Genomic DNA, 144,179 nt, shown 5'->3' with positions numbered 1-144,179 from the left:
GGCTGATCAGCAATTAATATCAAGTATATATGTATGTATATGCATTTTTTTTTAAGGATAACATGTAAAACCTTCTAATACCAAGCTTATGTAAACAATAAAATAAGAAATGCAGGTAAATGTAAGTCTCATTTTTTAACTTGTATGTAATGAGTAACTGCCATGACAACTATGTGATAAACATTTTTTTCGCAAATTACAAAATGATACAAAAAATTATTAATGAGGATTACAATATCTCCTCTTTACAAAACGATGGAGAGATAAGAACAGTAATGTAAATATATTTTAGTAATGTTTTTGTAAATTGAACATTATGTAATTTGAACGTATTTGCTTCAATTCAGTCATGTAATTTAACTCACAATAGACAAGATCTTAATTGCTAGGAAACCTGCGGAAAATTTCATTGTTCTGAAAGCGTTAGTTACGCTTTTAGCCACAATACGTCAGTTTTTAATGTAAAAATGAACACTGCTGATACTGCGATCTGATCTTTTGTCAGTAGTCTTATGTCACTGGTTTCCACACATTACATCAAAATAAAGCTCATTCCAAGATTTCAATCTGTGAACGTGCAGATTAAATTTCAAAAGTAAGCAAAGTTGTAAGATAGTTAATATCACTCGTCGATTTAAATGATTCTTTCAATGTAAAAGCGGCTCTTTCTGGAATGTCTTTCTAAAGAAATTAAACTAAACAAAATGTTTTTCATTTAATTCAACATTCTGTCGTTATTTGGAAACATTTACATTTTTAAATTTTAAATACACTTGTTGCCATAAACAAAGCATAACATACTTCAATCATGTTTTAAGGAAACAGATACGGACAGGATAAAACATTAAAATGAAGTGTCACAAATGGATAGTCTTACTGGTTTTCATAACACGGTCATCGGCTACAACCAATAAGCCAAACAGTTATTTCACCAACAACGCGCCAAATACGACTGCGCCTAATAACAACAGTGCTACAGAGAACACTTCTGCTACATTTCCAACCGCAACTACTATGGAGGCTCCTACTGGTTTCCCTACCTCTACTACTACCGAGGCCACTACTGATTTGCCTAACACCACTACGAGCGACCCCACTACTGGTTTGCCTACCACCACTAAGAGCGAGGCCACAACTGGTTGGCCTACCACAACAACGAGCGGGGCAAGTACTTGGTTGCCTACAACCACTTCTATTGAGGCCACTATTAGTTTGAATACAACCACTACTATGGAGGCATCTACTGGTTTGCTTACCACCACTTCTTACGAGGCCACTAATGGTTTGCCTACAATCACTAATACCGAAGCAAACACTAGTTTGCCTACCACAAGAACTAGAGAGGCTACCACTGGTTTGCCTACCACCACTACTACCGAGGCCACTACTGGTTTGCCTACAACCACTACTACCGAGGCCACTACTGCTTTACCTAGCACCACTTCTACAGATGCCACAGGTAAAAAAGGCACTACTGGTTTCTCTACCACAACTACTACAGAGGCCACCACTGGTTTGCCAACAAAAACTACTACAGAGTCCGACACTAGTTTCCCTACCACCACTACTATTACCGAGGTCACTACTGGTTTGCATTACACCACTACAGCCGAGGCAAATACTGCTTTACCTAGCACCACTTCTACAGAAGCCAAAGGTAAAAAGAGCACTACTGGTTTGCCAACCACAACAACTACAGGGACCACTACTGGTTTGCCTACCACCACAAATACAGAGACCACAACTGGTTTTCCTACCACTACTACTACCGAGGCCAATATCGGTTTGCCTACCACCACTACTACAGAGGCCACTACTGCTTTACCTAGCACCGTTTCTACAGATGTCACAGGTAAAAAGCGCACTACTGGTTTACCAACAACCACTACTACTGGATCCACCACTAGTTTGTCTCCCACAACTACTACACGGGCTCCCACTGGTTTACCTTCCACCACTACTACCAAGGCCACTACTGGTTTGCCTACAAACGTTACTACCGAGGCCGCTACTAGTTTGCCTACAATTACTACTACCGAGGCAACTACTGGTCTGCCTACCACCACTTCTACCGTGGCCACTACTGGTTTGCCTTCTACCACTACTACCGTGGCCACTACTGGTTTGCCTGCCACCACTACTACCGTGGCAATTACTGGTCTGCCTACCACTACTTCTACCGTGGCCACTACTGGTTTGCCTTCTACCACTACTACCGAGGCCACTACTGTTTTGCCTTCCAACACAACTACCGTGGCCACTACTGGTTTGCCTACCACCATTACTATCGAGGCCACTACTGGTTTGCCTACCACCACTACTACCAAGACCACTACTGGTTTGCCTACCACAACTACTACAGACACCACTACTGATTTGCCTACCACAACTTCTACAGAGACCACTACTGGTTTGCCTACCACTACTACTACCGAGGTCACTACTGCTTTGCCTACCACCACTACTACAGACACCACTATTGATTTGCCTAACACCAGTACTACAGACACCACTACTGATTTGCCTAAAACAACTACTACAGAGACCACAACTGGTTTGCCGACCACTACTTCTACCGAGGTCACTACTCCTTTGCCTACCACCACTACTACAGACACCACTATTGATTTGCCTAACACCACTACTACAGAGACCACAACTGGTTTGCCGACCACTACTACTACCGAGGTCACTACTGCTTTGCCTACCACCACTACTACAGACACCACTATTGATTTACCTAACACGACTACTGCCGAGGTCACTACTGATTTGCCTACAACAACTACTACAGAAACCACAACTGGTTTGCCTAACACAACTTCTACAGAGACCACTACTGGTTTGCCTACTACCGAGACCACTACTGGTTTTCCTAACACCACTACTACCGAGACCACTACTGGTTTGCCTACCACAACTACTACCGAGACCACTACTGGTTTGCCTACCACCACTACTACCGAGACCACTACTGGTTTACCTAACACAACTACTACAGAGACCACTACTGGTTTACCCACCACTACTACTACCGAGGTCACTACTGCTTTGCCTACCACCACTACTAGAGACACCACTATCGATTTGCCTAACACCACTACTACAGAGACCACAACTGGTTTGCCTAACACAACTACTACAGAGACCACAACTGGTTTGCCTAAAACAACTACTACAGAGACCACAATTGGTTTATCTAACACAACTACTACAGAGACCACTACTGGTTTGCCTAACACAACTACTACCGAGACCACTACTGGTTTGACTAACACAACTAATACAGAGACCACTACTGGTTTGCCTACCACTACTAATACCGAGGTCACTACTGCTTTGCCTACCACCACTTCTACAGACACCACTATTGGTTTGCCTAACACCACTTCTACAGAGACCACAACTGGTTTGCCTAACACAACTACTACAGAGACCACAACTGGTTTGCCTAACACAACTACTACAGAGACTACAACTGGTTTACCTAACACAACTTCTACAGAGACCACTACTGGTTTGCCTACTACAGAGACCACTACTGGTTTGCCTACTACCACTACTACCGAGACCACTATTGGTTTGCCTACTACCACTACTACAGAGACCATTACTGGTTTGCCTAACACAACTACTTCAGAGACCACTACTGGTTTGCCTACCACTACTACTACCGAGGTCACTACTGCTTTGCCTACCACCACTACTACAGACACCACTATTGATTTGCCTAACACCACTACTACAGACACCACTACTGGTTTGCCTAACACAACTACTACAGAGACCACTACTGATTTACCTAACACAACTACTACAGAGACCACAACTGGTTTGCCTAACACAACTACTACAGAGACCACAACTGGTTTACCTAACACAACTACTATCGAGACCACAACTGGTTTACCTAACACAACTACTAATGAGACCACTACTGGTTTACCTAACACAACTACTACAGAAACCACAACTGGTTTGCCTAACACAACTACTATCGAGACCACTACTGGTTTACCTAACACAACTACTATCGAGACCAATACTGGTTTACCTAACACAACTACTACAGAGACCACAACTGGTTTACCAAACACAACTACTACCGAGACCACTACTGGTTTGCCTAACACAACTACTATCGAGACCACAACTGGTTTACCTAACACAACTACTACAGAGACCACAACTGGTTTACCTAACACAACTACTATCGAGACCACTACTGGTTTGCCTAACACAACTACTATCGAGATCACTAATGGTTTACCTAACACAACTACTATCGAGACCATTACTGGTTTGCCTAACACAACTACTACAGAGGCCACAACTGGTTTGCCTAACACAACTACTACAGAGACCACAACTGGTTTGCCTAACACCACTACTACAGAGACCACAACTGGTTTGCCTAACACAACTACTATCGAGACCACAACTGGTTTACCTAACACAACTACTATCGAGACCACAACTGGTTTACCTAACACAACTACTACCGAGACCACTACTGGTTTACCTAACACAACTACTATCAAGACCACTACTGGTTTGCCTAACACAACTACTATCAAGACCACAACTGGTTTACCTAACACAACTACTATCGAGACCACAACTGGTTTACCTAACACAACTACGACAGAGACCACTACTGGTTTACCTAACACAACTACTATCGAGACAACAACTGGTTTACCTAACACAACTACTATCGAGACCAAAACTGGTTTGCCTAACACAACTACTATCGAGACCACAACTGGTTTACCTAACACAACTACTATCGAGACCACAACTGGTTTACCTAACACAACTAATATCGAGACCACTACTGGTTTGCCTAACATAACTACTATCGAGACCACAACTGGTTTACCTAACACAACAACTATCGAGACCACAACTGGTTTACCTAACACAACTACTACAGAGACCACTACTGGTTTACCTAACACAACTACTATCGAGAACAAAGCTGATTTACCTAACACAACTACTATCGAGACCACTACTGGTTTACTTAACACAACTACTATCGAGACCACTACTGGTTTATCTAACACAACTACTATCGAGACCACAACTGGTTTGCCTAACACAACTACTATCGAGACCACAACTGGTTTACCTAACACAACTACTATCGAGACCACAACTGGTTTACCTAACACAACTACTACAGAGACCACAACTGGTTTACATAACACAACTACTATCGAGACCACTACTGGTTTGCCTAACACAACTACTATCGAGACCAAAACTGGTTTGCCTAACACAACAACTATCGAGACCACTACAGGTTTACCTAACACAACTACTACAGAGACCACAGCTGGTTTACCTAACACAACTACTATCGAGACCACATCTGGTTTACCTAACACAACTACTATCGAGACCACAACTGGTTTACCTAACACAACTACAATCGAGACCAAAACTGGTTTGCCTAACACAACTACTATCGAGACCACAACTGGTTTACTTAACACAACTACTATCGAGACCACAACTGGTTTACCTAACACAACTACTATCGAGACCACTACTGGTTTGCCTAACACAACTACTATCGAGACCACAACTGGTCTACCTAACACAACTACTATCGAGACCACAACTGGTTTACCTAACACAACTACTACAGAGACCACTACTGATTTACCTAATACAACTACTACAGAGACCACAACTGCTTTACCTAACACAACTACTATCGAGACCACTACTGGTTTGCCTAACACAACTACTATCGAGACCAAAACTGGTTTGCCTAACACAACAACTATCGAGACCACAACTGGTTTACCTAACACAACTACTACAGAGACCACAACTGGTTTACCTAACACAACTACTATCGAGACCACTACTGGTTTGCCTAACACAACTACTATCGAGATCACTACTGGTTTACCTAACACAACTACTATCGAGACCACACCTGGTTTGCCTTACACAACTACTACAGAGGCCACAACTGGTTTGCCTAACACAACTACTACAGAGACCACAACTGGTTTGCCTAACACCACTACTACAGAGACCACAACTGGTTTGCCTAACACAACTACTATCGAGACCACAACTGGTTTACCTAACACAACTACTATCGAGACCACAACTGGTTTACCTAACACAACTACTACAGAGACCACTACTGGTTTACCCACCACTACTACTACCGAGGTCACTACTGCTTTGCCTACCACCACTACTAGAGACACCACTATTAATTTGCCTAACACCACTACTACAGAGACCACAACTGGTTTGCCTAACACAACTACTACAGAGACCACAACTGGTTTGCCTAACACAACTACTACAGAGACCACAACTGGTTTACCTAACACAACTACTACAGAGACCACTACTGGTTTGCCTAACACAACTACTATCGAGACCACAACTGGTTTACCTAACACAACTACTATCGAGACCACTACTGGTTTGCCTAACACAACTACTATCGAGACCACAACTGGTTTACCTAACACAACTACTACAGAGACCACAACTGGTTTACCTAACACAACTACTATCGAGACCACTACTGGTTTGCCTAACACAACTACTATCGAGACCACAACTGGTTTGCCTAACACAACTACTATCGAGACCACAACTGGTTTACCTAACACAACTACTACAGAGACCACAACTGGTTTACCTAACACAACTACTACAGAGACCACAACTGGTTTGCCTAACACAACTACTACAGAGACCACAACTGGTTTGCCTAACACAACTACTACAGAGACCACAACTGGTTTACCTAACACAACTACTACAGAGACCACAACTGGTTTGCCTAACACAACTACTATCGAGACCACAACTGGTTTACCTAACACAACTACTACAGAGACCACTACTGGTTTGCCTAACACAACTACTATCGAGACCACAACTGGTTTACCTAACACAACTACTATCGAGACCACAACTGGTTTACCTAACACAACTACTACAGAGACCACTATGGTTTACCTAACACAACTACTCGAGAGACCAACAGTGTTTACCTAACACAACTACTATCGAGACCACTACTGGTTTGCCTAACACAACTACTATCGAGAACTAATGGTTTACTAACACAACTACTATCGAGACCACTACTGGTTTGCCTAACACACTACTATCGAGACCACAACTGTTTACTAACACAACTACTATCGAGACCACAACTGGTGATGCTGAGATATCTTCGAGATTGCCGACCCCATTTTCGGGCATTTTGTGCTGCATTTTAGTGTATAAAATAACGTTATAGGCGAATGGAAACTGTCACGTAATAACGCCAGCGACGCACCGACGTGCGCGTGACGTAGGGTATGGTGAGACGTAAATTTCAATACCAGAACCAAGCTCCTATCACTCTTGGTTCCGAAGATACCTTCGAGATTAGCTCCCCCTTAGTAGCTATATGGGAGCGCGTTTTGTGTACGAAATGTCGCGAATTTGCGCATACTTTGACGCTGTTGAAACCAGTCAAAAACTATCATCCCGCACACACCAAGGGGTGCATCTTGAAGGGTTTAGCGTCCCCTACATGGAAAATTGGTCCCAGCCTGATCACGTGTAGGGATGCTGAGATATCTTCGAGATTGCCGACCCCATTTTCGGGCATTTTGTGCTGCATTTTAGTGTATAAAATAACGTTATAGGCGAATGGAAACTGTCACGTAATAACGCCAGCGACGCACCGACGTGCGCGTGACGTAGGGTATGGTGAGACGTAAATTTCAATACCAGAACCAAGCTCCTATCACTCTTGGTTCCGAAGATACCTTCGAGATTAGCTCCCCCTTAGTAGCTATATGGGAGCGCGTTTTGTGTACGAAATGTCGCGAATTTGCGCATACTTTGACGCTGTTGAAACCAGTCAAAAACTATCATCCCGCACACACCAAGGGGTGCATCTTGAAGGGTTTAGCGTCCCCTACATGGGAAAATTGGTCCCAGCCTGATCACGTGTAGGGATGCTGAGATATCTTCGAGATTGCCGACCCCATTTTCGGGCATTTTGTGCTGCATTTTAGTGTATAAAATAACGTTATAGGCGAATGGAAACTGTCACGTAATAACGCCAGCGACGCACCGACGTGCGCGTGACGTAGGGTATGGTGAGACGTAAATTTCAATACCAGAACCAAGCTCCTATCACTCTTGGTTCCGAAGATACCTTCGAGATTAGCTCCCCCTTAGTAGCTATATGGGAGCGCGTTTTGTGTACGAAATGTCGCGAATTTGCGCATACTTTGACGCTGTTGAAACCAGTCAAAAACTATCATCCCGCACACACCAAGGGGTGCATCTTGAAGGGTTTAGCGTCCCCTACATGGGAAAATTGGTCCCAGCCTGATCACGTGTAGGGATGCTGAGATATCTTCGAGATTGCCGACCCCATTTTACGGGCATTTTGTGCTGCATTTTAGTGTATAAAATAACGTTATAGGCGAATGGAAACTGTCACGTAATAACGCCAGCGACGCACCGACGTGCGCGTGACGTAGGGTATGGTGAGACGTAAATTTCAATACCAGAACCAAGCTCCTATCACTCTTGGTTCCGAAGATACCTTCGAGATTAGCTCCCCCTTAGTAGCTATATGGGAGCGCGTTTTGTGTACGAAATGTCGCGAATTTGCGCATACTTTGACGCTGTTGAAACCAGTCAAAAACTATCATCCCGCACACCCCAAGGGGTGCATCTTGAAGGGTTTAGCGTCCCCTACATGGGAAAATTGGTCCCAGCCTGATCACGTGTAGGGATGCTGAGATATCTTCGAGATTGCCGACCCCATTTTACGGGCATTTTGTGCTGCATTTTAGTGTATAAAATAACGTTATAGGCGAATGGAAACTGTCACGTAATAACGCCAGCGACGCACCGACGTGCGCGTGACGTAGGGTATGGTGAGACGTAAATTTCAATACCAGAACCAAGCTCCTATCACTCTTGGTTCCGAAGATACCTTCGAGATTAGCTCCCCCTTAGTAGCTATATGGGAGCGCGTTTTGTGTACGAAATGTCGCGAATTTGCGCATACTTTGACGCTGTTGAAACCAGTCAAAAACTATCATCCCGCACACACCAAGGGGTGCATCTTGAAGGGTTTAGCGTCCCCTACATGGGAAAATTGGTCCCAGCCTGATCACGTGTAGGGATGCTGAGATATCTTCGAGATTGCCGACCCCATTTTCGGGCATTTTGTGCTGCATTTTAGTGTATAAAATAACGTTATAGGCGAATGGAAACTGTCACGTAATAACGCCAGCGACGCACCGACGTGCGCGTGACGTAGGGTATGGTGAGACGTAAATTTCAATACCAGAACCAAGCTCCTATCACTCTTGGTTCCGAAGATACCTTCGAGATTAGCTCCCCCTTAGTAGCTATATGGGAGCGCGTTTTGTGTACGAAATGTCGCGAATTTGCGCATACTGTTCTGATATTACTTAATTTTTCCAGTGTTATGGCAGCACGAAGATCAGCGGCTTATGGTTCAATAGTTTTTTGTGTGATCCTTACGTACCTTAGTAAAGTGAAGTGCAATGAACCGCATTGCTCAAAGTTTGATTTTGAGGAGAAGGTTTTGGAAAAACTCGTTCGAATGGAGTTCAAAGCGGAAATGCAAGAAAAAACAGTAAGAAAGGAGCTAGGAGATATGAAAAATGAACTTGAGAGCTACCGAGACAGCTGGCAGAAACTTAAACAAGAAAATGATGACTTGAAAACCAGCTTGAAAAGTGTCGTTCAAACCAGATTAGATGGGATTGCTTCGTATATAGACTCGCCTGTGACCCCAACTGTTATGTTTAAGGCCAGAAGAATGAAGGACCTGTCATTCAACAAAGGACAAACAATGGTTTTCAAGGACGTCATGTTTAACAATGGTAGCGGGTATGACAATACCACAGGAGTATTCACTTGTCGAGTGGAGGGCGTGTATTTATTTACTATTCACTTGTGTTCTCAAACAAACAAATAAATTACATATGACGTCATGGTGGATGGTACAATACAGACAAAGGGAGCACATAGGGATGCCACAGGCCAAGTTTGTACCTCTGCCGATGATATCGTTGAATTACAGGAGGAAAGCAGAGTTTGGGTTCAATCAAATAACAACGGAGATGAAATTCATGAAGGTTCTTATCGATTGAGTTCTTTTTCGGGTGTTTTGTTACATAATTGAAAACTCCGGGACATCAAGCAACAAAATGTTACAATACTGAATTTTCGAGCACCAATATGTATACAAATGTCAAAAAGTCATTTGGATATACATACAAAATGTAACTTTACATTACTTAAAACATACTGGGACTTTAAAATCATCATTTATTTCGTATACTTTTTATCGGACAACTAAATATTGGAAATATTCATTGAATTTGTCTCGGAACTTCATAGTTCACCACTCTCTTATGAGTTCACGAATTTTTGCAAAATATGTAGTTCTTACAAAATATGCATTTTCTTCAAGACATTAAAGTGGAACAAAAATAAGGCCGAAACGTCAATACAGAGTGAAAAACATGATATCTTACCATTATTTAGGACTTCCCCTCTTTTACCCTCTGTGATGGAGTTAAGGAGTTATTTTCTAACATACTTTTGACATTACAAATAAGTGTTGACAAAGTTAGACTTATTCCTTGATACGAAAACAACTTTAAATTAAAGACCACCTTGCTTATTGATACATGTTTCGTAGGTTTGTTATTATACTTGTTCTGATTTAAATATGTTGTTATATGTGTGCATGCTTCTATGATGATGATTTATATTTTCAGTTGCACTTTACTTGATGATTTATATTTTCAGTTGCACTTTACTTGATGATTTATATTTTCAGTTGCACTTTACTTGATGATTTATATTTTCAGTTGTACTTTACTTGATGATTTATATTTTCAGTTGCACTTTACTTGATATTTTGCTAATGTTGCTTATATCGGATTGTTGTATTTGACATTAAAATTATGTGCTGTTCGGTTCTGTTCTGTTCTGTTCTGTTCTGATATTTATTAACATTCATTTGACAGATACTGCTGATGTCAAATGAACTAAAGCAGAACACTGCGATTGAAATATGAAGTCTGAGTATAATTGAAAAAACAAAATGCTACAGATGAAAATATATATAATATATTTTTTTTAATTACTGTTTAATTGATGAGCTAGAATTAAGAAGAAATGATTACATACTACTTGAGAAGGGTCTAGTCTGTGACTGAAACCTTTTGTCTGGTAGACGATGGGTTAAGAAAGAAATAAACATTTACCATTTTCATGACCCCTAAATCCTGCTATGTGTTTGCTGGTATCGTTCGCCGATACCTTTGTGACCTGCCTTTAATGTATAAAAAACCTGGAAATTTTTGTAAGTGATTTTTCGTCTTAGATTCCAATTAATCTGCATATAAAACAACCAATGAATGCCTGTTGTTTTTTATCATTATAAATACAACGAAACAGCTGTTTTCCTAAAAGGACCAGTTGCTGTTCTTACTAATAACATGGTATCCTTTTTATCTACTTCACATTACCCCGAAAGAGATTTTAAACGTTATGTTGTTGTAACTGAAAAAAGGATGTATTTAATAAAAATATATGTATCGACCATGAATCAAAGTACAGTCAAAATGAACATTTATTAAAATTTACAATGATAGCTTAAGTGTGTAAAATAGATTGGTTCAGAATATATGAGCAATTAAGAAGAGGCAAAGATTTATCATAGATTTTCTGTTTTTATGTATTTACTCTTGGATATCTAAAGTTTTATATAACAGTAGTGATTTTGAAGTTTTGCCCTACACTTTACATTTAAAGCTGCACTCTCACAGGTTCTGCGGAATTACCTGACATATTTTTTGAAAAGATAAAGAAAACAGTTGCTATCTTTTACGACCGCACCTAAAATCACCATGAATTTTCATACGGGCATCATGCGACACGATACGTATCAGTACAACTATATGTACATACCGATACGATAATTTACAATACGAGATTTATACTTGAATTAATGTACAATAGTCAAGAGAAAAAAACGAAATAGGTGTCATAATAATGAATAGCCAAATTGTTTCCAAAATGTAAAAGTAACTATTTAAAACCTTTCTTACATAAGACTTAGTGTGTATTGTACGAGAACAGTTAAATAACCATGTATGTGTTTGAATAAGAAAAATGTTCCAGTAATAAATTTGCATTTCATTTCTTTTCCTATTAATATTGAACTCTAATTATAAGATCGTATTATTTTGCGAAATAAAAACTTTTTGAGTTGATTTTGACTCGTAAAATATATTGTATATACAAAAATGTTAATCTTAGTTTGGTCGTTTAGAATGTTGGAATAACTCGTATTGCGCTACGCTGGGACAGCATGGATATTCTCTATACGCTGGGACAACATGGATATTCTCTATACGCTGGGACAGCATGGAAATTCTCTATATCATCTCACTGTAAACAGTCACTGTGGTCATGGTCTGAAAACTTTCAACGCATAACAAAAGGCAATCGATGGCCTAACTTCTCAGCTACAAAATCCAATGTTTTCGGTAGCAACGTTTTTAGTATTTATCTTCGTAAATTGACCTCACATTTCTTTTACAAAATGCCGAAGTTATATTTTTTTAGTTACAATTTCTCAAGGTACGTCATTTTTGCTTCTCTGTGAGATGTTCAATCATTGCTCGACATTTTGATAGCATGACCACAACACCAATCAACACTGGACTATGTACTCGGCATTTTGCAGTTAGATACGGCTCGCCTCTATGATTTAAGTGATGTAAAAATTCCAAAATAGTATAAAATGCACCTTCGGAATTTTGAAGTGAGGCCATCCGTTATGGCTTAAATGAGTCTGTGTAAATGGAACGGCATTACGGATTATCTGTAGTAAAGACACTTAAGATACCGATAGTATGTACTTGAATTTAGCGTAGAAGCCGCTTTCGGTTTTGTAATAGATATCTTATTACCGTACGTAATACATACTTGATTAAACCAGAAGAAAATATTCATTTACAATTTGTTAATTGCGTTCGCAACATGGTGAGACAGAAGTAGAAAGGTGCTCATACTGGCAGATCAGAGTGTGTATAAAGTAGAAAACTAAACACATTGAGTGAATGACGTGTGACAATGGACTATCAAAATGATTTCATTTAGAATACAAATATATATAAGTCGACACGTGAGAAAAAATATCATGTTTATTCGGTTGTACAGAGTGTGTAATAACTGCTGTAAGGTGCAAAGCAAAACACATTAAGTGAATACAGCATGTCATTGGATAATTATCATGGTTTGATAAGAATAATATATCACACACGTTACATTATTACATCCCTGTATATCATATGCATTGCACCTCTTGTGTGATGGGAGGAGACAGGAGAAGAATTGGGTGTATATAATGTTTGAACGTTCCTTGTTCTGGTAAAAAGACAGAAACTACAGTAACAAAACTACCAGTTAAAAAATACTCACCGTGAACTTGTTTAAAAGCACACCAATCAAAGACAATCAACAAAAAGCACATATGCAGAAAGTTTCAATATGTATGCAGTTTACTTTATACGCTTATGTTACGCATGGAATGTATTTCTTTATGTCGGATCATCCAACACTTCTATAACAATCGAAAACGTCAATGATGCCGTAAAGGATTGGTGTAAAACTAGTATGAAATGTACAACTAGTAACACAGGAAATAGAATTATCTCCCGGAAAACAGGAAATGAATGCTGCCAACCATGCTTGTGTTCGGATCCATGTGTTACTGGAAATTGCTGCCCGGAAGTATCACGACATCCGGTCATTAAAGCCCGTTGCCGCCAACAATATGACATGTTCAACATGGGGCGCATAAACGCTTCCGATGATTACCCTGTAACAGAATTTGAGAGACTGTTTGTGGTTGACAGATGTTTCTATAATGTTGGTACCGAAACAGACCGGAGATGCGAACATCCCGAAACTCTTGAAGATCACATTTTAGTTTCTAATCAAGAGGGAACAGTTATTTTCAAAAACGAACAGTGTGGAAAATGCAATGGTTTTCAGAATCTTGTTTCGTGGAATATTGTTGTATATTCTGCAGAGGACATTTCCTATGAAAGAGGTATCGCAGATGATTTAGATTGGATAGAAAAAGCCATCTTGATCTCCACCCCGACCGCAGGACAACTTTCAGGAATGGAAATTCATAAGTGTCAAGATAGTTACTGTGACTTAGAAAAGTGGAAACTGGAAGACATTGATGTTCAACAGGCCTTACTTGAAGGCTGTTTCAACAACACTGATGCTTTACCGGATTACAGCAATCAAGGAAGCGCTTTCGCAAACGTTTTTTGTGCAATTTGTGATATTGGGCCGCTCAATATAGGTGCACATATCTGCAATACTTACAAGACTTTTCCACCGCGCGATTCAACTTTAACATTGCTGGTTAATATGAATGTACTGAAGTTTAACCGCCAAGTGAGCACATTAGTGAAGAGCAAACCACATGCATGTTCCGTTGGCGATATATTGCACCCGTTGACGGTAAGGCAAATGTATTATTAACCGTTTCGTTTTACATTCAACAAAAAAAGTAACTGTTTTACTGTAGTTTTGTTTAAACTGGCTCATTGATACAACACTCATATATATACTGCAGAAAATGGTTGATTATACGGGAATATACTCAAAACCGTTTATTCAATATGTGCGAAAGGTGAACGGGGTATTGAAATTACGGGTTGTTCATACCGGTATATTAATAATATTCGTACATACAGCGTAAGTATACGGGCTACGATGTAGGCACGTGTACTAACCCGTTGACCATGCAACATTTCACGTACACCATGGTTTCAAAGAAAAGTGTACTTTCCCGTACTCAAATGTTTTAGAATAATTTTATTTCTGTAATCAAGATAGGTATTTTATGTTTCATTACACAGCACATATGATATATCTAACCTTTATTATCTCTACCATTGACTTATTCGTTTTCCGTGTTTTTCAGAGTAACAGTAGGATGAAAGTCTAGTCATATTTTTCATATATCTAGAAACAATGATCAAGAAAATTCATACTGTTTTTCGTTATTTATTATCATCCAAGTCTAACACAGTCACACCCTACCTACGTCCATTCCGTGTACGGTTTCGATATTCATATCGTATATCCATTCTTACACTTTGCGTGTACCGGGTCAATTTGTCCATCCCGTACATGCTGCGTGTACGGGTCCGTACTTCTATCCCGAGCATGTGAGTGTACGGGTCCGTGCATTCATCTCTGTACAAGAAATACCATAAATATAATATCTATATCTTAAAACGTTAAGTAATAAACATGAATATAGCAAAAAAATAGTACACTGATTATTCCGTTAATACAACAGATACTGGGATCGATGTACGAAAAAACGTTCACGTGGTGTTCAGTTTACTTATTCGTGTATGGGGTCCGTACACGTTATGTGTTCCCGTTATCCGAACTCGATTATACAAGATGTATGGAAACGTTCTTTCACATCCTTTCAACCATTTTCCTTAAACATACTATTTGTAAATACTATTGAAGTAACGGGAACTAAAGGATTAAGCCGAGGAGCATCGAGTATAACACAAAAACGTATAATATTTTGTGCGAATAGTGTATGAATTGAAGAACAATCCTTTTCTATATGATTGTATTAATCAATGTATTCGGAAATTTGATTTGTCCTGTAACAACTTTAAAACATCTGTTAAAAATGATTAAACATGGGTCAGACATTTATGTCAGATCATTTATAAACAAAATCTCCTTTAACTAAATCTTGTATCTGAAAGTTGCTACCCATACTAAACCATATAATAATTTTGTTTAAACACTCGTTACGATCTTTTTCAGAAGTCCTGTGTTAAGTTTACCTGTTTGATAGGGTTTTATCCAGTTTTCGCTCGATGTCTTCGCCAGCCTTTCGACGTAACTCGCCGCGGGATCAAGGTTAATTTCCTGGCCAGGTTTAATCAATTGTTGCCCGATCACGCCAAAAATGATCACGCATTCATTTTAGGCCTGATTGTACTAGAGATAGAAAAAATATTTGTCCCCAAGTACACCAGTTGCGGAGTTTCTATCGTGGATTTAAACAGAAAACCAACAAGCGCGATCCTGCTCTCCATTATTTTCCAACCCGGCACAGGTACTTCCGTATCAGACCTTCAAGAAAACGTATTGCTAGTAGAGGATCTTTTCCAGCAAGGCTTCTATGCTCCATACAATGTTTCATTCAACATGAAATTCTCAAATATCCACGAAACTACTACGAGTGACGTAATCTTCACATCACATGCGTACCCATGGTGTCCTTTCGCATTTCAATTAGGTAAAGAACATTTGTGTTCGTCTGTTCCGGCTGACAATGAAACACTCAAAGCCTTGAAGAAACATGACATCATTGAACCCACGATGCCGGATGAAGACATCACACACATATGTATTTCAGATATTTTGAAAGTAGCTAACGGCGGTCGTCAACAATGTCCAGTTTGTATTGTCGTTAACCTTGTGACCACCATTGTTTTCGGTTTTATTATCAATGGTTTGTGTATGTGAGTTTAATTTGAACTCTTGAACTCAAAAAAGAATACATGATATAACATTAACACCTTTTCCATGACCGCTACCCTAAGTTCCAGCGATATTTTGATATTCGATTAATGTACTTGTTGTATTAACAAAGATAATATTACCATGGCATATTCATAAACCGTAAAGCATGTAATCATGTCCGATTTTTAAGCGACCACCCGTCTGTAACATATGGTGTATGTGATAATTTAGGAGGCAAGAAATAAAAATATGTCTAAAACTTTTCCAAACATCCATCGTCTTGCAATCAAAAGTGGAAGCAGTTATTGAAGAAAAACTGTTGAACATTCATATTATCAACGAGAGATGAACATGAAGGTAAAAAAAGGGAGCTGAGATCTAAACAACTGTTTATCGATGAATACATGGCAATCAAAACAAAACGAAACAAGATAAAACCTATAAGGCGAAAAACGACCAGTAATTTGAAGATAGCATGTCCGCTGATAAATGTCGCTTAAAAGAATTTTCTGTAGGTCTAAAAAAAATAAAATAGGATTGGAATGTGTTATTTTTGTGCGCTTATTTCCAATGGTTCAAATAGAAAGTCAAACCCATGTTAAGACCGGCGGTGGAACAGGAAGTGTCCACTACCATCGTCTCGACGCTAGCTGATGGGTCTCATGTAATGCATAAAACGGGTAAAGAACATGCTCAGCAATTTAAGTACAGAAAGCTTAAGTTTTAGAAATGACAAGCATTTGTTTTCTAATTTTACTTTTTTTAATTTATATCAAAATATTTTGTTTCTTTGCAAAGTTTAATTTTCTTCTTAACAATTTAGTTTTTTACTTTATTAAATTTAAAATATGAATAAATCGTATTTGTATGCGCGCAATTCAGCACATTCTTTGGGAGAAGAAGAGTCGCGACGTTCTAAAGGAATGGGCGACGTTAGCTTTCGCAACGTAATATTATTAGTTACACTGTTAGTAGATGGGGGAATGTGATATACACCCCCAGTGGTTTCATACCATGCGAGAGCAAAGCTCGAGCGTGGTATGAAACCACTGGGGGTGTATATCACATACCCCCCAGCTACTAACTGTGTAACGAATATATCTCACCGAGTACCTTTAATAATAAGATTATATTAAGATATAATGTATTAGTTATGAAAATATTCAGCGACGCTTAAATATTGTCTCAAAATTATATTTTAAGAAATATAGTAATAACATTGTTTGACAGCATATATATTTTCTCAGTATGGTTACATTAAATTATAACTGTATAAGAAAGATGTATCACAGTCAATAAATGTAAAAATAAGATAAACAACAACAGTCAACTGTTTTTAACACTTTTTTTAACAATTTCTTGAAAGTAACTCCTCAGCACATTTGCAGGTTTCTTGTTTCATCGAAGCGTCTCTTCTGAATTGAATTTTAACTTTTTTTGAGAGATTCGTCACTTGTTGTGCTTGTAAACCGTTTTTTAGTCGCCATTTTGTAACAATTGACTCATGTGAACAGTCGGTTACACACAACAGATTGCTTGAATAAAATCGATAGTCAATAACGTGCATTAGTTAGCTCCCCTACCGTGAAAAGATAAGCCGAGAGAGAAGTTACAATTTTTTCGGCCGCAATTTTGTTATTTCTTTGCGGAGTATGAAAGTTACAGGGGTGGTTTGAAACATACTGGAATGGATTAAACAAGTCGTGCACGTGACCGCTCTCGGCCAATCGGATAGCGTCATTCATGTAGGAGGTGAGATATTGGCAATTACATGATGACTATTTGAAGTCGCTAAATGACGTTGATCGAAGAAATAGGAAAGGTCACACCCACTATTTACACAACAGTTAAAATTGCTAACAATATGAAACAGAATGACATATTTTTGATTAATAAATGTAATTTTAAAATGCCTTTCGTTTTTGTGAGTATCTCAATCGATCTCTAAACTGTTTCATTATCAATTACATTTTAATGCTTCCTTTTCTAATGGTTTTGGCGTTGTGCCATTGAAAAGGGTTTAGGTTTAAGTTTTCGACTACTGGAACTGTTTCTGTTCAAGTGATGAGTAAGAACTGTTTCTGCTCCAAAAGAAATGCAACCTTACGTGCGTCCTACCGAAATCAATATACCCCTTAGTGATGAGAAGGAATTTTGGTTAAGTGTAATGTGTTATTTTCTAATACATGAATGTTATTTACAGCCTTTATTGTCATTTGATAATTACAAATTATATTCCTTGTAGAATGCAAGCTTGTGTGCAATACTGATTTTGATGCAAAACATCAAAAGCGCCGCAAATGCTTTTGAAACATAACTAATATGATGCAGGTGCAATTCACCAGCATACCAAGTTCGAGGTACCTTGATACAAGCATTTTTAACTTATTGAACGAAATCATTTATTCAGCTCATTGTAGCCACGACCTGGACATTTGACCAACTGACATTAAAAAGGTTATAGTACTCGCCATGTATGAGGAACGTCTAACAAGCATTTTTTCTATTATTGATAGGGAACTGCGTATTTTAAGCTTACTATCACAACAACATTGACTTTTGGCCCTTTGACATAGAAATAAAAACGAATTTTCTGCTTGTCATGAGCAACCTTCTCTTTCATTTAAATTTAATAAAATATTGATACTTGAACACAAGCACACGCAAAAATGATGTAGGGAGGTGCTTTTATCGGGTGTTCAGAGCGAGTATTAAATACGAAACCGTTCATTGAACTTTCAACAGGTTTTTAATTAGAATATGATATCAATGTCTGTCGACACGTCTGATATTGCGTTATAAGGTGTTTATTTAGGCCGGTCCGAGTGGGTAATAACTGCCCTTTAGTACAAAGCAAAACGCGTTTATTGAATAACGTGTGGTATTGGACTATAATCAAGGTTTTAATTAGTATATCATATCATTGTCGTCACTAACGCTCTTTTGGGATTGGAGTCTCGTACCAGTATCATTGGTCGACCTAAATCTTGCAGGAAAAAATTGCAAGCCATTGACCGCATTCAAGAGAACATGAACGTCATCACGGCCAAGGTCGCCGATCTTGAAGTTAACGGAAACGGCGACGTCGTCACAGTCATCTCCAGAAATCTTCAGGAAAATAAAAAATAACTTTAAACACAGAAATAAAGCTGGACCTCACTTGAAAACTTTAAATGCAAAAAGAGCAATGGTTTTGGGTAAAGTTAGACGATTCGATATGTTCCAATAATAATAATGATGTTTACCTATGTATTGTAAACCGGTCGTATTTGATATTGTCAAATATTGCAACATTGCCTATACTTTATTAATTAGCAATTAAATTTGTCGCACCTCGGATGGTATGATTTCATTTTATATAACAAATAGCTTGATGTAGTTAAGATAAAGTTATTGATTTTGGAGGGGTAACTTTGCTTAATTTATGTCAGCCTACTGTGTTTTTCATTGCTAACGGCAGATTAGGCAATGATGAAAATGTGGGCGTTTTCACCTTATGTTATGAAAGAGAGGCTAGTGTCGTAGATTCCCTAATAATTAAACATGCGACATCTCATTTAAAAGATATTTTAACCATAAACAAGTTTAACGAGTTGTATGACTACGCCTGTTTTTAATTCTCTTTATGTTTCGGAAGAAGTAAGAATATCCGTGAAACTATGAATGGAACACCCCAAAAATACGAAAAATTATCTTCGATAATGAAAAAGTATCGGTATTACAAGGTAAACTCATGAATACGAGTGACATATAACAGCAATAATTTTGGATCATGGGCACGAAGTCAATTAATAATATGAAACAATAATCTACAAATATTGTATTTAATACAGCTGAATATGTAGTTGGGAAGACTGGCAGAAGGTTTTCCTTCAATAACTTTTTTATTCCGTTACCTAGAAGCACGAAATAAAAAGACGAATGAGGAATGGTAATTGTGGAGCCGAATGCGCGTCATGATATTTTGGAAATATATACTTTATACTACTTACCAGGCGAAAAAATATTCAAAATCCTATATCGTCATGGTTTCGCCGCCATATTGCATGTCAAGCTCCAAAACCTCACTTAAACCCTTGTAGATTCGGAATACGTGTATACCCCTGAAAAAGGGCTAAATATATCTAAAAATAAACATTTCTTTTTTCACATTGCGTTACATTAAACTTGTACAATCTTTTTTACATATAACATTTATTCTTTTCTACATTTATGTGTGAATTTTGTAAGAATTACGTTCAAATATGTGTTCATTTGCTTTATGTATACTGTGTATTGGGCCAGTGGTCTTCTATCACGAATAAAATGAGGTTCAGTTTGAAATCTATGAACTACTACTGCATATTAACACGATATTTACTTATCAGAACCTCCGTTTTGCGTTTATGTTTCAATTGTTGTCTCTCTACGAAAAGTACCTACAATTGCATATTTAGTTCCACACTCTTACACCTATATGATGTTGTATCATATTTGTTTAATTGCTATTTTTAATAAGAATATTATATCAATAACGACACTTAATATGTTTCGTTATAAAGTGTTAATTCCGGCTAGTTAAAGTGTGTGATTATTCATATTAGGGACAAAGCAAAACATATTCATTTAAAGGCATGTGCTATTAGATTATCATTAAGTTTTAAATTAGAATATTATTTCTAGCACACGTGATAGGCATTTCCGGTGAATTCAGCCGTGCTGGAAAACTCCATCTGGCATCCCCCCATGCCAGATGAGTCACGCGCTGTGACGTAATACTTTTCATTTCTTTTATTTTACATGTTATGTAACCATAATTATGAGATTTCAATTGATGAGTTCCATAAACATTAACTTTACAAAAACACACCTTCAAAACAAAACAAAATAACCCTCAAAAGACGTGATACTGAAGGAACTTCTTGATGTGCAGTGAATAAAAATTACTGCGCGTCAGTTAACATCATCGCACGTGCTTTTTGGTGAAATTTACAAAACTGCGCTTTTCTATGCATTTATCACAAAAAAGAGTAATTCAAGGTATGCTAGAAAAAATATATATGAAGTGTGTCCGTTCCGGATCGAAAATCCGACTCTCTGATGCAAAGTGCACGAGTGTCGGATTTTTCGATCCGGAACGAAAACAACATGACATATATCATAAATCAATGTTGACACTAGATGTAACGTTAGTAAGTGTTAATTCCGGCTGGTCAGGGTGTGTAATAACTCATATTATGTACAAAACAAAATACATTGAGTGAACAGCACGCGTTATTGGACTATCAACGGGTTGAAATTAAAATATTATATCAATGTTGTCACTAATTTAACACTATAACAATCCTGTTAAATCATTTGCATGGCACCAATAGCGTGATGGGAGTAGATGGGAGACGTTTTGGACTATATAATGTTTGAATTTCTCTTGGTGTGGTAACAACACGGAAACTAAAGGAAAAAACCGAGCAGGCATTTTTTCACTGTGAATTTGTTAAAAAGCACACCGATCAAAGACAATAAATAAAAGGCACATATGCAGAGATGCTCAAAATGTATTTTATTTTATTTATATCCTTATGTTACACGTGGAATGTCATTCTTTGTGTCCGATCATTCAACACTTCTATAACACTCGAAGACGTCAATGATGCCGTAACGGATTGGTGTTGAACTGGAAGAAAATGCTCAACTAGTACCACAGGCAGTTTCTGTCGTGGATTTTAACAGAAAACCAACAGGCGCGATTCTTTTCTCCTTTATTTTCCAACCCGGCACGGCTGCTTCGGTATCAGATCTTCGAACAAACGTTTTGCTAGTTAAGGATCGTTTCCAGGAAGGCTTCTATGCTCCATACAATGTTTCCTTCAACGTGAAACTCTCAAATGCCCCGGAAACCACAGCGAATGACGTCATCTCCACATCATCTGCGGATCCATGGTGTCCTTTCGCATTTCAATTACGTACAGAACATTTGTGTTCGTCTGTTCCGGCTGACAATGAAACGATCAAAGCCTTAAAGAAACATGACGTCTTAGAACGAACGACGCCGAAAGAAGAAATCACACACATATATATTTCAGATATTTGGAAGGTAGCTAATGGCGGTCGTCAACAATCTCCAGATTGTATTGTCATTAACCTTGTGACCACCATTGTTTTCGGTTCCATTACCAATGGTTTGTGGATTTAAATTCGATTTAAACTAAAAAAAAATATATATGATTTAACATAAACAAGGTTTCCATAATCGTTAGCCCGACTTTCGTTGATAGCGATATTTTAATATTCGATTTATGCTCTTGTTGTTTTAAAAATGATTATATTACTATCGCATATTCGTAAACCGTAACGTATGTTATTAGGCCCGATTTTTAGCCAGTGACATATGGTGTATGTGATAATTTATTCGTTCAATCCTGGAATATATATTCTGATGCAAGATATGAGACAGAGATCTAAACAAGTATTTATCGATGAATAAATGGAAATTAAAACAAAACGAAACAAAATAAAACATGAAAGCGAAACACAAGGGGCAGAAAATTAGATACTTTGCCGTATATTGAGAAAAGTAGAAAGGGGGATAAACATGACAACAAACAAACATTCGGAACTGCTTGGCCATTTTCCATCGAAATCAGTCTCGTATGTATATGGACGGTTTACAATGTCGGAAATTTTACCTTTTTACTATGCTGCAAGAAGATCGCGTAATAATTTCAATTTAGCAGTTAAATTCAATGACCTTTCACTTGGGAATTTTAATTCTTTATGCAATAATTCACTTCATTGGCAATCAGCTTAAATTTATATATACAACATACATAATGAAACACTACACTTAATTGATACTATTATTCAAACATTAACGAGACATCCGAGATTGTTTTCGATAGTAAATGGCCGAGTAGTTCCGAATATACAAGCATAGATAACAAATTTCTAAAGTATTGTTTATCGATGAATAATGTGACTTCCAAATAAACCGAAACAAAATAAAACCTAAATCCTAAAAACGAAGAAAAAGAAATTACATACTCTACCTATAATGTGAAATGAAAGCGTGGACTATATAAGAATAAAAGCCGACATTGTCACTCAAACAGAGATGGCGATTAAATGTGTTGGTATAATTGTGTTCCAAATAAATATCAATCAATAACGTTTTTTATACCCCATCACACTATATGATGACCACGAAGACCGCACTCCTTCCTTGCAATTTCGACGAACGCAGTCAGGCCGCGGTGACTTCTTAAAAAAATGCTTAACTTAAGTTCATACTACGTCATTACGGCATCCTTGCCAGGCATTCACTGCGCCTCACACGTTTCAAATACGTTCTTACTATGCGCATCTTCACGTGTGCTCAACGTCCAATGCGTTCTTAATACGCGCGCACCATGTCCAATGCGTTCTTTGTACGTTCCTACCACGACCAGGAAGACTGCACCACGCGCTTACCAAGTGCTTATCGCTTCCTCATTACGCTCTTATAACTTGAATTTATTTGTAAATGTGATCGGGATGGAATTAAAGTATTACGTTTATAGCTGGCCTATTTTTCATTCATATCTAGTGTGATATAAAATGAAGTTCTAGGGGAGTTGAATCCCGTTTTTATAAATTCTACATCCCCGGACCTGGGGTGGCTGTGGTAACAATTGACTGGTGCATTTATAGCACAATTTTAAAGAAATACCCTACTGTACTGTAATATATGTTTTATGAAGAAAGATGAAAACTGTGACGCAGAATGCAAGTTGTTTCGAGTTATTATCATTATTTTTCACATCAATATTTGCAACAATTATTAACATCTACTAATGGCACGAAGCAAAACGACGTTATTGTTTTTTGGATTTTCACTAAGTTCGTATTTCCGTGTTTTACTGCAACTTACTTTTAGTATTGGATGACCTTTCACCGGTCATTAATTGTATTGCGTTAAATTCACCCAATATGACCATAAGGTGATGATGTTATTCAATTAATTATTTTTAATTCTACTTTTTAGCACTAACAATCCATTGTAAAACTCTACTTTGATGCCTTAAATCCCCAATTTTACGGACATGTGTTGATTCGTTCGCCATCTTGGATAAACCTGGTAATTTTGGGTCATGTCATTACCACATCATATTTTAATGATTCTACTTAAAGAGTCTACAGTATTAAGGCAGTGGAACTATTTACATATAGAGGTCGATATTGGCGAAATGATTTATCAATATAAATATTTGATTTGAGTACCAATTGTCAATAAATTATACATGACCCACTTCTCTCACTATTCGCCCAGATATTTTAGAAAAAAACTATGCAACAGCCAATTAAAATCACCTGTGTATTCAAAACAATGATACGAACTATTTACTGACATTTTGGCGTGCTTTGGCTGGTAGTTGGATCGGCTGATGTGCCTACTTAGGACAGCCAATAAGTCTACAAAATCCGATGATAGCAGGTGCATGATGATCATCTAGATCATATTTGACATTTTTGTGGGTTCCGCTCAATCTTTCATTAAAGAGACAAGACATCAGGTGATATAATTGCAAGACAAAAATGATGTCAAAAGATTACTTCAAAAGGAATGCTTTTTGTACAGCGTATTGAATCCTACATACTTATGTGTCACGTCGCTGACGATACATTCAATTTTGCTGTTTATGCCATTTCTTTTTCAATTTCGCAATATACTGGGTTTGTTTATCCCGTAAACTCCAGTTAAGATAGGGTTTGTATATTTATCATCACATGACGTGACTACACATACCTCATGGCGTCCGAAAAGAACGTACCAAAGCGGAAACAGCTGTGAAACAACACACACACTCGACAGATCAAAGTCGATCGATTGAAACATTTGAAAGACATTTACAGTGCTGAAAATATAAGCAAAATGGCTTAAATGCTTATTGACATGTGCTTGATTGAAACGATCATCTGGCTTTCAAGGTTTTCAGAAGAAGACAGAAACATACCACGCTTTTTTAAAAGGAGAAACCATTCCACGCTATTATAAACGGCGACACTCATAAGAGACCTCGTTATGGACAAGATTATTCGTATTTCTTTAAATCACGTAAAATGATATATGATCGGCCAAATATTAGCTCGTAATGACAAGTCTATACTTGTTTTGAGGAAATACTGTTTCTGCCGTTTTTGCTACCATCTGGTGTCTAGTCCTTTTAATTCTTTGACCGACCCTGATCCATTAATAGAAATCTATAGGTTTTGTGTTTTACGGAGGGTGATGTTTCATAACAGAATACAAAATTGTTCTACAAAGGTTGTTCGACACACTGGGTGAGTTTTTACACAAATAGTGTATTTGTAAAAATTGAACAACGTTCTTTATCATTTGTCAGGAATCCTGCTCTTCATGCAATATTTCATTTTTATAAATCGACCTCTCAAAGAAGTATTCGTGTTTCAATAACAAAGGGGAAAGCTGGGTGGTGAAGCCGAAATGACGTGCGATGCATGCTTTCGATAACGCGAAGCAACTCTTTTTTAAAAATAGTTGAATATTTTCGAATATGAAATTATTATAATTTAAACGGAACTTACACATCATTATCATATACAAATTTACAATCATCATTTCGTTAAAAGAAATTCCATTTTCGAACTTAAAATATAACTTAAATTGCATTGAGTTTGATGACGGAATGCCAGTATTTTGCATTTTCGGCAGAGCTTTGTTTCGACACTATAACTATTTTTTTTAAAAATCAAATTATTTTACATGACTCGTTTTAGTTTATACAACTGTAACCCTTTTCTGCAACTGTTAAATGAAGCAATACGTTGTTTTTAGAAAAAAGTATATTAACAAAGTTTTGACGTCATTAGTTGCGTAGAACAGAACCATATTGTTATTGTAATATCCTTTAATAATTATTGTGTTATACGAATCGGTTAATTAAACCTCTGATGCGGAGAAGCGAATGTGTTAGATCTTTCAAATAAAAAAATAATTTCAAACTCCAGAGAGCTGAAATTTTATGTTGAGTCATAAGAAAAAAAAAAAAATAATTAATTAATTAATAAAAGAAGTTAAATTAAATTCCTATTAGCTATTAAATGAAGGGGAATTCGACTCGGTTAACGTATGGAAGGTCATATTTTCGATGACTTTCTACACACTGCCATTAGAAAATATACGTATTGGAAAAACAGTGAATGATAGATCGCATTTTCTCGTATTTCAAAGACAGTTATACTAGAAACGAATTTAACAAATTGTCAGATCACGCCTGTATTTCTTTCTCTTTATGTTGAAAAGAAGTAAGAATACAAGTGAGACTATAATACACACACACACACACACACGTACGCACGCAGGCACGCACGCACGCACGCACGCACGCACACACACACATACACACACACACACACACAGTCAAAGGTGGTGAATAAATAGTTGATATAATAGGTTTTACAGATCTAAACACCGAAGTCGTCAGGATTCAGGTAAAAATATTCGATATTATAACGATATTTCGGATTAACAATGTTTTAAAAGTGACAGTGTTTGTGAATTATTGGTGTCGTAAAATAATTTGTCTTGAAAAAAAGTGCAAATAAATTGAATGGTATTTGAAACAGTACAACTGTATTTTAGCATAATTTTGGAGGATCTAAATAAGATGCATTCGTAATGGTTGTATTAAACCGAAAACAAGGGATATTATGACACGAAACTTTTCTGACGTCTTGTATTACGTCGAGTTCGGTGACATCGAACGGGATGCTAGCTCATGTTGGGCATATGTTTTTGTTGAAATATTTTGATAAATTCTTGGACATGTGTGATGTTGGATGTCCATAAACTAGTTGAAACCCCAGTTATTGCCTGTTTCAATGGCCGTTCCAAAACATTTAATGGCAATGCATTTGCTAATAAAATATTAACATGACTTGATTTTTCTTTACATTTATGATATGTCTGTGTTGTTTGTAAGATGTGTAGCCCTGTTTTTATGGTATTATTAAAACAATTTAACATTTTTACCGCAAGGTTCATGGCGGTCGTTTAGAGTTGAACCGGTCTCCCGGCACCAACTTGCTGCACAATGGCTTGACCCGTCAGCAACCGCGGAATTTAGCAACCCTACAGAGGAACTTTACTTTTACCAGTGGATGACCGTCAATTAAGAGTCGGATAATCGCTGCGAAATATCGATAAATGGCATTCAAAACGTTATCCAATATAAAAGATAAAAGGCATATTAAATGTAGGCTGGGATAAAATTTGTTCTTGTTACTTTTGGTTCAGTTCTCGTGTTGCAACATTATTTTTCCGAGAGGGGGCGCATACACGTTATAATCATCGAGACGTCGCAAGGTTCTCGACAATGAAAGACAATTCAATATATACATATATATACAGATATTTAGTGTAAATAAATCTAAATGTACGTCATTATTGGTCCGTAGTCAATAAACATTAATTCCGCTTTCTACAAATTTGAACTAGAAATATAACATTTTGAAATAAAATTCAAGATAGCGTGTAAATAAGAACACTGGACTGCTTTCATGGGATGTCTGTAAATCTGCTTTAACTATTTACATTTTATGACAGGTTGATCGGAAACTGAAAGAAGTTGTGACGTAATACCGTAATACGTTAATTAACGTTATATTAAGATATAATTAAGATTTAATTAAATGGAAATGTGTCTACATACTGTATGTTTAGAAATGTAGGGAATATTTGATTGTCATTTGAATATGGAGGTTGTTGACAGCCGACCTGGTACCAATGTACAAAATGGTCATGTTAATTACAAAAACGTGTATTCCTCGGGTTGTAAAGCTGTCATATTTATACAAAAAAGTAGTACTTAAGAGAGACGATTTTCGATGTGAAGACAGGAGGGTTAGGCAAGGCAAGGAAAGCGGCCTTGGGTCCTTAATGGACGGCAGTTAGGATGTGGGATTACCTTAAATGTCATGCTGTATTATATACTGATTATTATACTTAGAAAGAACGTTGAACAATAAAGAACTAACATTCGAACGGTTGTTGTTTAATAGCTTTAAGACTTCCAACAAGTTAATTGAACAGTAGCATTACGTGACAAAGTAAATACTTATCGAAGAAATGCCAACAGTTTTTGCAGAATTTCGAAGATAGCAGGTGCACTAACAGGGTTCTTATCCGCACGTTATAATGAACTGTTGATCACCTAGAACATTTTGACGCGTTCGTTTTAGGTTTCGTCTAATAGGTCATTATGTGTTAAATCCTGGACCGACCATGATCTATCCATATTTTAGGACATTAATTCGCTTTATTTGAACATAAAAGTTATCAATTTTACAGAGGGTGATGATATGCTTAAAATAAGGATCTGTTTTACAAATGCTTTAGAAACCCTTTAAATAATTTCAACTGAATAACTTCCATCTAGTTTTATGTCAAGCATTTAGCTCCTCTCATCTATAGAATTCTTATCCGTTGTTGTTGTTGTTGAGTTTATAAAGGTCTGCCCGCACTCTATAATGACTGCATTATGGCTTGACCCCGTCACATCCCCAAGTGTGATATAAACAGAATTTTGAAGCCAAAGGGGTGTAATTCTTATCCGTAGAAGTATTAGTCTTTTGTATAGTGTGTTTATACCATGTGATACATTAAGTAATAAATGCTACGTCGTAAGGCAATATTTTGCCAATTGAAGACTTCAAACAATGATTACTTACTATTATTTACCATTTTAAATGATATATAGCGCAGTCTACGCCGCTTGCATAGCCCCGCATTTGGTCTTTGAAAACAGTTTGAGTGAGAGTTTTTTTTCTTAAAACACTTCGACAAACCTTTTTACAAAACCGCCGCCTGATGGAGCACTGTCAAAACATTATTCTGGTTTGTCAACGTGTTTGAGGAAATAAATGACCTTATCAAACTCCGGCAATAAAACGAAGGCAGGGCTCTTTGGGCGGCATAGATTGCCTCTTGTTTGATTTCAAATGGTAAAAAATAGAAAAGTTATCTTTGTTGTAAGTCATCATTCCAAGCAAAATGTTGCCTACCTAGTTAGCATTTAAGACGTAATTCACCACACACTGTTATACCATGGGGCCAACCCGACATGACGTCAAGCGATATATGCTTTTGATAACGCGAAAACAACCTTTCATTTGTTTTAAATACCTTTGGTTTATAGTCTTATTTTAAATAAAACTGTACTTGAGTTTAAGCGAAACTGATTACTTTTATATAAAGATACCATAATCAAATCGTTCATTTTTAAATAATTTCGTTTTAACACCTAATTTTAAAATACATTGTGTTTTATAATGTCCAAACACAAGTATTTTTCATTTTTCACCAAACTGTGTTTCCACGCTACAACTGTGATAACATGTAATAGTTCAAGATAGTATTTGCATTATTCAACTGGACATCTAAACGACTTTTTAACGTCATTAGTTTCGTAACAAAAACACATATATTTTTCATAGGAATATATCTATACAATTTTAGTTAACCCAGGACGTATCATTTAATTTATAATATACCCATTATAAATCCACACTCAATACATGTCGCAACATACGGTAGTCCGTATTCCACTCCAGTGCAATGTATGCCAGATGCGTTTTGCCAGATGTTTGTCCGATTAGCCCAATTTCTGCCTCCATATATGTTATTGTTATCAGCGTCAGTCTTGAGAAATGTATATTCATTTACCAATAACGCATTATTTGATTTTAATATTTTAATCCAATAATTTATCATTATTTATCGCCTAGCTATTATCATAGGGAAGCGCCCAAGTTCACCGTATAATCCATCTAAATTGGTCGACTTTTTTACGTTTAAAATTTTTCGGAGAAATTTACAATGGATTATTTCTATATTTTTAGATTCGTGATTTCCCCATACATCTTCACTTTACTTAATAATTGGTGAAACAAGACTGTCGAATAGTTTGCATTTATCAATTGAATGTAACTCGATTTGGTTGAAAACGATAAAAAAGATATGGAGTGCGTATGAAGCGTGCTGTGCTAGTCGCTTTTGTGTTCGAAACCAATTGCAATTTTTAAAGAAGTGGATGCCTAAATATTTGAAGGAATTTATAACGTCTAGTATAGTATTAAAGAGTAAGAATTCAAAGTTTGTGTGACGTCCGTTTTCAAATATCATAACTTTTGTTTTGGTGGTATTTATTTTTAGTCCCCAGTCAATGCAATATCGTTCCAGGTCATTTAACATAGACTGTAATGCTTCTGGTGTTTGAGCGAATAACACCGCATCATCTGCAAAGAGTAAAAGAAATATCTTGATTTCAATTGCTGTAAAAATACCAGCTATATCAGCGTTAATATTATTTATAATGTCGTTCACGAAAAATAAAAACATTAGACTGGAACTTGGATCCCCTTGTTTAACACCGATATTTGATTCAAAATATCGTGATGTGTTCGAACTATACCGTCCACAAGATTTGACAACGCTTTACATAGCTTGTGGCGCCTTTACCATTTTTGAACTCACATTTTCGTTAAGTAGTTTTTGCCATAGATGTAATCTATCTATTTTATCGAAACATTTTTCGTAATCTAAAAACGCACAATACAATTTCTTTTTCGAGGTATGTGTTTTAGAAATAATGGACTGTAAAATGAAAAAACAATCAACTGTAGACTTTCCCTTTTGAAAACCAAACTGATTCGTTATATTTTTTTCATGTTCTTTTGACCATTTTGTGAGCCTATTTAATAGTACCTGTGAATATATTTTTCCTATAATATTTATCAGAGTGATTCATCTGTAGTTTTTAGGATCCTCTATGTTCCCCCCTTGAAGATTAGTACAATTATACCCAGTCCCGATGAGTTTAGATATTCGCCGTTATTAAATAGAGTATTAAACAGTTTGAGTAGAAATCCAGATGTTTGATCGAAATAATGTTTAAAAATTTCTGCGATTAAGTTAACATTGCCCAAACTTTTATTATTATTTTGTGAAACACGGCGTGTTTAAGTTCATCGTAGTTTATATTTATGTCCAATTAGTCGTCATAATTAATAATCGGATTATGTGTATCATTGTCAGCATTAGTATATGATTCAGTACCATATTGGGTCTCAAAATGAGAGTACAAGTCGTCAACACTTAGATTTTCGGCATTACTATTATTGCTTTTATATTGCTGTTTGATCTTTTTCCAGAATTGTCTTGTTTTTTTGTGCTAGGTTACGTAGTGTATTCTTTTCTCTAGTTTTAAAATTATTCTTTTCTCTTCGCTTAACTCGGTTATAATTAGCTTTAGTGTTTACAAAATGTTGTCTATTTTCGTTTGTTTTATTTTTTAAAAACACATTTCTTGCAATCGTATATTGTTTTCTAGCGCTGTAACATTTTTCGTTAAACCATTTTTTTTCTATTTTGCATGATTAGTTTTGTTCTTATCAAAATTTCGACGAGTTTTACCGAAAATATGCAATGCATTTTCTTGCAAGAGATCAGTAAACGGTATAACAATATTATCTAAATTTTCGTCTGGAGTGTAGTTTTCAATACGCTCTGTAAGAGTTTGCATAGATTCGACATTTTCTCTATTTAAAAGAAGATCGTGGAAATCATTTATCTTAGACGCATCCCATTTAATAAATCGTTCCGCATGTTTTACATTAGTCGCGGGCTGCTGGTAAATATAACGTTGTAAATGTATTTTAATTCCATTATGATCCGAGAATTCATTCGGTTCTAATACCTTAAAGTCACTTATGTATTGAAAACCATGTTTATCTAATAACAAATAATCCACTGTGCTCGAGCCATTTAGTGAATGAAATGTAAAATCGCCGTTATATAATATGGACCGCATGTTCTCGTGTATATGTTGTGTTAACCTAAGAGGCCACGCTAGGACGCGCGTTTAAACGTAATAAGAGGGCGATTTCGCCAGTTGTCACGCCATTTGGTAAGGTGATGGTGAATTTAAAAACATCAAAAATATTTTATATTATCGAAAACATAGATTTGTTTAAACAAAAATTGTAAAGTGGTACACAATTGACAAAATGATGTTGCGTTAATCCATTGGAAGCACAATGTTGATGTATAAAGTTATAAAATCATGTTGAAGAAATTCTATAGCCTGTCCCTGAAAGGTATGATCTCGGTTTTGCCTTCCGCGCGCAAAGCTATCATTTTAACTTAAGCAATTGGAAGAAGTGCATGGTTTTGCCACGTAAGCTATGCTCATCGTAAGTGTTCGACCAAGATGAAAGTTTCAGAAAGAAAACTAGGATATTACTTTTAGGCCTACTTTTCACCACCGGATGTGTACAAGCATTGCGGTCAATGACACAAAAGGAAGGGATTTTCATGAAAAAGGTTTGTGTTTATGTTAATGTTAAAGATGATTGTTGATAATTCAGGAAAGATGACCGGGATCATTCAAGCATCGATACTGAAAAAAACAAGTTTCGCGTAGATGAAAAGTTTTAAAGTGACACTCTTATTCAATATCAATGCATACACATGTATAACAAACATATATTTTGACTGATAAACTTTTCTAATAACAACTTACTTAATAATGCATTTATGGAAAATATTAATTACTGATAAGAAGATTGTAATCGTGTATATAATAGCTGAACACGCAAATATATTAAATGATTGGTGAATGCTAAAAGATTTATTGTGATCTACTATGATCTCAAATGGTAGAAATAATGTGTTTTATGCTCATTTCTTTCAAATTTAAATAGATATCCTTCATTAGAACCGTTGTTTTCGACATGTATTTATCCTTTTTGGAATAATAAAACAATAGTATTAATTGTGGTAAATCTTATGTGGGAGTAAGAGTGCATCTTTAATATCTCTGAAAAGGTGTTTTTTACTTTCAATTTTCACTGTTTTTGCGTTTGGATTGTTTAATTCTTAAATGCATACGATGTAATAAAATGGTGAACATCTATGAAATATACAGAACAATAAATGAGTGGGCGTCGGCGCTGAATAGTACATGCCCCGGTTTTGAATGGCGTATCCTCGGGCCGAGAGTTGTTATTAATCAGTCCCCCAATTCGCCCCATGTCGACATACCCTCTTTTAGTTCATCCAATATGAACATCAAGTGTTTTTATACTGCAGACTTGGTGAATATAAATACATGTATATTTAAAACCAAAATACATGACAGCGACTCTTATATATCTCAATGACTGTCACTCTCTGCGATTCTACTATTTAAGAGAGAATATAAATATGAAAGTGTGTGATTATGCCCTATGATCATTATTTTTTAAACATTTCACAATGCCTTTCCATTATCAAATATAAATTAAATTCCACAATAATAAAAAGTAAAATAAAAATGATTTATTTTTTTCAATGAATAAGGATTGAGTGTGAGGAGACTATTAGTTGCTATGATCGCCTACGATGCAACATGTATTTGTGTTCATAGAAAGAACGTGATAAACTAAACAACACACATAATGTATAATATAATAATACTAATTATAATGATAATAATATAATAGAATAAGAAAGTTTCAGGGACTAAGGAGGTTCATTATCTTCATTTAGTCGGATTGAAACGACGTTTACGGTTGGCGTAGACAGCAAGTATTTATGTAGATCATTAGGGGATAATGAAAATATGGGAGATGATTTTGTTCACCTTGTACGACTCCTTTATTTGAAAGAATATAATTTAAGTACTTTGCAGTAGATATCGAAAGCACGCACCATTTGATATGATTGTACATGTAAGTAATAAAGCTTAAGTATTTTCCTAAAATATTGCAACTTTGTATATTCCCCACAATCCAGATCTCCATACCTTGTCAAAGGCTTGTTTAAGGTTAATAAATGCACAAAATAACTTCTTTCTGTGGTGATCAGATTAGATATATTTCATGCTCTAAAACCAATGATCTGATGTCGAGTATTATTTTCTCAAACCAGCATGAAATTATTAATGGCGTCATTATCTTCAACATAATTTGTTATCCTATTATTTAAAACACTAGAAAATAATTTGCCAAGACAGCTTAAAAGTTTAATTGGATGGTAGTTCTAAAGTTTTGTCTTACCGCCTGTATGATTGTAAATTCGATTTATAACTCCAGTTGTTAAATATTCTGGTACTAAGCCACTTTCAAACAAAATGTTATAATAAAAGTTAATACACACACCCTGTCTAGCCGCAGTTAACACATAATAAAGTAAAATATTAATTATCGACATTAATATTATATTCTAATTAAAAACATAATCTAGACATACACCATTCAATCAATGTGTTTGGTTTTGTTTGTAATAGCAGTTATTTTACACTCTAAACAACCGAAATTAACAAATAATAACGTTACAACTTCAATATCGACTTTTATATAATATTTTAATTAAATCTAATGATAGTCCAAACACACACCATTCACTCACAAAGTGTTTCTTTTGTATTTTATACACTCTGACCAGCCCAAACATATTACTACGTTATGATGAGAAACCATAATGGTTCAATGGTATAAAATCTGTTCCTACCACTGTTTCAAATAACAACCCGCTCTTTGCTAAAAGGAATTTGTCTTTGTTTTTCTCAAGTGCGACTGAAATTCTACTGTCAATACAAATTTTACACAAGGATGTGTCTTCTTCATAATTAGTCACTGCATGTAATGATAGTTGGCTGGGTTTGGGTATTCAATGGTGTACAATCAGTCTCCTCAGACTTTTCCTTTTTTGAAAATGTATTCAGCAATGCAATTGAGATCGTAGTAGAATTATATAAACATTTTCTGATTAAATATTTATTTCATATTCAATTTACTCCAACAAAAACAAGGTATTTAAGGGATCCGACTGCAAATCAGCTAGCTTTCATTATCGTTTATGTTAAAACATGTATCGCTACCTAGTGTAATGTTAGCGGCATTTGAAAGGTATTTGCTGGCTGTTTACACATATGCACAATGTTTGGCCGAATGCACATCATACATAAAGTGAATGTTAGCATAGCAGCTAAAGTTATACGCTAGTTGGAATATTGATTCGTTATTAGTTGGTGGCATTGCAATAATATATTTACGTAATGACGTCATGTTTGTGACGTCAAATTTAGTATTCAATATGCGCAATGCATTGTCTTACATGTAAAACGTATTTTACGCTATTTACGCAATGTGAGAGATATCACCATAAGTTTCCTTAAATTTCCTCTATTCTAAATGCTTAATAAAACGATAAAAAGAACAGTATGATTGTCCAAAGGGCCAAAATCTGGCGATGTGGCTCATTAACATACGTATTTGACTCACTTAAACAATTTACTACATTATATAACAGTTATATTAAATGTGAGTCTAAGGTTAACAGATAATAGAACACTAAACATGATTTAGCACTGAATTTTATGAGAAGAGAAAATGGTGCAATGCATGTATTCAAAGTAAAATTACAGTACAATATTATTTATAATACAGGATTAATTTACGAAAACCAACATGGATACTCGTCTGTCTTCTTCCATCCTTTAAAGCTGCACTCTCACAGATATACCATTTTTACAACTTTTTTTTATTTTTTGTCTTGGAGAGAGCAAAATTGTGCGTACATATCTGCAATCCAATGATATAAGATTGTTGACAAAAATCAGATCGTAGATTTTCATATTTCCGTTCGAAAATTAATTTTTTATGGCTTAAACCAACGGTTTAAGAAAAATGCATAAAACATCATTTTTTTAACTTAAATATTATAATCTGCGATCTAATATTTTGTCAACCTTATATTACTGGTTTCCATGCAATTTTGCAAACATTGGCTCGTTCCAAGACTAAAAAATAAAAAAAAGTTGAGAAAACGTTCAATCTGTGAGAGTGCAGCTTCAATTAGTTTTCTGTACTTAGTGGAGTTATTGGGGCAGAAGCCTTGCATAGGTGCGGCCAGTAGGTAAGGATTGGAACACACAGTAGTTAAACTTGATTCCTTCTTTCTTTCTTTTTGAATCTCCTCATCTAATGTTTTTCTAATACCTAAGTATAAATTAAAAACAAGAATGTTATGTATTTATTTTCTGCTTCACATATTTTGGACACTATTACAACCCTTGAATTACATTGCCCTGTATTTAATTTCGGTAAAATGTTGTTTACACTGTTGACTTTATAAAATGATAGATAAGGAGAGAGGTATAAATATTAGCACTTAGCTCTCTCCTCAATCCTTACTTATCATGTATGTAATATATTTCTTCGATAAAAGTACTTATATACAATAAATATTGTTCAAACCAACCCACAGGAGCAACACTAAAGTAATATTATCATGAATTCTACAGAAATATTTTGATAGTTAGCTAATACTAGTATGTGTATAAATGTGTTTTCCTTTATATTGTACAAAAACTTTTATTCTTATTAAATATCATTACACTTGTACCATTTAATTAAATCACCAACACCTGGAAATAAAAGATATATAATCATAGGAGGAATTTACTGTTTTACTTTCGTAACGATCTGCTTATCAAAATAAAAGATGCGTCGAGTCAAAACGCATTTTAAAACGCACACTATAGATTGATGCAGATATTTTGGCGTTTTTTTTAACTATTTATTAAAAAAAAACATTTATAAATAAACCGTTACTTACGGTTTAAGAAAAATGCATAAAACATCGATTGTTGAACTTAAATATAAAAATCTGCCATTTTTCAAGAACAAAATTTTATTCATGTTTGCATAAATATTCACAACAGCCTACAAAACCTATATTTGAATGTACGTCCAAGAAAAATGACACAAACTTTGTATTCTTATAATTTTATTTGGCAAGCAGTTATATGGTTGCTCTATGTTTCAATACTTTGTGTTCATTTATATAACTTATTTGGCAAAAACGTTCAATATCGGACACTGGTCGGTATATCGTTTAAAACACACAATGTCATTATTTATAAAGCCTGATAGGTCAAAGATCAATGACCCGCTGTCACTTACGGTTCCGGTGGCCTCCAAAAATGTTCAAGTGAATCTTTTATGTCGATATATTAAAAATAATATTTTAAGAAAAAACTACACAGCTTCATTTAAGACTTAAAATAGCCAAACGTTTCGGAATGTGTGGGCGCACGTCCAATATGTAGCGCTCCAAGTCACGCACCCTCTTACGTCCTAACTAGAACCCGTCCAATGCAATGGTTCATTTCAATTAAAACAAATTCGACACAAATATTCTCCACAGGCACACTTTGTTAAGCACATCACCTATTTCTGATTAGGTTTGTTTTTGTAGTGTCATATGTGGCAAGAATTTTCGGTTGATTAAAAGGTATTACTAGTATCATTTTCTGATCACTTCCCTGTAATTTACCATTTGGATATATTAGGATATGTTATATGCTGCGCAGAGATTGGTTCTCGTTTAAAAATCTAAATCTAGTATGTTGGTAGCACACAATGTACACACTTGATTTCTTCATTCTTGTTTTCCGAGAATGTTTATGTGTTGTCTGTTAGTAGTTTACAGGTGTAACTACCCTAATAAAAGTTCAGCGGGTGTTTGTGTTTGCCTGGAACAGAGCCTGGACATGTACTAAGAATCACTCGGTATGAGGCCGATGCAAAACATATCATTTTATGTTAATGACATAATTCTATAGATGGTGTCAATTAACCATAGAATTTCCAGACATCGCATTGGCCAGTGTATATCAGTTATATACTTATATTCGGAATTGAATAACATATCCTTGACTGAAACAATGTTCTACTAGTTTTTAGTCCATGTCGAGAAACGCTCAACTAATATGTTAAAAGGAATATTCTAGCTAATTTACAAAACTTAATTTAACATTTGTCGGCACAAACATATGACACAACGGCTTTTAAAACAAAACGTCTACACTAAATGAATATGCTAGGTATTTTCACGCTAATCTGTCTATAGCTCTAGAAGTACAAACGTCACAAAGTGGAAACAGCTGTCTTTATCCGAATTTGAGATTTGACATTTGTGTGGTGTTTTGAAACACAAGAACTGTGAGTTCGGAAACTGTTCATGAACAAAAGGAAGTAATTTAAACACATGTACTGTTCTAATAGTCATTAACTTATCCAGCGTAATGGCAGCTCGAAGATCACCGGTTTTGTGTTTAATATTTGTTTGTGTGATCGTCACGTACCTTGGTAAAGTAAGGTGCAATGAACCGCATTGCTCCAAGTTTGATTTTGAGGAGAAGGTTTTGGAAAAACTCGTTCTAATGGAGTTTAAAGCGGAAGAGCAAGAAAAGACAATAAGAAAAGAACTAGGGGATATGAAAAGTGAACTTAAGAGCTATCGAGATGATTGGCAGAAACTTAAACAAGAAAATGATGACCTGAAAACCATCCTAAAAAGTGTCGTCCGGTCCAGGTTAGATGAGATTGCTTCGTATAAAGACTCGCTTGTGACCCCGACTGTTATGTTTAAAGCTCGAAAAATGAAGGACCTGTCATTGGACAAAGGACAAACTATGATTTTCAAGGACGTCATGTTTAACAATGGTAGCGGGTATGATAATACCACAGGAGTATTCACCTGTCCAATAGAGGGCGTGTATTTATTCACTATTCACCTGTGTTCCAAAAGCGAGCGCTACATCACATATGACGTCATGGTTGACGGGACAATACACACCAAGGGTGCAAATAAGGATAACACAGGCAATGTTTGTACCTCTGCCGATGCTATCGTTGAAGTACATGAGGCGAGCAGAGTTTGGGTTCAATCGAACTACGACGAAGATGAATTATATGATGATGTATATCGGTGGAGCTCTTTTTCGGGTGTTTTGATGCATAGTTAATGTGTGAACGTGTCACAGCGACATCAAACAACAAAATTTAAATTTATGACGCATTATGAGTTTAACAAGTCAAATAATTTATATCAATCGTAGGTTTTGACAGGAGCAGCCTCATATGATGTGACAAAATTTTAATGTAAGACTTTCTTGCTTCTTGATACTTATACTATTTTCCTTTTCTGATTTGAATAAGTTGTTATTTGCGTGAATGCTTTCATAATGACATAGTATGTTACTTGTATTTGCACATTACTTGACAGTTTGCTTATAACTGATAATGATTTATCGGTAAGCTGTTTATGCATTGGGCAATAAACAATATGTGTTGTTTGTTCTGTTCTTATATCAATAAGTAAGCCCTTTAAAGGTACCGTGATGTCAAATGAAACAAATAATTGTGCTGTTGGGTAGGGACGATACATGTTTAATCTAACAATGTTATTTAGCACCGGGAATCACGATAATATTGTAATACTATTACATTACCAAATCTGAGTATCATTGGTTACAATTACTACGGAAGAAAAAATATTACTGTTTAAAAAATTAACAAGGATTAAGACTGAATTATTTCAAAATGCTAAACCAGTGTATTGAAAACGAAACATTACGTTGTAATCTTTTTGCCTTAGAGATGATATGGAAAGAGTAATATAGGGAAAAAATGAAACAAATAGTAAGGTCGAAACAATGCATACTGTTGTGTAAATTAAACTTACTATAGAGAGATTAGTCAATTGAATCAATATATTCAGATAACGATCAAACATTTCAAATGATGTCATTTCTGACAAATCTGAATAATACTTTAATTAAAGCATGTTTAACAAGGTTATTAATCAACTGCGCACTCGCTACTCACCAAGGCGTCCTTGGTTCGTTTGTCTTTAGTAGTTTTTCATCAATACTTATTATCAGTGCCTCTAAACAATAGTATAGATAAAAGTCGACAACCGAATTGTCCCTGTAGTTTACATTGTACTTGCGCCAGTTATCAGTCAAACAATCAGTTGACCAATAACAGAATTATGTTTCTTAAATAAATAAAATCACTTGGTTGCATAATCCAATGGAGTAACTGAAACCCTCGCCAAATGATTTCGACAAGTTTCAGTAATTGCTTTTGCGACTGGTCAGCAGAACAGAAGAGTATCCGTTATCATTTGGATGATTCTGCTTAGAATGTGAGCGTGCTATCTTAGAAGAGTCTTGCATAGTTATTAAGAGTTGGAATGTGGAAGCATTGTTTCGAATTGGTGAGGTTTACCTCATAATATACTCAGGTATTCTTTAATACTGATGTTTCCGTTTAATTACCATTAGTTTTGCTATAATTTAACATTCCTACCTTGTTTAAATCGAAACGGCTTCATCTCTGAAGTCTAGTCTATGTCTGGACCGAGCTATGTTGTCTGCTAGGGAGTGGGTTAGGAAAATGTGAACATTGGCCATTTCATGGATTCTACCCTATTAATGAAGATATGATGTTTCTTTCACCGGTGGATTTGTGACCTGGCTTTAATGAATAAAAAACTGCATTTTATAAAAAAAATAATATCTTAAACATCTATTTCTATACCTTCATGACAGACATTTGATGCATGCTACTTTTATTTTTTTAAACGACAAAGCTTGAAATGGGTTGTTGCTTGTTGATCTTACGCTGCCCGTTAACTACATACTTAATTATATTTCTTTCATAAGCTTTCGAGGGTTTTTCTGTTATTTGAAATAATTCTTCAAACCGCAGAGATAAGTTCGTACCTGTGCCATTTTCAAAAAGTATTTGAGGCATTTTATTTCAAGTTTCTGTGCATTTGTAATTTAATTTTTTTCCTCAAAGGACCAGTAAATGTTAATGTTCTAACAATTAACGTGGTAAATTGCTTAGTAATACTCTTTTCCTTTTTATCTACTTCACATTTATATTCGAAAAAGCGAGTTTCAACGTTTTGCTGTTGCAACTGAAAAACTGCAATAGTTCATACAACAATATGTAACGATCATCATTCAAAGAAGTACAGTCAAAATGAACATTCAAATTTAGGAGATTAAGTATGTATAAGGTGACTGGGTCAGAATCTATGAGCAATTACGAAGAGGTGAAGACTTATAAAATTATTTCATTTTTTATGTAATTACTCTTGGATATCAATAATATGATTATAATAAAACAGTCGTGAGTTTGATTTAAGTTTTACTCTACACTAAACATTTAAAGTTGCACTCTCACGGATTGACTTTTCTTTTAATTTTGGTCTCAGAATCAGCTGGTTTTGGCATCGAAGCCTTCAATTCGGTCATATAAGATAAATAATGATTGAACATGTCTGAATTGTGCTTTTGTCAGCATTATTATATCACCGGTTTCTACACTTTTACGCAGTACTTGGCTCATTCCAAGACAAACAATAAAAAAGTGGGGAAAAAGGGTCTCTCTGTGAGAGTGAAGCTGTAATGTGTTACGAAAAGCAGACTTTCGACAGTGTATACAAATACGGCATTTTTTCATGCCAATTCTATAATTTGGACTTTTTGTTATTTTCTGCATCATTGAATAATTTAAATTTTAAAAAAAAGTCTTGCATATTTCAAATAGATGTTAAAGATATGTTCTTTAAGAGAAAAAACAACATCATTATTCAGTGAATACCAAACCTTTTTATAAATAGCCATAGGTTTATGAAATAAAAACTAAAGTGTACATTAATTGAATAGTTGAATCACCAAACTGTATAAACAGTATATAATAATCACTAGTCTATTAATTATATTTTGTATGTGTCTGCCATGATCAAATTATGGCCACATCACATATATTGATTGTCACTGGTGTTGAACAATGCTAAACCTCACTTTACATTTAAATAGTTATAAGGTTTATGAAACTAAGTAGTTATATACTTGCCCACGAGTAGTTACATAAAAACATAATAATCTGATAAGATGTAAACACACAAAGATTCAACAGCTAAAGTTGTATAAACTGTTATATTGAGTCTCAAACTTTAAATTCTTGTATTTTCATTTGGCAAGCAATTTCGTGGTTGCTCTATATTTCAACAGTTTGTTTCGATGTATATTACTTATTTGCATAAACGTTCAATATTGGACGCAAATTTGATATAGTTTTGAGGGGGTCGATGTGGGAATTCTTAAATTATTTTTGTTGTTGTATGCGGATGATATTGTTTTATTTTCGGAAACAGAAACAGGTCTACAGAAAGGATTAGTACTGTTAGAAATATATCGCAATAGATGGAAGTTAATTGTAAATTCTGCTAAAACGAAAATTATGGTTTTTAAGGTGGAAGATTGAGGAGACATTTAAGATTTTTATATAATGGAATTAGAAATTGTTTCTAAATTTACATATCTAGGTATTGTTTCACCACAGGCGGGTCTTTTACAAACACTTTTAAAACACTATCAGGACAAGCTCTCAAAGCAATGTTTAAACTTAAGAATTGTTTAAATAAATTCAACTCTTTGTCAATAAATCATAGTTTAGATTTGTTTGACAAATTAATTTCTCCGATCCTAAGCTATGGTTCAGAAGTTTGGGGATTACATAATAGTTCACAGTTAGAAAGAGTTCATTTAAATTTTTGTAAAGATTTATAAGGAGTGAGGGCATAAACTCAGAATAACCTTTTATATGGGGAACTAGGAAGAACAACATTGTTAACCAAACGTTGTACAAATGTGATACGATATTGGCTGAAGATTGTTGTCATGGAGAATATTAAATATCTTAAAAAAGTATATAATAAAATGTATAGTACTAGTGAATTAGAGGATTTCCCTAGTTCCAGATCATGGGCTTACCTAGTAAGGCATCTACTTCAGTCGTTGTGGTTTAACCATGTTTGGATTGCACAAGGCGTAGGGGATCTCGATCAATTTATATTATCATTTAAACAATGAGTTACCGATGGTTTTTATTCAAAATTGTTAAACGGAGTTAAACGAATTTACTAGAGCAAAAACATACTTACTTTTTGCTGATTTTAAACTTCAATCTTATTTGTCAGAATGATGTTAATTTAAGTATAGAACAGCATTGGATAGAGGATGAATTTCATTTTATTCTAGAATGCCCATTGTATAAAGATTTAAGAAAGTAATATCTTAAGAACTACTATTATACAGGACCAAATGTACCCAAATTTATTGAGTTAATGAAATCACAAAATGTTAATAGAAATCTTGCAGTAGACATGTATAATGCTATGCAATTAAGGGATGTATTATGGGTAAACTGTCTCCATTAAAAGAATCTTCACGCTATGTACACAATGTCCTATGACTTTTATGTTTATATGATTGTGATGTTCATATGCAAGTTATGAAATTTCATATACATATATATTTGTCTAAGTTTGTGAATGTATCTGCATATAGGTATGTGTGTATGCATGCATGTATGTATGTATGTATGTATGTGTGTATGTATGTATGTATGTATGTATGTATGTATGTATGTATGTATGTATGTATGTATGTATGTATGTATGTATGTATGTATGTATGTATGTATGTATGTATGTATGTATGTATGTATGTATGTATGTATGTATGTATGTATGTATGTATGTATGTATGTATGTATGTATGTATGTATGTATGTATGTATGTATGTATGTATGTATGTATGTATGTATGTATGTATGTATGTATGTATGTCTGTATGTCTGTCTGTCTGTCTGTCTGTCTGTCTGTCTGTCTGTCTGTCTGTCTGTCTGTCTGTCTGTCTGTCTGTCTGTCTGTCTGTCTGTATGTATGTATGTATGTATGTATGTATGTATGTATGTATGTATGTATGTATGTCTATATATAAAGGTATACTTGTACCTTGATTACTATGGTATATGTGTGTCATTGTAAAAACACTCTATACTCATGGGCATTTCTGCCTCGATGTATTTGTGAATAAACTATAAGCTATAACTCACAATTATTCTCTACAGTCAAACTTTTGTTAAGCAAATTACGCAGTTTTGTTTGGGGATGTTTTCTGTTGTGGCATCTATAGCAAGATACTTCGTTCAACTTACAAAGGTGATCATTTTCTGATCACTTCTCCTGTACTTAACCCTTAGAAAACACTATCATCTACACATTGCCACCGCGGGAAGGATTGCGTCATCGCGCTAAATCGTGTGATATTTTCCGTGGTAGCAACACAATGGTGCGCGTTATCAACGCGTTCATCTGCTGTTACCGCGTATGACTTCCAAAAACATGCACACGGCATATCGCCGCGATGCGGCTTACAGCGATATGAAGGTTTCTTAACAGGTACCGTTGGTCGAATAAAATATTCTAAATTGTACCTTGCTCGCAGAATGACTTTCATCCTACTGCGAGGGTAAACAATTTCATGTTCCAAACATAAACATAGGTCGCTGGAATACTAAGAGTTTGTTAAAGCATTTTTTATGAGTTTATTGATACTAAAATATACCTGCAAAAGGGCTTTCACGCCTTTAGGAAAGTTAGTAACAGTAGCTCCCTTCGTGTTTTTTTCCCGCGTCTTTGTTGAAAGAATAGAGATTATTGTGCGTTTTTGTAAGTATCCGAATTTTTAAAACAAAATTGAATTTAGCTTTCATTTAAAGGGTTATCATTGCGTAAAGTGTATGTTTAGTGTAATTTTTTTATGTGTTAAATTTCTTAAATAACTTCATTATGAATATTACAATTATGGTTAAAGTGTCAGATATGGACAAACTGGTAATAATAAGACTATAAAATGAAGTGCTTCCAAAGAGTCAGGTGTTTTTCAAAGAAAGGGTGTTGCTATAAGTAGGCAGAGTAAAATACACAAACAGAACACAAAGCATAGTAGATCGTGTGCAGTTTTATTCTATATAGTATTTATTTACATCCACACAAGTTTATTGAAGGCATTTAAAATTGAGTTTAGTGCGAATGAGGTGCATTAAACTTAATTTTGAGTACGAACCAAGTGATTTGTAAATTACAATTCGAGTTTTGTATAAGGGCGTTTTTGTTGGTAATAAACTGGTTTCGGTTTATATCGGTTTGACTTTCACGAAGGGTGTATTTGTTGTTACAGTTCAAAATAAAACCAAAACAAGTAAATTAATCGTTTTTTTAACGAAAACCGAAACCGGTTTTTGAAACTTTCGAAACCCCTACCGGAGACGGTTTCACCGGTTCGTTCCATCCGAAAACTAGTTTACTTTGAAACCTACATAGCGGAAAATGATCAACCTCGCACGTTTGTTGAAACTCTTTTATAACAATGCCAGACCATGGGCAAATGAGCTAAATGAAATGGGTTTTAAAAAAGTTCAGAAACAATGGCTACATGCAGTAGCTCCGCCATGTTGATAAAGTTGTATACAAAACCATGCATTTGTTACTTTAAGCAAACCTATTACAACCGGTTTCGAAACCGCTGAAACCATTGACACCAAAACTGAAACTGGTTTGGTATCAACGCAAAACGCCGTAAGTTTTACTACAACTGACTAAAATTATATTTATAGGACGGAGAAAAAAGAAATAGCCTTCAGAAAGTATGCAGCAATGCGAAAGGCCTTGTTTTTTCGATGCCATTGTTTCTCGCTTAACAAATTCTAGTACAAGGTTATCTTACAATATGCAGATTTGATTACGTTTCCTAGAGCGGTTTTGTGCATTCTATAGAAGTTTTCAGGAGTAGCCGCTTGTTAATTCAGTGCGTGTTAGTGGAACTAGCCTGGAACTGAAGCTGTGCATGTACTGTAATTAACTTGGCATATCGCCGATAATAACCCCATTTCGTTTGATGTTCAGGAAATAATTCTAAAGCTGATGTCCATTTTCCATAAATTGAGGTATACGAGGGTACTTCAAAACGTTATGTTACATTAAAAACTCACAAAAGAGGCACGAAATCACTAAGTTGCAACCCGATGTACACAAACACATTGTTTTTAAATCGTCATTGTTCAAAAGTGTCAGAGTGGCCTGCACAACTTTATTTATTTTGGTATAATAATGACATCACCACCTAACTTGAGTTAGGAAATCGCCATTTAATGGAAAATGTCCCAGTTTCTAAGTAAGAATAGTAAATGTATACCTTCTTCTGAAATTGAAACTCTAGAAGCATTTTATCAAACCATTAACCATCCATCTTTATTTACCATCTCCATTACGGTAGCAACTTTCTTTATAGTCAACAGCAATTTTGCAATCCATAAAATTTATCATTTTTAATACTTGAAAGATCAGTTAAGCATATCTCAACATGTCAACACATTTTGATGAAATTCCATTCATATAATTTAATCCTTAAAAGAACTGTTTTTATTAAACTAATAAATTAAATTTATGCAATTAGTTACTGCTTTCTTCATCGCACAGTCAAGGTATAATAATGACATAAGTAAATCAGATATACTTCTTAAAATGAAAAATAGTTCAATTACTTAATCAAGTTTAGCGAAATTTTCGTGGCAAATATGAATATAATTTAGTACCCACGTTATATGTTTCCTAGGAATAGTAAAGTGCAATGAACCGCAATGCTCAAAGTTTGATTTTGAGGAGAAGGTTTTGGAAAAACTTGTTCGAATGGAGTTTAAAGCGGAAGTACAAGAACAAACAATAAGAAAAGAACTAGAAAATACAAAAACAATGAACTTGAGAGCTACAAAGACGATTGGCAGAAACTTTAACAAGAAAATGATGACTTGAAAACCAGCTTGAAGTGTCGTCCGGTCCACTTTAGATGAGTTTGCTTCGTATAAAGACACGCTTGTGATCCCGACTGTTATGTTTAAGGCTCGAAGAATGAAGGACCTGTCATTGGACAAAGGACAAACTATGATTTTTAAGGACGTCATGTTTAATAATGGTAGCGGGTATGATAATACCACAGGAGTATTCACCTGTCCAGTAGGGGGCGTGTATTTATTCACTATTCACTTGTGTACTTCAACAAGCAAATACATTACATATGACGTCATGGTCGATGGGACAATACACACCAAGGGAGCTCATAAGGATGCCACAGGCTACGTGTGTATCTCTGCCGATGCTATCGTTGAATAACAGGAGGAAAGCAGAGTTTGGGTTCAATCAAATAACAACGGAGATGTAATACATGAAGATGATTATCGATTGAGTTCTTTTTCTGGTGTTTTGTTACATAATTGAAACCTTGGCACCAAGACATCAAGCAACAGTTTTTTTTATGATTATACTGCATTTTAGAGCACTATTAATTCTGATGTAGATTTTACTTATAGTGAAGAAATGCTGGAACTTATCGTAAATTGAACGAACAATCAGCGAGGGTGTTTGACCTTCAAAATTCTTGCAACATTTAGTACTTGCCACAACGTTTTACAGATGATCGTAACACATTTTCTGAGATTATTTATTTGTATTACATGAATTTGCTGATAATAGATAACATCTAACGAATAGTTATAATAATTTGCTTCCGTTATTTATACTGAGGTAAAGAAATCCATCTTCAGTTTCGATTTGAATACAAATGTTGCATTAACGATCATTTCAACCGACTCTTTTCAACAGTTAAAGTGACACTCTTATACACAATCAATATATGTATAATAAACAAATATTTTTAATGATAAACCTTAAACTACTAACAAAATAATGCATTTATGAAATTTTTTGATTACTGATAACAAAATTGTGACTGAGTATTATTATTATTATTAGCTGAAAATGCAAATATATTAAATGATTGGTGAGTGATAAAAGATTTACTCTGATCTACTATCGTCTCAAAAGGTAGAAAACTGTGTTTTCTGCACTTTTCGTTCAAATTAAACTCGGTATCCTTCATGCAATTCATTGTTTTCGACATATATTCATCCTTTTGTATATTTTAAAACAATGAATTAGCTGTAATAAATCTGATTTTGGAGTAATAACGCATCTTTAAATAGTCGTTACACAATCTAAAATAAACAAGAAACGGTATAAGCTTGGCTTGGTTCAATTGTATGTATCCGATTAGTATAACGCTTATGTTAATCATTCATATATCTATTTTAGTCTTGTAACATATCGGTTTCTCAATAACAAGATCTACGCTGATGATTTCAAACATATTATATAGAACATGAAAAATAGATTATATTGATTATGTTTAAATTTGTACCAAAGACCTAAAATTATTTTTTCAATCAAAGTGATGTTCATGCATCATATTCATTTTTTTCTGTTACAATATTAAACAAAATATTTCCATTTTAAAGGGACTCGTTAAACTTTATAGAATCAGACATCGATGTTTGTAAAATGTGAACGAAATGTTCGTAGTAATGATAAAACATCTACACAAGTTCGAATTTGCTATATTTTTAATTATTATTGGCAAATGTCACAGTAGATGCTTTATTTTCCGACAACTATTAGTAACGCTATCGAAAATTGAATCATTTAAGCGTTGGATTTACTAAATTCTGTTCAAATGAGGGTATGGCATTTGCTGTTTGGTTTCTGCTCATAGAAGTAAGTAAAACTAAGTCAATTCTACCAATTACAAATATGTTGCCAACATAAAGTATGTGAACGAGTCCCTTTAAGGCATTATATCGTTGAACTTAATTTGAAACGAATAATAAAAGAGTGCAAAATAAACGACACCAATATGCCACTGTACGGAACCCTTTTATATAAAAGCTGATGTCAGGTCATGTCAAAATGTATGATCTGTTTCAGCCTTGCTGCACTTTTTCTTTTATTATTGTCACTTGTTGTTCACTGTGTTTTGTCTTAATTAAAAAGAAATCTTTTAATATTTACTATAAAAAGCGACAATGAATAATTGGCATTAACAAAGGAACGTGATATGCCAGGTTCGTAGTGCCCTTCTGCGCACTGAATTTAGATTTCATACCTTCGGTTTTGTTGCATGTTTGTTATTTGATACTGCTGATGTCAAATGAACTAAATCAGAACACTGCGATTGAAGTATGAAGTCTGAGTATAATTGAAAAAACAAAATATTACAGATGAAAATACATATAATATAAAAAATTTAATAACGGTTTAATTGATGAGCTAGAATTAAGAAGAAATGATAACTAATACTTTAGAAGGGTAACTTATAAATCGCTTGTATGTCAGTCGGCATTTTCGCCTGCTTTATTTCGAAACAGTGTTTCAAACACGTCTAATGTCCAGTCTGTGACTGAAAGCTTTTATCTGGTAGACGATGGATGAAGAAAAAATAAAAAATGTGTCTGCATATAAAACAATCAATGAGTGCCTGTTGTTTATCATTATTATGTTTTTTTTTCAACGAAGCACCTGTTTTTCTAAAAGGACCAGTTGATCTTCTAACAAATAACACAGTATGTTGCTTACTTATATCTCTGTCCTTTTTATCTACTTCACATTACCCCGAAAGGGATTTTCAACGTTATGTTGTTGCAACTGAAAAAATGATGTATTTCATACCAATATATGTATCGATCATCAATCAAAGTACATTTAAAATGAACATTTATAAAAATTTACAATGATGGCTTGAGTGTGCAAAATTTATTGGTTCAGAATCTATGAGCAATTAAGAAGAGGTAAAGATTGATCATATATTTGTTTATGTCTGTACATGTACTCTTAGACAACAATGATATTATCATAATATAACAGTGGTGAATTTGAAGTATTTACCAACACTTTACGTTTAAAGCTGCACTCTCACAGATTGACGGTTTTGACTTTTCTTAAAAAAATATTTCTCAGAATCAGCTCATTTTGGCATCGAAGCCTTGAACTTAGTCATATCAGATAAATCAAAATAGATCATATCGCAATTGTGTTTTTGTAAGCATTGTTATATCACCGGTTTCCTGACATTAACACAGAACTTGGCTCATTCCAAGACAAACAATAAAATAGTTGGAAAAATGTCAATCTGTAATGCTCTAGCTGAAAGATGTTGTGCAAAAGCAAACTTTCGACAGTGTGTTTTTTTTTAAATTCATCAATATCCATACCAATGCTATGACTTGGCCTTCTTTAATTTTCTGCCTGATAGAATTATCTTAATTTTTTAAAAACAACAACTCTCTGCTGTATATTTAAAAAATCTGTTAAAGGACATAGTTATAAGAAATAACCTCGTGACACTCTTATTCAAAATTAATACAAACACATATATAACAAATATAAATTTAGAGTGATAAATCTGTATCTAGTAAGAACTAAATAATGCATAAAGGTATAGTATTAATTACTGATTACAGGATTGTAACCGTGTATTTAATGGCTGAAAACGCAAAATATTTATTGATTTTTGAGTGCAAAATTATTTACTTTGATTGACTATCGCCTACTAAGCTAGAAATACCGTGTTTTCAGCACCTATCTTTAAAGTTCAACTCGTAATCCTTCATAAGAACGATTGTTTTTGACATTTATTCATCCTTTTGGGTATATTTTAACAAGTGTATCCATTGTGGAAAGTCTTATTTGGAAAAAGAGATCATCTTTAACCTTTTGTACATAGGTTTATGAAAAAAATCTAAAGTGTATATTATTTGAATCGATAAAATCATCAAAGTGTCTTTTAAACAGTTATCACTAAAACTATTATTATTCATGTATAACATGTACTATTTATGGTCAAACTATATGTTTTTATTTGCACTGGTATATAACAGTGTAAACCCTCACCAACCATTAAGTAGTCATAAGGTTTATGCAACGAAGTGGTTATAATTACTCTTACGATAGGGTAATGATATTTTGCTATCGTTGTTTTTAGTGGGGACTTCAAATGAGGTAAAAACATCTATTTGATGAAAAATATTGAAGTTACGATCCTTTTCACTGACTATCTTCAACAATTTTCAAAATAAACGACACCAATTTACCACTTCTATAAAAAAAAACTGATGTCTGGTCATGACAAAATATATGATATGATGTTTCAGCATTGTCGCACTTATGGTTGAATTATTTTCCCTTTTTTACTCAGTTTTTAAGAGAAAACTTTAAGGCCCAGTGTCTGTGTTAGTATGATTATTTTGTTTTAAACATATACAAACCAATAACTTCTTAGTTAAAAAGAAATCATTAGTATATAATGTATAAATCAACAATGAATAATTGGAATTTAAACAAAGCAACGTGATATGCCAAGTTCGTAATGACCTGCGCGATGAATTCAGATTTCATACCTTCGGTTTTGTTGCGTGTTTGTTATTGTGATAAATGTAATTTTTCTATCAAACTGGGTAAAACCAAATGTCAACAAGTCTTTGAATATACTTACAAATCGTTAGATTACATAACTGAAACATACTGGGACTTTAAAATCATCATTCACTTCGTATACTATTTATTTAACAACTTAAAATAAGAACATATTTATTGAATTTGTCTCGGATTTTTATAGTTCGCCACTCTCTTATGAGCTTACGAATTTCTTACAAAACATAAAGTTCTTAAAAAAGCAGTTCTGCACATATATTTCTACATTTCCCTACCAGTCATAAAAGTGGACTAAAAAATATTTTTATAAGGCTAAAAGTACAGAGTTGATCAAATAATATCTAATTATTATTTAGGATTTCTACTCCTATACCCTCTGTGATGGAATTACTAATGACATTACAAGTAAGTGTTGACAATAGCAGCCTTATTTTTTCATACTAAAACAACTTTGATCTAAGACCACCTTGCTTATTGAAACGTGTTTTGTACGTTTATATTGTTTTCATAATGATTTGAATATGTTGTTAAATGTGTGCATGCTGCCATCGGGATGTTTTTACTTTCAGTTGCACATTACTGGATATTTTGCTTATATTGATATCGGATTGTTGTGTTTGCATAAGACATTAAAGATTATGTGCTATTCTGTTCTGTTCTGTTCTGTTCTGATAATTATGAACATTTATTTTATAGGTACTGCTGATTTCAAATGAACTAAATCAGTACACTAAGATTGAAGTATGAAATCTGAGTACAATTGTTCACACAATACTACAGAGGAAAATGAGACTATTCACTTAATTACTGTTCAATTAATGAGCTAGAATTAAGAAGAAATTAGTACATACTACTTAAGAAGGGTGACTTATAAGCGTATCGTTTGTATGACAGTTTTTATTTTGGTTCTTGATATAAATGAATATAGATCTAAGGTGGCTGTCAAAAGTTAAAATGTGGAAGTACTGGTTTTAATCGGTAAGGCTGAAATATTTAAAAGACATCGGAACGCACTTGCATATAGTATTGACTTTTTTGTGTGCTGCTGTATTTCTTTAAGAGTCTCTTCTCTGCTACAAGGTAACAGTTTTGGCTGCTTTTATTTTGAAAAATATGTTTCACACATCTCTTTTCTCCAGTCTGTGACTGAAACCGTTTATGTGTTAGACGGTGGGTTAAGAAAAAATTAAACATTGACAATTTTCATTGATTCTACTCCTAAATCCTGCTATGCGGCTGGTGGTATCGTTCGCCGGTACCTTTGTGACCATACTTTAATGTGATTTTTCGTCTTAAATTGTAACTTCTCTGCATTAAGAACAATTAGTGAATATCAGTTATTTTTTTATTATTATCATTCCAACGAAACAGCTGGATGACAGTTCGAGTGGCGTTGTTTGTAAATCTTACGCCGCTTTTTGCCGAAAGGAAAACTTTTGATTTTCCCTCTTCTATAGAGGTTTTTCGCCGTTACATATTTGAAACACAGAGATAAGTTCGGACCTGAACTGCAACTGAAAAAACACATTTCGTACACAAATATATATCGATCATCAACGAAAGTGCAGTCAAAATGAGCATTCAAATGTAGAAACGTTATTAAGCAAGACAATGATAGTTTGAGTGTGTTTAAATTGAGTTGTTCAGAAACTATGAGCTATTAAGAAGAGGTGAAGATTTATCATAAATTTTCTACTTATTTATGTAATACAATTTTCTCTTGGATATCAATTATAATATAATCGTGATTTTCATTTAGTTTTGCCTTACACTTTATATCAAAGGGGTTGTATAAAAGCAGAATTCGGACACCATATGTTTGCATTTGTTTTAAAGTTTCTTTTAAGTATGTCAATGCTATGACTTGGCCTTTTTGTAATATTCAGCATCATGGAATTATCATAATTAAAAAATCAATTGTTGTAAATTCCATACATCTGTTTAAGGTTATAGTTTAAAAATAACATCATTATTCACTAAATCTTTCATAAGTATTCATAGGGGGGACTTCAACTTTGATATGAAGAAACATCCCTCTAGCTTGAAAGTAGAAAGCATAGCACAGCGATACGGGATGACTCAAATGATATCGGATTTCACTAACTTCACTGAACATTCCAGTTCTCTTATTGATATTTTCCTTGTCTCTAATCCATTACTCGTTACTATGTCTGGCGTTGATGAACCCTTTTTAGATCAAAATATGCGCTATCATTGTCCTATATACTGTTGTTTCAAATTCTCTAAACCTAGCCATTCGACTTTTAAAAGGAGAATTTTGCAATATGGTCAAGGCAACTTCGATCTGTTAAGAGGAAATGTTTCTGAATTCAACTGGTACTTTGGGAACATTCCTATTCTTAAACACAACGATCAATTTTATACTGAGCATTCTGACAAGGCCAATATTCTTAGTACTTTTTTCCAGTCGCAAACAATACTTGATGACTTTAACAAAGTTCTTCCAGAATATCGTTCCCATAATTACCAACACAACTTAAGCTCTATTTTGATAACTGAATTAGAGGTTTTTTCTATACTTAAATCTCTATCAACTGGGAAGGCATCAGGTCCGGATCAATTGAATAATCGTATCTTGAAAGAATTGGCAACTGAACTAGCAAAGCGTCTATGCACCCTTTTCAATTACTCCCTTCGAGTTTGCAAAGTTCCTAAAAAGTGGAAATTAGCTCATGTATGTGCTGTTCACAAGAAAATGACCCACAGTTAGGTGGGAACTATCGCCCTATCTCATTGTTAAGTTATATAAGTAAAGTACTTGAGAAGGTCATTCACAAGCACATGTTCAACTTTTTCGTTGCCAACAATTGCATTTCTTCCTTGCAATCTGGTTTTGTTCCGAATGATTCAACCGTTAATCAGCTTTCGTACAGCTATCATACTTTCTGTCAAGCTATGGATGAAGGTCAAGAAATTCGTGCTGTGTTTTGCGATATTTCAAAGGCATTTGATAGAGTCTGGCACAAAGGTCTTCTACACAAATTATCACAAAAAGGTATATCAGGATCTCTTCTCGATTGGTTATCTGATTACATGGTCGACAGCAATGAGTAGTCCTGAATGGACACTACTCAGACACTCTTCCAATTCAAGCCGGTGTTCCCCAAGGTTCAATCCTTGGTCCGCTTCTTTTTGTAATATTCATAAATGACATTGTTGAAGATATACAATCTAACATCCGTCTCTTTGCGGACGACACCAGTCTATACGTATTAGTCGACGACCCTGTTTCCGCTGCGACTCAGTTGAACAGCGACCTTTCTAAAATTTCAGAATGGGCTGATCATTGGTTGGTTTCATTCAATCCAAGCAAAACAGAATCGCTTGTCATTTCTCGAAAGCATACTAAAGCACAACATCCACCCTTGACAATTTTCGATACAACTATCTCTGAAGTTGACACACATACACATCTTGGGATCGTTTTATCTAGCAATGGTCGTTGGCATGCACACCTCGATAAGATCAAAGAGAAGGCATGGAAACGTATCAATGTACTTCGTTCACTAAAATTTACACTTGATAGACGCTCTCTTGAAATAATGTACACGACCTTTGTTCGTCCAATTCTCGAATATGCTGATGTCGTCTGGGATAACCTAACACAAGCTGAAGAACACGATTTGGAACAAATCCAACTAGAGGCACTGCGAATTATCTCGGGTAACACACATCTGGTTTCTCTAACAAAACTCTACGCAGAAACAGGATTTCCTACGCTTAGCTCACGAAGACTCATGCATAAATTAACTCTTTTCTACAAAATGAAACACAACTTAACTCATGCATACATAGCATCTTTAATACCAGATGTAGAAGCGGCACGATATCACACAAGAAACCCACTGGATATTCGTGTTTCACGATGCCGTACACAGTTTTATTCAAAGTCTTTTCTACCCTCTACTCTTGCGTCAGGGAACGACCACCCTCCTGAGATTCGCGACTCAGAAAGCGTATCAGTATTTAAATCAAAAGTCAGCGTTCTCTTTGGTAAAACTTCAATTCCACCCCATTTCTACAGTGGTGATCGCTTTTTCAATATTCAGCATGCCAAGTTAAGGACTCATTGTAGCAACTTGAAAGAGCATCTCTTCTCAAAAAACATTATCGATGACCCACTCTGTACATGTGGCGAAATTGAGACAACTGCACATTTCCTTATGTATTGTCCTAACTACGCTGAACAAAGATCTGAAATGGTTGAGAACCTTCAAGCTTTTATTTCTATTTTTACTGACCGTCTCATGTACGGTAACTCCAGTCTTGACGAGCAGTCAAACGTGGCTATTTGCAACGAAGTGCATCGTTTTATTAAAGCAACTGATCGTTTCACCCCATATGTTACTTAATTACTACTGCGACTTGAATTTCCATCAAGGCCTACACCGATTCTTTGGGCTGGGCGACCTTACTACCTTACTTTCAATCTTCTTCTCACTTTCCCTTGTTACTTATTGTCTCAATATTTGACTACAATAACAAACAGAGCCCCATCATGTTACTTCAACTCGAAATACTATAGCAGTTCACTACAGTACATTTGCAACGTGATCACATACATTTTGTAACATGATAATCTGACTTCTATTGCACTAGTAACCTTCTATATCCGCAACTATTTTTGTCAATGGATTAGCTTCTTAAATTTTACTTATTATCTCTCCAACCAGATGTATACTGACATATATAGTTTCTCATATGTTAAACAAATTTAATAGTTCATTATTTCATTTTCTCTAACTATCGATATACCAATTTACACAGTATAAACGTGTTTTGCTGGAAATAATTGATTTATTTATAGTATTGTTTACAAAAAATAGAAAAAGAGGTTTTATACAAGCCTATGGCTTTTTCCTCAATTCTATATATTATGTGTGTGTTGTAAATGTATATTTGTTATAAAAAAAAATAAAGTAAAACCAAGTATTCATCGGTTTATGAAATAAAAACAAAAGTGTACATTAATAGAATTGTTAAAATCATCAAAGTGTCTATTAAATAGAAATGAATTATCACTAAAACTATACATTCTTTATGTATAACATTTACAATATACATTATGTATAGCTAAATAGACCCCACCAACTCAAAGGCCAGCCCATATGAAAAAAGGAAAATATGTATTTATTCAAAACGTTTCAAAGGGCGATAACTTTTAAATTAGTTATGTTGGATTTACATCCCAGCTTCTCGTAAATCTAAAGAGCCATAATGAATAAGTTCTTGAAGTTTATATCTTCAATAATTGTAGAACAAGAAAATAACAATTACAATATGATAAAAGGGTCATTTCTGTAAAAATATTTTGAAATCCGGCCAATGGTTTTCTAAGAACGATTTTCAAAGTTCTCCATTCTAGACATATAGTGAAAACTAGCCTTGCCCCTGGCTGCCATGTTTTTTATGAATCACAATGGGGTGAGGGAATTTGATATATGGTCATTTCTGTGAAATTATTTTGAAATCGGGCCCATAGTTTCTAAAGAGAAGATTTTCAAAGTTTTCAATATAGACTTGTACTAAATAGAAGCCCCGTCTATGTTTTTTTCGCAAATCAACATGACGTGAAGGAACGTTTCTGCGAGATTATTTTAAAATCAGGCCAGCAGATTCTGAGGAGAAGATTTTCGAAAATGTTCATACTGACATAATGTGAACATTAGCCCCGCTTAGAGTTCTGCATGGAACAACTTTTATTGAAGGAATCTGAAATAGGACCACGCAAGGAACATTCCTGCGCAGTTTGGTCTAAATTGTCCCAGTGGTTTTGGAGGAGAAATTGTTTGCCTTGACGTCAAATATTGACGACGGACAGACTGGCGGACGACGATGGACGACGGGTTATCATCCTCTAACAATAGCTCACGCTGAGCACTTTGTGGTAAGTTGAGCTTAAAAGTTAGCAGACTGCAAAAACATGTTTGTGACTAACACATTTCTGGAGTCAAAATATAACTTCATTTCTTAGGAATGATTACTTATATACTGAAAAACATGTTTGTCAATGTTAGTAAGGCCGCACAAAATCGATGTTTCGTTCCGCAGATTTACCACTTGTACTTTTTTGAAAATGTAAGGGAAACAGTTACTTTTTTGTGAGCCGCATTATATTGTGGAAATTAGCTTTTTTGAAGCTCGATATAATCGATTATATTTTCTACCCAGTTTTTTTAACAATGTACAGTAATAGTTTATATTGTCAAGATATGTAACCGATGCTTGGATATTTTATAAATAACCTGTTAAGAAGTGATGTCAATCATTTCAAAGAACATAATGTTGAAATGTTGTTTTTTACTGATATGTAAAATTAACTTCGAAGATTAGTTTTCAAAAGACATTAATTCTCTCAAAAATGCCATATATTTCACTGTGAAAAAACACATCTTGTAGCTTTTAAAATTTAAAACTTATTTTTTAGATAAATTTTGCACAAAAGTCTATACTCTGATTTATGTCATGATACTCTTAACTAGATTTCGACCAAATGACGTCGATAATGTGAAAGGAATATGTTTCATTATTTGTTCTGAAATTATGTTTGAAAGTCATTTTTGACCAAATACTGACAAAAACAACAATTTTTCATTATATGGTCATAAATAGCAGAGACCTATACGTCCGTGTAAAGTAATTATAGCGATTCGTATACAAAGGTACACTGGTTCGGACAAACCAAATAAAGATAGTCCTATTTAATATATGTTTTCTTTTACAACATAATCTGCAATGAATAAAACATATCCATGAGCTTAATTAATAGTATTACTGATATACTCTGGTATTGTTCATTTTGGTTATTATATTCTATTTCATTAACATGGATTTTCTAAAGAAAAATTTAAATTAAGAATTATAGATTTCTAAATGTGTTGTTACTGGCTGTGTGAAGACATGTTGACCTTTTATTTTTACATATCAGAAATCAATAATAATAATATCTAAATACAGACTATGCAAGTAATGTTTCAGTGATTAAAGTATATAAAATGTTTCACAACATTTCCAGAAGCAATGATCATCATATTTGATATAATGTTCGTTTTTTATGAAAAATGCCAAAGGTTTTTTTCGCTCGCACGCTCCATCAAAACGATGGCAAATAAATGAAGAACGATAAATTCATTTGGGGGGCCTATATTATGTCCAAGAATTTTATTTCAAATTGTTATTTACCTCAGTCTGATAGTCCAAGTTCAAAGCGATCATTGTCCTGCTTCCCCACGGTTTTTAACGAGAAATTTAATTGGCTGCTAAAGCAAAATGACTTAATACTTAATTGCATTACAACGTTAACTACTGTCTTCATGCATAATATTATCTTTACTTATTCTGTAAATTAATAAATTAGACAATTCGAAAAAACAAACATGCAATCAAAAGAATGTCACCGCAAAGTCCTATACTCATTTTCGTTTAAAATTAATATACATATGTTTTACCTCTACTTATCTTTTATCTATCTTGTAAAATCTAAGATGGATATGTTAAGAAACAGAGATTACATTGAACAAATCGGAATTTAGGTCAGTAAAGTTATTTCCGTTACTGGTAAATAGTCCTCCGAGGTTTTCAGGTTTGAACCTTAGATACAAGAAACATCGGTTGTCGTTATATTTACGGTTCAAAGATGTAGGTGGGGCCAATGCCTTGCATCTAGATCGAGGTAATTTTCTATGGATATAACTATTGAAGTTGTACAACGGACCCAGATTTCTAATCATCTATTGATTAAGCAAAACAAAAGTATTGTTAACACCATCTCCTTGAATGTATTGCTCTTAACAATATAATAATGTTCTTTATTGACATGATAAACATTGTTCCTGAGCATCACAATATGCAGATTTGATGGCGTTTCCGAAAGCGGTCTGTGTGCTTCGAGCCGCATGTTAAGCCAGTGCGTGTAAGTGAAACTGGCCTGGAACGAAACCTGTAATAAACTTGGCATCTCGCCGATGAAAAACAGATTATTTGATGTTTAGAGCATACTTCTAAAGATGTTGTCAATTTACCATAAACTTTATTTATACAAGAGTCCTTCAAAACGTTATGTTATGTTGTTTACCCACAACAGACGTACGAGATCGCTGAGTTGCAATCCCACAAAATATACACGATGTACACGGTTATGTATGTTTTGTTTAATAAATGACATTATAGTCAACATCAATTTTGCAGTCAATAACATTGGCCATCTTTAATATTTAATAGATCAGCTGAACATATCGTAAGATATAAACACATTTTGATGAACACCTACAATGAAGCTCCATTTATATCATTTAACCCTTTAAAGTATTGTTTTTATTGATCTAACAATGTAATTTAATTTATACAATTTGTTTCTGCTTACTTTATCACACAACCTTAAGATATAATATTGACATATGTAAATGAAATATACCTCTTAAAATGAATAATAATACAATTACTTAATCAAGTTTAACGAAATTTTCGTGGCAAATATGAGTATAACTACTCACGTAATATGTTTCGTTTGGCATAGACGTGTGCAACAGCGGCTTTATTCGATAAAAAAAAAAACGTTAAAAGAGTTATTTCATGATATTCTGTAAAAGCTCTAGTACGAAAGCCACGATGTGGAAACAGCTGCCTTTATCTGAAGTTGAGGTTTTACCTTTGTGTGGAATTTTGAAACACAAGTGCTGTGAGTTCGAAAACTGGCAGAAACAAAGGAAGAAATTTAAACGCATAAAATAATATTTCTTTATCTATCCAGAGTAATGATGTCACGAATATCACCGGTGTTTGGTTCAATAGTTGTTTGTGTGATCGTTACTAGTGAAGTAAAGTGCAATGAACCGCATTGCTCAAAGTTTGATTTTGAGGAGAAGGTTTTGGAAAAACTCGTTCGAATGGAGTATAAAGCGGGAGTGCAAGAACAGACAATAAGAAAAGAATTAGGAGATATGAAACATGAACTTGAGAGTTACCGAGACGATTGGCAGAAACTTAAACAAGAAAATGATGACTTGAAGACCAGCCGGAAAAGTGTCGTTCAGTCCACTTAAGATGAGTTTGCTTCGTATAAAGACTCGTTTGTGACCCGAACTATTATGTTTAAGGCTCGAAGAATGAAGGACCTGTCATTGGACAAAGGACAAACAATGATTTTCAAGGACGTCATTTTTAACAATGGAAGCGGGTATGATAATACCACAGGAGTATTCACCTGTCCATTGGAGGGCGTGTATATATTCACTATTCACTTGTGTACTCCTCCAAATAAATACATTACATATGACGTCATGGTGGATGGGACAATACACACCAAGGGAGCACATAGGGATGCCACAGGCCAAGTATGTACCTCTGCCGATGCTATCGTTGAATTACAGGAGGAAAGCAGAGTTTGGGTTCAATCAAATAACAACGGAGATGTTATATATGAAGATTCCTATCGATGGATTTCTTTTTTGGGTGTTTTGTTACGTAATTGAAAACTTGGCTCCGATACATCAAGCAACAAAATTTTATAATTATTCCAAACTTGTACTCTAATACCTTCTGTGATGGAGTTAAAGGAGTTACGTCCTAACATACTGTTGACATAACAAGTACATGTTGACAATAGCAGCCTTATTCCTTAATATTTTATTAACATTCATTTGACAGGTACTACTGATATCAAATGAACTAAATGAGTACACTGCGATTGAAGTATGAAGTCTGAGTATAATTGATGAAACAAAATATTACGGTTGAAAATTAGACTGTTAATTTATTTAATTACTGTTTAATTGATGAGCTAGAATTAAGATGAAATGATAACATACTAGATGGTAACTTGTTAATCGCTTGTATGTCAGTCGGCGTTTTTGGCTGCTATATTTCGAAACAGTGTTTCAAACACCTCTAACGTCTAGTCTGTGACTGAAACCTTTTGTCTGGTAGACGATGGGTTAAAAAAAAATAAACATAAACCATTTTCACGACCCCTAAATCCTGCTATGCGTTTGGTGGTATCGTTCGCCGGTACCTTTTTGACCTTCCTTTAATGTATAAAAAAACTGGATTTTTTGTAAGTGATTTATCGTCTTAGATCCCAATTAATCTGCATATAGAACAATCAATGAATGCCTGTTGTTTTTTATCATTATAAATACAACGAAACAGCTGTTTTCCTAAAAGGACCAGTTGATGTTCTTACTAATAACATGGTATCCTTTTTATCTACTTTTTCACATTACCACGAAAGAGATTTTAAACATTATGTTGTTGTAACTGAAAAAAAGATGTATTTCATAAAAAAATATTTATCGACCATGAATCAAAGTACAGTCAAAATGAACATTTATTCAAATTTACAATGATAGCTTGAGTATGTAAAATAGATTGGTTCAGAATCTATGAGCAATTAAGAAGAGGCAAAGATTTATCATAGATTTTCTATTTTTATGTATTTACTCTTGGATATCTATACTTTTATATAACAGTAGTGATTTTGAAGTTTTACCCTACACTTTACATTTAAAGCTGCACTCTCACAGGTTCTGCGGAATTACCTGACATATTTTTTGAAAAGATAAAGAAAACAGTTGCTGTCTTTTACGACCGCACCTAAAATCACCATGAATTTTCATAAGGGCATCATGCGACACGATACGTATCAATACAACTATGTACATACCGATACGATACTTTACAATACGAGATTTATACTTGAATTAATGTACAATAGTCAAGAGAAAAAAACGAAATTGGTGTCATAATAATGAATAGCCAAATTGTTTCCAAAATGTAAAAGTAACTATTGAAAGCCTTTCTTACATAAGACTTAGTGTGTATTGTACGAGAACATTTAAATAACCATGTATGTGTTTGAATAAGAAAAATGTTCCAGTAATAAATTTGCATTTCATTTCTTTTCCTATGAGTATTGAACTCTAATTATAAGATCGTATTATTTTGCGAAATAAAAACTTTTTGAGTTGATTTTAACTTGTAAAATATATTATATATACAAAAATGTTAATCTTAGTTTGGTCTTAGTTTTTAGAATGTTGGAATAACTCGTATTGCGCTACGCTGGGACAGCATTGATATTCTCTATACCCTGGGACAACATGGATATTCTCTATACGCTGGGACAGCATGGAAATTCTCTATATCATCTCACTGTAAACAGTCACTGTGGTCATGGTCTGAGAACTTTCAACGCATAACAAAAGGTAATCGCAGCTACAAAATCCAATGTTTTCAGTAACAACGTTTTTAGTATTTATCTTCGTAAATTGACCTCACATTTCTTTTACAAAATGCCGAAGTTATATTTTTTTAGTTACAATTTCTCAAGGTACGTCATTTTTGCTTCTCTGTGAGATGTTCAATCATTGCTCGACATTTTGATAGCATGACCACAACACCAATCAACACTGGACTATGTACTCGGCATTTTGCAGTTAGATACGGCTCGCCTCCATGATTTACGTGATGTAAAAATTTCAAAACAGTATAAAATGCAGCTTCGGAATTTTGAAGTGAGGCCATCCGTTATGGCTTAAATGAGTCTGTGTAAATGGAACGGCATTACGGATTATCTGTAGTAAAGACACTTAAGATACCGATAGTATGTACTTGAATTTAGCGTAGAAGCCTCTTTCGGTTTTGTTATAGATATCTTATTACCGTACGTAATACATACTAGATTAAACCAGAAGAAAATACTCATCTACAATTTGTTAATTGCGTTCGCAACATGGTGAGAAAGAAGTAGAAAGGTGCTAATTCTGGCAGATCAGAGTGTGTATAAAGTAGAAAACTAAACACATTGAGTGAATGACGTGTGACATTGGACCATCAACATGATTTCATTTAGAATACAAATATATATATATAACAATGTCGACACGTGAGATATAATATCATTAGGTGTTTATTCGGTTGTACAGAGTGTGTAATAACTGCTGTAAGGTGCAAAGCAAAACACATTGAGTGAATACAGTATGTCATTGGATAATTATCAGGGTTTGATAAGAATAATATATCACACACGTTACATTATTACATCCCTGTATATCATATGCATTGCACCTATTGTGTGGTGGGAGGATACAGGAGAAGAAGACGGAAACTATTGTTACAAAAATATCAGTTAAAAAATACTCACAGTGAATTTGATTAAAAGCACACCAATCAAAGACAATCAACAAAAAGCACATATGCAGAAAGTTTCAATATGTATGCAGTTTACTTTATACGCTTATGTTACGCATGGAATGTTTTTCTTTATGTCGGATCATCCAACACTTCTATAACAGTCGAAAACGTCAATGATGCCGTAAAGGATTGGTGTAAAACTAGTATGAAATGTACAACTAGTAACACAGGAAATAGAATTATCTCCCGGAAAACAGGAAATGAATGCTGCCAACCATGCTTGTGTTCGGATCCATGTGTTGCTGGAAATTGCTGCCCGGAAGTATCACGACATCCGGTCATTAAAGCCCGTTGCCGCCAACAATATGACATGTTCAACATGGGGCGCATAAACGCGTCCGATGATTACCCTGTAACAGAATTTGAGAGACTGTTTGTGGTTGACAGATGTTTCTATAATGTTGGTACCGAAACAGACCGGAGATGCGAACATCCCGAAACTCTTGAAGATCACATTTTAGTTTCTAATCAAGAGGGAACAGTTATTTTCAAAAACGAACAGTGTGGAAAATGCAATGGTTTTCAGAATCTTGTTTCGTGGAATATTGTTGTATATTCTGCAGAGGACATTTCCTATGAAAGAGGTATCGCAGATGATTTAGATTGGATAGAAAAAGCCATCTTGATCTCCACCCCGAGCGCAGGACAACTTTCAGGAATGGAAATTCATAAGTGTCAAGATAGTTACTGTGAGTTAGAAAAGTGGAAACTGGAAGACATTGATGTTCAACAGGCCTTACTTGAAGGCTGTTTCAACAACACTGATGCTTTACCGGATTACAGCAATCGAGGAAGCACTTTCGCAAACGTTTTTTGTGCAATTTGTGATATTGGGCCGCTCAATATAGGTGCACATATCTGCAATACTTACAAGACTTTTCCACCGCGCGATTCAACTTTAACATTGCTGGTTAATATGAATGTACTGAAGTTTAACCGCCAAGTGAGCACACTAGTGAAGAGCAAACCACATGCATGTTCCGTTGGCGATATATTGCACCCGTTGACGGTAAGGCAAATGTATTATTAACCGTTTCGTTTTACATTCAACAAAAAAAGTAACTGTTTTACTGTAGTTTTGTTTAAACTGGCTCATTGATACAACACTCATATATATACTGCAGAAAATGGTTGATTATACGGGAATATACTCAAAACCATTTATTCAATATGTGCGAAAGGTGAACGGGCTACGATGTAGGCGCGTGTACTAACCCGTTGACCATGCAACATTTCACGTACACCATGGTTTCAAAGAAATGTGTACTTTCCCGTACTCTAGAAACAATGATCAAGAAAATTCATACTGTTTTTCGTTATTTATTATCATCCAAGTCTAACACAGTCACACCCTTCCTACGTCCATTCCGTGTACGGTTTCGATATTCATATCGTATATCCATTCTTACACTTTGCGTGTACCGGGTCCATTTGTCCATCCCGTACATGCTGCGTGCACGGGTCCGTACTTCTATCCCGAGCATGTGAGTGTACGGGTCCGTGCATTCATCTCTGTACAAGAAATACCATAAATATAATATCTATATCTTAAAACGTTAAGTAATAAACATGAATATAGCAAAAAAATAGTACACTGATTACTCCGTTAATACAACAGATACTGGGATCGATGTACGAAAAAACGTTCACGTGGTGTTCAGTTTACTTATTCGTGTATGGGGTCCGTACACGTTATGTATTCCCGTTATCCGAACTCGATTATACAAGATGTATGGAAACGTTCTTTCACATACTTTCAACCATTTTCCTTAAACATACTATTTGTAAATACTATTGAAGTAACGGGAACTAAAGGATTAAGCCGAGGAGCATCGAGTATAACACAAAAACGTATATTATTTTGTGCGAATAGTGTATGAATTGAAGAACAATCCTTTTCTATATGATTGTATTAATCAATGTATTCGGAAATTTGATTTATCCTGTAACAACTTTTAAACATCTGTTAAAAATGATTAAACATGGGTCAAACATTTATGTCAGATCATATATAAACAAAATCTCCTTTAACTAAATCTTGTATCTGAAAGTTTCTACCTATACTAAACCATATAATAATATTGTTTAAACACTCGTTACGATCTTTTTCAGAAGTCCTGTGTTAAGTTTACCTGTTTGATAGGGTTTTATCCAGTTTTCGCTCGATGTCTTCGCCAGCCTTTCGACGTAACTCGCCGCGGGATCAAGGTTAATTTCCTGGCCAGGTTTAATCAATTGTTGCCCGATCACGCCAAAAATGATCACGCATTCGTTTCAGGCCTGATTGTACTAGAGATAGAAAAAATATTTGTCCCCAAGTACACCAGTTGCGGAGTTTCTATCGTGGATTTAAACAGAAAACCAACAAGCGCGATCCTGCTCTCCATTATTTTCCAACCCGGCACAGGTACTTCCGTATCAGACCTTCAAGAAAACGTATTGCTAGCAGAGGATCTTTTCCAGCAAGGCTTCTATGCTCCATACAATGTTTCATTCAACGTGAAATTCTCAAATATCCACGAAACCACTACGAGTGACGTAATCTTCACATCAGATGCGTACCCATGGTGTCCTTTCGCATTTCAATTAGGTAAAGAACATTTGTGTTCGTCTGTTCCGGCTGACAATGAAACACTCAAAGCCTTGAAGAAACATGACATCATTGAACCCACGATGCCGGATGAAGACATCACACACATATGTATTTCAGATATTTTGAAAGTAGCTAACGGCGGTCGTCAACAATGTCCAGTTTGTATTGTCGTTAACCTTGTGACCACCATTGTTTTCGGTTTTATTATCAATGGTTTGTGTATGTGAGTTTAATTTGAACTCTTGAACTCAAAAAAGAATACATGATATAACATTAACACCTTTTCCATGACCGCTACCCTAAGTTCCAGCGATATTTTGATATTCGATTAATGTACTTGTTGTATTAACAAAGATAATATTACCATGGCATATTCATAAACCGTAAAGCATGTAATCATGTCCGATTTTTAAGCGACCACCCGTCTGTAACATATGGTGTATGTGATAATTTAGGAGGCAAGAAATAAAAATATGTCTAAAACTCTTCCAAACATCCATCGTCTTGCAATCAAAAGTGGAAGCAGTTATTGAAGAAAAACTGTTGAACATTCATATTATCAACGAGAGATGAACATGAAGGTAAAAAAAGGGAGCTGAGATCTAAACAACTGTTTATCGATGAATACATGGCAATCAAAACAAAACGAAACAAGATAAAACCTATAAGGCGAAAAACGACCAGTAATTTGAAGATAGCATGTCCGCTGATAAATGTCGCTTAAAAGAATTTTCTGTAGGTCTAAAAAAATAAAATAGGATTGGAATGTGTTATTTTTGTGCGCTTATTTCCAAATGGTTCAAATAGAAAGTCAAAACCATGTTAAGACCGGCGGTGGAACAGGAAGTGTCCACTACCATCGTCTCGACGCTAGCTGATGGGTCTCATGTAATGCATAAAACGGGTAAAGAACATGCTCAGCACTTTAAGTACAGAAAGCTTAAGTTTTAGAAATGACAAGCATTTGTTTTCTAATTTTACTTTTTTTAATTTATATCAAAATATTTTGTTTCTTTGCAAAGTTTAATTTTCTTCTTAACAATTTAGTTTTTTACTTTATTAAATTTAAAATATGAATAAATCGTATTTGTATGCGCGCAATTCAGTACATTCTTTGGGAGAAGAAGAGTCGTGACGTTCTAAAGGAATGGGCGACGTTAGCTTTCGCAACGTAATATTATTAGTTACACTGTTAGTAGCTGGGGGTATGTGATATACACCCCCAGTGGTTACATACCATGCGAGAGCAAAGCTCGAGCGTGGTATGAAACCACTGGGGGTGTATATCACATACCCCCCAGCTACTAACTGTGTAACGAATATATCTCACCGAGTACCTTTAATAATAAGATTATATTAAGATATAATGTATTGGTTATGAAAATATTCAGCGACGCTTAAATATTGTCTCAAAATTATATTTTAAGAAATATAGTTATAACATTGTTTGACAGCATATATATTTTCTCAGTATGGTTACATTAAATTATAACTGTACAAGAAAGATGTATCACAGTCAATAAATGTAAAAATAAGATAAACAACAACAGTTAACTGTTTTTAACACTTTTTTTAACAATTTCAAGTTAACTCCTCAGCACATTTGCAGGTTTCTTGTTTCATCGAAGCGTCTCTTCTGAATTGAATTTTAACTTTTTTTGAGAGATTCGTCACTTGTTGTGCTTGTAAACCGTTTTTTAGTCGCCATTTTGTAACAATTGACTCATGTGAACAGTCGGTTACACACAACAGATTGCTTGAATAAAATCGATCGTCAATAACGTGCATGAGTTAGCTCCCCTACCGTGAAAAGATAAGCCGAGAGAGAAGTTACAATTTTTTCGGCCGCCATTTTGTTATGTCTTTGCGGAGTATGAAAGTTACAGGGGTGGTATGAAACATACTGGAAATTACAGGAGGGGGGTATGGATTAAACACGTCGTGCACGTGACCGCTCTCGGCCAATCGGATAGCGTCATTCATGTAGGAGGTGAGATATTGGCAATTACATGATGACTATTTGAAGTCGCTAAATGACGTTCATCGAAGAAATAAGAAAGGTCACACTCACTATTTACACAACAGGTAAAATTGCTAACAATATGAAACAAAATGACATATTTTTGATTAATAAATGTAATTTTAAAATGGCTTTCGTTTTTGTGAGTATCTCAATCGATCTCTAAACTGTTTCATTATCAATTTTAATGCTTCCTTTTCTAATGGTTTTGGCGTTGTGCCATTGAACAGGGTTAAGGTTTTAGTTTTCGACTACTGGAACTGTTTCTGTTCAAGTGATGAGTAAGAACTGTTTCTGCTCCAAAAGAAATGCAACCTTACGTGCGTCCTACCGAAATCAATATACCCCTAAGTGATGAGTAGGAATTTTGGTTAAGTGTAATGTGTTATTTTCTAATACATGAATGTTATTTACAGCCTTTATTGTCATTTGATAATTACAAATTATATTCCTTGTAGAATGCAAGCTTGTGTGCAATACTGATTTTGATGCAAAGCATCAAAAGCGCCGCAAATGCTTTTGAATCATAACTAATATGATGCAGGTGCAATTCACCAGCATACCAAGTTCGAGGTACCTTGATACAAGCATTCTTAACTTATTGAACGAAATCATTTATTCAGCTCATTGTAGCCACGACCTGGACATTTGACCAACTGACATTAAAAAAGTTATAGTGCTCGCCATGTATGAGGAACGTCTAACAAGCATTTTTCTATTATTGATAGGGAACTGCGTATTTTAAGCTTACTATCACAACAACATTGACTTTTGGCCCTTTGACATAGAAATCAAAACGAATTTTCTGCTTGTCATGACCAACCTTCTCTTTCATTTAAATTTAATAAAATATTGATACTTGAACACAAGCACACGCAGAAATGATGTAGGGCGGTGCTTTTATCGGGTGTTCAGAGCGAGTATTAAATACGAAACCGTTCATTGAACTTTCAACAGGTTTTTAATTAGAATATGATATCAATGTCTGTCGACACGTCTGATATTGCGTTAAAAGGTGTTTATTTAGGCTGGTCCGAGTGGGTAATAACTGCCCTTTAGTACAAAGCAAAACGCGTTTATTGAATAACGTGTGGTATTGGACTATAATCAAGGTTTTAATTAGTATATCATATCATTGTCGTCACTAACGCTCTTTTGGGATTGGAGTCTCGTACCAGTATCATTGGTCGACCTAAATCTTGCAGGAAAAAATTGCAAGCCATTGACCGCATTCAAGAGAACATGAACGTCATCACGGCCAAGGTCGCCGATCTTGAAGTTAACGGAAACGGCGACGTCGTCACAGTCATCTCCAGAACTCTTCAGGAAAATAAAAAGTAACTTTAAACACAGAAATAAAGCTGGACCTCACTTGAAAACTTTAAATGCAAAAAGAGCAATGGTTTTGGGTAAAGTTAGACGATTCGATATGTTCCAATAATAATAATGATGTTTACCTATGTATTGTAAACCGGTAGTATTTGATATTGTCAAACATTGCAACATTGCCTATACTTTATTAATTAGCAATTAAATTTGTCGCACCTCGGATGGCTATGATTTCATTTTATATAACAAATAGCTTGATGTAGTTAAGATAAAGTTATTGATTTTGGAGGGGTAACTTTGATTAATTTATGTCAGCCTACTGTGTTTTTCATTGCTAACGGCAGATTAGGCAATGATGAAAATGTGGGCGTTTTCACCTTATGTTATGAAAGAGATGCTAGTGTCGTAGATTCCCTAATAATTAAACATGCGACATCTCATTTAAAAGATATTTTAACCATAAACAAGTTTAACGAGTTGTATGACTACGCCTGTTTTTAATTCTCTTTATGTTTCGGAAGAAGTCAGAATATCCGTGAAACTATAAATGAAACACCCTAAATATACGAAAAATTATCTTCGATAATGAAAAAGTATCGGTATTACAAGGTAAACTCATAAATACGAGTGACATATAACAGCAATAATTTTGCATCATGGGCACGAAGTCAATTAATAATATGAAACAATAATCTACAAATATTGTATTTAATACAGCTGAATATGTAGTTGGGAAGACTGGCAGAAGGTTTTCCTTCAATAACTTTTTTATTCCGTTACCTAGAAGCACGAAATAAAAAGACGAATGAGGAATGGTAATTGTGGAGCCGAATGCGCGTCATGATATTTTGGAAATATATACTTTATACTACTTACCAGGCGAAAAAAGATTCCAAAAATCCTATATCGTCATGGTTTCGTCGCCATATTGCATGTCAAGCTCCAAAACCTCACTTAAACCCTTGCAGATTCGGAATAAGTGTATACCCCTGTATAAGGGCTAAATATATCTAAAAATAAACATTTCTTTTTTTCACATTGCGTTATATTAAACTTGTACAATCTTTTTTTACATATAACATTTATTCTTTTCTACATTTATGTGTGAATTTTGTAAGAATTACGTTCAGATATGTGTTCATTTGCTTTATGTATACTGTGTATTGGGCCAGTGGTCTTCTATCACGAATAAAATGAGGTTCAGTTTGAAATCTATGAACTAGTACCGCATATTAACACGATATTTACTTATCGGAACCTCCATATTGCGTTTATGTTTCAATTGTTGTCTCACTACGAAAAGTACCTACAATTGCATATTTCGTTCCACACTCTTACACCTATATGATGTTGTATCATATTTGTTTAATTGCTATTTTGATAAGAATATTATATCAATAACGACACTTAATATGTTTCGTTATAAAGTGTTAATTCCGGCTAGTCAAAGTGTGTGATTACTCATATTAGGGACAACATATTCATTTAAAGGCGTGTGCTATTGGATTATGATAAAGTTTTAAATTAGAATATTATTTCTAGCACACGGCATTTCCGGTGAATTCAGCCGTGCTGGAAAACTCCATCTGGCATTCCCCCATGCCAGATGTGTCACGCGCTGTGACGTAATACTTTTCATTTCTTTTATTTTACATTTTATGTAACCATAATTATGAGATTTCAGTTGATGAGTTCCATAAACATTAACTTTACAAAAACATACCTTCAAAACAAAACAAAATAACCCTCAAAAGACGTGATACTGAAGGAACTTCTTGATGTGCAGTGAATAAAAATTACTGCGCGTCAGTTAACATCATCGCACGTGCTTTTTCGTGAAATTTACAAAACTGCGCTTTTCTATGCATTTATCACAAAAAAGTGTAATTCAAGGTATGCTAGAAAAATTGTATATCAAGTGTGTCCGTTCCGGTTCGAAAATCCGACCCTCGGATGCAACGTGCACGAGGGTCGGATTTTTCGATCCAGAACGAAAACACATGACATATATTATTAATCAATGTTGACACTTTAGATGTAACGTTAGTAAGTGTTAATTCCGGCTGGTCAGGGTGTGTAATAACTCATATTATGTACAAAGCAAAAGACATTGAGTGAACAGCACGAGTTATTGGACTATCAACGGGTTGAAATTAAAATATTATATCAATGTTGTCACTAATTTAACAATATAACAATCCTGTTAAATCATTTGCATGACACCAGTAGCGTGATGGGAGTAGATGGGAGACGTTTTGGGCTATATAATGTTTGAATTTCTCTTGGTGTGGTAACAACACGGAAACTAAAGAAACAAACCGAGCAGGCATTTGTTTTCACTGTGAATTTGTTAAAAAGCACACCGATCAAAGACAATAAATAAAAGGCACATATGCAGAGATGCTCAAAATGTATTTTATTTTATTTATATCCTTATGCTACACGTGGAATGTCTTTCTTTGTGTCCGATCATTCAACACTTCTATAACACTCGAAGACGTCCATGATGCCGTAACGGATTGGTGTAGAACTGGAAGAAAATGCTCAACTAGTACCACAGGCAGTAAAAGTATATCAAGGAAATCAGGAAATAAATGCTGCCAACCATGCTTGTGTTCGGATCCCTGCGTTACCGGAAATTGCTGCCCGGAAGTGTCACGACATCCGGTCATTAAAGCCCGTTGCCGCTACCAATATGACATGTTCAACATGGGGCGCATAAACGCGTCCGATGATAATCCTGTAACCGAATTTGAGAGACTGTTTGTCATTGACAGATGTTTCTATAATGTTGGTACTGATACTGACCGGAGATGCGAACATCCCGAAACTCTTGAAGATTTATTTTCTAATCAAGAGGAAACAGTTATTTTCTTAACCGAACAGTGTGGAAAATGCAATGGTTTTAAGAATCTTGTTTCATGGAATCTTGTTGTATATTCTGCAGAGGACATTTCCTATGAAAGAGGTATCACAGATGATTTAAACTGGATAGAAAAAGCCACCTTGATTTCCACCCCGACCGCAGGACAACTTTCAGGAATGGAAATTCATAAGTGTCAACATAGTTACTGTGACTTAGGAAAACCTGGAAGATATAAATGTTCAACAGGCCTTATTATGAAGTTATAAAATCGCGTTGAAGAAAATCCTTTACTCATCCCTGAAATGTATGATCTCGGTTTTTGCCGTCCGCGAGCATGGCTATCATTTAAAATTATGCCTATGGGATAAGTGCTTGGTTTCGTCACTTAATGTAGTACTCTCACATATAGACCAAATAGAAACCAGTGGTATTAGACTGCTGGCAAAAGATCAGATCGCATTTATTTTCATACTTACGTTCTCAAAATGATATGTTTAAAAGCGTTACTAATTCTTTAAGAAAAATGAGTTTTTAGCAGTTTTCCATAAAAAATTGAGATCTGATCTATTGTGAGTTATATAATATGACTCAATTGATGACGTTAATGCCAAAATCAGCTGATTCTGAGACAAAAGTTTTTAAAATAAAAGAAATGTCAAAACTGTCAATCTGTGAGAGTGCATTTAAGCTTTGAGTGTTCATCGGGAGTGTTCGATCAAGATGAAAGTATCAGAAAGGAAACAAGGACTTTGCTTTTAGGCCTACTTTGCATCTCCAGAAGTGTACAAGCATTACGTTCAAGTACACAAGAGATTGTGATTTGATGTTAATGTTAAAGTTGGTTGTTGATAATTAAGGAAAGATGGCCGGGATCGTTCAAGCATCGAAACTGAAAAAATCCCCTTAGCCTAACTCACATTTTGAAATGACTATCAAGTTCAGTGTAAACAAACAAAGCACCCGACGAACAAAATAACAAATGCTGGTTGCAAACAAAACTAATTCAAGTATGTGTGTTATTTTCATTGAAGGTGTTTTACTGCTTTGATTGAAAAAAAGTTTCGTGTAGATGAAAAATTGTAACATCTCTGAAAAGGTGGTTTTACTCTCAATTTCTCTGTTTTTCATTTGGATTTTTAAGTCTTAAATAAATGCATAATATGTGTTAAAATGCAGCACATCTATGAATTATACAGCACAATAAATGAGTGGACGTCGGCGCTTAATATTGCAAATGGTTTATGTTTTTTCAATGAATAAGTCTATTTGTGTTTCTGAGGAGACTATATTGCTATGATTGCCTTCGATGCAACATGCATTTTGTGTTCATAGAAGGAACCTGATCTACTAAACAGCACACATAATATATAATATAATAAAAATAATTAGAAGGATAATAATATCATAGAATAATAAAGTTTCAGGGACGTTCATTGCCTTCATTAAGTCGGAAACTACGTTTACGGTTGGTTTAGACGGCAAGTATTCATGTAGATCATTAGGGGAAAATGAAAATAGGAGATGTTTTTTTTCTTCTTGCACGACTCCTATATGCGAAAGAAAATAAGTTGAGTACTTTGCAGTAAATATCGAAAGCACGCACCATATGATATTGTACTAATAAGTTATTAGCCTTAAGTATTTTCATGAAATATTGCAACTTTGTATATTCCCCATAACCCAGATCTCCATACCTTGTCAAAGGCTTGTTTAAGGTCAATAAATGCACAAAATAACTTCTTTCTGTGGTGATTCAAATTAGCTATTCCATGCTCTAAAACATATGATCTCATGCCGAGTAATCTTTTCGCAAACCAGCATGACAGAATTAATGGCATCATTATCTTCAACATAATTGATATTATTTTAAACACAAGTAAAATATTTGCCAAAACAGCTTAAATGTGTTATTGGATGGTATGAATTGGTTTATCGCCTTTTTGTAAATTGGATTCATAATTCCAGTCAAGACTTCTGGTACTAAGCTACTTTCGAATATAATTTCATAATGGTTGTAAATACACTGTCTAGCCGAAATTAACACCTAATAAAGTAAAATATTAAATGTTGACATTGATATAATATTCTAATTAATGACATAATCTAGACATTCGCCATTCAATCAATGTTTTTGGTTTTGTTTGTAATATCAGTTATTTCACACTCTAGACATACGAAATTAACAAATAATAACGTTACAACTTCAATGTCGACTTTTGATATAATATTTTAATTAAATCTAATGATAGTTCAGACACATACCATTCGCTCAATGTGATTGTTTTGGTATTGTAAACACTCTGACCAGCCCAATTTAACACATTACTTCGTTATGACGAGAAACCATAATGGTTCAAGTCGTATAAAATCTCTACCTGCCACTCTTTGCAATAACAACCCGCTCTTTGTTGAAGGAATCTGCAGTGCGTTCAGTAAAGATGTTTGAGGCGAATGTTCGCTATTTGGTTTCCCGCTTAACGTGTATGCGTAGCGTTGCAACAGGGATACAAAACAAAACGTTTGCGAGCGTTTTGTAAACACTCGCCTTACTGAACGCACTGCAGAATCTGTCCAAGTACCACTGCAATTTTATTGTCAATACAAATTTAACACAAGGTTGTGTCATCCTTAATTGGTGACTGCTTCTAATGATAGTTGGCTGGGCTTGGGTGTTGAATGGTGTACAAACAGGCTTTTCCAAATTTGAAAATGTATTCCGCAATGAAATTAAGGTCGTAGATATACAGAGTCTATGAATATTTCGAACGCTCGAGCTACCCTCCTGGCTATAACCTGGTCAAACTTTTTGCACAGTCGTCTCACTGTATGAATGACATTCAAGAAAGCGCCATGATGTCTTCATCCCCTTTAATAGTACTTTAAAACAGCTAAAGACATGTCATGAAATGCCTGTTAAGTGACCAGACTGAAGTTTTCTCTATTACAATTTACATTCGATGAGCATATGCATAATAACTGCAAAATTCAGAGACGTATTACTCTGTCCCATTTATTCTGAACTGTTCACGTTTTCACACTCGAGCTTTGTCTTAAATCCAGTCGTCCATTACATGGCTACTTTCCTTCCAAGCGAAGTAAAACTTCCTAGCGAAGTTTAAGGATTAAGACAATCTCTTACTTCAAAATTTGTTTGTTGAATTTGTGCGGATGGTTAATCGTTGTACGATATCATAAGTTACGGGGATAGTAGGTGACTCGATATGGGATATACGGAGCAAAGGAAATCATATTAGGTAAGAGCGAAGCTCGAACACGAATATGGTTTCACTGCGCCCCGTATAACCCATATCGGTTCACCTACTAACCCCGTAACGTATATATCACGTCGACAACCTGTTTAAATGTTTAAATGTTTCATTCATTCATCGGAATCGGAAAATATGGAAAAATATGTGGTCATGCTACGTTTACACTATGTTCGCGGTGGCCACGGCAGCCCCGTTTCAGACCACCGTGGAGAAAACGGGATAAACGTGAGACAGCGCGGGGGGAACGAGATATGCAAACGTGACAGACCGTTATTGCCGTGCATGCCGGGCCATAATTTTAAACTGTAAAAAAATTGCCACGGCAACCACGGTGTGGATGAGAAACGTAGTAGGTCGTAGTAAAACGGGGTAAACGCAATGACACGTGACAGTACGTAACAGTTCGTGACAGTACGTAATAGGCCGTTACACAACTTATAAATCGTCCGTAGGGGTGCGGGAATCATATGTAATCCCCGGCATATGAAGTTCCGTTCCAGTTTTGTCACGTTGTGCTTCGTTTTGTCACAGTTTTCACTGCAAGCTAGGGTGGACGATAGCCGTTTCGTTACGTTTCGTTTGCGGTGAAAACACAAAATCTTCTTCATCTTGGGAATTCATGTTTACTTGTCGAAATATTCTGATACAGTGATTGCTGTTGTTTGGGCGATTTTATTTATACCGTGGACACAAACGTAATCCAAAGCTCTGCGATGTTCGCGTTCGATGCATAGAAGGCCTTGACAAAACGTGGAAAACGCATCAGACCTGGATGAAGACGTGAAAAACGTGAGGGATCCTATCAGAACGTATCGGACCGGGGCCCAACGTACATGCATTCCTGGTAGACCGCGCCCGGACCTTAGTGCGTCTTGGACGAACCACTTTTTCGCCCCTACGGCTTGTCACGGTTACCTTAATAAAACGTAAGGAAACTTAGCACAACCTAACAAAACTTGTTTATGGAGACAAAATGGCCAAATTCCCACGGCGCAATACGTTTCGGGCAAACGGGGCTGCCGTGGCTACCGGGAACATAGTGTAAACGTAGCATCACCGCGTGACCAGTCCTGGACCAATGGCGTTGCGTCATTTATGTTGGAGGCGGGGTATATCTACAATATTGAGACTGTACATTGACTGTATCTGAAATATCTTTGTCATACATTCCGTACTTTTTGGCATTTGCCAGGTCATGAATGGTTTTGCAACGTTAAGATGTAACAATTGGTAAAACATATTTTACTGCATACGAACTTTACAAATGAAAACATAATATAATAAAACACTGAATTAAAAATATGTTTTCTGTAGTGATGTAAACGAATGGCAAAATTGATATTCGAATATTCGATAATTCTCTCGATCGAATATTCGAATATTCTATTACCGAAATACGTATTTTAGAAGATGCAGTAAACTACTATTTATTATTCGCTAAAGTAATAGCCGGGGCATTTTAACCCTTCTTTGTCGTAGCCAGTACGCGCTGCGGACCCTGAGTTTCCCCAAATGAGGTTTTGAAATTCTCCATTTTCAGGAAGAAAAAAGCAATGCATTATAAACAGACAAACATCAAAATCGAATAATACAATTCCGCTGCCATTTGTAAACAATGTGAAATTAGATTGATTCCTAGTCAAACAGTGTTTTGCGCCAATGGAGGATCTTTCCGTAGGATGATCAGCTCTTTCTGAGATTAAGTATATATTTCATATACATTTTACGCCAACAAATACATGGTATTTTAACGGATCCGACCCACAAATAAGCTAGCTTTATGATAGCCCCATGGTTTATTTTAAATGAATGTATGACTACCCAGTGTAATTTTAGCAGCATTTGAAAGGTATTTGCTTGATGTTTACATATATGCACAAAGTATGGCCGAATGCACATCATATATACAGTAATAACAATATGAACGGCTGCTCATTATTTCAAATGAAATTGCTTAAAATACATCAGGCCAAACACACTTGCTGATCGTATTGTTTCAAGTTTGCAAGTTTGCAAGTTTATTTCAAAGAACCCAGTTCATGGAAACATGACATTATGAGTATATGAGACAAAGAAATACATAATAAGAAACGAGGCTATGTCAAAAGAATAAAACAAGAAACATGCAATATACGCATATATAAAACAACTGATAATGGGAGAGACAAATGATTAACAATACTTAACAAACATGTGTGATATAAATAAGATAAAAGTAACTGTTATTGCTGTTCGTAGTGGATGTTTTTCTACTCGCCTGTCCTGTACACAAACCGTTTTCAAATAATACCAAAACAGTATGGAGCACCAGGCATACACAATATATACATTTGTTGGTCGGAATCTTTACCGAGTTTTAAGTTTGACAGAACTTTAAAGGTTCGCAAATATATGGAAATAAAAAAGGGTAAACGTAGGCAAATAACTCGGTCTAGAAACGGTAGAAAACACATATACATGTATAACAAAATAAACTTAAGACATGCGATTGGAATGTTTAAAATTGATCTAGAAGTAGTATCTGACTTATGTGACATGGAGAATAAGGGAGCCACGTATCGCATTTTTGAGCCATTAGACATAATTATTACACACGAAATAATCATTAAAATAAATACCAAAAACAATTATTTCTTCACTAGGTTTTAATTGATTTCTAGCTTCTTTCCTTAAAAGTTTTGTCATTGTCTCATACTTTTCGTTGACATTATAAGACTATTGCTTTACTCAGGTTTCTTTAGCAATCACTTTTTTAATCTTGACTCGTCTGTTTAAAACGGACCGATTGTTTACAAATACAAAAATAATCGTCAAACCTTTCTGTTTTTATGCTACATAAAGATTCCATGTTAGCATAGCAGCTAAAGTTATACGCTAGTTGGAATATTGATTCGTTATTAGTTGGTGGCATTGCAATAATATATTTTCGTAATGACGTCATGTGTGTGACGTCAAATTTAGTATTCAAAATGCGCAATGCATTGTCTTACAAGTAAAACGTATCTTAGACTATGTACGCAATGTTAGAGATATCACCATGACATTTTTAGTATTGCCCACTTAAGTTTCCTCCATTCTTAATTCTTAATAAAACGATAAAAAGAACAGTATGTCCAAAGGGCCAAAAATTCGCGATGAGGCTCATAAACATACGTATTTGACTCAGTTAAAGAATTCACTACAATATACAAGCGTTATATTACATGTGTATCTAAGGTTAACAGATAACAGAACACTAAACATGAGCACTGAATTTTATGAGAAGTGAATATGCTGCAATGCATGTATTCAAAGTAAAATTACAGTACAATAATATTTATAATGCAGGAATAATTTACGAAAACCAACATGGATACTCGTTTGTCTTCTTCCATCCTATAAAGATGTCCAAATCCAATTTACAATAACTTAAATAATACTTTATCACGAAATGAGAGCTTAAAGCTGCACTCTCACAGATCGAACGTTTTGACAACTTTTTTTTATTTTTTTGTCTTGGAACGAGCCAATGTTTGCGAAAATCCATGGAAACCAGTTATATAAGATTGCTGACAAAAAATTAGATCGCAGATTTTTATATTTAAGTTAAAAAGATGATGTTATATGCATTTTTCTTAAACCGTTAGTAAGGGTTTTAGCCATAAAACATTAATTTTCGAACGGTTATATGAAAATCTTGGATCTGATTTTTTGTCAGTAACCTTATATCATTGGTTTACAGATATTTACGCAAAAAATTGCTCTTTCCAAGAAAAAAAATAAAAAAAGTTGTAAAAATGGTATATCTGTGAGAGTGCAGCTTTAATCTTATATCAGTACTTAAACCGTGACAACCAGAAATAAACATGACGTCAACGAGAAAATGACGTCAATGAGGAATATGACGTCATAGATTTTTAAAATTGCAAATAGGATAGCGGCGCTCATAGTGGGAGATCTTAAAGCGAAACAGTTTCGATAGATGCACAAAACAAATTTATCAATTTTAATATATTATCATTTAACCCATTTGACCTAAAATGTTCGAATCAGAAAAAGGCATATGATTTGTCTACAGATAAAGACTATTAATATAAGCGATAATTTGGCGCTTTTAAATCACTGGGTAATTTGTGGCCACGTATCTATTGATTTAAACCCCGATCCAGGGGCTAATTCTTCAAAAATAATGTATTGAAATAATAAGGTGTTTTTGTGCATCTATATAGTTTTTTTACCTTTAAGAAGGTAATCAGTAGCTTTCACAATAACTACAGATCTTCAAGCTTTCAGTTTGAAACAAATTTGCCATCATAATAAAAAAATACAATTTCCAAAAAGTATTTCTATTTCTGTTTGTCACGGGTCAGTCTTATATATATATACACTCAACATCCCGGAAGTAGACAAGGTTTAACTTCCAGGATACTTCCGGCACAGTACTCTCCGTTATATCGCGTTGCAGGCTTAGTGCACGACCGCTTTCTTCCGGATCGTCCGTTGCAGTCCCCAGCCTCGTTTGTCTTCAACGCTTTACACTTACTCCACCTCGTCCATTCAGTAAACTCGCCATTGATAGCTGTTAAAATATATAAAGAAGTTGAAGTTTGATTCGTTACCGCTAATTATGTGACGAAGTAATAACTATTTGTGTTTTGATATTTGAATTCAATTAAATACAAGTTCATTGGTTCAACAGGAACGCATCCAGTTTTATTTGTTAAACAACTACTCATATAATTGTGTTTGTTTCACAAGAATTTATAAAATTCATTGGTTCAACGGGGACTCCTACAATTTGATTGGCTAAACAAGAACTCATACCATTCCATTGGTTCAACAAGAACTGATTTTACTTTATCGGTTCAACAGGAACTCATATAAAACTGTTGTGGTATCGTAGCAAAGTACACAACTATCCCTTAGTTTATGAAGCGGTGAGTATCAAGCCCACGACCCCACGCCTAGCAGGCGGCAATTATACTGCACCACTACAAACAAATAGCGATACCATACCATGTAAATGCGACAAAATTGTATGAATTCATGTTAAACCAATCGTTTTACAATATAACATACTGAACGCAATTTAAGAGATGTGGTAGCGATAAAATACATTATTGTGATGCGTGTTGTATACCAAATGGTAATGGCTTGATAACATCAAGTTCTAAGGTACTTACGGCAGTGTTTGACAATGCAGGACCGGACCTGAGATATCAGCCCTGCGCAGTGAGCTCCCTCGCCATCCGGAAGTGGAGAGCTGCACTGACGTTGCCTGTACTGTGTACCCTCTGTGTAATAAGATGTTAAGATATGATAAAAAATGACATGGCCATTACTTATAGCGTAAATATTATCCAATATGTAGATATGGGTAGCTTCCTTCATGCGAGTGAATTTTGTTACACTTCTTCGGTTAACTGCGGCTCGCCCGGAATAAGACTTGCCATTGTCGCGAATAAACCCGTACCAAAGTCATTGTACATGCCGATGATTGTGACTAGCCCTTCTACCGTTTTTACAGTTAATTGATTAATTAAAAACTATGTATAAACTTGTGTGTGTGTGTGTGTGTGTGTGTGCGTGTGTGCGTGTGTACGTGTGCGTGCGTGCGTGCGTGCGTGCGTGTGTGCGTGTGTGTGTACGTTTTGATAATAATATAGTTTTATTAAAACAAAATTAAAAAGCTTAATACTAACAAATACTGATATACTGATTACTTTAACGCCCTTACCCAGTGATGACAAAAGCGTTCTTAGATTATGCCTTATAAAAAAGCCTACCCATCCTGTCTGTTTTTTGGACAACATGAAACCCAAGCCACACATTTTTTTACCCTAACATAGTTAAAAACATTCGATAAACACAATCATATAATTATATTAGTTTCAAATTAGGAATTCAGTTTACCTCCACAAGACAGAGAACATTGCGACCAAACACCCCAATTACTCCATCCACCGTCAATCGCCACACGACCTTCAAATGGAAACAACGACCCCGCACCGAAATCCTGAAAATTTGAGAGTATATCTGTAAAACAGTCGTATTCCTCAATAATGCTAACAGGAATATTTGAAGAGAAACAAAGACCCCTGTCTATAACATAAAATTAGCCTGGGGAAGAAAACATATTTGCTAGAGGTCTCATTGCGTCAAGAGACGCACGTTAATAGAAACAAAACCCTGCGCCAAAATGGGAGTGAATTATCGAAGAGTAGACCTGCTTTTTTTGGAATGACTGGACAATCATTTAACTGGAGTGACATACCGAAGTAGGAGTCTTCCCTGCTGCGAAAACAATCTGGGAGCCGTCAAAAGGAAATTACTTACCACAGGAGGAGGCTTCCTTGCAGCGAAAAGGATCGGGGAGCTGTCAAAATGGAATTACTTACCACAGAAGAACTCCCTGCTATAGAAATGATAAAGGAGCCGACAAATGGGAATGACTTACCGCAGGAGAAGAACCCTCTTCTGTATAAAGGATAAGGGAGCCGACAAATGGGAGTGACTAATTGAAGGAGGGCACTTTCCTTCTGTTGAATATGGGAGTTGTCAAAATGGAACCAGAGAGACTAACCAGAGAAGGCGAACTCCCAGCTGTTAGGAGGAATTGGAAGTCGATAAATTGGATTCAAGTTAATCAAACGGAGGGACTTACCGGAGGAGGCGACTTCTGTGCTGTTGGAAAGATTGGGGAGTCGTCAATGTGGAGCGGAGGATGCTAGAAGCAAAGAGAGACATTAAGGAATCATACCCTCAAATAAGCTCGTTTCCTGATAAGTTAAAACCACTAGTGTATCCTTTATGTTAAAGTTTGATACCTTGTAACCTCTAACAATGTTGTCATTGCTTACGGAATACAAATGTTTAAGACAAATTACCGAAAGTACGACATGCCCCATAACGAAACAATTACAAGCAGTCAGTTGTATACTCGTTAAATTGACAAAAACACAGAAACACATACACTTTAATGTTATTGTCATTATATTTGAAAACTTTGTGTAGATCATTTTTTAAGTGTTACTGTAGTTACATTAGATATTTGGGAATGTGAAACAACAAAAGGATATTGTTTTAAAGTAAAGAATACATACCCTTGTTCTTGCGAGCTCTTTAGCAGTATATAGCCTTGATCTGCAGTCGGAATCATTGTAGTCGCCTGAGATAACGCGGACTCGGAATTCCGGGCACTTGCCGTTGTTACACGACTGGTCTTCGTCCGGATGACGGCTTTCCAGATTGATAAACTTGTAGTACATCATTCTGGAAACGGTGTATAATACAACTGTAAGATTTTTATAACCATCCACAAACGCAAATCAACGTGTGTGTTTATTTTCTTTCTGATTTTAAAGTAGATTGTGCGAAAATGTAGTCACATAATAAATATGTGTTATCTTTGCAAATTTACACTCAATGCAGATATGTTATAACATTTTCTTTTATATTAGGCCAGGGCCCTATAATTGTTAAAACAGCTTCATTAGATAATGAACAAACAATTAATATGTGAACACAACTGTTATTGAAATAATTCTTGAAAGACTGCAGTGGTGCTAAAAATACAAATTTAGAATCTGCCAAAATGTTGGAGGGAAATTATATTATATTAACCTATATTAAGATGTGTGAATTTTGCTTTCACTTTCGTGAAAAAAAGAAAAAGGCAGTCTTTGGAATTGGCCCGTTTCTTTAGCCCCGTTTTATGTATATATAAACAGGTGTAAGGCAACTTAAAAACTAAGTACTTTCCAAGCATAATATTAAAAATTAATATGAATACTTTGTTCACAATCTAAATAAATGCTTTTGAGTTAAATCATTCGAGTTGAATAATTAAATATTTCAAACAAACAAAAGTACAAGAAAATGGAAAAAGTAAATTTAACAAGTTCTCACTTTTCTTCTTGTTCTAAAATTTGTGGTCAAAATCTACAATTCCATATAGTATACCTTACCCTGTTTTCGTGTCAAAGAACACTTTCTTTCCGTCCAGACCAGGTTCGTCACGGTCCAATTCCTCAAGGGAGGCAACCTCTAAGAATTGTGACCGATGCCAGAAGTTGAATGGATGGAGGGATTGGATTTCTACTTCAGCACTAAGTGGTGTGCATACCCCAATTCTCAGCTTATCGCCCCTGGAGAGGAAAATATGAATTTAAAATGTAAAATGCGAGTTTGACGGTCAAACGGCTTGAATGTCACAGAAATTCCAAACGAGACTCAACGCTGCAAGACCGCTATAAACAGTATATTTGTTAAATGTCGGGGTAACCGCCTTAAATTCTAAGCCAAGTTTAATGTGTGTGTTTTTTTTTTATTTAATCTAGTCATACTTTATGCATGAAGATACATGATGAAGAAAACATCAGAGATATAAAAACAGTGCAGTGAGGCATTGTTTAAATTTCATTAACAAAGGAAAAGCAAAGAGATTGGGCCAAGAACTTTTCCAACATCAGTTACGGCCCTTTTCCAAAACGTGACATTATTTGTTCTCACGTAAGTTATGAAGACAACTGGCATATTTCATATGAGTGCATGAATAGAAAAGAGAAAAATGTGTTCTTGCACAAGCAGTGGTTCATTTTCAACTACATAAGAATCCCGTTGGCTCGAAATCGCTTGACTTGAATTATTTGTTTGCTCGAACCAGATGTATAAGACCGATTTCTTTATACTGAAGGTAAACAATCTCGCTTGGCTCGAATTTTTCGAGACTCGAGGAACCTACGCCGGTCCCTCGGAGTTCGAGCCATCGGGGTTCGACTGTTTGTAGTTTTAAAATTCATGTAATGCAATAAAAATAATAGAAATAGTAGAACATAATTGTCAGAATCAATATTGGAGAATGAGATCGAGGGAAAGAAGTTGGGTTCGTACCGTTTCACGAGTGCAAAAAAGTTAATTCAAGGAAAAATATAAAAACATACTCATCGAGTCCATTGACCTCAATGCGTATCCAATCGCCCATGGAGGGTTTAAAGTGGACGGTATATGTTGAGCTTCCATCCAAAACCACTTGAGGACCAGTGGCTATGTGCATCTCAAAGTCCAGCTGAGCGCTTGGTAGCTGATCGCGGACAAAGATGGCGCGGCGGTGCTCGAAGTTTCCATGTACTTGAAGCTGCAATGTTAAATATCATGTTACATGTTGTAACTTTAACCAAGGCATGTGAAAAAGGCTGGTAAGCGATATTTTATTCACATGAATTCCGCTCGCATACTGGTAGAACTGGTAACTGTGGTGAAAAAAATAATGACAGTTACTTGCACACTATTAAATAGGATTGTGTCGGATATTTTGTTCCAGCCAAAAATGGCGCGAAAGTTGACATGTAACCAAACATTTAATTAATACGAAAATATAACTCTCAGTGAGAAATGGTATGTAATTAACTTCAATTTCACACACGTTTTGGACACTGGACAGCGTTTTGATGCTTCGTAATTTATATTCCAGCCACCAGATTCTCGTTTTTTGTATTTTGTGTTATGTTACCACATATTACAAGCATATTTTATAATAGACATATAATAGCAAATGTTCAGTTCATGTTATATGTCTCGTTAAACTAGTAATAAAACGAATACATATATACAATTGAAGCCACATACATTTCCGAACTTTGTTCTACAACGTGCAAGTCTCCAGTGTCTCCTTATAACACAGTCGTCTGCTGCGGCCGAGAAATCGTCTACAGAGCAGGAAACATATATATTGTTAAGTGATTCTAATAAAATAATAAGTTTTGAATCGTTAACTACCGGGCTTTGAAACTTTAGTTTCTAATGTATATGTAAAGGTATTTCTTAACGAAATTTCAACCTAAATGGTTTGCTACTGGGCGAGTGTTTGTAGTTTCTAATGTATTTGTATAGATAATTGTTAACAAGATTTAATTCTAAATGATTGACTTTAACATCGATATTATTTTAATGTTTAACATATATTGACTTCCGGTTCCAAACCCTAGTGAGTCCTTAGTGAGTTTTCACTGACTGTGGCAAGGGAGGTAACCTCAACATATTATACTGATGACGATATTTCGATACTTGTGTAATGTGTGTTGTCTTGGTGTTTGTATGGCCCTGATTATTGTATATGTAAACAGTCATTTGGTTATTTCTTAGGCTACTTGGCTAGTCCCTGGCCCCAATTTCCAAGTCCCTTATAAGAAGATTAGATTAAGCTCACTATTTTTGTTTACCGATAACTTACTTAATAAAGTTTTTACTTCTGTATGAGTCTTCGAGTTTAAATAGGGATATTTTTTATGCTTACCACAATAAACTATTTGATTTTATCAAAATCAAATTTTTAATAAGAATGTTTTTGACTTTTCGGATATGCTACTTTTAAAAAGCCTGCTACGCTTAAAAAGTTTCGAGAAGATTGAAGTTTGCATTGTTTTACTAGCGGTAAAAAAACTATTTTAAATAGAGACGAATAGCAACAGTCAATCTAATCCAATAAGTATGTACAAATGTTTGGGACAAGGCATCTATATTTATATATTGTTTAATTGTAAAGTAACCTGGTCTGACTACGTATGTCGTCTGGTCCCCTTCTTTCAAGGTGAAGCCGGCAATCATCTCTCCATCTCGGTTTGAGTCCCAGCCTGGATTAACTCCCTTTACACCGGATATAGCTAGTTGACCATGACCGGGCTAAAGGAAAACATAATGAAATATACTTATATCTTAAATGACGTCATCGTTATGTAAAAATGCCACTATATATTTGTTAATATTTCAATAGTATAATAACTCTTGACATAATGTCATAAAGAAATAGCGTTGTAGATTGCACGCGAACAAAGGTTAACTATGATCATATAGCAATTGTATTAACTTGTTTCTTAAATAACACAATGCCTATATAAAAAATCTGTCGGTGACAACTTTAAAGATATACATAACGTTTTGTTATTTAAAATGAAACTTGTAGCACTTTTTGCATCATGATAGATGGATTATCTTATTACGCCATTGCTCGTGATTTATCAATTTGAAAAACTAACTCCTCTGATGAATTTCCTTATTGATAAGCCACTAATGTTATAACCCCTCTATATAGAATTTAGGTTTTACTTTTAAGTACACAAGTAATGATTATATTTCTCGTTTTACAAATGTGACATTTGTTTAATGCTGTGATGATTTTGAACAAGTTTTAACAACTTTCTCGTATGAAAGTTTATGTCAAAATATAATGTATTGGTCAATAAGAAAACTCAATAATGCATCATAATACATTGAACATTCAGACATACTTCAACACTGTATACCTACCCCATCTATGAAGGCGAAGGTGATATTGGTAAACGTGTTCTTCATCGAGGAAAAATACGGAGAGTTACGTTTTTGGGCAATGGCTGCAATATCGTAACGTTCGTTGTCATGGAAACCATCGAACCACAAATTGTTGAATTTCATTGGTCCTTTCCACATCGTCAGGCCGGATTGGACAGCGTCACTGTATATACATAATTAGATGTTTCAATATAATAGGTAATTGAATAAGCATTTAGTTTTACATAAAACGATGTAGAATTTAACATGATTGTTTTATCTGACACTGAATCTGCATTTTACCGAATTATATTTTATCGTTATATTAGTAATATTAATAATTGCTTCATACATTTGCACTGTTCATGAGATTTAACGTATCAGGATACGTTCTGTGTCTTTAGTTGTATGCATGGGTATAATAAGAAACGGCCTTTGTAAATAATTGTTCCAATAGTGTACGTTTTTAAAACTCTAAGCTATTATTTCCAGGTCACCAGCTCATTATGTTTTGATATGTGATGTATGTTTGGTATTCATGACGGAACACAGCTCATTATGTTTTGATATGTGATATATGTTTGGTATTCATGTCGGAACACAGCTCATTATGTTTTGTTATGTGATGTATGTTTGGTATTCATGTCGGAACACAGCTCATTATGTTTTGATATGTGATGTATGTTTGGTATTCATGTCGGAACACAGCTCATTATGTTTTGATATGTGATGTATGTTTGGTATTCATGTCGGAACACAGCTCATTATGTTTTGATATGTGATGTATGTTTGGTATTCATGTCGGAACACAGCTCATTATGTTTTGATATGTGATGTATGTTTGGTATTCATGTCGGAACACAGCTCATTATGTTTTGATATGTGATGTATGTTTGGTATTCATGTCGGAACACAGCTCATTATGTTTTGATATGTGATGTATGTTTGGTATTCATGTCGGAACACAGCTCATTATGTTTTGATATGTGATGTATGTTTGGTATTCATGTCGGAACACAGCTTATTATGTTTTGTTATGTGATGTATGTTTGGTATTCATGTCGGAACACAGCTCATTATGTTTTGATATGTGATGTATGTTTGGTATTCATGTCGGAACACAGCTCATTATGTTTTGATATGTGATGTATGTTTGGTATTCATGTCGGAACACAGCTCATTATGTTTTGATATGTGATGTATGTTTGGTATTCATGTCGGAACACAGCTCATTATGTTTTGATATGTGATGTATGTTTGGTATTCATGTCGGAACACAGCTCATTGAGCTAATGTTTCTTGTTATCATATACCCGGCTTTCAATAAAGATTCTTGTGTCTTGTGAAAAAATCTATAAGCTAAGTAATATCCTTACATCTCCCAGAAGAACGGCAGCGCTCTGTCAATGTCCACCTTTTGCCAGATGGGAACACCCTTATTTTGGCTTTCTCCTACAATCACAGCGTTACTAAGTTTGCCACCTCGAACAAACTGTTGCCCCTCACTGTAAATAAAAGGAAATTAATATGAATGATATGTATGATTTTTAGACAATTGAAATGATCTCATTATCAGATGCTATTTAAGTGGTGTAAGCATTGTCGAAAAAAATAAAATAAAGCTGCAGCATAAAACAGCGTCCTGTTTAAGTTTGCATATTCGGATTACTGGCAAACTAAATTTTCTCCATCATTTGAGGTCAACCTCAGATTGGTCTTACTAAATATGCTACAGTATTAACGCATATAAAAACAAAATTCAACTTAAATGAATTGTTTGTTCTAATGCAGTTTACATTTTTATTCTGCGATAAGCTGTGCATTATATTGCAGCTTTTAGCATAAAACTGCGTCCTGTGTAAGTTTGCCTATTCGGATTACTTGCAAAAGTATTCCTCTATGTTTTCAGGTCAACCCCAGATTAGTCTTAAAAATGCTACAGTATTATGGCATATAAAATAACCAAAATGAGTTTAAATGAATTGTTCTAATGCGGTTTACATTCGTATGCTGCGATAGGCGCGATATATTGCAGCTTTAATTGAGGCTATTCCGGATGCAAGTTTTCTACTCCACCTGGCGGTACAAGTTTTTTACCCCACCTGGCGGTACAAGTTTTCTACTCCACCTGTCGGCCGGTATTGACACGGCAAATTTGAATATTTCTAAAGTGTTTAGACCATAACGAATTAAACTGTATGTAAGATCAGTAGAAAACTTCTGTTCTTAATAGCTAAAAGGTTAAAATAAATAGCCCCCTTTGAGGAGTTTGAGATTATCGATGTGCGTGTAGGTACTGACAATAAGTCTGGCTTGAATTGATGCACATGTATTTCAGTTGATATATGGAATTGTTCTGTATGAATTCTTGAAATTGTTACTTACTTTGTGACCATAACTCCATTCAAAGCATCCGAGGACCTGTAAGTTGAAAATAAAGAGTTTGAACTATTTACAGCAAGTACGAAATGGAACATATAAACAAACAATTTTAACAAAGAACCATGCTCACATCATACTGAGTAAATGAAGGTCATTGACAATGCATTATGACCCAGCTGGCCCCAATTTCTCGAAACATCTTAGATCCCTTTTAACAAAATTACGCTAATCTCACTATTTTTGTTGTTCTATAAAATGTTTTTTATTTACTTCTTCAAGAATTTTTAGAAATTATGTAGGAATAATATGTATGATTATCAGATTTAACCATTTTTCATGTATCAAAATCCATTTTCAGTATGTAATTTGGCTAATTGAAATAAGCGACTTTAACCTTCTAAGTTTCAGAAGTTTCGAGAAATTGGGGTCTGACAAAATATTGTCAGATATGTACGATATTAATGCCGAAATAAGTTGTACGATATTAATGCCGAAATAAGTTATTGTCTCTTGCATTTGAATATTCATTCATTGTAGAAGATTACGACTCAAGGAAATTTAGTATGGGTGTCACATTTTTTAACTACTTGGCTTCCTTTGAAGTAAATTACAATCGTTTCATGCCATTTATCTTCAAACGAGACGGAAGAATAAGGCTTAAAAAGACAAAATTAAATAATTATAGAACATATAAACGTACGACACACGCGAAACATCCAGTAATCCTCCCTCGATCCAGATATTTATGAATCTGCATTTGTAGCCTGAAACAGTCATATTATTTCATTGAAACTTGCATATTAGTATGTTGTACTTCACACTTTCTTACAGTATTTTTTTAACTTCTCACAGAAAAAGTATGAGTTTTCATGTTTTCTTCATTCGATTCCTCTCAATCTTTATTAAAATTAAAAAAAATATTGGAGAAAAAACTAATTAGCCGTGACGTTATTGATAATAATAATAATAATAATAATAATAATAATAATAATAATAATAATAATAATAATGAAATAATAATAATAATAATATAAATAATAATAATAATAATAATTATTATTATATTTATAATGAACAATTATGTACATTGATGTCACAAAAGTGGTTCGTTTGAATAGTTATCAGCAGTAATATTACACCAGAACAATAATGTTACCTGTTATTTTAGAAAGTGATATAATGAGGGGTTCTGAATCTGGATCCGATGTGTTGACACGGGGTTGCCACATGTTACAGCAATGGGTGGTTCTATCAGCCTTCAGCCGACCACCAATAAATACGCCGAACTGAAACAAGATGGCCGATATACAAACATTCGGGGTGGGTGGGGGATTTAGGCTTTATTTATAATTTTCGAAACATCTATACGTCTTTTAGGCTATATGTCATTAAAGCTGCACTTTCACAGATTGACATTTTGTTGTTGTTGTTTTTTCAAAGAATCAGCTGATTTTGGTATCAATTAATTATATTCAGTCATATATGAAAGCTCACAAATGAACAAATCTCAATTGTTTGGGAAACTGCCTAAATTTTCATTTCTCTTAAAGCGTTAGTAACGCTTTGAGAAATAAAATATCAATTCTCGAACGTATATAAAAAAAACTGCGATCTCATCTTTTGTTAGCAGTCTTGTACCACTGGTTTCAAGACATGTAATCAGCAAAAATTGGATCATTTAAAGACATTTAAATTTTTAACAATGGTCAATCTGTGAGAGTGCAGCTTTAATTGTACTAAATATGTATTATATATGGTATGATCAAGTTTCCAGAGTAAAACTTTTATTGTTCTTTCCGTATCAGACCTACTTCTGTAGATAAAAGCGCGGTACTCACATTATCTTGAGAGTGCGCCGCATTGTTAACAAACTCTGAGAAAGGCGTCCTCTGTGCCTCCAAATCCTTCATTAAGGGTGGATCGATAAAGGCGGACGGGCCGAGAGGAGCGTTCGGATATACCACCCAGATACCCATTCCCTCGCCGCCAGCCGCAACATTGTTCCGGAAGTACGTTTTTGGGTTTGTGATCCAAAAACCAGCTGGACGTCTGAAATGATTATAAATTTATTATGTTTTTAAAATAATAAAGGTTGTAGAGCACTGTGAGGGAAAAATGCAGACATATTGGACATCATTTTAGACAAAGAGTCGAACCCCGTTGGCTCGAACTCGCTTGGCTCGAATTCATCGATGGCTCGAACTGAATGAGATCGACTGATGTTTTTATACTGAAGTTTAGCATTTGAGCTTTGCTCGAAAACTTTTCGATGTTCAGGTGTTTTTCGCCGGTCCCTGGGAGTTCGAGCCGTCGGGATTCGACGGTATGATGTGTTTGGCCTCATCCGACACACATTATAAGGAGTGGATGGGGAAATAGTAGATTTTTACGATAAAGAGTCATAAGAACTATTTGAGTCACTGCAAATGTTTATCACCATAATGACTAAATCGAACATTTCTTACTCTTTATCCATGGGTTCGAGAAATCCAGTGCCTTTGCGGGTGTTCATAGCAAGATTCCCATCAAATGTATTGTTCTTTTCTCCGCCGTCCTCCAGGAAATAGCCATGCCCAAGATGGTCGTAACACACATTATCAATCACCTGAAAATAAGTTACATGTATAATTATAGTTTACGCTCTTTTCCACAATAAACAAATTAGTATGGCATAACTAGAGTTGTTTAGTATATACTAATTTATTTTAGTTCGATTGTGACGAAAGCTCATAGCTCAAAGAATCACTCTCGAGTCCGTTTCCTGGGGTCATGTATTTTTACCTGTAGTTACAATGTGTAGGATACGTTTGTCAGTGTAATCAAATGTCCATAAGCGATAAGTTCCCTTCCCTTGGGCAAACGTACTCTTATCTTTGTCATTATTTCTCACTTTTATTAACATCTTCATTTTGAGAAGCTGTGAGAAATATTCCCATATATTTATGCAAAAGACTGACATTTACTATATACATATCGCTCACCTGGACCGAATGTGTTCCGTGTAGGGTTATGCACCTTGCGAACGAGTTATGAATGCTAACGGAGCGAACATAAGGGGCCGGAACTCCAGCATCCCTGTCAAGTGCCATGTGAAAGTGAATTGGATAGCGTCCCTTGTCAGTGTGTTGCCCCACATATCGCATCTCGAAGTTTGACATCCGGGCACTTCCAAATCCATTTAGAATCTGTTAAATGAAAATTGTTAATCTTTTAAACTGTGAGTTAGAAGAAATGTGGGGAAAGATTCTGCTTTTGAAATAAAGAGTTTCGAATCACGTGACTAACAAGTTTTGCACACGTGCTCAAATAGTTACCACTACGCATACATTTGAGCTTCATTCTTAGTTTAGCGGTGCAGTTGTCCAAATGTTAACCCAAAACTAAAACATACAATTATGAAATAAATGAACTATTCCTGTCTGACTTGGCTATTCCTGTCGGACCTAACTATTTTAGGCTGACCTAGCTATTATAGGCTGACCTAGTTATTTTATGCTGACCTAGCTATTCTATGCTGACCTATTTATTCTATGCTGACCTAGATATTCTAGGCTGACCTAGTGATTATAGACTGACCTAGTTATTCTAGACTGACCTAACTATTCTTGGCTGACCTAGTTATTCTAGGCTGACCTAGTTATTCTAGGCTGACCTAGCTATTATATGCTGACCCAGCTATTCTAGACTGACCTAGCTTTTTCTGGGCTGACCTAGATATAACAGTCTGACCTAGTTATTTCAGCCGCCTGACCTAGTTGTTCCAATTTGTCAAGCTATTCTTGTCTGACCTTTATATGAGCACCAAATGTGTCTCTTTTGTGAATTTCTTTTTCTTCGCAGTTGCCGTTGAATGAAGGACATTCTCGTAACATTTCTCCCTGAAAGAAGAAACATCGTGTTTGTTATTTTTATTTAAGTGCATGCTATAGACAACAATCCGATAGTAGAAACCAGCACACTTGTAGGTTTTCACCTTTCATTTAGTTTGTACATGTATTAGAAAAGTCTATATTTATATCGTAATGGCTGTTGATTTGTGGGTATCAATGTTGCTTAAAGTAATGCATATTCAAAGTCAAATGATTTAAGATATAAAAGGTTCGTGTTAAATCTTTTTCAAATCCATCATTTCTTTATTTAAAGCATCACTTGCCTAAAATTGAAAAAAAAATATATGAATTTCGATCTAGAATGAGTCTTTTTATTGTTACCTGTATGACGATATTTCGCGACAGCATTGCGACTTCCCCTCTCATGTCTATTTGACTCGCCACAAACTCGCCCCAGTGAGTATATTTAAGACGTTCTGTAAGAGTTTACAAATTTCCAATGAAATAAGTATTATGTAACCTGCTTTGTCATATGAGTGTGTACATCTGACTCGCCACAAACTCGCCCCAGTTGTTCTGTAAGAGTTTACAAATTTTTAATGAAATAAGTAGTATGTAACCTGCTTGGTCACAAAAGTATGTACATCCGACTCGCCCCAAACTCGTCCAAGTTAGTATATTGAAGACGTTCTGTAAGAGTTTACAAATTCTTAATGAAATAAGTAGTATGTAACCTGCTGGGTCACAAAAGTATGTACATTTGTACATCCGACTCGTCATAAACTCGCCCCTATCAGAATATTGAAGAAGTTTTGAATAGTTTATAAATTCTTAATGATAAAAGTAGTATGTAACCTGCTTTGTCACATGAGTATGTAAACATCCGACTCGCCATAAACTCGCCCCTATCAGAATATTGAAGAAGTTCTGAATAGTTTATATATTCCTAATGATAAATGTAGTATGTAACCTGCTTGGTCACTTGATCATATACATCCGACTCGCCACAAACTCGCTCCAGTATGTACATCAAAGAGGTTCTGAAGGTATTTACTAACTACGTTAAACTTTTCTCAAACACAAACACACAACAAAGAGATCTACAAATGCTAAAACTGATTTTAAAACTAGTTAGTTCCGAGATTCGGTTTAAATCGTACTTAATTATGCAAACGATGAAAATTAAAATAATAATTCAACTAATACAATTGAAACTGCATGGGCGAGTCTAGCAGTCAAAGAGTAGCCAAATGAAAAGGGAAGTTTAACAGACACTCAACGAGAGACAGCCATTGTCTTGACCACGCTAATGGCATTATCTAGTGTTTTTGTAACTTTCTGTAAACTGAATCTGTTCATGTCTTGGACTGTATTTTTTCCGACAAACATGATTTGTATATATGATTTTGCTATTATTTCCATATTAACTGTATGGATAAGGGCTAGGGTTCTGTACTCATAAATATGTTTACTTCCCATTTTTGTACACATTGATTTTGAAGAAAAACGGTGAAGCTCCGCCTCCCAAATGTCGGGGTACATTTCACATGCAAATATTCTACGTAATGAACGATATAATTCAAAATAGCCCTCCATGTATGACAATTAACTTCTAGCCATGGGAGAGTACGAGACATGCCGCTTCAGTGTGGAAAACCACGTGGTTTGTGACGTCACATTTAGCTATACAGTAACTTTTTTGGTCGATATTTATATGGAAAAAAAATGTAATAGACCATACAATAGTGATTTTCCTATTTGAAGCGAGATGTATTTTGCTGCTTGTGTATGATAATCAAATGTGATATCACAAACCACGTGGTATGTCTACACTGATTGGTCTTAGAGTGTAGAATAACACAGCTAACCAAAGTAACCTATTTATGTGTCATCCTATTAACATCTATGCTTCATTGCCATGGTTACACTCAAGTTCTTAATGGCAAAAAAACTTGACTTTGTTTACAAATAAGGTTTTGCCTCCGTGTCTTTGAAGTTCCATTTGAGTGAGATTTTGATAAATCACAAATATATTTTGATCACATACCACAGCACCATAAGTATGTATGTGTATGTACAAAAAGATAGTATTTCTTTGCGTATTACCAAAATAAAGATTATTATGGTCACGTACACTTGCACTTGTCTGGCTCATTGTTTTGGTAGTTTTGTAAATATTTAAGTGTCAATGTATTAATTGAATGTAATAGACATCACAAAGACGATCAAAGCAGCCACAATAGACTATGGTTAAGAATCAAACCGCAACGAGAGACACACATAAGACAACATACACATGATGATTCAGATCGTAACGTATGCGATGGAAACTATTTATAGGACCAAATCTTGAATTCAAAAAACATTTGAAGTCAGTTCCCATCTTTAGTCATTTCCTGATTTAAGTACCTCAGTGTCATATAAAATAATTACTTAATAATTTCTGAATTACTTAACTTACATTGACTACAGTGAATGATACATAATTTCAGGTTAAAACTCATTTATACTTTTTCTTTAATTTGAATACGAAAATTTTAGGTAAGCGACTTAAGTTAGAAAATGACTTTGGATGTTTTATGAATAGAGGATCTGATCGAATTTTAGCGTTGGGGCTAGCTTTGCTATAGGCAAATTTGGTCCTTTACAATTTGCCAACTTTCTATGGACAGAGATCGAAGCTCAAATATTGAATTAACTTACTATTAATCCGAATTTGAGTGTTGGAACAGTCATCACAGAAAACAACTTCCGCTTCCTCCGCCTGCCAGCCGCCATAGTCTGTGGACGCTATGGCAATCCGGTCGCCTGGTTATATAAGGACCGAAGGGTATTAATTTCATGAAAATAATTCATAATTATTCATTCGAAGTAAGCTTTATATGTTTTAAAACCAAAACACGAATCAGAAATAAACTATTGTCTGCAAATATTTTTGGTCATATTATAACCTTTGTATTCGAAAAATTGAGCAACGAGATTTTTGTTGACAAAAACAAAACGTGTTATCATAAATTGTGATATTGTAACATTTACCTGATAGCCAAGTTGTGACGTCACCAACCAGATTGACCAATGGAAAAATGCCATTGACAAATGCTACCCGGAAGTTATCGTTCTGGTCGTGCACATTTTCGCTGTTTCCAAGTGCTTCGGCGGAATAGATTAAACCACTTTTTGCGTAAAATAACGCCTGTGATGTCACTCCCAACGGACTTGTCACTTCCCGCAGACTCAATGGATTTCCTTCATAAATATTATTGTATTTGTTTCAAAATTGTTAAACAGTATATTATAAAAATAAAAATAATAATAATAATAATAATGATAATAATAATAGTAATATTAATAATAATAATAATAATAATAATAGTAATAATGAAGAAGAAAAAGAAAGAAGAAGAAGAAAAAGAAAGAAAGAAGAAGAAGAAGAAGAAGAAGAAGAAGAAGAAGAAGAAGAAGAACAACAACAACAACAACAATGATGATGATTTGAATAGTATAAATTATAATAATTGTTTGAGTTTCAGCTTCACTGCAAACATATCATGTTCTGGTAACATATTAAAGATTCTTTTTCATGGTTTGTAAAATGCAGTTTTATTGAAAAAATAAACGAAATAAAGTGAGGCAATTCATATTGAATTGCCTCACTTTATTTCGTTATTTTTTTTAATTTTAACACTCCTTAAAGGTGTGTTAAAATTAAGAACCCTTTAAAAAATGATGTATGCTCAAATATTGTCTTTGAAGTCCACTATTTTGAAAAGCGCTATTAACGCGATTGGTTGATTGACATTATAATGTGATGTTAACAATGTTTTCAATAAAAGTTGAAATATCAGTCAGCTTATGTAAAAAGCCTTTAGAGCGAGTGGATTTGGTATCAGTTTTCTATTTTTTCTTGAACTGTACCGGCGTCATGGTTCGCTCCCCACCACAATTAGGGTTATTTTTTAACACTTAAATAATTATATTTTCATCTTCAATTTCGGTATCAAAGAGTAAAATGATTATGATATAAGGGGTTTGATTTGCATAACCGGGAAATCTTATTTTTAATGCCAAGACATGAGTGATTCCATTTAAGGGTAATAATATTAATTTATCATATTTGAAAGAAGCTAAATATAGACAGCGGCGCTACAAGTGAAGTAACAAGTAACTAGGGAAGGGTGAATTGGTAAGAAACATGTATAAAACCGCCTACAATACTGCCTAAACCATTCGGAACTCCTCGACCATTTTTATCGAAAACAACCTCGGATGTATATGGACGGTTTACTTACCCAACAAGTGGTACGTTTAAGTCCGCTGCAAGTAGATCGCGTAGTAATTTTAATGAGCAGTTAAACTTTATGACTTTAGTCTTGGGAATCTTTATTATGTTTGCAATAATACACTCGACTGTCAATCAATTTAAACTTAGATCAATGAGTACAACTCTAAAACACTACATTTAATTAACGATAAATTCAAAAATTTACGAACTGCTTTAACTGATGTACCTGCATACATCCGAGGTTGTTTTCGATAAAAATGGCCGATGAGCTCCGAATGCTGTCTAAACGTTGGGAAAAAGGCTAAAATATTGTCAAGACGTCCAAAAAATGGCTTAAAAAACACCCCAGAATATAATGCACGTAATTTAATTGTGTATTTCCATGTCAATTTAAATTTACTACATCACCATCAATTTAATGTTGAAGTGAAGTGGTTTACATTAGCTTTGATTAAATAATGATGATAAACGAAATAAACCAGTTATAATGATTTAGATATAAACATTTGCAAAGCTCAAACGGCCTATAAATGTGTCTGATGTATATAAATCAACGATTAAAGGATCAATCGCTTTTACCACCCAAGAAATTAAATTCTAAAAAAACGAATTCTAAACTTTTTTCAGCACAGTTTAATGGGATACACGTTTTTGAAATTAATACATAAAAAATACATACATCAATACATACACATTCATTACAAATTACATTTTGAATGATAAACCTTGAACAACTTACTAATGATGCATTTATGGAAACTATCTATTACTGATAACAATATTAATAGCTGAAAATGCACAAATATTAAATGACAAATGGGTCCTAAAAGATTTTCAGTGATCAACTATTGTCTCATCAGGCCAAATAAAAAATAGGTCTGTTTAAGGTTACCCGACCGACCTTATTTTTTCCCGCCGACCCTAACCTATTTTTCCCTGAAAAAAATGTGATTTGGGTACGAAAAGCATTTGTTACGAAATAAATACGAAAAGTTGACAATATTAGAGTTGGATTTCTGATTGTATTTACCCCGTAATTCACAATAGAGTTCGGACACCTAAAAATAATTATTTTTTTCGCTGTCCGAATTCATAGAAAATAACCATATTTACATTTTATACATGTATGTTAAACCTTCCTTTTTTCTTCATGTCTGCATTTTACCACTTATTAATTTATCCGTAGTTATCAATAGTTATAACGCCTATAAGTTTTACTCCTCCATCAAGTTAATTAAAATCCCATTCAAAACCATATTATACATGCATTGAAATGAATTAACACCATCTATCGGCTGCAGATCAAACAGTCACATTGTATGACGTCACATAACTCACAGTATACCCACGAGGATCTCATGGAGAGCATGGATATTGTTATGCAGGATTAATGTGTCTGGGTGGTGTTTTCGATTGTAACTTAAGTATTGCATATCTAACTTTAATTCATCACATTAAACAGTTACCTGTATCATTGAATGTGTTGACTTTTATTGTTCTGTTGATGTTTCAATGAGTAGTACTGTACGATTATTGCTTCATAAAGTCTATATTCAAAGTGTGGTACAAGTTTCAAAGTTTATCGGCGGATCGTTTTACAAACATGTCATGTCTGTGTTTTCTTAATCCCTTGATTGCCCTTGTTGTTTCTTTAATCCTCCATTAAATATATCACAATTCCTTTTCAACAGGCAATAAATCGTTTAGGAGGAGTAGTAACTAATTAACTTGTCACAGTGATGTTATGCACCAGTCAATTGTAACCACGCTCCCCCCCCCCCCCAGGTCCGGGGGTATACCGGGGAAAAGGGCCGTATTTTTACTTTCCAGTTGGCCCCGCAGGGCCGGGTGACTGCGGTGGTTTTGTCATAGCGCCACATTTAGCGGAGATTGGGCCTTATATAGAGTCTCTGGGGTGCGGGGGCATTTGGTCGAGGTTTAACCATCAGTTCGTCCCCGTAGGACGGGGATTTTACCCGGGGTTGGCTAGACCAAAAGTCAAAGTCCCGGCTTTTCCCCGGACCTGGGGGCGTGGTTACAATTGACTGGTGCATTATACAGTAAGGTAATCAAGCCAGGCAAATACATTGTAAGGATAAAGATCTATAATCTTTGTCTGTGAGACTTAGTAACTGTAAAAGTTATAATCTATGTCCTTTGGGTGTCTGAAAACGGGTAGTGCGTGCTTGTGTGGCAGGTATATTTCAATTCTTGAACTATATTTTCTTGTCAGATACAAATGTGTCAGATACTGAATTTTGGATTGATATGTCAGACATAAGGCCTAAAAAAATGGTTTGTTTCTGGTTACATGCCCAAAAAATATTGGGTCGGTAGGTAGGTTTTTTTTTTTTTTTTTTGGCAGTCAACTTCAACATCTTCTTTTCTGCCATGTAACTCATCGAAAAGGTATTTTATAGGTTGTCCTTGTTCTACACAATTTATTGTTTGAATCCCAATGCACAATGAGTGCAAGGGTATACATTTACTGCAATCAGGCATGTTATTTTCGTCACCATTCCGGTCTACTCAAGGGGCATTTTGTTGTCAGGAAAAAAGAACTAATGCACCGGTTGGTGCTGGAAAAATATCTAGTTGTGAAATTTAGCAAATGGCATAAATTCGGACAATTTTTTTCCGGATACCGGATTTTTTCGGCATTTTTTTTTTTGCAATAAAATATTTTGAGTCGGTGGCAAATAAATTGAGTCGGTCGGGTAACCAGAAACAAACCTTTTTTTGTTTAGGCCTAAGTGCAATTTTGGCAATAAAACCTGCATGCTACTTGTTCTTCAAACCTGAACCACCAAGTCCTCTTGACAGCAATGAGGTTTCCCTGGCTGATGGCTTATATGGTAAATTTGCTGCCCCACTCTCCATGTAATAATGTAACAGGAAGTTTAGCATACTACAGAGGGTGATTGAAAGCAAAAGGGTGCATAAAGAAAAGGAAAACCGCTCCTGGAAAGTCTTTAATAATAGCAGAGTGGTGTACCATAACTTAGTTGAAATCCAACCATCATTGTCAAAGTATTTAACCAGACAAATAAAGCATGTTTCCTTTGAAGCATGGAAGAAGTTTTAAAACTGCTGATAAACCTGAAAATTGATGTCTTTTATTTTTGTTACAGTGTGAGTCAACAGTTACTGAAATCAATATATCAAAAAAAAATAATAAAAAAATTTTCCGACCTACCTACCCTATTTTTTTTTGGCAGCGTTACCTGAAACGCACCTATTTTTTTATTTGACCTAAGGTATCTTGTTAACGGGCAAAAATACAAAAGTACCCGTATGGAACTTCTTTTGTTTTTTTTCACTACGCACAAAAGAGTTCCAGCAAAAATACATCTTTACTATATTTTTTCACTGAGGTGGGGGAAAAAGCATTTACCAAACCCGAGAGTGTAAGAAAGGTTCATCCCAACCCTCGGGCAGGGTGTTCTGCGGAAACTCGGTACGCCTCGTTTCTGAAACACAGACTACGCTCAGGTTGGGATGACCCTATTTTACACGCTCGGCAATGGACGCTACTTATAAAGTCCGAAACAAGTTGTTTTAAAATTTTGCTTAATAAAACTTTAAATCATTAACCCGGCTTCAAATTGAATTACGAAAGGAAATAGATTTCAAACTAGTACCTTTTTGAAATGCAAATGCCCATGTGCTGCCGTCCTGTACGTAGCGTCGGAGAATAGATTTTCCCGTGGGCTCCCCATAAATAAGTGTTTCAAGGGCGTCGTAGACCCGAAACTGGTTTTTATCTTCCTTGGCCTTCCGGATATCTTTCTGGCTAGCCATTAACAGAATTTCTCCATCTTTGACGCCTGTGTGAAATTAGATTGATTAAATAAATCATGATTTGTCGACGATATTTCAACATTTTATAAAATCTAAAAATCTACTTTTAGATTTTATGGAATGTTGAAATATCGTCGACACAATATGATTAATAGTTGTATTGTGTCCCATGACGTGATAAGCAGCCCATAAAATGTTGTATTTTGTTCATTTCCAGGGTTAAGACTGATTTTACCCAGCTTAGGCCACAGGCAACTATTTAAAGTTAGCCCGGGGCAGCTGTTGGGATCTGCATCATACATTCAAGTCTCTGTGGTTTCGACATGTGTGGCAAAACAGAATCTTGTGACGAAATTGGAAGGCTTCATTTGAAAATGAAAAAAATGTTTACTTTTGCACGCTGTGTAAATAGAAATAATTAGCATTTCAAACAAACTTTGGATGAAAATGCATATGATACGACACTAATCGGAACACTTCGGTTATTTCAATCGGAAACAAACTCGGTTTACAATGTCAGAACTCTTTTAACACATTTAATTTAGCTGCAAGTAGATCGTGTAATAATTTCAATTTAGCAGGACTTGGCTCTTATCTTGTTAAAATACACCTTATTCGGGATCAATTTGAACTAGAAAGTTAAATTACACGTTAAAAAACTACAATTGAATAATATTAATATAATTATTTTCACGAATTACTTCTACTTATACACAAGCATACATCCGATGTTGTTTTGATGGAAACTGGCCGAGGTGTTCCGAATGATAGACACATATCAGCCCCATATTCTCATCAAACGAATTCGTGTTTTGTTTTCTTCAAATCAAAATTTTTCTGAGTAATAAATGTATATATTTCCAAACTAATGGTTCGATTTGTAAGTTATAAAGGCAAACCTATTTCTAACGAACCATGAAAAAGAAACAATGCGTTCATGACTTATATTTACATTTTCGATAACTATCGATCACGATTTAACAGTAGAAAGCCTTGCGCAAAAAAGCTATATAGAAATAATAGACAATATACGTTTGTATAAATAAATGCCGATAATTCTAAAGTCGTATTCTTCTCAAAGACGTACAATATAGGAGATAAAAAAATCATTTCAATGCATGAATATGTTTAACTCATTTGTCTTAAATGATCAAAACAAAAAAGCATTATATGCTGCCTTTTTATCCTTATAAATGATAAAGGTTATTATTGTTTGATAAGTACATTATGATTTGTGAACAACTATGATTTATGTACAGATGCAAAAAATATCAACCTTTATAAATGTGTAATTCGTCTTCAATGAATTGCTACGTGGCCAAACATTCCCATATTAAATAAGCGCCAAATATCACTAATATCTGTTTTATCTGTACACTGATTATACGTTGTTTACCATTTCAGTCAAATGAGTAAAAATGATAATGCATTAAAATAAAAAAGAGTTTTTGCATCAACATAAACTGTGCCCAAAATCTAAGCAGTTAAAACCGTTCCAATTTCGCCCCTCTATATAAACCTACTTTCAAGATGTTTCACAAGATCCAATCCATGCCACTGAAGATCGTACATCCCAAATCTCCGCACCACTGGTCCTAGCACCGTGTCAGCAAATGTGTAAACCCCAAGTCCCTGTACCCATGAGTTAACGGTTTCAAACGTACCATTCCGCTGAAACGAAAACACGCCAACGAGTCATTTTAGTTGTTATCGATGTTTTGTTTGTTTACAAATTCAATCGTATTATGAGAACAATGCATGATTAAATAGAAAAGGTGTGGGTGCAATGTACACACGATATTCACTGCAATATCCTCTGTTCCGTTATAAAAAAAATGTACATGGAAGGAAGAACAGGGTAAATGAAAAATAAAAGAAACAAAGAAAAGACAGTGAAAAATATTGGTAGAACAGCAAAGGAGTGTAAGAAAGGAATATAAAAAATGAATAACAAAAAGAATAAATGCGTGTAAACGGATAAAGGAATCAATTATTACTGTATGATCGTATACAACATCCGTGTTTTCTGAGTCAGGTTTAAGAGTAGCCGTCAATTTTGTCCAGGAACGTTTAGGCTGCCCGTGGATTTCGAGTTTTCCTCCGTACCGTACCAACAATGACTTGCCGTTACTTTCACTCATGTGGTCCTCGCGGGTACCTAGAAAACGTAACGGAATAAAACCCGATTTCTGTGTATGTTTTTCAGTAAAGCAATACTTTATCAATAACTATAACATTCATAAAAACCCAATCGTTCCATTTAGACTTGTAAATAACATAACTCTTTTGGTTGCTGGTTCTATTGCTAAAATCGATGTTTTTAATAACAAAGTCACCATGAAGCATATTCGAAATCAGTTTTTACACCGAGAAGGTTAAATAGCAATAAAAAAGAAACCAGTACCATTTACCTTCTGAAGGTAAGTGATTTCTGGTGCGTAGTGAAAAAAAAAAGTTCTATACGGGTACTTATTCATCTATCCCCATGGGCAAGATAAGGATTTCCAGCATGGCCAATTATTTGAATCTACTTATCTGGGGTGGGAGAAAATGCTCATTTGTGGCTAGGACTAGTTGATAATGTTTAAAGAAAAAGGAACAATACCAGTAAGTGTTATTTCAAGTTTCCCTTTATACGGGCAATCATCATTCCCAATCTCGAATCGCCCATCTACCATGATATTCGCTGCTCGAAATTTTAGATCCACTTCCGGGTCAAAGGTTAAACTTCCGGTTGATAAAATGGTCACATTGTGAAAGTCGGGAGTTGAGCTGTCTATTATTACGTTGTCGACGATTACAAGGTTTTCTCCATCGATGGGCTGAAATGCAATAAAAGTGACACTCTTATTCAAAATCAATACATACTCATGTAAAACAAACATAAATTATGAGTGATACACCCTCAACTACTTACGAAATAATAACTTTATGGAAAATAGTAATGACTATTATCAAACTGTGTACTTATTAGCTGAAAACGCAAAAATATTAAATGATTGATGAATGCTAAAAGATTTACTGCAATTTACTATCGTCTCATAATCTAGCAATACAGTGTTTTCTGCTCATTTCTTTTAAATTAAACTCGGTATCTTTCATAAGAACCATTGTTTTCGACATCTGTTCATACTTTTTGGTATATTAAAAGAATTGTATTAAATGTGTTAAATCTTATTTGGGAGTAACAGTGCATCTTTAAGAGTAGTGTAAGTATATTGTAATAAGTGTTGAAAAAATGTAAATTGTCCAATTTCATGGCTGTATTTTCAAAATATGTCGTAAATTGGTTTTGGAAAGTATGCAGTCAGCCATTATTTAATTTAACTCGATGACTCGGTAGATTTAAACAGACTGATGCTAAGTCTATAGACAAATCACCACTTCAGACACCCGCTAGGTTAATAATAGTTTTGTTAAGAGACATCATTGACGTTTTCGTAATAAACTAGCCTTGGGTTTTGTATCGGTTATTTGTTGTAACAGTTTCAAATAAAATAAAATCCAGTCTTATCGCTTGTTTTACGAAAACTGAAACTGGTTTTTAAAACTATCGAAACCCTCTCCGGGGGCGGTTTTGTCAGTTTGATCCATCCGAAAACTAGTTCACATTGAAAAAAAACACATGGCTGACAGTGACCCAACACGTTTGTCCGAACAACATTTAGTAAAATACTGGCAAACTGAGAAATTGAGAAATAAAGACTACATGCAGAAGCTCCGCCATGTAGTTAAAATCGTTCACAAAACCATGCATTTGTTACTTCAGGTAAAACTTTCGAAACAGGTTTCCAAACTACCAAATAACCATTAAAACTGCACTCCCACAGATTTACCGTTTTTCCACCGTTCTTTTTTGGTCTTGAAATTAGCAAATTTGTGTGTAAATATGTGCAAACCAGTGATGAAAGACTGGTGACAAAAGATTTTCATATTTCCATTCCAAATTTAATGATTTATGACTTACTAATTGTTTAAGAAAAATGCATAAAACATCAATTTTGGAGAGGAAATATGAAAATCTGCGATCTGATCTTTAGTCATCAGTCTTTTATCACTGGTTTTCAGATATTTGCATAAAAAACTGCTAGTTCCAAGACAAAAAATAAAAAAAAGTTGTCAAAACGTTCAATCTGTGAGAGTGCAGCTTTAAAACCTAAACTGAAACTAGTTTGGTATCAACAAAAACGCCTTATGTATACACTGGTCACTGAGCTGCGAGCGAGTCTGCCGACGTTCAAACTAATACCCATTGCATTGGTTCGAATTTTTCGCCCGGAATTGATACATATTTTTACTTTTAAGTTCCGGGCGGAGAATTGTTCCAGGCGTATTTTGAATAATATAAATCTTAGTGTTTAAGGTGGAACCCGGCCGGATCCCGGAACTTCCAATCATTTTACACCCAAAATCTACAAGTTACATGAATTGATATTGGACGGCATAATGATTCCGTCCGAACTTCAGGCGGAATTCATTGATTCCGTGCCAATTCTGCCTCGATTCAGCCGGAAATCCGCCCCTTTATTTCGTAATGGTAAATGCATATTAAGGGGGCACAATATACTAGAATTATGCCCAAAACTATTGTTTAAATTCTAATTAATTATTACGTTTAACTCAATTGACTTTAATGATCAAAAGAGAAAGAAAAAAAACATATGACTTGTGTACAAAACAAAACAATTTAGCTATCCTAAATGGAACATTTTCATCAATAGCTACGTTACAAACCACAAATTCCTCAAGTTCAAACAAACATATCGCTAAAATCTTTGTATTTGAACGCAAATACAATGTTTTGTTTTTTGTTTTGTTTTGTTTTAATCAAGAAAGTCAAGTTAGATAAACAAAATAATGCACGAACAAAGAAAAAACCCATATTTTCTTCAACCTATGACGTGCCCCTTTAACAAATACTAACATTATTTCTATCTTTGAAGGGACAAAAAAAGCAGTCGATTAACTATACCATAGACTACTTCTTCTAATAACTGAATAGTGCATACATAAGAATAAAAACACACATCAAAGTTGTATTTTCAGAAGAAAATACAAACAAACAAAGACAGCAGTTAATTTTACTGTGTTATAGATCACATCGTTGCTGAAGCGTTTTATTTCCAATTAAACACTAAAATGCATGCAAAAATGTGGAGAGTTCACAACTAATCTATGATACAGACATCTAAAGCATAAACGAAAATGCATTATCAAACGCACGCTTTGGTGAGACTGATTGATAGCTAAAGATTAAAGCGTTTGATGCTTTGAGAAATGTCTTGCCTAAAATAACAATCTATATATAAATACACTCCAAAATGGAGACAGTGCAACCGTTTTAGCAACAGTGTGTGTGTATACCACGTGGTAAATTGCGTCATAAATACTGCGTCGGAAGTCAATATTTTGCTTCTAATGAATCACAGTGTGTGTGTATACCACGTGATAAATTACGTCATATATGCTACGTCGGAAGGCAGCATTTTGCTTAAAATGAAGACTTAAATCAAAGATAACTTTTCTTTTACAACTCCATTTCAAACAAAACAAAGGGCAGTCTAAAATACTTAAAAAGCCCCGAATTTGTTTTATTACCGAAATTTGATAAGGTTATTAGTTTCATCAAATACTTCGACAAACCTGTTTTCAAAATAATGTTTTGACAGTGCTCCGTTAGACGGCCGTATTGTGAAAAGGTGTGTCGAAGTGTTTTAAGAAACTAATCTCATTCCAAGACAAAAAAAAAACTCATTCCAAGAGAAAAAAAAGTTGTAAACACGGTAAATCTGTGAGAGTGCAGCTTTAAAGGCTCTATATAGGTTTGATGCAAAACAAATAGTTCATTGCATTATTATGGTCAGATAATTTGACGTAAATTACTATAAAACATAAAACAAAAATTATGATATGTGTACAGATAAAAAATATATGCGATAGTATGGCCCTTTTTTAAACAGAGGTGGCAAATTGTGGTAACAATATATATATAAATTCAAAAACCAATTGAACAGATCTCTACACAAATCATTTTCGTTTTTTCGTTTTGTTTTGTTTTGATCATTAAAGTCAAATGAGTTGAACATGATAGGTAATCGGAAAGTAGAAAAAATAATTGGCATCAACCGAGACAACATTTCAAGTCTTTGGCAGCCATCAACCTAGACAACCTTTTGAGTGTTTGACAGCCATCAACCTAGACAACCTTTTATGTTTTTGACAGCACAACTAAACTGATAGTTTAGACCCTGTCTTATCAATGACGAACGTTCCGCTTGATTGCCTTTCAAATCAGTATTCTCAATGAGTTCTGATTTTGCTATATTCCCGAACAAATTCTAAGAATGGATTCATAAGAAAAAAAGCTTATGAAACAGTTAGTGTGTTGTTGTTTTTTTGTTTTGTTTTTAAAGATCAAAAATTAAGGCAGACTTTCTTCGTGAAATGCCTATCGAATGACGGATGTAAGCTCCTAAATGAATGTTTGGTTGTTAGATTTCTTCTCAAAGATTATAAATATAAATCTGGCGGTTGTAATCTCCTGAATGGAGTTTCAATTGTCAGTCAGTTCTTCTTAAGTGTGAATCTGTTCAGTGATCCAATTTGCATAAGCCTGAACAATAAATATTGGTCAAAGTTGCAAATAAACTCAACTCAATTGGTGATTCTAATTTACAAATGCATCGCTCATGTTGTCGCATACAGTTGCATGATATATGTAATGTATAATGTAATTTAAACCGAAATTGTTGATTCTTTCGTTCGTTGTTAAGATGGCTCTGTTACGTATGCACTCGAAAAACCTGTATTTAACAGGTTAATTTGCATAATCAATCAAAAAGAGTCAAACAGTGCGATTACATTACAAATAATGTGTATCCTTATTTATCGTTTACTGTTTTATTTTAACTTGTATTTCATCGATCAGTCCAGGCATCAAAGCTTTGAAAAATTCTGTTGTTTAGCATTGGTAAAAGTTTCACCTGAAAAAGTTAAATGATTTTAACACCGAAATGAGAACATTTTCTACCTATGTATAGCTTATGCTGTAATGATCAATGGCTGCCAGGGCGAACCGTAATGGCGAAAGAACTCAATCTGATATTGTGCACATGTCCAAAGGAATATTCATATGTTTCATGTTTTAATCATTCATGCCTTCTTAATCACGGTTTTAGTTATAAATAAAACACTTAAAACTCACCCTTCCATTCAACCAATCTGCATCGTTCGACCATCTTTTGTAATTAGACCGCGTATGTGGACAGTCTCCAAGCACACATGTCAAAATTCCCGCCAAAAATAAAGCTAAAATCGTCACCATGGCCACGCGTTTCTTTCTTGATAGTGAACTAATGCTCAAAGATATCTGCTCCTACTGATTAACGTTTCTTCTCACTTGCAATCGTTAATGTATATCTAGTCTGTGTTCGTATTCTTGATTTATTGCGGTTAAGTGTTTTGCACGTTGATTGAGTTTGCTTCTTTGTTGTTTTGTTAACACTTGGAATTATCAAGAGCGTCCGCTCGCTCGTTTATATGTCTGTCCCCTATATCCGACAGCTTAAAATGTCTCATAAGCGTTCATTGGTTGACTTTCTTATTGATCTTTATTTATGATTAGTAACAACATACGACAATGTAGCCTCTTCTGTTAGTACTGAGATATTAGTTTACGTCAGTATTGCTTTCTTTTTAATTAAGCGAAGTTATCGTTAAATATGCACTAGTATCATCAGTTATGTTAACTGCATTTCCTTACTTTCAGCCAACAATTTTATTTCGGTAAATATAAGATAATTCAGCTTTTAATCCATTTATCCAATGTTGATGAAACTATTTAGGTAAAATTAATATCATTCTTTGGTCAACACTTTGACTCAAATTTCCAAAACACATAATTAGCATATATTTAACATGATCATGACAGCTTTGTGATTGTGTGACATCTATTCCTAATAAATTACTTTAAAAAGTAGTGTTAATTCTCCAAATTTAACAAACGTTAAAGTGTTTATTTATTTGATTATAACAGATGTCTTTTTAGATGTCCTAGCACGTTAGTTTCTAAACAGTTTAACATTTTTGGATAACAGTTGTCTTATATACAAAAGCGGTGAATATTATTGACGCATCGATCGTATTTTAGCAAAAAATGTAATAAAAGTTGATTCTTCCTTTACTTTCTAAATATTTTTTTTTCCAAATTAAACACACAGTTCTTTAATCGATCAAAGGGAATATACTATCCCAATAGCTAAGGTGTGCTCGAATATCGCTTAAGTTGTAACAGTGTCGTCTACGTTCTTGTGCGCTTAAACAATTGTTAAATGAGTAATACTGCATGAAGATTAATTAATGGTGTTTATATATTTTGCTGAGTTCACCAGCCTGACAAATTTATACAACAGTGTTACGTATGAAGGTGTAACACCAACCATTAAATGGCAACTTTTTTATAAATAAGAGAACGGAGCAAAAACTTTCATTATTTTGGTAAAAGACTCATTGTCATATTTTTAGTTGCATTGCCAAATTACTTTGCTTTAATATAATATCGTTTTATGGCCAAAAACTTACAAATAAGCATGTAAATAGATTTGAACAATACAAGTGTTCAAATGTTGTGTATCCATGTTGGTATCGACGTTATGAAGACAAATCGTCATTAAATCAATTAAAATGAACAAACGTAAATCGCCATCAAATTGATTTACATTAACATTGAAAAGTGCATATCGCAGGCATTTTAGAGTTATAAACGTCAGTATTCAGTCGGTATTCAGTATCCCTTTAAAGCTTCACTCCCACAGATTGATAGTTTTGACAACATTTTATGTTTGTCTTTTAATGAGCCAATTTTTGCGTATGTCTGGAAACCAGTGATATAAAAATCAGATCGCAGTCGTATTTACGTCCGAAAACTGATGTGTTTATGGCTACAAGCATAAATGAAGCTTTAAGAAAACTATTTTTGGCAGTTGACCAAACAATTGACATTAAAATATCTAATGTGACTGAAATGAAAGCATTGATGCCCGATTATGTTGCTTTTATAGATTTAAAAAAGCATTTGACTCTGTTAACCGTTTATTATCTAAGACGCTGTTCGAAAAAAAAACAATAGCTCAGGGTGCTTGTATAGAACTTTAAGTCAGTTTCTATGCTTCTGTTAAAGGTGTTGTTTAGAACAAAACAGGGCTCCGTATTTTTTATTGTCCAATAACATTACGTCAAGGTTGTAGCTGAATCCAATATCGTTTGCCTTATTTATAATTTAACGACATTTCTTGTTCTTAAACAATAATGAAATATTTTTTTGCAAATATTACCATCGTATTTGTAATTAGGTTTGCGGATGATGTTGCATGGGTATATGACACCGTTGTATGCCTACAAAGGCAGTTAAATATTCTACAAGACTTTTGTAATGAATGCAAGCTTGTTGTTAATATTTGACAAAATGAAATTAGTGGTATTTATGATGGTTGGCATGAAAATTGGTCCTTTGCAAATAGTAAACTTGATGTTGTACAGATTTTTGCCTATGTTGATGTTCATTTCTCAAGCACATTATCTTTGTTAAAAATGGTCAAGCATATGTCAATTCATTTGGAGCTCCTCAGCCATTTTATCGAAATCAACCTCGGATGTATGCCGGTACATCAGTTGAAGTAGTTCGTAAATATTTGAATGATATAATTAATTAAATGTAATGTTTTAGAGCTGTATTTATTGATCCAAGTTCAAATTGATTGCCAGTTAAGTGTATTAATGCAAACATAATTAAGATTCCTTAGAGTCAAGTCATAAAGTGTAACTGCTAAATGAAATTACTACGCGATCTACTTGCAGTGGACTTAAACGTACCACTTTTTGAATATGTAAACCGTCCAAATACATCCGAGGTTGTTTTCGTTAAAAATGGCCGAGGAGTTCCGAATGATGTCAATTTAGGCAAAAACGAGTTCTTTAGCACGTTTAAAGTTCGTTTAAGAATCAAAGTTACGTACCATGTACCATATATGTTCTAGTGTTTTGCACACAATACACGTTAGAGAAATGGACCTGTAGCTAGTGGGGTCTGAACGCTCCCCCTTTTAGTAGGCAGAAGCCACATTTGCATCCTTCCAAATTTGTGGTTGAAATCCAGAGTCAAGGGACTTTTGGAACAGATGTTTCAGAACTGGTGTAAGTGAATTCGAAAGGTTTTTCAGGATGAAAGGCTTAATCTGATCAGGGTCTGATGCTTTGTGAGGATTTAAGTTTTAGAGAAGTTTCTTTATCCCCTTGGTTGTGATCGTTATATCTGGTATTGCTTTTTGGGGTTTGCCTTTGTTAGTGATGTCTTGTAGTTTCATGTAACACAGGGATCTGAGACTGTTGGGAGACTTTGGGCTAACAACTGACTGGAATTGCACATTAAGGATAGTTGCTTTAACTGTATCGTCTTGGTGGATAGAAATCTGTTTACGTAACGGAGCAACAGAGGCTGATGTTTTTTTTGAATGCTTGAGAAGTGTAAATATCTCTTTCGTGTTAGGTTTGGAGGTTCGATCTCTAGAAGCAATATCGAGAATATTTCAAGATAACATTGGTAGGATATTTGAAATATTTCCTGAGTAGATGTTTTAGTTCGAGGAATCTCTTTCTTCATGCAAACCTGATTTACGATGTTTTCGGTAAGCTCTTTCTCTCTTTCAAGCAAGTTTTTTTTTAGTTTTTGATTGATCCAGGGAAGATATGTTCTGGTGCTAGAGAGTTTAAAATGGATAACTTTGTTTGCAAGAGAAGTGAGAATAGAATGAAAGTTTTTTCCATAGTTTTTTCAACACTGAAAGAAGCGTAATTGGCTCTTTCAAGCATTTCCTGATGGTAAGCATCCAGCTTACTAATAGAAAGATATAGTCCGTGGTTTCTGAAAAAGGGTTCTTACAGACTTGAATTTAGACACTATCATGATCACTTATGCCAGGAAGAATATTGACTTTTTGGGCAAGAGTTGGATTTGTTGTTAGGAAAGTATCAAGAATATTAGATTCACGAGTTGGTAGAGCGACTGATTGAGTAAGGTTGTAGTCATCAATCAATTCGTTTACTTCGTAGTGATGATGAAGTTATATTTATATTTTCACAAGCAAGGCATTTCCAGACACCAGTTTTACTGAGCTTTATCCAAAAAGGTCATACATAAAATTGTTTATATTTTGACAATCGGCATATGCCATATAAAGCAGCCCTCACATTTAAAGCCTTTACACGTTCATGTGACAGTTTTTTTATAGCTTCCAGATGGGAACACTGTAGAATTACAATCCATGCGCAGATCAATTATACTATAACGCTGTGTCAAAAATGTTTCTTTTAACTAAACTAACATCGAATCCTGGATCCGCCCCTGATGCCATAACGTTTTCATACTCTTCATACAACGTTGCAAGGTTGTCTCAAAGTTGTGGTAACGTTGTGTGAAGGTTGTGTATTTATTGCCAAAGTAACTTTGTATAAATGTTAAAAATATTCCACCTTCATGACGTTGTGACAACGTTATAGCATAGAATTAAGACAACGTAAGCGGTAACATTGCAACAGTGTTATGTTTTGCTGGAACGAAAGGTCGCATATAGAACAAGTTGCACCATTTAATTTATTTTATAAACAGTTAATAATTTAAAATGCATAAAAAACATTGTCGTAAAGAGATTTTAACATGTATCTATATGGAAACGAAACATTAAAATAAAGCCTATCTTATGATTACATGTCAAACATGTTTTTGCTATAAATGTAAACACATTTGCTACAAACTAAATAAACTGACATTTTAATTATCGCATGCTTTTTCATCACCAAAGATGTTATATTTGTAGAGAACACATGGGATATGGTTACCGTATTAAAACGCGTATTCAGACGACAGATAGCGTGCACTTAGAATACTAGTAATACTTTATAGTTCTACGAATGTAAATAACAAGACGTCTATATCGAGCGCTTAGCGCAAGACTATTGTTATGCGATTTTGTACATCTTTATTGAGATATAACCATCTTGCACTAAAGTTTAATCCCAGACATTTGAAGGATGGGAAAATAAGAAAAAGAATATAAACGACAAGATTGTAGATCTATATTTAAAGTACACAACTATGGACTGTCCGAAGAACAATATTTTTATTCGTACGACACATTATTTTAGGTATATATGCCAATTAGACATTTTGTTTCCCGATCTGCCATTAAATTGACAAAAGTTTCTTTAATGGGAAATACTGAATAGGTATCAAGCAGAAGTTGCTTTATTCTTTTCTTTATAACACAAAAAAGGAGAAGTTGACCTTCGCCCAATGATTAGGTCTAACGTCAGTAAGGACGAAATATTCCAACGTTTCCTCTTGCCGTAGGACTTCATTAAGAGGACAAGCTGATATTAGCCATTTAATTGAGACTTTAACTTTTCGTCGACGAGTTTACAAGTAGAAATTGATCGTTGTCACGTATCAGTTTAGTCGACAAATCAATGGCGGGAATAAAAATCGTAAGAAATATTTGTCAGGTAATTGTGATTTCAACGTTTCGTCGACGAGTTATCAAGCAGAAATTGATTGTTGTCACGTGCCAGTTTAGTCGACAAATCATAAGCGAAAACACGATTCCTTAGAAAAATTTGTCAGATATATATGATTTAAACTCTTTGTCGACGAGCTTACAAATAAAATTGATCATCATCGTTGTCACGTGACTGATTAGTCGACAAATCAATGGCGGAAATAAAATTTCTAAGAATATTTGTCAAGTAATTGTGATTTCAACTTTTCGTCGACGAGTTTACAAAGAGAAATTGATCATCATCGTAGTCGCGTGACTGATTAGTCGACAAAGCAATGGTGGAAACATGATCGCCGAGCCTGTTCTTGGTTTTATTCAGTTAAACCTCTACATCCTAATGAGCAATCTCGTTATTAACTATATATCAATGAATCATGTTTTGCTGCGGAACTCGAAGTCAATTAAATAATAGTGCATGATAATTGATCATTTTACATACGGTAATATTTTCTTAATTCGACAACCAGAATGAGGATTGTGAGTGTGATCAGTAGGTGAGGCCAGAGACGATCGAGAGTGGTTTTAGCGAATGTGTTTGTTAAAGTGACACTCTTATTCATAATCAGTACATACACATGTATAACAAACATGCATTTTGAGTGATAAACTTTAAATAACTTCTTACTAAATAATGCATTTATGGAACATATTAATTACTGATAACAACAGAACAGAACAGAATTTTTATTACACGTAAACTATACAGTTTTTTGTGTTTCATATACATATTTTATAAATTACAATTACAATTATACAATGTAGTGTGAAATATTAAATAAATATTATAATTAATCTATTATTAAGGATGAACTGGAATAGAAAACACGAATCAATCAAACTATAATAGTATACAATACAATAACCAATAGTTTGCTTTTTATATACTAGTATATGTTGGAACAAATGATACAATTGATCAATTTCTAACAATAAAACAGACTCACATAGTATATATCAACATAAATAGTAACCAATGGTTACAAATGTTAACAAAGCATACCACTGCTTGAGATAAAAATGTGTATCAAGGCTTTTAATTATTGATTCATTAATAAAGTAGAACGCACCTTAAATGCTTCCGATATATATTTGCTTAACCTAAATGTTTCAGATGTATTTTGTGTATTAAGAAGTTGCACAAGTTTAAACATACTAGGTCTTATTCTATAATAACCTTTAATATAAGTTTGTCTTAATTGGACATAAGGTGTACACTTAAATATAAAATGAAATTCGTCTTCTACTTCGTTCGAGTCACATACTTGACAAAGACGTAAGTGGCGTTCTAATCTATCATATCTGCCAGTATGAACTCTTAAATTATGCGAACATATACGTATTTTTGTGATAGCAATTCTAAGATTTCTTGACACAATATTGTCTAAATAGGATTCAAACTCGAATGCAGTTTTAAGTACTCTATAAACTATTAAGACACCATTTTCATTAACACTTCCATGCCATTGTTGTAAATATTCGTCTATCAGACGCTGTTTAAAAATACAAATGAACTGGTTTTCGTTTAGCTGTGTATCATTACACCATACATCATAAAAGCCATATCTGGTGAGAAGGTTCTTAACCTTATTGAACCAATTATCCTGATTGTTATTAATATTCAACATTGCGTCTTCTATGACAGATTGAGTAATTATATTGTCACTTTTCTTAAGTTTGAACCAGTATTTTACAATACGTACATATCTATTTATATACAATGGGTATCTACCCAATTCACCGTAAACAGCAACATTTGAAGACGATTGTCTGACGCCTAGTACGGCTTTGCAAAATTTTAAATGTATCTTTTCTAGCTGTGTAGACTTCGTAAATCCCCAAATTTCACACCCGTATGTAATTATAGATGAAACAAAGGCATCAAATAATTGCAAAGCTACCCTAGGTTTACATTCATACTTTTTTAAGATTTGACAGCAATGTGTTTACTGCTTTTAAACCTTTACCATATAATGTTTGGGTATTCAGGCTGAAATTGCCAGTATAATTTAAAGTTACTCCTAGATAGTTAAAATCATTTACAACGTCAACATCTTCGTTTGCATACAACCATTTTTCATTACGTTTGCTGCCACCTCTTTTGCGAAAAATTACAATTTTAGTTTTAGCAATATTGACCTCTAAGCCCCAGGTATTACAATAACTATATAAACGGTTTAACGACAATTGTAAGTCTTCCGGGGTTTCACCAAGAACAACCATGTCATCAGCAAATAACAATAAAATCAAAGAAATATCACGTAAAGCTAAACCACAATCGTTTCTATTTTGTAAATACAATTCTAAGTCTTCCACAAATAATGAAAACATAATCGGGGAAAGTATCTCTCCTTGCCTTAAGCCTACTGCTATATTAAAAAAGTCTGAATAGCTATTACAGTGTTTTACACAGGACTTTACTGACCGATACATATTGCGTATAATACGTAATATTTCACCATCTAAATTGGATTTATACAACTTTAACCATAGCGCACTGAGATATATGGAATCAAAACAACGTTTCATATCAATGAAACAGCAATACAACCGTTTATTTAAGTTAACGTATTTTTTGCACAATTGACTGAAGAATAAACACTGCATCGACTGTAGACCTGCCTCTTCTAAAACCAAACTGTGCATCAGAAATTACATTATTTTCTTCACACCATTTAGTTATTCGCTGATTAAGTACACATGTAAAATGTTTTTCAAAATTGCTTAACAATGTTATACCTCTATAATTTTTAACATCCGATTTATCACCTTTCTTATGTAATGGTACGATTATACCCTAACAACATTGTAACCGTTTATCTAATATCTGAGAACGCAAAAATAAATAAATGATTGGTGAGTGCTTAAAGATTTACTGCGATCTACTTCCGTCTCATAAGGTAGCAATGCCATGTTTTCTGCACCTTTGTTTCAAATTAAACTCGGTATCCTTCATAACAACCATTGTTTTCGACATTTATTCATCTTTATTGGTATATCAAAACAATTGTATTAATTGTGGTAAATCTTATTTGAGAGTAAGAGTGCATCTTTAATTTTAGCTCTGTTGTCATGTTCATAATTATGTAGGCTGAAGGAAATTACTATCCGGTACAGCCCCCGTATTGATAGTTATCAGTCGGTACTTATGTCAGATGGATGGCTTTTTTATGTGTGGCTATAATCTGGTTATACACGACTACTTAGTAATTCATTTCCCTAAACGCTTCTTTGTATACTGTGGCAACCGTACACTTCAGATTGGAAAACCCCATGTCATTTGTAGCGTTTCACGTATATCACAACTATACATTTCCGTATATTTAGTTCAAAACTAAATGTTTCAAAAAATAAAAATGTATGTCGCATTTTTCCTTAGAAAATTCACTCACTTTGAAGTTTAGCACCGTTGTTCAAGAAATCCATGCTGCGCCAGGCCGAAAGACAGTCAATTAAGATAAAAACATATTTAATCTCGGAGGTGTTTGTGATGTGATTGTTTTTTCCCTGAGTGCAGATATTGTATTGGTGTCATTTTAAAGGTCTTTGTGTTGTAGAAAAATGAAACTTTAAAGTCTTCACTGAAATTAATCAGACAAGTTGTTTTGGCCTTCAAAGATAGCAGCTTGATATGTAGTTTTACTTCCGATTTCAGTTAAAAAGAGTGCAAAAGAACGAGCTGTAATTACTTCACGTATAATGCACATTTGTTTTTGTTTTTGCCAAGTCGCTCAAAGTCTGGAATCCTACTCCCAGTCAGAAGTAACATAATGATAAAGGGAGCTATCAAAAAGCTGCATGTAGGTAGACTGGTACCCTCTTTCTCTTTTTTCCAAAATATATTTTTGTAGAAATATTGGTACAATTATTTACAAAAAAAAGCTCACATCAGATCTTAAATCAGTCATAACTGATTTTAAAATGACAATACAGTATAATATTATGTTTCTTTTCTATGGTTTATTTACAAAATTTTACTAGTATAATTACTTATATTTTACAGACTGGTGGAGTTTTTTCTTTCTTTTTATTGTTAGGGGATATGTAGTTAATTATTTGTTATATATTTATTAATCAAAATAACGGGAATATGACAGTCAGTCTTTTTTTATATATATATTTTTTGGCTTTTAAAGATCCACTAGAAGCCGGCCACAGGACATTCAAGCAATTTAAGATTCCTTGACCGATTCTATAAATACCGATTTGACTGTCACAGAGATCATTACGGTATCATATTTTAGAAATCGATAAACTGTCAACACGAAACGAAACGAACGCTTGCATGCGTGGACTAACTCAGTTTTTTCAGCGAGTGCGGACGTATTCAGGTAGGCGGATAAAGAAACAATTAATTTAATGTGTTTTTGAACATGATCAATCAATGACAATAATAATTGTTCGCAATTTAAATGGGTATTATTTTAATATTTTTTGTACAAATTTGTTTACGTTGGTCGCTGTGGACAATGTCTACACCATTAACCTGACTCATTAGTCAAAGGTTGGTGTTTCTTCGTCAGGCAAAACCCATGTTGGGGTTAAATTATCACTCTGACTTAAATATCTACGTGTGACTAACCTGTAGTGTGTGGGTGAAAACTAGTTTAAAATAATGTTTAATATGAAATTCTTCTTATCCCTAACTGAAGGATTTGTCATATACAAAAAATTGTAAAAAAAACCTGAACAATTATTTGGGCTAGGCCTAGGGTAAGAACCAGCTGCCCTGTCTAAGGTTAGCTGAAGAGCACTGTGCTAGTGTTCTTGTGGTAATACTTAATCCCCACACCCAGTGCAGTTTTCTTCTTGTGATTTTAACTGGTGAAATGATTAAAAGGCAGAACTTCCTGGATCTTTCTTAATTTTTAATAATTAAAACCATAAGGTGTGTGGGTAAGAACCAGCCACACCTTCAGCACAGTCAATATTATTAGTAGATTATCATTCTAATGTTCTGGCAGTTGTTGGTTCATGTCCACTTCTAGGCACTATTTACCTAAGTTTACTTAGGTGACTTTGTGAGTAGCAACTAATTATGAATCATACAGATAATCATTTATTTATTACTAATATGTCGATACAAATAGACACCATAGGAAGGAGAATTTTTGTTTTTGCAGACTCGTGTCATCAAACCCTTCCCCCTGTCATGAACTCATTGGTTAATGCAGTTCAGCGACTCTAAGCTGTACTAAATTTATGATTCCAGAAGCTATTTAAAGGTTAAATTGATAATCCCAAATATTTCAAAATGCATTTGAGGCTTTGGCCCTAATATTACTTGAGGGAAAAGCATTTAAATTGAGCTAATGGGAGAAGGATTTGTTATTAGTTCCAGCTTCCTATGTTGTAAAAAAATTAAAATGTGTCATTCTTTACAGTACACTCAACGAGTTAGACCCTCTTTCCTCGGTCACTCTGAAGGATGATCGCCGACTTCCTCCGCGGTTAAAACTGTTTCCCTCGCTCATATCCCACCAAGTTCCTCCGAGTGGCTGGTTTACTGCCGAGTTTAATATGAATGATAGCATTGAAAATCGTCCGTTTTATTACCCCGCGGGGGAACTCCGTGTCTAATCAGATAAGCAAGAAATCATTCTTGTTTAGAAGTTATTTGTTTTTTATGCTTATGTATACATTGTAAATCGTACAAGATTCTTACCAGCCTTTAATTTGAATTTGTGTCCGTAAACGCCAATTAAATATTGTCTTGACTTGTTAATAGTTAACACTGAATCATTGATGTACATGTATTGCCACTAATTGTATTGCACCATAAAACAGCCGATATTTTACACAATTCTGAACCATGCGTGCGTGATCAATACAATATAGGGAATATACTGTTTATTATTGGTGGTTAAAAATAGCTATGACGTTTTAGGGAATATTCCACAGAAAACTAGGCAAGAAGGCCTTCAACCATGCGCTTTGAACTTTGAACGCATGTTTGACCTCCTGATTTTCGGAAAAAGAAGTGACCTAGCCTTTTTCGGAAATGTGTTTATCAATGAATTCAGTCATTAGTAAAAAACATGTTTATAAGATGCATGTGCAAAAAGTGAAATACGACTGCATTCTTGTGGTTAGCTAATTTCATGCAAATTGGGCAGAGGAAAAGGAATAATAGCAATTTACAGGAGCCGTCATAATCGATTGAAATTTTTAATAAAAAAATAAGTTAAGCTTAGATTCTTATCAGGTGTCCGCATAGTTTTGCGGAGTTTACCCCTCCGAGGAACGCCGCGTCCGTAATTCTTCGGTCGACTGATCACCCTCAGAGAGCCTTAAGTTCAAACTCCGAGGAATGTGGACAGGAATAAATTCATAGTGTTTGCTGCGATAGCGAAAATACGCGGAGGGAAACAGAAAGTGGGTCTAACTCGTTGAGTGTACAGTGTATTGATATCTGTAACACCGACTGGGTATAAGCATTATGTTTACATGTATTCAAATTGAATGATTTCCTGTTTGTGAATGAAAATTGGAATTTAAGCTTAAATTATTTTTAAAAACTTTTGGCATGCGATTAAATCATTTACAGCTGACAGTTCAGGAAATTTGAGGTTGTCAAAGTTAAATATTGTTTTTCCTGAGCACCCATTATTGTGGCAACATTTTTACATTGCAAAAACATTGTACATAACCATCATAACAATGACACACCAAGTAACTTGTACTTGTAATAGAAACAATTTCTTTTCGTGAGATCTAACCCTTATTTAATTTTGTCTGTTAACTATACGGCAATGTTACTTTGATTGTATCAACAAAATTCTTTATTTTATCAGACATGGCAATGTCAAGTATACGACCGATCGTTATCAGTGGACCGTCAGGAAGTGGCAAGAGTACCCTGCTTCAGAGGCTCTTCAAGGACTACCAAGGGTGCTTTGAGTTCAGTGTATCTCGTAAGTGTAAATCTCTCTTTGATGTGTTTTGGTTGGGAATTGAAATTTGAGTATACGCGGAAAGCATTTGGCAGTGCTTGCAGGTTTTTGTGTTGTTGTAAATAAAAGTAAAAAAGGAAAATGATTTATACATATAATTATATGTTCAGTTGTTTACTTAAGCCTTAAATTCTGGTAGTTATTATAAGGTACCACCCACTGATACATAAAACAGCTGATTTCCTGAGCTATAATATGTGAGGCTGGGTTTCCTTCTAATATGAAATGAAATCAGTGTATACTGTTAACATACATGTAGTGATTTCATGACTATAATTCATTGAGACCCTGAGAAAATATATTTGTATAACTAATGTTTGAAAGTTATTGGCAATGTTGCTGTGGCCATTGATTAATAAAAACAAATTAGAAAGTTATTGGCAACACTGCTGCATTGCTTAATGAAAACAAATTAGAAAATTATTGGAAACACTGCTGTTACCATTGCTTAATGAAAACAAATTAGAAACTTATTGGTAATACTGCTGTTACCATTGATTTAGAAAACTAAAATAAATCAACAATTAGGGCCTCAAATATTTAAATCAGTGATGGATGAAATTCATCTTATGCATGAGACTGTCCAGTGTCCACATTCCTTGTAACAGCATTGTGGTTTGCCTTTAATATTTTATCTAATATTTACAGATACCACAAGGCAGCCAAGACCCGGGGAGGAGGATGGAAAAGGTATACATACGATTTGAGGCTACAAGAGTAGTCATTGAACAATCACGAAATCATATGTATGTTACATTTAAATACCAAAACCTTTCCAAGCATTTTCGACCCATACAAGATACAAGAATCTTTATTTAAAGTCAGGTATATGATAATAAGATACATAAGCTATTTTCCGACATGAATAACAAACATACGTAACATATATCAAAAACGTAATGAGCTTGTGACCTGGAAATAAAATCATAGAATTAATACTAAAAACCGTCACCGTGTTGCAAGAAATCAATAAATGCCACTGAAATGCACTACTCTTATTGTTTTCTTGCATCAAGGTGACAAAAGTTACATTAATAATCTGAAAATATGAAATCATCCTTCGATACATTTGATTACAGGGTTTGAATTTAACTTTGAGGAACACTCAGAAAATTTTGCGAGTGCATTTTGAGCCAACTCGCAAAATGAAAAATCAACTTGCAATTTTATTATTTGCTTTATTCCCTTATAATATTGTCTAATTAAAGTAGAAATTAACACCGAAGACATATTATGAATATTAAAAAGTATCAATCTTGAGTGACTCGACTACTAGAACTTGTTGATGGCTTATTCTATTTGGAGGTTATGGAAAGACTCATCTGATGCTGGCAGCTTTTTGATAACAAAGCTGTCCAATAATTTGACATTGTTCACTTTGTATTTTTACCCTCGCCATCAGGTAATTTAATACCCATTCGACAAGCACGCTACAGATTTCATTAAGTCTATAAGTATTAAAAACAATAAAATAATAAATCTAAAATATAAAAAAGCAACAGTAAATGTAGCGTGGATACTTTGGACCATGAAATATATCGATCAACGAAGTCTATTCATTTTGACAGTTGGGCGGAAATATATTCAAAGGATGATGGGGTTTACATATAGTGCGCGAAAGCGCTAAATTTAGCCAATAATTAAAGTAGGTGATTACGTCATTCGTATTAACTTTGTATTATGCACGCCTCCGAGCATCTCGGAAAGATTCGAGATAAAACTCGGCCTTTTCCGTATTTGTTCTATTTTTGAAAACCTTCTAGAGCGAGACTCCGTACTGTCTTCCTTATACCGGTAGTGTTAACATGCCACTTACAGGCTGTTTACACTCGACTACATAGCGGAATTAAGTTCATGTTTATTTTTCTTTCCTTTTAACATTTTGTGGTCTAGAAAAAGCCACTCGCAGAATTTTGCGAGCTTGAATAAAAGTCACTCGCAATTTCCAAATTTTGCGAGTATGCGAGTCTAAATTCGAACCCTGTACATGTATCACCATTGGTATTAAAAACTGATTTTCACATTTTGCATCCAAACAATATAATCAACAAAGTTTTCAAGTTCATTCCAAATCTCATACATGTCAGAAATACGTGACAATAATAGCATTGAAATCAATGTATATGATTACCCTTTAAGCCATACCATTGAAACAACTAACCATTTTACAGTGGTATACCAACTAGTGGAACCATGCGCGTGTGGACTGGCCATACAGCCGGGAAAACTTGTTGGTGTTATCACTGTTCATGTCATGCTCTAATCCTATTTTCTTATTTGTATTTGTATGCATGCTCCAATATGTGTTCATTTTAACATATGTACTTTTATTTCCAGGTCACAAGCTCATTGTTATTGTTATTTGATATGTTATGTATGTTTGTTATTCATGTCGGAAAAAACAGCTCAATGAGCTAATGTTTCTTGTTAACACATACCCGACTTTAAATAAAGATTCTTGTATCTTGTAATGATAAAAAAAGTTATGTACAGACTTTATTTCACATACAAGAAATAAACGCTAATTATCTTAAGTTTCGTATTGATTTCACAATTCACATCATCGTTGCCATGCCATTATGTTATTATCTAGTTAGATCTTATAAAAGCAGGTTTTTTTTTGTAGATCTATACCTAGGTCTAATTAGCAAGTCTCAAGAGATGTAAACAATGCTTTGATGTTTGGCTGTGTTTAAACAGTGCTGGAAATTGCCTGAAGGGGAAACTTCTTTGTTTCTCAACTGCGAAATTCCCTCTCGATTCAAACATGAGCTTGGTTTATCAGTTAGCAAAAGCTTGAAATAATAAAGTTTAAAAAATAAGTGCAATTCAAAAGATCCTTTTAATTAAAGGCCAAGTTTGATCCTATAAGTGACCCCCCCCCCCCTCCCAAAAAAACGTGTATTGTACACAACCTCTGTGTATTGATCGTAGTCTAATTGTCTTATCAGATCTCTGATCTGAATATCCTGCAGTGCAATTTTGGAGGTTTTATTATAGAAATGGACCCTAAATGGCCCTGAGCCATTTAACAAATTAACAGGAAATTGGCCCCTACTGTGACATCAGTGCAGTAACCAGGAGATGCACAGCAGGGGATTGTCATGCCAAACATTCCTTAAACTAGGCCTTTAACATGATGGTCTTAGAATGTATGTTAAATGTCTCAACCGGTACCCTTTTTTATTGCTGAGAATGGTGTTGATATGCCCAGAAAGTTGATAAAAGGGTGTCTTGATATTGACAAATCATCACCATCACCATTTAAATGTCAAGAAACTTTTTTGACTTTCCAGACCTAATGACACAGTTCACAGCAACAAAAAAGATTCCAAAGGTTTTAATATGCTTATTTTGCTCACTGCGTTATCTGTTAAGGTAATAAATCTTTAAATACACATTTTTCTTCTAAAAGTTGAGCAGACCCAGTCATCAAAATAAGACTTTTGTATAAACAAGCCTGAATTCCTTTACCGTAATTAAATTGCTTTGCATCAAATTTTTCAAATAGCGCTGCTATATTAAATCTAGAATTTGAGCAAGCCCGGATAGCATTTTACCAGTGTAGGGCTTGCAGAATTGTGCTTATTTCAACTGCTGCCCCCCCCCCCTTTATTATATTCGTGAATACTATCACTCGATTCTCAATCATGTTATTGTAAGAGCTTTAAGTTTTAGATCTGTCTTCAGAGGAATGGGGTCAGGGTCCTTCCAATGGGGAATGGGGTCAGGGTCCTTCCAATGGGGAATGGGGTCAGGGTCCTTCTAATGGGGAATGGGGTCAGGGTCCTTCCAATGGGGAATGGGGTCAGGAATTGGGAATTTCGAATAAACACAAACATTCTAATACTGGTTATTAATCAGGTAGAAGTGCATGGTTATGTCATACAGATAATCAAATTTACAGTCGAACCCCATTGGCTGGAATTCCCAAGTCCTGTAGATTCTCTTCAAGTCAACTAGGAATTTGAGCGAAGGGACGTCGAGCCAACTGGGTTTGACTGTACATTTGTAATAACTGGATTCTTTGGACAGCATATTCTGGCAAACATGCATATGTTTTGGTCATTTTTGTACGATTTTGATGTTTAAACATTCTTCATGAACATAACAACATGATGGATAGCTTTCATTGTGGACTAAAAAATAAGGAACAGAACAATGAGGAATACAAAATAATTAGAAGTGCAGCCATATTTATTTTGACAAATCTTCTATTTCAGATTATTATTTTACTGATCGAGAAAAGTTTGAAAAAATGATGGCAGAAGGTGGTTTCCTTGAGCACGCACAGTTTTCTGGGAACCGATATGGTACAAGGTAAATAAGATTTATACTAAACTTTCTTGGTCTAACACTGGTACACCCTCATGTTGTTAAGCTATTTTTCTAAATGTTATTTGTCTATGTTTACTTCCATTCCTTAAATGAATTTCCTTGCTGCAATTGTGAATATTTTCCAATGAACAAAACATCTTCGGATATGTTTCGATTGCAAATCATCACAATTCTTGAATGAAATAAGGAACTATTGGTGTAAATATAAGTAATGAATTGGGGGGATTGATGTCATTATCGGGGATACAAACACAGTTCCAAGGGCTGTGTGTTCCGAAGTATGTGTGGAGTCCTTCACATTTTAACCAGCCCAACTGCCTTCATACCCCGATTATGACATCAGTCCTGCAATTCATTCCTTAAATAGATGCTAGATCTATATATTTTTGATATTCCCAATTTGAATGTAAAAAAAAAATGTTTTGATATTTTAAGAGGATTATTGATTTTAATTTGCTTTAAGTATCTGTGCAAAACCTTCAAATGTAAGTTATAATGCATGTACTTATAATAGGATATATCTGTATGGCTGTTTGAATGTATTATTTCTAAAACAGGTTATTCTATGACTGAATTGTGAATAATGTATAAATAAAATAAATTTAAATATAAATTGAAAAGGTCCAAAATGTTAAAGCTGCACTCTCACAGATTTACCGTTTATACAACTTTTATTTTAATTTTATTTTTTTGTTTTTTGTCTTGGAATGAGCATGTTTGCGTAAATATATGCAAACCAGTGATAAAAGATTGCTGACAAAAGATCAGATTGCAGATTTTCATATTTCCGTTCCAAAATTAATGTTTTATAACTAAATTTTCACATAAATTAGCTCGTTCCAAGACAAAAAATAAAAAAAAGTTGTCAAACCTTTCAATCTGTAAGAGTGCAGCTTTAGTGACTTAACTGTGATTATGTATGATTTTTTAATTACAGCAAAATGGCAGTTGAAAAGGTCCAAAAATCAGGGAAGATTTGTATCCTAGATGTGGAGATAAACGGCGTAAAGAACATCAAACAGACGGACTTCAATGCAAGATACATCTTTGTACAGCCACCTAGCATAGAAGCGCTGGTTAGTTATGGTATTAGTTAAAGCTTTTAGCTTTATGTTGGATACCCCCTATAATTCCCAAAAGGTACGTTACCAAGTACCAAAAAATAATATTGTTTTTTGAATCTCATCAAAACCACACACCTTGGATTCCCCCTACGTAGGGCTGTCATCTACATTTTAAAGTGACACTCTTATTATACCCCCCAAAACAAAGTTTGGGGGGGGTATACTGGAATCGGGTTGTCCGTCTGTCTGTCTGTCCGTCTGTCCGTCCGTTTTTTTTTTGTCCGGGATTCATCTTTGTCGTTATTGAACAAATCTTTTTCAAACTTTCAGATATTAATGGCCATGATGTAAACTTGCGCCTCTGTGAAATTGGTACGGGTCACATGACCCTGACCAGAGTTATCTCCCCTTGATGTGTTAAAGTAGGCAAAATAAGCCCTGTCCGGGATTCATCTTTGTTATTATTCAACAAATCTTTATCAAACTTTCAGAAATTAATGGCCATGTTGTAAACTTTCGCCTCTGTGAATTTGGTACAGGTCACATGACCCTGACTGGAGTTATCTCCCCTTGATGTGTTAAAGTAGGCAAAATAAGCCCTGTCCGGGATTCATCTTTGTTATTATTCAACAAATCTTTATCAAACTTTCAGAAATTAATGGCCATGTTGTAAACTTTCGCCTCTGTGAATTTGGTAAAGGTCACATGACCCTGACTGGAGTTATCTCCCCTTGTAGGCAAAATTAGCTTTGTCCGGCCTAACTCCAGGGCAAACAACCTAGACATGGAGGGGTGGGGGGTATTCGTTAGCCTATGGCTTACAGTTCTAGTTTAAAATCAATACATACACATGTATAACAAACATAAATTTTTAGTGATTCACCTTTAACTACTTACTGAATAATGCATTTATAGAAAATATTAATTACTGATAACAAGATTGTAACCGCGTTTTACAAAAATGAATACGCAAAAATATTTAATGATTGGTGAGTGATAAAATATTTACTCTGATCTACGTTAGTGTAGTCTCACAAGGTAGAAATACCGTGTTTTCTGCACCTTTCTTTCAAATTAACCTCTGTAATTTGTATCCTTCATAAGAACCATTGTTTTTGACATGTACTCATCATTTTTGGTATATCAAACAATTGTATTAATTGTGGTAAATCTTATTTGGGAATAGGAGTGCATCTTTAAGATTCAGGTGCGTGTAAATGTGTGTCAGGTTGCGTGGGGAGTACCTCTCTGGAAAACTTCTATTTGTGAATTCAGCATTTATAAATGAGTCACAAAAGTTTCAGGGATTAAATTCAATTTAATTTCAATCAACTGTTTTCTATATTAACCAGGAGGCGAGATTGCGGGGCAGAGGTACAGAGACTGAGGAAAGTTTGAAGAAACGATTGGATTCCGTACAGGAGGCCATGGATTATGGTATTATAAAATATGAAATACTTTTAGTACTGGGGCGATATTCATGAAGCATCTAAAGTCATTTCCTAACTTAAATCAATTTCTTAAAACTTTCAAAGTCAAATTAAAAGAAATTTATAAGTGTTTTTAACCTTTATGTATTTTTTAGAAATTCTTAAGTTTTTATTTCATATGACTAAAGATATACTTAAGTTAGGAAATCAACATAAGTTAAGAAGTTCTGTTTCACACCCATTTTGCAAAGATTTATAAAAATTATGTCTTTTTTTGAGATTATATATCAGTGTAGCCTGAAGAATTTTAAACATGCTCATGATCAAAATGATGCTATTTTACAGCCAAAGTGCCAGGGGCATATGACCACATCATCGTCAACGATAACCTAGATATAGCCTACGAGAAATTCAAAGGCATTTTGTCAGCAGTAAGTTAATTCAGCTGTCTTATATATCACATAAATCTCTGTTTCCCTGACTCCATAATTAGATTGTTTTTATTCAGATAAATTGTTACCGATTGCTGTACCACCTATATATAAATATTCGTAATGGATAAGCCAATGGCTAGATTTACATGTATTAGTCATATGTTAATCTGGACACACAAATGAACCTGAGCTTGGATTCAGTACACTATTTTGTAAAACAAATTATGTAATTATCAAGGTGGTAATAATCATATCAATTGAGAACATTGTATATTGTATAAACTTGTAGTTGCTAAAATTATCTGAAGACATTTACTCTCCCCATTGATGCAGTCTATTTGCTTAGAAAAAAAACTTATATTCTGTAAGGGTGCAAGTAAAAAATTAGACATAGATATATAATCACAAACTGTTTAGGCCTAAATTCTGGCCATCTCCTAGTACTTAATTAAGAAGTAGTAAGCCTTTCTACTTGAGTTAAAAGAGACTAATTGATTTAGTAAAAAGAGACTCTTGATATACTAAAAAGAGACTCTTTGATACTGTAAAAAGATAATCTTTGTTTTAAAAAGACTCTTGATAATTATGCTAAAAATTTGATAAAGTACAAGAAGTATAGTAGAAAGAGGCTTTTGATATAGTAAAAAAAGAGACTCTTTGATATAGAAAAATGAGACTCTTTGATATTGAAAAGTGAGACTCTTTGATTTAGTAACAGATACTCTTGAAATACTAATAAGAGACTCTTGATAAAATAAAATGAGACTCTTGATAATTATACTAAAAAAAATAATTCTTGGATAAAGTAAAAAGAGACTCTTTGATGCTCTTCCTAATCTCACTCTGTGCATTTTAGCTAGTCTCTTTTCCAAGGTATCAAGGTCATAGCCTCGTTGCTATTGTTGTTGTGTGAATTCTTCAACCTTTGTCAATGCAAAAAATGGTGAAACTATTCAAACGAAACTTTGTACAGATGTTGACTGAGACAAAAGGGACATGCATGACAAGGACGATAATTATATTTTTAACTGAATTTAAGCCAGTATTAAAGTTGAAACACACTTGAGGAAACAACAACACTTAACTTGTTGCCATCTGTGTTTTCCCACAATTAAGGTTAAACTTTGTGAAACGATGACTAAGATCCTTGAATGAAATGGTTCCCTGTAGTCTGCCTAACTCTTACATGTATGTGTACTGTATTTCTTTTACACCCACTCTTTGTCTTTAAAGGAGTACAGTAGTTTGCTGCAGAATGGAAAGTAAAACAGATCGGGTAAGATTATGAGTGGATTCATAGTTCATTTATTGATAGGCAATGATCAAACCCTGAAGGTTTCGAATTTTATGAGAAGTAAGGTATTGGGTACTCAATTTTTTATCAGTGGTCGAAATAAGCACAAAGCCCGCAAGCCCTGCACTTCTGGGCTTTATACAGCAGGGCTTGTTTAAAATGTAATGCCAAGCATTACTGTATGAATTGGAGCTTGTTGATGCAAAAGACTAATTTCGATGACTGGTATATGTATTGTGGTTGCCAGTGCTGTTTTCAATATCATTCTTATCTTTGTCCTTAGACAAGAAATTATTCTATTGATATAGATTATTTTAGACATTTATTTCAATATCTATGTATTTAGTCAAACATGACCTTTGTTATGCTTTATACATTATTCATTAGTTAAAAACAACTGAAATAATGGTCTTACCTTTAAAAATTGAACTCATAAACAAGTTAAGAAATTATTCTATAAAAATCTGAATTTGAAGTTAAATTTGTTGATCTTGTTTCAGGAAATCCATGGAGTGATGTGTGACCAGTACAAGAAAGGGATGTAATCAATTCAGGGTGCCAGCAATATCTCATTATTATTGTATATACACAGTAGATAATAAGACAATACAAGGGAGATAATAAAAAGCAATGCATGAACAGTATAATGAAGGGAAGTAACAGCATCATGGCACCAGTCATATCTCATTCTTATTGTATATACAACAGGAATAACTTAAACCATGTGTGACAAAGACATGGAAGGGAGGTAACAATGTCTTGGCTTCAGGCATCTCATTCTTATTGTATATACAAGGGGAATAACTTGAGCCATGCGTGACCGAGACAAGGAAGGGAGGTAACAACATTATGGCACCAGCAATATCAATCTTATTGTATATACAAGGGGAACAATTTAAGCAATGTGTGACCAGGAGCCATGTTTACATACAGTTTCAAGTTTGGGTTCATACTCAAATTGCAAAACTGCAAATGTTTATTTAATTGGAACTTTCTTTCTAGTAGAGTTTTAGTGATGAAATTTGCTAATTGAACAATCATTTACGTTTATTCTGTAAGACAAATGGAATAAAGAAGAATTTGTTAATTACGCTAAACAAGCACAAAACCAGAAACACACTTGCTAGTTTTATTGAAGCTAAATCTCTACAAAGAAGAGTTCCTCTAAGCACAGATAACTCTGATTGAAAACAAGGATAACTCTTACAAAAACATTAAATGAGTAATACAGAGTATAGTCCCTTATTACAAATCAATCTTAACATTAATTATATTTTCTTTTCTTGTTTTTAAACATTTACATCTGTCTTTTATTATGAATTACAAAAGTTAATTTAGAGCACACACACATAATAGAAAATGTCATACTTAAACAAAAGTTTACTAGTTTAAAAAAATGACAAATGTTGTTCATTACATACATTGACATGAAACAGATAATTAATCTTATTATTCATGAGACTATTCCTGTTCAAAATACTATACATTTGCATATGCACAAAATCATCAAAACAAAACAAAATAAGATGAAATAAAACGATTATGAGTAAAGTGCAGGTTCATATTAATTAAACACACAAAAACAACAACAACAAACCACAATATTAATTATTCACTTGTCATTTCCAATTTTTTTTTTTTTTAATTAATGTAATTCAACTTTACATTACAAACTTCATAATTTCCTCATTCATTTTTCCACTTTGTAGCACACTAAGAAGTTCACCACTCTGTGCACCTTGTTTAGTCATCACATTGGCAAGCTGTAAGGACCCTGGGACCCAGTGGATGTTCTTCACCTCCCCGCGCTGCAGCTCCTGCTGAATGGCAGCAATGTCTATTCTTAGACGCTTATCCCCCACAAGTTTGGTAGAAGAAACAGCTTCTAGTACACTCTTGTTGTCAATGAAATTGTTTATTGGAATAGTCATTTCCATTACACCAAGAATATGGGCCAGCATGTGTCGGTAGTAGATCCCAGCTTCTATTCCTTCCTGGAGTCCAAGAGCTTCAGCTGCTATGGTTGATCGCACCACCCGTCGGATTTTGTTGGCCTGCCAAAAATAGGGCAACAGTTGCCTTCTCTGTCCAACAGCCAAACGATATGCGCACATGTACTCCCTGTTCCATCATTGATATTACCTAATGACGCATCAGTAAACACAACAATTGTCAAGCTTGAGTCGTTCACCAATTTTGGATACAGCAGGAATGATTCAGTCTCTTTTAACCTTCTTATTGTCTTCCTTGCCCGTATCAGATCACTCATTGTCCCAGTTTTCAACTTGGTGCTAAGTGTTATCATTTCAAAAGCCATATCTGGCCTTGAGCCCTGCACAATCCAATTCAATTTTCCCACTATTTGTCGTAATTTAGTCTGATCTGCCTCATCTAAATATATTTCACTGTTCTCATTACTGACCGGTTTCATATGCTCTAACATTATGCTGTTCACATACTCTGTATGGTCTACTTTCACTTCATCTTTGGTCTGTATCATGTTGAAACCGATGTACTTGAAACATTTCTCTCCCGTCTTGCGTGCTGTGAATCTGTCTCTTAACTTTTCCATCTTGCCTTCAAAACTTTTGCCACCAGCATGCAAGAAATCATCAACATGGCAACAGATCAGACCTTGCAACTCTCCTTCTGAGTACAAACAGAACAATGCTGGATCTAGCTTGCATTCTTCAAACCCAAGTGCTGTTAATTCATCTTTCACACTTAAATAGAACTGTCTGGCACCATCTTTCAAACCATACAAGCCATGCTTCAATTTCCACACATATCCCAGAGGAGTAGAGCTTTCTTTTGGAGGCTTAACAAAAACATCTCTCTCAATTTCTTTCCCTTGCAGAAAAGCTGCTTTTATGTCTGTAGTTTTGATGTCCCACCCCTTTAAGGCGGCAACAGCTAGAAATATTCGCATTGCACCTTTACCAATGGTAGGGCTGTCACTCTGTGTCATGTTATGTTCTTCAAAGCCCCTGACTACTAGCCGTGCCTTCACTTGTCCATCTTTATGAGTCATAACCCATCTTGTAGATAAGGTTTTCTGCCCTATATCTGGAACCTCGTCATATGTTTTAAACTGAACTAACTTTTCAAGTTCTGTCTGCTGTGCAATGTATGTGTCATTTCCTAGAGATTTATTTTCAGAACACATAACTTCAGAGTTGTTGCTAATGGTCGAGGTATTGTTCGTGTTATCGATTAACTTCCAATTAACCATTTCAAGATTTACACTGTGCTCGCCATCAGAATCATTTTTCACGTTGTACCAGTTTTTATATTTTCCAGTAGCCTTTCCTGCACGACTTATAATTTCAGCTGTTTTCCACTGATTTTCATGTTCATATTGAATCTTTGACCCTGCAGGTAAATGCTTACTGTGCTCCGTATTCACTATGGGTGCAACTCTGTTTTGGCAGTTGTCCGAGTTAGTGCCAACAACCAATTGGTTTGTAACTAATTCAGAGATAGATTGTAACTTTTGTCCATCAGTATCAGTTTCACACTTCACTGTAGTTGAACACCGATCTTCACATGACCTGCTTTCTGGTATGCTGTTGTCTGTTGGACCGCTTTTGGATTCAATGTTAACAAGTCTATTAGGTGAGACACGCACAAATACACCACCATGCCTCACAAAAACAACCTTCCCATCTTGAAAGACAACTTTTCCTGGACCAAGCCACCTGTCCTTTCCTTCTCGCTTGTAGAAAACCAAGTCCCCATTGCTGTATTTTTGTTCGGATGCTCTTATTTTTGACCGCAAGGCTCTTCTTATTCTGTCACTTGCCTCAGTTTCAATGAAAGCCTTTCTAGCCCCATGAAGCGCATTTAGGTGATTTGCAAACTTTTCACTTGACGTTGTTCCCTCCAATGCAGGAATATTGTCCTTAAGTATACCTGGTAGATTAGGGTTCTGCCCGAACACAAGTTGGTGGCTGCTAAAACCATTCCACATTTGCAAAGCATTCTTGGCCATGTTTGCCCACGACAGCAGAGTTTGCCTTGAAGTATTCGAGTTCTCAGCTTCTAGTTTTGTTAACATCATGTCTGTTACCGCATGATTCCTTTCACAGAGGCCATTTTGAAAGGGACTTTCTCCAGCAGTAGTACAAACACGTACATTGAGAATCGATGTTATTTCCCTCATTTCATCGGAGCTGAATTCTCCGCCATTATCTGTGAGAATTGATGCCATCACCCCATACACACTAACCCAATGAGTCATCATGCAATCAATAATGTCAAAAGGTCTTTTTCTTTCAACAAATACTGACACAGTATATCGTGACCAAACATCGATCATGTGAAGGATCCATTTACCATTCCACTGTTTAAGGTCCATTGCAACCGATTCATTGAATACTTTTGCCATGGGTAAACCAACCACTGGTCGCGACGGTGTTCTAGCATATAACTTACACATGTCACACTCTCGAACTATCTTGTTAAGTTCATCTTCATATTCGTCTTCCCATGCACCTGCATCACATAGTAACGCTTTGAGCCTTTTGGTTGGTGGATGGGCAAACTGTCTGTGTAGTTTAAACAGCTGCTTCTGGCTGTCTTGCAAAGTGACGAAGACATTCTCCACCGGTATGCTCTCAGCTTTGTCAATTGGAATACAGTAGTGTCCAGATGAAGTTAAATTCAGAGACAAGTCTTTGCCAAAAACCGTTGCCGTGTCATTCTCAAGGTCCAATTTAACACCTGCTGTCTTCATGGCTGACCTAGATAACAACAATGGAATATCCGAATCAACAACATCAGTTTTAATTGTCACTGTCTTGCCAGCCATTTCTGCCGGAATGCTGTACTCTCCCTTTGACATCAGTTTTGTACCACCACCAAACTTGAATAACCTGTGACCCTCACATGTTTCAACTTTCCGTCTGTCCGATTCATCAAGTGAATTTAGATAGTCCTTAAGCCACATTTCTCCACACACAGTACTACTACAGGCACTGTCTAATACCGCACACTTTCTCGCATCAATTCCTAGCTGTGTCACTGCGTCTTGCTTGTAACCAGTGAACAAAACCACATTTTCTTCTTCTGTGACATGAACTTTGGCAAGGTTCTCCCAACTGTCGGGGCACTCTGATACCAGGTGACGAAATGAACCACAGGATCTACACACAAGAGGCCGGCCATCCGATCCAACAGGATTTATTTTCTTGTTTACCACACTAGTGTCATTGGCTTTTCCGCGACTGAAACTTGATCGGTTGTAACCTTGACCCTGTTTGCCACCACGTTTTCCACCAAATTTTGGCTGGTACCTCGGTTTAGCCCGAACATATCCAGCAGCTAACAATGCCTCTTCATTTTCAGCCAAAAATGTTGGTTCCAATTTTATACCACTTGTGCTAGTCAAAGACCCTACTGACCCTTCTACAACTTCACCCTTGAATTTTTTGAGAGATTTCTTCGCTTGTTCATACAAATTTGCTCTGTCTTCATAATTCATTCCAGTCAACACAAGCATTTTTTCTTCCTTTGTTATGTTTGCTTTTCTTAGTAATTTGAAGGCTAAAATTTCTGGAGGTAGGACCATTTTCTTTTTCTCAACTTTCTTGTATTTCGAATCAAACTGGGCTATGTAGTCTGATATGGATTGGCCTTCAATTCTGTGATAGTCTTCAAATTCTTCAAACTTTTCTAAACTGTCACTAAGATCATCTTTAGCTAAATGTTTGTCCAAAAAAACTAGTAAAATGTCAAGACCATCATCTTTCTTGAGGTCTTCTAGCTTGACTTGGTCAAATACCTTTTCTCTAATATGTTGTTCATGGTTTTCAGGCAACGATAAGGCAATCACAACTCCTTGCTTTTCTTTCACCAATTCTGTGACTTCCCGCCAAGCCAAAAGTTCCTGTTTGTACAATTCATAGCTCTTCCCATTTGTTAAACTGGGTGGATTTATCTTTGTTGCCATTGTTTACACTCTTTTCTTGGGCAACCACGCTCTGCTACCACTGTTAATTACGCTAAACAAGCACAAAACCAGAAACACACATGCTAGTTTTATTGAAGCTAAATCTCTACAAAGAAGAGTTCCTCTAAGCACAGATAACTCTGATTGAAAACAAGGATAACTCTTACAAAAACATTAAATAAGTAATACAGAGTATAGTCCCTTATTACAAATCAATCTTAACAGAATTGTTGTTATTAAATTAATAAGAGTGCTTTTCTCAGTCTTAGTATAGATTCAGATTTGAGACTGTTTGTATTCATGGGCCCAGTACAAGAAATGAAATTAACTAGGGTCATGATGCCAGCAATATATCACTATTATTGTTATTATCATTGATATGCAAGGGAGGTAATTCTATCATCACTATCTACAATGCAGGAACATTGTGCTATTCCATTAAATTCCATATAAAGTTACTTACAATGCATTCCATGATGGCTTTTACATACAATGTTGTGACATACATGTAGCTTGCATACTCTGTCAAGATTTGTATAGGACTGTTTGTATTGAATGTTTCATGATTAAAAAAATATTTATGAAGAGGTCCATTTTTTGCCTGACTATTGTTGAGTAGATGATTAATGAAAATATCTTGGGTAGCATCCAGGTATTCATTAACTAAGTCATTGTTATTTAAGTTTTAATTATTGCATCCACAATCTTAGTTAATGAAATAATACCAGTGATTATTTTTTTGGTGCAATTTACTGCCTTCTATAGGCTGTTTCCCCTTGCGAAAAACTGTTCATTTTCCAAAAATAAAATCATGATATTTTCCCAATTAATTATATACAGGTTCCGTTGATGAATAAAAAAGCAAAGAATTATTAAAAAATAAACAAAATCTTGATAAGACTAGCTCTTCTACAGGATAGTGTATGCATAAAACAGTAAAAACATGTATATTTGCTATTATATTTTCTACCTGTATTTTAGCATGATTTTGTATTTTTCCAAAAGAAGAAATCCCAATTAGGAAGGAAAAGGCAGTGAAAATAAGTCCAAAAAAAGGACTGAATACATGAGTGGGTCAGTGAAATCACTGTATAATTTGAATTACGAGGGTTGTGGCAGAAGTCACTGTTTTGTTCCATGCTGTGAAGGACGTTGTTAAACATGTAACATGCAATAACTAGCGTGCATTTAAATAAAGAGTGTATGATAGTTATAGTGCGATAACCACTGTCATGTTTTATTTATAGCCAAAATACAAAGAAAACACTTTCCAGCATGTTTCAAAAAAACTGATTTGTTTTTTTCATTTATTAAAATTTGTTTAATAATTCTGTTTTTAAAGCATTTATATATACTGAATAATTATATTGAATCTGTTTTATATGGCTGGAGAAAAAGCTCTTTTGCCTTGCTTAGATTATTCAAAATCATTACTAATAATTGAAGGTACCTGGGGTTTTTCTGTATTTAAGTGTTTATATCAGAAAAAACTTCATTGCATACAAAAAGATCTGTCATTAGCTGTCTTTTATCTTTTACATGTATTATGCAATCCAATCAGTTTAAATTAACTTGTCCATGGACACTTAAACCTTATTCTATTCATCATTCTGTGGCAATATTCATTGTTATTCAACTTATATCCTCAAATTATGCTTAGCCATTAAGTTTTATCATGCAGTTTACTCAGAATTAGTCCCTGAATCCACAAATGTCAGTTTATATTGGTCACCATTTTGCAAAAAAATATTGAAGAAATTGTCCGTTTGAAATATGTTTGTGATAATAAATTGTTTTAAATGTGATAGGGAACAAACAGTCGTCTTGTATTTGTATATAAGCATTATTTGTTATTGTTTTGTACCAGATTGGTTGGGCTAGACATTCTATTTGACAGTTTCTTATTGTATAAGCCGGCAGCCAAAATGTATAAGCATGCAGTCAATTTTATAAGCCAGCAACCAAGTGTATAAGCTAGTGGCCAAGTGTATAAACTTCGGCCTAATGCATAATCCTCAGACAATGTATTAGCCGGCAGCCAAGTATATTAGCCGGCAGCCCATCAAGTCAAACTGACAATCATGGTTGTATTTTGGGGGATCACATATTATTACATGAGGGAAATTAAAGCATCATCCTGGGTGTGTTTGATGACTTTGGGGTTTACATGTACTTAATACATTTTCAATTCGATTTCATCTAGCTTACATTATGTGATTTTTAGCGATATTCAAACAGTAAATTGCCTATGATTGTTCAGGAAAATTATCTATATATTAGTGAAGACTTTTAATGTATAATATACTTGTGTGTGTTTTAATCGGTGTAGTACAACGATAGTTTTGTTAAATCCAAACATTTATTTTTAAATCTTATTTGATGTTATTGTAGTAGTTGAATAAAATTTTACAATAGTTTTGTCGTCATATTTTCATTGCATTCTCCGACCAGCAGTTACTTACATTGACCGTAAAATAATCACTGACGTCACACAAAGCACGCGATGTTTTGAAAATCACGTGACGTCATTCAAAAAGTAAAAGCAATCTTTGATAAGAATGGAACTAATTGTTTTGAGTTGAAAAGCAACGTTTGTTTGCAATTTCCCTACAGCGGTTAATTTCTTTGACCGTACATGCTTCACTGACGTGACGGAAAGCATGTGATGTCGTCAAAATCATGTGACGTCATTCAAACAGTACGAGCAATCTTTGATTAGAATGGAACTTTTTGTTTTCAGTTGGAAAACAACGTTGTTGAATGGAACTTGAATATAATATTGCATAAATACGTGTAAACGGTTGTTTTCTAAACAACACTTGTAAAGCAGAAATTCATCTGTTTTCGTATGAGGTGTCAGAGATAACTGCTTGTGAAGGGAGATCATTGTGTAAAGACGATTGATTTTTTTAAACTTATATATTTTACAACGATTGCGAAACAAGTTATAACAACATTATATAAATTCCTCTCGTTGGTGCGATTTTACGCGGATGTGTAGTCTTGTGATGTGGGGTAAACCGGAGGAAACCCACTAGTCCGGCTTGGTGACCACAAAACAAACTCACATGCACTGCTCTTGTTATATAAGGAATAATATTGTATATATTATAATAATGAATCTGATTGACTTAAGAAGATAACAATTTAACTTATGTCTAAACTATTCTACATCATATGGTATAATTTCATCCATTTATTATATACTTTTCGGTTTATAGAGATTTATCAGTGAAGCAAAATTGATATTTCTAACAATACTAATATGAAATTGATAGTTTTCACTGTTTCGCAATGTTAATCCGCTGTCAGTTCCAAATCAAGCATCGGCGCGCACAGGGCTGGGACACAATTTCAACGACGTCATTTCCGAAATGACGATACGTGCGCAAACCAATTGGCGCGTTTATTTAAAAGAGTGGTATTAAATGGCTTTTTAATCCAATTTTAGGCATATAATAAAATACAAATTGTTTGTGTTAGTGTAAGATAGCAATTTAATTCACCTCGTGAACACTAAATGAGAATTCTCCACTCGTGGCTATGCCACTCGTGAAATATATATTTTAGTCGCTGGAATATATCACAATCTTAGACCAAGATAAACAATTCTTTTCTATGTTTTAATTGAACATTTAGGCGTTGCTTATATTCATTTCATTCATCTTTCTATTTGATTGAATGCTAGAAACACCCGGTTTTAGAAACAATACTGCCTGATGCATATAAAGAGATTATTATGAAAATGAATTTTAAACTTCTAAAGTGGCCCTGTTCAGATGGAAAGGATGAAACCAATATGGCCGTCAGCTTTTGAAAGAACAATTTATATCTGTTTTCACGTAAACCCCGCGAGAATCAAATTTTATTATTTCATACGAAAAAAGAATTCCTTGTTTATTATTTATTGCCCAAAAGCGTCCGATATAATTTGATATCGGGTGGTTTTACTGATAATTTCGGCGTATGGATGTTGCAGAGTAACTGTTACTGGATCGCAATTCTCTGACTTCATATGATATAACTGGCGAAACGAGAATTATTTTATTTGTTAAGACACTATAATAATTAGATTTGGACTAACACAGTCTAAATGACATCTTGCCTAACTACCCTCTTTATTAAATCTTTCATATTTAGAAAAAATCCACACAGCACAAGACTGTTGATTTGGCAGACTAGAGAATTTTGACAAAAGTCGGCTTTGACAGTATTGCACTTATTATGCGCTGCAGAAGGTCGCGTCTATATGGATACAGGTTTTACAATTTTCAAATGACAAGGGTCTATAAATACTTTTTAGTTTGTAAGAAATGTAGATACTTATCAATAACAGTGTTCTTTCAATTTTTCTTAATCTATGTTGTAATGGAATCGTTTTGATGTCCGTGAATAATTAAGCAATGGTTAAAGAAATGTAAGCCAGGCGACTTTAAAGATTATCTACAAACGAATTCGCTTTCTTTGCATTGTCGCAGGGGTTACTTCCCTTCGTCAAGGGAAAAAAATCTGCGCATTAAAAATAATTCGAAACTTAGGGTAAAAGTCTCTGATTTATTACTGAAACAGTCGATTCATTCCAGGTGACCTTTATTTTTTTTTAACCATACGCGTATAGATAGTTTCCACAGAACACTTATAATTGTCCCGCAGACATTTACTGCAAAATGACTAATTGACGGACATTTCGGGTGGGTGGATGCATGTTTTATTTAAGGTAGCACACGCGTAATGAAAACCTCCACTTTAAACTCTATAATTTTAATGCTTAAGCCTATGTTGTTACTCACAGGACTATAAATCTTTTGAGGGTTTCAAGGTAGAGGTTCGAATCCATTCAGAAGCACATTTTTTTTTCTTCGTTTTCATAAGCACATTTTTTTACAGACGCTTATATTGTTTTGGTATTAAAAAGTATTTATATACATTTATACATATAAATAGATGGGTTTTTTTTAAAGATTTCATTACTTTCTGGCCAGTCTGAAATAGGTGGTTGAGAATTACAACTCTATTTTTTTAAATGAGACAGTACAATATTTGTATTTGTTGGCAAAATGTTACCTAACGGTTACATATCATAACTTATAACGAACAGGTCATGAATATTTCTAGAACTTGTTGATTTTGCTTTAAAATGTCTATGTTTCAATTTTTAAGCGGTCAATAATGTATCATTTCTGAAAGCAAATATATTACTTGTTACTCTGATATCAAATTATTACCAAAATGTTGAAATCTAAAAGAAATAAAGGAATTTTTTGTCTCTCGGGTGATTTTTTTTTTAAATCTGAAATGGGGGGAAAGGGTTTTTTAGTTAAAATTGTTATTTGACAATAAAACTCTTTTAAATTTTGTTTTAGAATCCAGGAAATGATACACATTTATAAATTATCAAGCTGATTATAGTTTGAAATGATGCCCATTAGGGTCGTACTACCTTATTTTTTAACGTTTTCCCTGCTTATTACAACCACTTATGATAATATTCAAACTTACGTTTACCCTTAATCGAATTATGATTACAAATATATATTCACGCTAAAACCTATCCAGCCGCATCGTTGATGCATTGCATCAAAATGCGTCTTGACATCGCTGTCAACAGTCTCAATCCAACTGTAATATGAGGGGAAAAACATTTGATTTAATTAAATATCACACATATTATCTTTGCTTAAACCTCATAAAAAGCCAAGGGAATCGAACTTAAGATATACTTAAGATCTTGTATGGTAAGGTAAAACTAGAATACGGCTAAAATGGCAAAACAAAGTGTTTTGAGACTGCCATGACATTTGCAAGACAATCACGCTTCCAGGCTGCCACACTGTTGTCTGCAGAGTTCACGTTGACAGAAAGTCACACTGCCACTCTACTAATTTCTCGCTGATAGACTGTCACGTCGCTAGGCTGCTCAATTCTCGTTGCCAGACTGTCACGCTGCCACTCTACTAATTTCTCGCTGATAGACTGACTGTCACGTCGCTAGGCTGCTCAATTCTCGCTGCCAGACTGTCACGCTGCCACTCTACTAATTTCTCGCTGCTAGACTGTCACGCTGCTAAGCTGCTCAATTCACGCTGCCAGACTGTCACACTGCCATTCTACTAATTTCTCGCTGCTAGACTGTCACGCCGCTAGGCTGCTCAATTCACGCTGCCAGACTGTCACGCTGCCACTCTACTAGTTTTTCGCTGTTAGACTGTGCCGCCGCTAGGCTGCTCAATTCACGCTGCCAGACTGTCACGTTGCTAGGCTGCTCAATTCAAGCTGCCAGACTGTCACCCCGCTAGGCTGCTCAATTCACGCTGCTAGACTGTCACACCGCTAGGCTTCTCAATTAATTCACGTCGCTGCCAGACTGTACCGCTGCCACTTTTCTAGTTTCTCGCTCCTAGACTGTCACGCCGCTTGGCTGCTCAATTCACGCTGCCAGAATGACACGCTCTCACTCTACTAATTTCTCACGGCTAGACTGTCCTGCCGCTCGGCTACTTAATTTTCGCTGTCAGACTGTCACGCTGCCACTCTTCTTATTTCTCGCTGCTAGACTGTCACGCCGCTAGGCTGCTCAATTCTCGCTGCCAGTCTGTCACGCTGCCACTCTACTTATTTCTCGCTGCTAGACTGTCACGCCGCTAGGCTGCTCAATTCACGCTGCCAGACTGTCACGCTGCTACTCGACGAAATTTTCGCTGCTAGACTGTCACGCCGCTAGGCTGTTCAGTTTTCGCTGTCACACTGTCACGCTGCTACTCTACTAATTTCTCGCGGCTAGACTGTCATGCCGCTAGGCTGCTTAATTTTCGCTGCCAGACTGTCACGCTGCCACTATACTTATTTCTCGCTGCTAGACTGTCACGCCGCTAGGCTGCTCAATTTTCGCTGCCAGACTGTCACGCTGCCACTCTACTTATTTCTTGCTGCTAGTCTGTCACGCCGCTAGGCTGCTCAATTCACGCTGCCAGACTGTCACGCTGCTACTCGACGAATTTTTCGCTGCTAGACTTTCACGCTGCTAGGCCGCTCTATTCACGCTGCCAGACTGTCACGCCGCTAGGCTGCTCAATGCACGCGGCCAGACTATCACGCCGCTAGGCTGCTCAATTTACGCTGCTAGGCTGTCACACCGCTTACCTGTTCAATTCATTTCGCTGCCAGACTGTCACACTGCCACTCTACATGTTTCTCGCTGCTAGACTGTCACGCCGTTAGGCTGCTCAATTCACGCTGCCGGACTGTCACGCTGCCACTCTACTAATTTCTCACTGCCAGACTGTCACGCAGCTAGGCTGCTCAATTCTCGCTGCTAGATTGTCACGCTACCACTATACTAATTTCTCACTGACAGACTGTCACCCTGCTAGGCTGCTCAATTCACCCTGCCAGGCCGCCACGCTGCTGTCTGCATTTGTTCACATTGCCAGACTGGCACGTTGCCATACTGCTCAATTCTCGCTGCCAGACTGTCACGCAGCCAAACTACTAATTTCACGTTGCTTGTCTGCTAGGTTCACCCCGCCGGACTGCCGGATTGCTAACTTCACGCTGGCAGGCTGCCAGACTGCTAAATACGCTGCAAGAGTGCCAGATTGCCAACCTCACGGACATATTTATAATGCATGTTGTGCTTTGCAGGGATTCATTTTTGCTTTTATCAAGATAAATATTCTTTCAAACAAAATATCTCAGCACACACCCTTTTGCAAGGTCATTTGAAAGGGTATGTCTGCAGGGATATTCTCATAACACGTTTTTTGAATTTTAATGATAATAATTTTGTGAAACGTGATTTTTAAATAATCAATGTCATGCTATTTTGCATGGTTTTGACTTGGTCATAAGGCCACACCAAGAAGAAATTTTGTTGTTCGAATTTTCCGGTCCTATTTTTCAGACAAACACGTGTAAAACAATTTAAAAAAGAAGACAATAACCATAGTATTCAATCTTCAGCTAACTCTTCGAAGGATGAATACGAAAAGACTCTAAGTTAAATTAAACAAAGAAGAAGATAGAACCTTTACGCTTTCACCCCTTGACTTGTAACTAAGCAGATCGGTATACCAAATGCGTGGTTTTCTTGATGTTCGTACAAAAGTAAAAGTAGATTGGTGAGGTTCGCGTGTGCTGCAGGTCAGGGTGCAGAATTGCTTTGTGCTAAGGTCAAGAAGAACTGTCAGGGGCGAATCCAGGATTCGACGTTAGAGTGGCGTAACTTAGGGGCATAACTTTTTAACTTGCCTCACTCAGAACCGAAATCTATTTGGTTTGTAATGTCGGCAGGGGGGTTTAGGTTCCCCCCAAGAAAATTAATAATTTCCAGTCCGAAATGGCGCATTTCGGCGTTTTATTTATTATTTTCTCTTGTATTGAAATAGAAAGTTAACTTGGACGATTTAAGGGGAGGGGGCGCCCTGGATCCGCTAGTGGCTTTCTGGAGAACCCCTATTGTATCAAATCTAGCAGACGAAAACATTTAATTGTATGCCCCAGACTACTGATAATGTTATGTGAAAAGATTACTTCGTGGTGTCTTTTCTTAAACTTCCAC

General features: G+C 35.0%; 3 protein-coding genes across 4 annotated transcripts; 2 read left to right on the top strand and 1 right to left on the bottom strand.

Moving 5' to 3' along the window:
• The first annotated feature begins 38,653 nt into the window (after positions 1–38,653).
• LOC128239873 (hibernation-associated plasma protein HP-27-like) lies at positions 38,654–39,736 on the top strand. Its single transcript, XM_052956315.1, has one exon. The coding sequence runs from the start codon at positions 38,748–38,750 to the stop codon at positions 39,468–39,470; it is 723 nt and encodes a 240-aa protein (XP_052812275.1). The 5' UTR covers positions 38,654–38,747; the 3' UTR covers positions 39,471–39,736.
• Positions 39,737–78,002: 38,266 nt separating this feature from the next.
• On the bottom strand, positions 78,003–109,563 carry LOC128240174 (cell surface hyaluronidase-like). The gene is made up of 26 exons (XM_052956691.1): positions 108,759–109,563; positions 104,160–104,376; positions 103,552–103,712; positions 103,078–103,225; positions 101,395–101,580; positions 96,508–96,717; positions 96,175–96,279; positions 93,853–93,947; positions 93,430–93,519; positions 92,623–92,826; positions 92,107–92,246; positions 91,480–91,690; positions 90,798–90,927; positions 90,342–90,405; positions 89,645–89,680; positions 88,636–88,764; positions 87,260–87,443; positions 86,503–86,635; positions 85,583–85,662; positions 84,898–85,091; positions 83,923–84,102; positions 83,059–83,227; positions 82,620–82,682; positions 81,869–81,971; positions 81,139–81,249; positions 78,003–80,534 (listed from the first exon to the last, which is right to left on the bottom strand). The coding sequence occupies exons 1-26, from the start codon at positions 108,876–108,878 to the stop codon at positions 80,344–80,346; spliced, it is 3,654 nt and encodes a 1,217-aa protein (XP_052812651.1). The 5' UTR covers positions 108,879–109,563; the 3' UTR covers positions 78,003–80,343.
• An 8,845-nt stretch (positions 109,564–118,408) lies between these two features.
• On the top strand, positions 118,409–130,867 carry LOC128240709 (guanylate kinase-like). Of its 2 annotated transcripts, XM_052957476.1 has the most exons (9): positions 118,409–118,490; positions 120,954–121,073; positions 121,761–121,802; positions 125,336–125,432; positions 126,388–126,526; positions 127,867–127,951; positions 128,290–128,375; positions 129,612–129,654; positions 130,173–130,867. In XM_052957476.1, the coding sequence occupies exons 1-8, from the start codon at positions 118,445–118,447 to the stop codon at positions 129,642–129,644; spliced, it is 648 nt and encodes a 215-aa protein (XP_052813436.1). In that variant the 5' UTR covers positions 118,409–118,444; the 3' UTR covers positions 129,645–129,654; positions 130,173–130,867. The 2 variants fall into 2 exon arrangements, with proteins under 2 accessions (XP_052813436.1, XP_052813435.1); XM_052957475.1 differs by lacking the exon at positions 129,612–129,654.
• The last annotated feature ends 13,312 nt before the right edge of the window (positions 130,868–144,179 follow it).

The sequence above is a fragment of the Mya arenaria genome, chromosome 7 (genome assembly GCF_026914265.1).
Source record: "Mya arenaria isolate MELC-2E11 chromosome 7, ASM2691426v1".
Taxonomy (NCBI): domain Eukaryota; kingdom Metazoa; phylum Mollusca; class Bivalvia; order Myida; family Myidae; genus Mya; species Mya arenaria.
Note: the sequence above shows the minus strand (reverse complement) of the source record. Positions and strands in the feature narration are given on the sequence as shown.

Excerpts from the sequence above, each read along its gene's own strand:
- LOC128239873 (XM_052956315.1), top strand. The coding sequence starts at position 38,748 with ATGGCAGCTCGAAGATCACCGGTTTTGTGTTTAATATTTGTTTGTGTG.
- LOC128240174 (XM_052956691.1), bottom strand. The coding sequence starts at position 108,878 with ATGGTGACGATTTTAGCTTTATTTTTGGCGGGAATTTTGACATGTGTG. Across the intron at positions 96,718-101,394 it reads GGCATTTGCATTTCAAAAAG|GAAATCCATTGAGTCTGCGG; the intron begins GTACTAGTTTGA and ends ATATTTATGAAG. Across the intron at positions 83,228-83,922 it reads TTCTTTGACACGAAAACAGG|AATGATGTACTACAAGTTTA; the intron begins GTAAGGTATACT and ends CACCGTTTCCAG.
- LOC128240709 (XM_052957475.1), top strand. The coding sequence starts at position 118,445 with ATGCGTGGACTAACTCAGTTTTTTCAGCGAGTGCGGACGTATTCAG. Across the intron at positions 118,491-120,953 it reads GCGAGTGCGGACGTATTCAG|ACATGGCAATGTCAAGTATA; the intron begins GTAGGCGGATAA and ends TTATTTTATCAG. Across the intron at positions 128,376-130,172 it reads TCAAAGGCATTTTGTCAGCA|GAAATCCATGGAGTGATGTG; the intron begins GTAAGTTAATTC and ends ATCTTGTTTCAG.